This window comes from Phaenicophaeus curvirostris, chromosome 3, assembly GCF_032191515.1.
Source record: "Phaenicophaeus curvirostris isolate KB17595 chromosome 3, BPBGC_Pcur_1.0, whole genome shotgun sequence".
NCBI classification, from domain to species: domain Eukaryota; kingdom Metazoa; phylum Chordata; class Aves; order Cuculiformes; family Cuculidae; genus Phaenicophaeus; species Phaenicophaeus curvirostris.
Genome location: NC_091394.1, coordinates 86,589,588 through 86,702,344, shown reverse-complemented (window position 1 = coordinate 86,702,344; position 112,757 = coordinate 86,589,588). Strand labels below are relative to the sequence as shown.

The 112,757-nt window shown below is 43.8% G+C and overlaps 3 protein-coding genes and 1 long non-coding RNA gene across 7 annotated transcripts; 2 read left to right on the top strand and 2 right to left on the bottom strand.

Annotated features, from left to right (window-relative positions):
* The first annotated feature begins 21,914 nt into the window (after positions 1–21,914).
* FBXO32 (F-box protein 32) lies at positions 21,915–46,430 on the top strand. Its single transcript, XM_069854616.1, has 9 exons — positions 21,915–22,163; positions 25,064–25,176; positions 26,873–26,922; positions 27,582–27,674; positions 34,497–34,590; positions 35,434–35,618; positions 39,112–39,294; positions 40,458–40,601; positions 41,281–46,430. The coding sequence occupies exons 1-9, from the start codon at positions 22,048–22,050 to the stop codon at positions 41,368–41,370; spliced, it is 1,068 nt and encodes a 355-aa protein (XP_069710717.1). The 5' UTR covers positions 21,915–22,047; the 3' UTR covers positions 41,371–46,430.
* LOC138719383 (uncharacterized) lies at positions 32,930–34,742 on the bottom strand. The gene is made up of 3 exons (XR_011337209.1): positions 34,727–34,742; positions 33,699–33,834; positions 32,930–33,172 (listed from the first exon to the last, which is right to left on the bottom strand). It is a non-coding gene; the product is annotated as an uncharacterized lncRNA (long non-coding RNA).
* Positions 35,716–70,854, bottom strand: NTAQ1 (N-terminal glutamine amidase 1). 4 transcript variants are annotated; one of them, XM_069854622.1, is made up of 7 exons: positions 70,748–70,854; positions 70,002–70,101; positions 69,620–69,670; positions 67,710–67,858; positions 67,227–67,351; positions 63,524–63,611; positions 60,000–60,084 (listed from the first exon to the last, which is right to left on the bottom strand). In XM_069854622.1, exons 1-6 carry the CDS (start codon positions 70,819–70,821, stop codon positions 63,556–63,558), a joined length of 555 nt encoding a protein of 184 aa, XP_069710723.1. In that variant the 5' UTR covers positions 70,822–70,854; the 3' UTR covers positions 60,000–60,084; positions 63,524–63,555. The 4 variants fall into 4 exon arrangements, with proteins under 4 accessions (XP_069710721.1, XP_069710718.1, XP_069710723.1 ...); XM_069854620.1 differs by lacking the exons at positions 60,000–60,084; positions 63,524–63,611 and adding an exon at positions 35,716–36,080; XM_069854617.1 differs by lacking the exon at positions 63,524–63,611 and having other exon boundaries at positions 59,775–60,084.
* Positions 70,855–72,429: 1,575 nt separating this feature from the next.
* Positions 72,430–111,442, top strand: ATAD2 (ATPase family AAA domain containing 2). Its single transcript, XM_069854600.1, has 28 exons — positions 72,430–72,636; positions 77,963–78,105; positions 78,546–78,595; positions 79,835–79,988; positions 81,252–81,348; positions 82,319–82,391; positions 84,732–84,896; positions 86,037–86,127; positions 87,051–87,167; positions 88,093–88,210; positions 88,433–88,548; positions 89,609–89,783; positions 92,260–92,348; positions 92,685–92,844; positions 94,432–94,522; positions 94,927–95,241; positions 96,480–96,606; positions 97,060–97,243; positions 98,609–98,794; positions 99,987–100,119; positions 100,258–100,454; positions 101,719–101,878; positions 102,232–102,354; positions 102,451–102,600; positions 103,760–104,140; positions 104,889–105,010; positions 107,237–107,365; positions 109,603–111,442. Exons 1-28 carry the CDS (start codon positions 72,430–72,432, stop codon positions 109,642–109,644), a joined length of 4,095 nt encoding a protein of 1,364 aa, XP_069710701.1. The 3' UTR covers positions 109,645–111,442.
* Positions 111,443–112,757: the final 1,315 nt, after the last annotated feature.

The following is a 112,757-nucleotide window of genomic DNA, read 5'->3' as shown; positions in this document are numbered from 1 at the left end:
ATTTTGTCTGTTCTGTGATAAAAACTGCCTGCAAATGTAGGATTGCAAGGATGTTTGGGCACCCGCCATCACTCTATTAACTTTAAGCTGATCCCAGGAACTGGCAGTACTCGACTAGTCAGTTCCCAAGTAGCACTTGTGAACTGCAGGAATCTTTCAACTTTGTCTTCAAAGCATGACTCCTTAGGTCCCTGTACCCACCACCTGTCATGGTAAGCTCAATTCATCCTGAAATTTTAAAGCTTATATGAGGCATCTCCATCTTCTGGCCTCTGTGTACCTGCCTCGTCACAAAGCGGGACACAGCATGAAGATGCCCAAGCTGGCAACCCGGGAGACTCAACAGCATACATTTCAGCACTTGTCCAACTCAAAATTCCCTAATTTATCCCCTGGAGTTTGATCTTACAGTAGATCGGTCAAATGCTCCAAAGTAGCTTTGGGGTATTGGTTAAGTCTCCTAGAACTAGCATGGGGCTCCTTGATGCCTCACCATATCCCACACCTTCCCAAAAGTGGCTCCATTCAGTGTGCTTCAAGCAAGGCAAGCAAACCAATGAACTGCTTTTGAACATCCTGGCCTTGATCCGTTATGATGAGATCCTCTTTATAACAGCACTGCCTGGAGCAAGTGAAGAGCTTTCTTTGTTTTCCTCAATCTGAATTCAAGCAAACTTCTGCTGACCTCTTCATTCTGGCCATTTGATTTCAATGAGAAATGGACTGCACGGGGACCTTCGACCTCTAGCCTTGTATAATTTCTCTAACATTCTTTTATCTTCACTAAAAAACATTTACTAATATTTTAAGCTAATATTTCTCCTCAGAAGGTCACATACAGTTGAACATGCATCTTGCCTCCAAAGATTTCTCCAGGTCTCTAGTGTTACAGTTTTCTAAACAGGTCAGGTATTTACTTGTTGTTGCTGAAGGGAGCAAGCAGAGCCCTTCTGGCTGACATCTAAAATAATGAAAGGAAAACCATATGTAAACCATACTTTCTGGAAATAAACTGATCCTTCTACATTTACAGGGTCAGGGGAGTACAAGTGACCCCACACTCCCATGTGACTACCCAAGTTTCTACATAGCAGAAGAGAACAGGTCGCACAGATGTAGTTACAGAAGTTGAAATGGGGATGCAGAGGAGATGAGGAAACATTGCCAGATTTAGAGCAACAGGTGGTTTTTCCATGGCACCCGCGAGGGACAAGCAAAGCTGAGTGCTGAGAGCAACCTCTGCCAAGGGGCTTGCATGGCACAGAGTGCAAAAGTGTCTGCATGGATGGGGCACCATGGAAATAAACAGAGGAACTGGCATTTCTCCATTGCATCCGTGAGAGATGAGCGAAGCTGGGTGCTGAGAACCACCTCTGCCAGGACGCTTGCACAGCACAGCGTGGAAAAGCGTCTGCAGGAATGGGGCACCATGGAAATAAACAGAGGAACTGGCACTCATAGCATCAGCCCTTTCCTAGGATTGATCTTGCAAGGAGCTTTGGAGAAACCTGACCCTGTGCTAAGGGCTGTACCTTAGGACTTTGGAAACACGGGGTTTAGGCACCTGCTGTCCCAGACTGCATGTGACTATCAACAAACCATTAGGCCACAATGTGCAGATCCCAGCAAGTGCTTGAATACCTTCAAGGACGTGGGCGTTTGTGTCTCAGTTCTCCTGTTTCCTTTCCATGCTGGGGAAACAGCACTTTCCTACCTTGCAAATTGGAGAAGACAAATGCATTCTGCTGTGCCAAATGCTATTTGAAATGGGGTCCTTATTTTAGGGAATCCACTTGACTCAGAAGAATTAACCCATTCTTGTGCTTCCAGCTCAGCACAGGCACCTCATGTTGCCTTGCAGGTTTCTGCCCAGCAGAGACAGGGTCATGCAGAGATGGTGACAGAAATCCAAGCAGAGCACTGCAGTCCAGATAAGATTATCAAGCCTTGGGCAGTGATGGGACTGAACTTACAGCAGGTCAAATAGAAAACAGGTGGCAGAAGGACTGAGACACAGTGTCTGGGGAAGATCAGAAAGACTTCCCATAGACATTTCGGTCTCACGTGGACATAGATCTCGGTTCTCCACTATCCTACCCCTCATGTGGACACTGGCATATAAACTGCACGTGAAATACCATCCAGCTTTAAGTCATAGTTTACCTCCAATTCATGATCCTGGGCCTGTCCAAGAGAAGGAAGAACTGTATTTTTATGTACTAAGCTCACAGGATCCCACTGCTGCTATGTAGATGAGGCTTTCAGAAGTTAAAGCCAGATGCAGCCAGACCCTTCCTTGTCCCACTGACCTTTTCCTACCAACGACTAACACCAGGCCTGCCTGTACAAGGAGAGAGCAAACAAGTCCAGAGTGGCAGTTCGTTGGCAGGGACTTAGTTTACATCTCAGTGCCACATTTAATAACACTGGATGGCACTTACCAGGATAGATTTTCCATCAAGTGGCATGACAAAGCCTTGATGAAATCAGGCCTTCTGTTTGATGTCAATCACCTACCCTTTGCCAGTTGAAAAGCACTATCCATGCTGGAAAATCGAGACCCAAGGAGCACTTCAGCCTAGAAGCACACAGATAAACCTGTCCTAGCAACATGCTATAGTAAAAAGAGGTCATGGGTGTATGACCTTCAACTTGTTCTTCTACACTTTGTGTTAAACAACAGACTCACCAAACCACTGGATACGCTTCCACATGTCTTCCTATCTGTTTTATGAGCAATCTTTCATGGACACTGGAGCTTGAATATATGCATAGGCACGGGTAGCTACAGAGGTGCAACAAAGTGGAAGTGCATCCACCACTTTATTTTGCTGACATTCTATAGCCTTTACGACAGATTCACCCAAACGGCTGATGACAAACGTGAAAATTTTAGGGTGTGGACAAAGCTAATTCTCAGCTCATGGCCCAAGCCTATCCTTCCTAAATAAGCAAAAATAGACATTGTTCTCACCCTAGATTAGGTTGTGGGTTTCAGTTCTTGTTATTCCCTGGTGTCAACAAGAAGTATGTTCTCTGGCATCTGCATTAGGCCCGTTTGCACCAGTCCCCAACGGCAGCAGAGCAGCAAGTTCTGCTTCTGTGTGGTGACTTTGCCTCCTAATCTTTTGTTTTTGAAATGCAGCTGCAGAGGAGAGGAACATGGCATCATTACTGCTATGAACGTTCTTTTCATCCTCTGTGGTTTCCGGGTTAGAGCTGTGTTGGGCGAGGATTCCTCCCCCAGGGTGGAGGAGTAATGGAAACACAGCCTAAAACAGTATCAGGAGGAAGATGTGAAAATGAGCACAAATGTACAGCATATGAGTCAGTGCCACAAGGAATCTCTATCCCATAAAGTCAAGATCACACCTCCTCTTGGTACAGCAGAGCTGTTCCCACACAAAGAGAAGGTATAATGTAGCATTCAGCAACTTGAAAAGGACTTATGTCCTGACTGAGAGGTTAATAGTGGCAAAATGTTTTCAGGTCAGTAACGCTGCAGCTTCAGAGAATGGTAAGGAAAGCAAGCACGACATGCTGCATTTGTTATCTACTCTAAAATAATATGGACAGGACACCAAGACCAGATCCTTTGTGTGTGCAAATCAAGAAGGCCTCACTAATGCTAAACTGATGCTGAATCGATTAACTCCAGCCGATGAGCTGACCTTTGTCAATAAAACCAGTTCTTGCACCATAAAAGGTCTCTCATGGGGTGTAATGTTTTAAACTTTTCATTAGCAACCTCACCTCAGACTGTTCAGGGGAATGAAGCTGTAGCTTTGGCACAAGGAGTAAGCAATGTGGGCTGAGAAACATCCAAAACAACAGCTCTGCTGTTGAGTGTCTCCAGACTCCCAAGCCCTAAAGAGACAGTCTATGGCAGCACTGCCGGTGGTTGGAGCTCAGACCTGAGCCCGTGGGTTCTCCAAGACAGAAACCAAGTGCATTAGAGTGGAAAGAAAATGTCCCCAAGGGAGGAGCCAGAACCAAATAAAGAAAGATCTTCTTCTCTTAGGTCAGTGTGAATACAGCAAAGCAGAGTCAAGCCCAGAGAGTAGGTCCTGGTTTGAGCACAGGCAGAATTAGGAGATTGGCACTCAAATCAAGGCATCATGAAGCAGACTAGAGAAGCTGCAGTCTGCTCTGAACCAAACGTCCAAGGGACTGGCATGGCTGAGGTCCAGGAACAATATTAAAAGAGTTATTTTTATTGCTGTTTATGTCTTGAGGACCAGACTCTTACCAGAAGCAGAAGTGGGATGTAAGGGGGTAGGATGGAGCTCACCAGCATAGAGTGGGACTGCCAGTGGGACTGCTACGTAGACCTGACCATGGGGCAAGCATCAGCCTGCTTCAGCTCCTCCTAGTGAAGCTTATCAAGCCCTGCCTCTCCCAAGAGGCTAGCTGCAGTCAGGGAGTAGAGCCCAGGCAGAGATTCATGGTCCAATCAGCTAGACATCTGAGCACACATCATGCTTAGCACCAGCCCACCACTTCTCCAGACCGGTCCCACCAATAGCTGAAGAGCAGCAGCATGCCACACGGCCTGTTCATCCATCACGCAGCAGATGGAGCAATGCACAGGCCGTGCAGCTGACGCAGCACTGAGCCTGCCCGCTAGCTACCTTGCAGCCCGGGGAAGCACACCACATTCTTCTGTCATGACTGTTGCTCATCCAGCCGCACCCAGCTGCCTGCCACTTTGACACGAGGTGTTGCAGTGCCATCCTTTCCTCCAGTAACTCTCCTGAGGGAAGCAAAAGGATTCTCACAGAGGTGGTTGATCGCAAATGTCACCTCCCCACCAGAGTGGGCAAATGGCTTTGGAGACAACCATCTCTAAGGAAGTCTAAGATGAGGATGCCCCAAGAGTCCCTGCATTCAAGCATCCTGGGACACATCCTGGTGCCTGGAAGACACCCCAAAGAATCCAGGACATGGGAGGCCCAGAACTTGGCCCAGGAGGGCAGACCGGGCCATACCTGTGCCCTTGGCACCCATTTCCCAACTGGTTCCCCAGAGATGTCCATGCAGATGTGCACCTGCACAGACAGAAGGGACACCTCTGTCACCCTCTGGATCAGTGGGACATGGCAAAAAGGAGGTCCCGAGCCATAGTGGGTACAATTCTCCTGTTTTGGGGGGCAACTGTGGACATAGCATACTATATTATAAAAGCCTCTTTGTAATTTCTTGACGTAGCTGGTCTGTGCTGCGTTCAGTTTATTAAGTGCAATGACTTTTTTCCTAAGTGCTGGAGTGATGAATGCCACTGGCATCTGAGGTTCAGGATGTTCCCAAATAAAAATCGTGTTTCCAAGGACACATGCACATCTTCCCGTCTTCCACGAATTTTCATGGCTGGAATCTGGTGAACTGCTGACAAGACACGAGGAGGAGCAGGACACAGGTCATTCTCCAGTATCCATGCTGGCTTATTTGAAAGCAGACCTGGTTTCAAATATGAAGCACTGAAGAGAAGAAGCTATTTGTCATTCTTGGAAGCATGTTTTCACTATGGCTGCCCCACTCTCATTTACAATAAATTGCCTCATGATGTGCAAGTGATTTATGCTATTCTTCAACTACAAATTATATTTATATCCACCCTGTGGTCTCTTTGTATTGTTAAAGTGTGGTAATGTGACTGTGGGGGTCACATTAGTAAGAATTTGTCCACAATGAAAAATTCATCAGAATAACCGTGTGCATGAAGAAGAGTCTTTCTCATCTTGGAAAAAATATTCTGCCTAGTTTCTTCATGTGAAAAAAAGAAAAATGTATCACAGATTCGATTTGCAGGCATCGTTTCCTTTGACCCAAACACCACAGTCACATGCTGTATCTTGCTCTGAAATGGGATCAGCAACTATGAATCTCTTCTGTAACTAACATTATTTTTGTTCACAGTATTCATCCAAAGATCCCAATTAGAGAGTAGAATGTTCCCATCAGAAGCAATCTAAATCGTGAATGATGATAAATTTGTCCTGTTTGCTTTTTGGGGTTGCTTTTCCAGCATCCAGAGAATCTATCTTTTCCTATTATAAGCTATTTTTCAAGTGTGATTTTACTTACAGTAAAAAATAAGCATTGTGAAATCAACTGTTAAATTTAGATCTTCAGGCTGTTTTCATCAGAACAAAAACATGGGGATTTGTAGCTGTCAGCTTCCCTAAAACTGATTGGTACAAAGACCAAATCCTGAGCTCAATTACCTTAAGGTGGTTTCCAGTGATACCGGAGCCACAGGCATGAAATTGAGGTCCCTTTGGACCTTAGGATGCAGGATCTTTTGAATGTTTCAGGCAATAACCAGATCAGGAGAGGTAATTGGGAAAAAGCCGTTTTAGTGGTTTCTCACTGCTAGCTTCCTGCTGAAATTTTTGAAAGAGGAAAACAACATTTCTGGTTTCTCATTTTTCTTTCTATTTTAGGATATTACTTTGGCTACAGTTGGAGCTTTCTAGCTTTGGGAGCCAAAATCTACCATAAGATGTGCAGGGCATTTTATCTGGGAAGGGGAAGGAGGAAGTTGGCTGGAACATGTAATGGAGGACCAGCAGGATTCTTCTGTGCTTTAAATACAGGTCTCATTGGATCCATGCTGATTGTGTGCTCAGGATAATGTTGTATTCTTTTTTTTTGAGAGTGGGTAGTTCTATACTATCTGCACCACTAAAACACACATCATGATTGCTTGTACTAGGGGCCAAATCCTCCCTTGTATCATCTGATGACTTTTGAGGCCAGATTGCTTAATATGCTAAATTATAGCCAATTAACTTATTATTATGGATAGAGTATTTTCATCCAACATGCTGTTGTTCACAACAAGTCCACAACAGTGTTTTCTGAGAAGAGACATACATTTTGTTCACTGGTAAAAGCGATGTCTTTTATTGCTTCCCAGCAGAAGGAATCAAGCAGTTACTGGATGAGCTCCTGCTTTCATAGCTGCATTTTAGTCTTGGAGTTTGGTCTAAGGACTAAATTTTGGGCTGAAACACTGGTATCTCCCAGCTTGAGTTTTTATTCTCCTGTTAGTCCAGCAAACCAGATCAATGGTCTGACTGACACTGTGTCGGTTTAATTGCACCATCTAAGGCTTTATGTGCAGGCTCATTTTTATGTTGTTTTGAACATCCTTTACATTAGGTTGGTTTGTCCCAGCACTGACCCTGTACATCACCTCTAAGTTGCTATTCCTAGGGGGAAGAAAGCAACAACTTGCTACCACAGTGACTGCTGCTGATAGCCTCTATAGGATAAAGTAAATTAAAACCATGGTTGATCTGAAAATTAAGTTTACATGTGAAGAGGCGCAACTCCAGTGCTGTCTTTTTGTATGCTGTTAAATATTATGGAATCTATACTTAACGTACTTTATGCTGCCAGCTGTATGGGTCATTTCACTGAGAGAGACCAAAAGACTCAGGAAGTACTGAAGTCTGTCCTCCTGGAGAAGGAAAATGATATGTTATGAGAGACGTTGACACTGGTGCACCACAGCAAATCTCCTGTGGCTGAGAAGGACAGCTCAGAGAAAAGGACAGAAAAGCAGCAAAAAGAAAATCCTGCCTCCTGGGGCACACTGAGGTAATATTATCACAGCAGCAAGCTCTTACATTTCTACACCCAGAGCTTTCCTGGAAAGCAGACACTTCATGAAAAATGTCATGACATTGAATTTAATCTTTTCCTGCTGGAAACATTGCAGCCAGACATTTTGCCTGCTGAGAGAGGATGCCCCTTTTCCTTTCTTTTGTAAACGACAGAAATATTTAGGCACATTGAATGGACAGTCAGGATACGACAGGGGTACAGCTAGGGGAAAGAGATGGAGGCACAATTTGGGAGGCAGTGTCCTCTTCTGCCCTTCGTGCTATCCATGTCTGGGGAACAGGGAGATATTTTTGGAATATTATTTTAAATAGCAGGGCGGGACTATCAGGTTTCATTTCATCTGTTGGTTCTGGTCTGTGGTGCCAATCAAGCTATAATTGTAAATTATAAAATGAAGTCCTATGTGGCAAAGAGCAAAGGAAGAGACAAAGCCCTCCTTCACAGCAGGGGCATACCTGTGGTGAGCTGCATTTTCACTGCTAAATTCATGGTACTGCAATTGCTGTCTGCCTCGGACTTATTTATTTGAAGCTTATTAAGTCAGCTTAGTCAGATCAGTGAAGTAATGCTCTGCTCTCTGCATTTCAACCCTTGGCAGGACAGAAAATGGGTTCCTCTTTCTAGAGGGAACTGTGTTTTTTCTGACAGTGTGCAATGATGCACAAATTCATGGCATAGCTGACAGCATCTAGATCCTCAAGTCTTTACTCAAAGCCCCCTCAGAAAGGCCCGTCTGGACCCCATGAACCTCAGTGATGGAGCATCAACAAGGAGCACAACTGACCTCTCACACACTCCACTCTTCTCTGGGAATAACATCCATCTGTTCTTTGCATTTTGTCCCTTCTTTACAGCGTACAAATCTTTCAGCCATTTTGTTTTTACACCAAGTTCTGCTGCTGAAACTGTCGATGATTCTACAGTGTGACTACGAAGAGAAGATGGCCCAGAGATGCACTGAGCATCTCTGTTTATATCCAGATAAGGCTGGGCATTGGGATGGGGAATGTCTTTGAAGATCCACATCAAGATAAGGGAGTTTAGCAGTATCCCCAGTTGACTTTCCTTAAGAAATACATTTGAATACATTTGATCTTGCACAAATCGCAGCACCAGGGAAGGGTGAAAAGGGGATCAACTGTTCTCATGGTATCAGCCATTCTTGTAAGCCCTCAGCTACAGTGAAGATAAGGTGACTTCTGACTGTAATGATACGAACACTTTGGGGCTGATCATGGGTCTGAAGATTTTGAGTTGGATTGACCTTCTCTTTCTTCCTTCAACTTAAACACTCTATTCAAAAGACAGCAGGAAGGCTTGTTCCAAAAACATTGTGAAATTAGTTTTATGGGAAAAGTCATAAATTTACATTCTGGCTCGTAGGGTTGTATATTGTCTACACTACTACAATGATCTAATTTAGCTGGAGGAGGTAGACTCCAACATGATGACAAAGGTTATTTCTGCACAGGCTAAACAATAATAGTTTTGTACAAGGTAAGCAGCAGTGTCTGGGAACGGGAGGAAGAGACTGGGTTCAAGCAACTTAGTATAGGTAGTTGTATGATGTATCTCTGCATTTCATATAGCCTAGAGAGAGAAAAAAACAGCTGTTTAATCACTGTCACCTGTTCAAGGTTTCCTAATTCTCCTACGCTATGCACACTGCCTTAGCCAAGATGTATTTTCCACAGACACATGATGAGACCTCCACTAGGCCCCATGTGTCATTACCCTCCCACACCAGAGCTAGTGTCCTTCCCGTAATGGATATAGATACATAGATATACAGAGCACATCCTCTCCCAGAAAAAAAGCTTTCCAAGCTTTTTCTCCATTAAGTTAACCTCAATTGTATTATCTGGAATTAATTTTGCTGCAGTACTTTTTGGACGTTGAACAGAAGATGAATGCTATAATCTGTTACACAAGTTTCCTGCTCAATGGAATAGCTGATCACTAAACTTGGCTCTGGAAACATTTTCCTTCCTTGTGCTCCAGCTGGTGCACTTACAGTGGTCACTTGAAAAGTCAGCAGACTGCACAGTGCTCAACACCCTCCACTAAATAGCATGGTATCTGCTAGGAACTGTATTTTCTTGACCAGATCTGCCTCCAGACGAGAGGGCTGGAGGAAAAGAACTACTGGTCCGCTGCAGCCATCAGCAAAAAGCCTCATTTTAACTGCCAGAGTTTCAGAGAGTTCCTTAGGGATATGGACTGCAAATTTAAGAACAAAACCTGCTTCACTAGTATCAGTGGGAAAGTTGCCAACAGCAGCTGCAGATACCAAATTAACTGCTCTAGCATCATCAGAGAAGACTATTTTTCACTCTCTGATTCAGCTACTGTGTCCCACCTAGCCTGGGCAAACTCATGGTGAGCTTAAGTTGAAGCAGCTTAAAATTAAATGCAAATTTCGGAGGAGTCACCTTGCAGTTATTTACTGAAATTTAGCAATTTCCTGCCTAAGCCATGGTAACTGTCGGTGAGCACACTTCTGACTCCAGTAAAAGGCAAGGTAATCTGACCTGATTTAATAAGTGGGGAGGCAGATTGCATCACCCCGCAGAGCGCAGAGCACAGAGCCACGGCATTCCTGCAGCTCTCCTCATGTATGAGAACTTGTTAAACCCCAGCAATTGTGCATCTCATCTGCCAAAAAAACAGAAGGAAGGTCCTGTCCTGGACCAGGTGATGCATTTTGGATCAGAGGGAAAAAATATTCTCCTGAACTGGCCTATAATTGTAATGTGGCAGCTCATGTATCTTACTATAAACTAAAGAAGGATGACAGGGAGCTTTTTTAACCTTTAGGACTGATTTGTGGTAGCTGGGTACAGCACCTAGCTGCTTCTGCAGAGCTCAGAGGCTCTTAATGCACACTAGCTCTTGCCAGTAAATAAAATCAAAATTGATGTTCCAGCCATGCAGATGGCCTGCTTGGGCTTCTTCTGAATTATAACCCCACTGAGCTTGCTGATTTATTCAGAGTTCTGCAGATCCATATCCCAATTTCACTGTGGCAGGAATGAATTATTTTTTGTCATCAATGCCAAATACCTGAACTCCTGTCAACATATAAAGGGGCTTTTTTGTGACTTTCAGAGATTGTCACAGCTTGTACTTCAACCTTTAGGAAAGAAACCTGGGATACTCTCCAAAAAATTGCTTCTGCCCATCAACCAAGTATTGAGATGATCAACTCAGCACAAGGCTGTGTAATTGCAGTATTAGCGCCAATTAAGAGACAGAACTTGTCTTTCAGATGGGAAGATCTTCAAAGTAGCAAGTTGCTTTATTTCCTGAAGTTTTAATTATATTTTCAAATTTAAAATCAAGCCATTAGATATATACTTATTAAGACAGATTTAGTATTACCTGGATCTTCCTTCTGTTTTACAACAATACTGCTTCCTGACCTGATGGAAAACACCTTGGAGAGTATCACTCTTGGGCTATCTCTGGACTGCCGTCCCTTTTCCAGCATCTTCTAGGAGCTGGGCTCCCATTGCCTGCAGCAAGACTAAAAGGTCCTAAACACGTAGTAGCCACCCACCATCATTTCAGCACAGTGTGTGCTGAAAATCCTCTCCTTGTAATAACAGTGCTGCTGCTGTGACTCCTTGGCACTTTCTCTGCACTTGCTTCCTGGAAAAATCAGATATGCTCTACTCTTATGCCTGGCCAAGAAAGTCCAGATGCTTTATTGCTTCATTCCTATGCTGAGTTTAGTTTGTTAATGCTTTCATGTGAAAACAGTGTGACACATGGGAACCCGAAGTTGATATCCTATTTATTTCTTCTGTAAAGTCACTTCTTGGTGTGAGAGTTAAAGGTTACAACCAGTGAATGACTATTGACTCCAGGGATTGCTCTTACAAAGCAAACCAACACTGATTTTTATTTCTGTTTATCTGAAGCTTGCAGAACATGACGTACCATGTAAACATCACAAGGCAGCAAGGGGGAAGTTGAAAGCAAGGATTGACCACTGTGATTATGTCTGCACACAGTGCAGGGAAGCACAAAAAAGCAGATTAAAAACTATGGTTGCTAAGCCACGAAGCCTTTGCCTCTAATGGAGCAATACCAAGCTTGAGAGAGATGAAACCAAAGGCCCTAAAATATATCTTCATATTACCTGCTGGAAGGGAAAACTCAGACATGTAGTGGTCTTCAGCAGGAGGGCTGATCAGAAAACATTCTTCTTTCATGCAACTGTTTAAAGAAAAAGAAAAGGGTTATAAAAATGTCTCACTTGTGTGTATTTAGATCAGAGTGCTGGCATTAAGGTTGCCTGCGGGTAGTGACAGGCAAAGCATGGGAAAGGAGACAATCTGGTCTCATGCCTCCTACCTGCTCCTCTAAAAGGTCCTGGCATGAAAGGTGGCCCACTAAGGTCACTGCTGTGGCTGTGTCCTTCTCAGCACTTCCTAGGAGTGAAAGGAAGAACTCATCATTAATTCCAGGATCTGTAAATCCCTGCAGTCCAATATTTCAAAATTATTGGTTGCTTCTCCATAACAACAAGGCTTGGCACACTGGCATCTTTCCCTGGGACTGCCAGTGCCAAGTACTCAAAGACCACAATTTAGTCCTAAAAACAATCTTCTTCAATTGTCTTCTTAACCAAAACATGGGGTATTTTGCTTTTTTTTGAGCCATGGGAGCACTCTCAGAAGATACTCTGCAGTTTTCCTCTACAACCGTCAGGGCTGCAAATGTGCATTCTCAGTTTAATCCAAAAGCTAAGCTTCTCACTCTGAAACTATGCTCCAGAAACTTGGGCTGTTAAAAAGAAAGCCAGCCATCACAAGACTATGATAAAAATCAGAAAGTCAGTGACTAGCCTTCCAGCAAAGCATTCTTTGTGGCCAGCTGAATCTCAGCAATGTGGTTTTAGAGACAGAAATTAGTATCTCCAGCTGCATGACAACAAGCCTTAACTATATTAACTCAAGAAGGCGGCTCTGCTGGTGTCTCTGCTCACCGACACCCACCCTGGCCCAATGCCCAGCCCAACAGAGGGCAGTGGTACCCACACAGTATCCATCAAATGCTCAAGAAACAGCAAATTATGTTGCTAGAGTGGTGCTGCTTATAAGTCGTAGATGAAAGGGATAAAGAATAGATGGCAATGTGCAGAAAATGGCAAAAAGATGGGTAAATACAATACTTCTCTCCTGATGTGAGCTCAAGCATGCAGGCCAAGTGGCCCTATTCAATTAAATATGTATTTGGGAGTGGTCCCAAAGCTGCAGCGCTATTCCTGACCACACTCTGACTGTTCCTGACCATGCTCCGAGCTACACCAGCAAGGAATGCGTGTTTCAGGAATGCAGCTGGACAAGCTGTGTTTAGGAAAAGTTGTGTATCCTACCAACAGCGAGGAGGATCGGAACTCTCTAATAACCATGCTCCTCCCTTTGCAGCCTGCTCCCATGGCTGCGCTGGGTGCTGGCCATCCACAAGACCCAGCTGCCCTGGAGCAGCTTTATATGTCCCATGCCACCACCCAAGGATGCTTGCTGTATCCCTCTGGCGCTGCCAGGGTGGTGTTGAGATAAGCAAAATGCAGAGCAACGCAGGCTGGAGCCTGATGCAGACATGGAAGCGAGCATGCCGAGAAGCTCCTGGAGGCTTTTCATTGAGACCGAGCAGTCAAAGCTGTGGCTTTCATGGAAAGCAGCTGCTGGTGAGGAAAGGGCTTTCTCATGGAAAAATGAGCTATCCTGTAAAACAGCTACAAGAAAATCAGCTAAGGGCAACCTTCAAATGTAGCCAGGAACAATTTCTGGGGCTGCTTCCCCTGCAGTGGTTTCTATAGGAGGACTTAATGGCCAGTGAGAAAAACACATCCTTTCAGAGCCCGTGAGAGCGGGTAGATATGCTGTGTAGTCCAACTGCAAGGAGTTACCTTCAGATTTTCTCCCCTGCTGTGTTGCACAGAGATCTGGAACAGGCAGCATGCCTGAGGGGCACGGCTGTAACCCCCGTGGCACCTCCTGAGACCTTGCCTGGGGCCACCTTTCACCTTCCGAAACTGCCCTGCCTCGGGTACAGCTCTTCACGCAATGGAAACAGCTGCTTTCTACAGGCTGCTGGGGGGACAGAAGGGTGGAAATTTCACACCCTATTCCCTCCATCTGTGTTCCTACCTTCCCTTCCAGGGATATCTGTCCTCTGCAGCAGGCTCTGCCCTTGGACTGCACCATCTTCCCACTTCTGAAGGCTCCAAATCCCTTTAGGAGACAGGAAAACTAAGATGCAAGGAGGCTGAAAAAGGGGATGGGTACCCAGCGTTAACCACCTCCTTGTAACAGATATCCAGAGAATAAAAGCAGTGGGCAAAAAAAGGGAGAAGCCAGCTCACCAGACTGAGTCCCCTGAGACTGTAGGCAACCAGGCAGCAATGCTTGTTGCACATGGGGCCACAAAAGCCACAGCAAACACTTCAGCACCAATAACGAACTTCAGACCCATTATAAGAGCCACAGCTGTGATGTGACACAAGGAGGACAGAAGAGATGAAAGGCATGGCCACTACATGATGTCCCCATGGTAATTACAGGAGTTCACTGATTATTCTAGGAGGTCAGACATCACCTGCACTACAAAGCCAGGCCAAGCCAACTCCACTGCTGACTTGATCTGTACAGGTGCAATACCCCCAGAGCTTAGTGCCTTTTGGTGCGTTTTGATTTCCCCAGCACTGGCAGCGCAGCACACACACTGCCATGGACCCCAGGGAGGCCCTGAAGCTGATCCAGCTTTTGGCTTAGTGCATTGCTGTCCCACAGAGAAACCAGAGTCCTGCAGGACCGTTGGTGCAGCCAGTTCAGGCAAAGCTGGCTGCTTGCCCACCGTAGCTCTGAACTCCTGCTCTTCTTCATTATGGAACTGAATGTCAAGTACTAACAACTCCTGGCTGCAAAATCTTTGGCTTAGCCCAGCAGGCAGGAGGTGGAGACACCCTTTGACATGCAAAATATATATTTTCTATGAAATCAAATCCCTAAGCCTGCTGTCAGCTACATCATGCACAATTACTGTAAGCAAGAAATAGTTCCAGATATATTTCCAATTTCACAAGATGTTGCTTCTCGTTTCAATCAGTTTGCTGACATTAATTTGCCACCAGCCTCTTTCCTCCTTTAGAGCTACCTGTAGGGAAAAAGGATTGGTTGGCCCATTGCACACAACATACACGGGATTTGGCTCACAGACAGCATCCTGCTGTTTGTCTTTTGTGCACAGGGAACTGCCAGTACTATTGCGGCTTTCTCCTCTAATATTATCTGTCCTAACCACATCACTGTGTTTAGGGGTACATTTCTGTGAACCAAGGTAAAGCCAGGGCATTATCTTACTTTTCCTAAATATGGTCTATTATCACACCAAACCTGCTAAGAGCCCATGTAGAGGGTTAAAGTCTTAGATTCAGACTTTCAAAGGTGACAAAAAAAAAAAATTGGCACCCCGATCCTTCCAGGAGCTGCTTCCCTCAGCCTTTCAGCATCCTGAGCTGGGTGGTCTCATACTGCCAGACTCCCAGGTGTGAGTTGTCAGAGGGTGCACCCAGCAACTCCCCAGCCACATCCGGCACTGGAACCTGCTTCCAAAGGTGAGTCACGTCCCAGCACCTCCCCCTGGGCTGCATAACTTGCTGTCAGAGGAGAGGCTGGCTCCTGCACTTCCTTGGATGCCAGCTACCTCCTTGATGAGTACACAAGGTCTATCTAATAGTCACGGGACGGGCAGGCAGGAACTGCCATGACTTCATCACAGCTGTGACCTGATTCACCCTTCATCACATCATTTACTCTGTCTCTCTGTGATGCAAGGGTCATGAGACTTGCCTGCATGCTATGAGGATTAATTCCCACCAGCTAATGCTTTGAAGATGGGAAGGATAGTGTACATCGCTGGGTGCCGCTTTTATTGTTGTCAGGCCCACGTTCTGCCTGCCTGCAACCAGGCTGCGGCAATGCACAGGCAGGAGTCCATGGTGAGGGGCATTTATGTCATCGATGTTTGTGTCACATCTCTCTCCCAGGAGGATCCCAAAGGTATTTTGTTGTTGTGTGCATCAAGGGACCCACGTCCACCAGAAGGCTGCTGGGACCAGGCAGGAGGGTCCTCTCCCATGCCCAGAGCCAAAGAGAGACCTGATCCAGGGTAGAGCTATTGAATTTTCAGAAAGATAAGTCTCCACAGGACACCTGTGAGCATCCATACAGGAGAAACAGGGAATCCCGGGGGGAAACAGCTCGCCTAAAGCATCCTTGTAACACACAGGCCAGCCAAGCTCATTCCTGGTGTTTGGTCTCACATGGTGAGTCGCTGCTTTCAGGGAACAGAGGTGAGGGAAAACAAATCTTGGGCCACACCAGGACTCACCATTCCCAAAGTTAGGTATCCTTCATCGACAGCAAACACTCTGCAGCTGTGTGTGCCACAGCACACCAAGACAGATGCCAATATGACCAGTTGGGGGTGACAGGGGCACAGAGGCTACCACACTTGTCCCCCCAAGGAAATATCTACCAGCTGGATCATTTTTCAGGCAAGAGGGGCACATTTGCTTTTGAGGTTTAAGAGCACAGGCTGCCACAGCTAAACACGGGCTCCTCACCTCTTCCCATCGAACGGTGGAAGCACATTCAGGATGGCCTGAGCCTGTGGCATAGGCAAGATCCTGCAAGATGTGCCAAAGATTCGTTACCCAGAGTTTGCTCTGAAAGAGGGTTCCTGACTTTATCCCCATGAGGGGAACACATCCTTTAATGTGGACACTGGTGATACAATGACCATATTGATAATTTCACTTACCTATGGAAACCCGAGTGAGATTTGACCAACAGCCGAGCTCCCATTGCCTTTTCATAATCCAGTGCTGCCAGGTTTTGTTACACATTGCCCAGTGCAGCATCATTCACCCACAGCCTCAGAGCCCATTTCACTGTTAGCTTTGCCCCACAGTATCTATACATGTTGACTGTGAGTCGACACAGGTCAAAGTCAATACGCTGCTGGAATTAAGTCTTCACCATCTCACCCTGCACCACTGCCCAGGACTGTGCCCACCCCCAGCTGCACCCCATACCCACTCAGCAAATTTGCCCTGTATCCAACTCAACCTAAAAACTGATTTTTCCCTTTGAAAATGTGCTACAACTGATTGCCCCTGGCCCCAGCCTGCTGTGGGCAGTGGCAAAGCCACTCTGCCTGGTTCGTGCATGCCCTGAGACAAAACTCGTTGCTCAATGCAGGGAGCACAGCCTTGCAGGGGCTTGGGGAGGATTTGTGTGTATGAAGTCTAAGAGGAGGCATAAGAAGATGCTGTGATGCCTGTGTAATACGCACACATGTGCACACTGGGCTGGCTGTGGGCGATCAAGTTTCTACAGAGCCAGTCATGCCGGCTTTGACAGGCATGCTGCAGCAGCACGCTGGTGGAGGGAGGGAGGGAGGGAGGGAGGGAAAGAGGGAGACATGCTCCTCTTGCAGCTAAACATGGCGCTTTTAATCCCTCTGCTGCTGATTCCCAGATCCATAAGCAGGGAACCATAATTGGTTATAGATGTACCAGCTTAGGACAAAAACAATGTCTCTACCAGGCTCATTTGTAAAACTCTGCACCTTTCCAGGCCTGTGTATGGGTTAGTCCCTGCGTGCCAATGGCCTGTGGACACCAAAGGCAGGGTCTGAGTGCCTGTGGTACCTGTTAAGTAAAGGCTTAAGTAAACAAAGGAAGCTGCTGCCTTGCAGCATCCCAGTGTTGTCAGCTTGTTGGTGAAGCCCTCAAGAAAGCTGCCCCTCCACAACCTGCCCCAAGCGGACCACTGCCACTGCACCTGGCCAGTGGGAGCCGAGAATCTTGGCCACAAGCAGATCTATTTTGGTCTCCAATGCTCCAGAGCAGCAGCTCCGATTTCTGCCTGTGCCAGTGTTTCTAGAATGTCAGTGTGTGCGGTGGGTCCAGCCCAGCTAATCCTGGCTCTGCATCTGGGTGTCCACACAGCGAGCTTCACTCTTTTTGTTATTTTTTACAACCATAAATCTTTTTTATCGTGGGTTCAGGCTGTCCTACAGTGCTAACGGCAACAGCTCTCTTGCCACTCCATGTTAAAATCTCCCAAGCGTTTAGCACATCCCCTGCTCTGATGAGTCCGTGGTTGTCACTGGGGTCTGAAACAGTGCTTAAAATCAGCAGCTGGCCACTTGCTGCAGACCTCCGGCAGCTCCCTGGCTGCTCACTGGTGGTGCTTGTGAGTTATCACCCCAGGTGATGGCTTTTGAAAGAGACAGGACAAATCAATCCCTATGTCTGCCTTCCCTAGCACTCACTTCTTTTTCCATCCCCTTCTGCAGACCAAAACTGACCTGCACTTCAGAGTTGCCTAGCAATCCTCATTAAAAGGATGAAGATATTTTCAGTGACATGGATCTGCCTGGCTTAACCCACGCTGCAGGGCAGGACGTGTGTGACAGGTGGCCCCAGCCTTTCGAGGACACACGGAGCTCAGTTGCACTGTTAGGAGGTGGCCTCACCCTCAGCAACTCCATTGCTGCACACCTGTTCTCCTCCAGGGTCTCCTGGCACATGGAGGGTGATGTCACCTGCAGTGATGCTGTTGGAAGATGTTTGATTGTCAAAAGCATGGGGCACTTAATCTGCAGAAGAAACACACCAAGGATGATTTTGCAGCTCAAAGCACTCTTTACAGCTTAAACACTATCCCCTGCCACTCAAAAAATAGCTGCTATTGCCTGTAAGAGAAAATGGGACTGTTGTCCTCAAGGAGTGGATCAGACAGGCAGATGGAGGAGACCTCGATGCCAGTGTCTGTGTGTTTGGATTTTAATTTTTGCATGTGCTGAGGCTCAGCATCACTCTCAGGCACTTTCTGCCCCCTGGGGCTGCAGCCACCCTTCAGATGTGGCAGCATTTGGCTGCTGGGTTTTCATTCTTCCTCTTGCCAAGCCCTGGGTAACACTCCAGGGACGAGCCAGCGCAGGAGATGGAGAGACGGTGGCTGGAGCAGTCAGCACTCCCGATGTGGGGCTTCCAGCAGCAGCAGCAGACCCTTACCCTGCAGCTCTCCTCCTCCCCATGCCTTGAGTGCTTGGGTTTATTATGTTTTGGGGAGGGATTGATGGTGAATATGTAACACTGTTGCTTGCAAGTGAGCGTTGCTGAATTCCCACAACAGCAGATAGTGCAGCTGGGGAACAGCTGGCAATGTGACCTGGATTAGGGCAGTTTATCTCCCCCAGCCCCGCAGCCAGCCACACTCACCATGTCTCTTCTTTTCAGCCCTCGGTTCTGAGCACCGGCCTCATAGAATCATAGAATCACCAGGTTGGAAAAGACCTCTCAGACCACTGAGTCCAACCATTCCTATCTGCCACTAAACATGTCCCTGAGCACCTCGTCCACCCATATTTTAAATACCTCCAGGGATGGGGACTCAACCACCTCCCTAGGCAGCCTCTGCCAGTGCCCGATGACCCTTTATGTGAAAAATTTCTTTCTGATATCTAGTCTGAACCTCCCCTGGTGCAGCTTGAGGCCATTCCCCCTTGTTGTGTACCCTGTCACTTGGGAGAAGAGGCCAGCACCCTCCTCTCTACAACCTCCTTTCAGGTAGTTGTAGAGAGCAATAAGGTCACCCCTCAGCCTCCTCTTCTCTAGGCTAAACAACCCCAGCTCCCTCAACCTCTCCTCATAAGACTTGTTCTCCAGCCCCTTCACTAGCTCTGTTGCTCATCCCGACAGCCACACACCCCTTCCCACCAGTCTGGAGCTGCCCCAGCCACCCCCAGCAGCCCCTTCCCAGGAGCGCACGGGAAGCACTGTGGACTGTCCTACACAAGGTGCCCTCAAGTAGCAGTGACTCAGCAACACAAAAATTGAGATACATGCACCATAGCATAGGGTAGATACATCTTAAGCCTAACCCTAATACAAAATGTCTCATATTTACAAAATGAGCTATAGTGCATTCCTGGCTGTGAATACTCCCCCTCAGCCTGGGCCTGAATGCAAAAAAGTGTGGGTTTAATATTCAATGCATAAAATCTTCTTGAACATCTACCAGTGTACGTAGCCAATAAGCTATATTTAAAGATTATATATTTTTTCAGATATAATATTGTTTTCTATATATTTAATAATCTGTCATGTACATTTATTTACAAAATATCTTTAAATAGTATTAGAGGTAAGAACATAATGCATAAAAAAGCACATGCATCTAAAAAACATACAGATATAAACCATGCTACACATACATAGAATCATAGAATAGTTTAGCTTGGAAGGGATCTTAAAGATCATACAGTTCTCACCCCCTTGCCACGAGAAAGGACGCTTTCCACTGCTTAGGTTGCCCAAAGCCCCGTCCAACTTGGCCTTCAACACCTCCAGGGATGGGGCATCCATGACTCCTCTGGGAAACCTGTTCCAGTGCCTCACTACCCTCACAGGAAAACATTTCTTCATAATGACTAATCTAAATTTCCCCTCTTTCAGACTAAAACATTGAAAAGTAAAAGATTATATGGCTATAAAACAGATACATATGAAACATGCATTTAGAAAACATTCTACGTATAACAATCTCTCCATAATGTTCTCTATATAGAGGCATATATAACATAAACATTCTGTATGTTTTCACCATTTTCTAAACTTTTCTTTATGTTTCAATTCTGTGTGCTTCTATAAATAAGATATAATTTTGTGATACATAAATATTTAAACCACATTTATAAACAAAAACAAACATGTGCATGTAAGTATTTATGTTATTTGTATCAACAAATCCAAGATAGGAGTTATCTATGGAATTGAAGCAAGCAACAAACATTAATTTCATATATATTTGTATTCTATATTTAGTGTTTTATATGTAAGACACAAACTTATAAAAGCATTTTTATGTGCAGTGTTGAAATTCAGTGTGTGCATATGCATATATATAAATACACTATTTGGGTGTATACACACAGATGGGCACACTTGGGTCACAACAACCCTGTGCAGTGCTACAAGCTTGGGAAAGCGTGGCTGGAAAGCTGCCTGGCACAGAAGGACCTGAGGGTGTTGGTTGACAGCCGGCTGAACGTGAGCCAGCAGTGGCCCAGGCAGCCAAGAAGGCCAATGGCATCTTGGCTTGTATCAGAAACAGCGTGACCAGCAGGAGAAGGGAAGTGATTGTGCCCCTATACTCGGCACTGGCGAGGCTGCATATTGAACACTGTGTTCAGTTTTGGGCTCCTCACTACAGCAAAGTCATTGAGGTCCTGGAGCACATTCAGAGACCAGCAATGAAGCTGGTGAAGGGGCTGGAGAACAAGGTTGCTGAGGAACCTGGGGTTGTTTAGCCTGGAGATAAGGCTGAGGGGAAACCTTATCACTGCCTAAAACTCTCTGAAAGGAGGTTATAGCGAGGGGGTTGTTGGTCTCTTCTCCCAATGAACAAGTGATAGCACGAGAGGAAATGACCTAAAGTTACACCAGGCAAGGCTCAGATTGGACATTAAGACAAATTTCTTCACTGAAGGGGTTATCAGGCACTGGCAGAGGCTGCCCAGGGAGGTGGTCGAGTCACAGTCCCTGCAGAGATTTAAAAGCTGGGTAGATGAGATGCTCAAGGATATGGTTTAGTAGTCGACAGGTGTGATTTCCAACCAAACAATTCTAGAACTCCAAGTTGTAGAGAGGAGGGTGCAGGACAGGACAAGGAGGAATGGCCTCAAGCTGTGCCAGGGGAGGTTCAGACTGGATATCAGGAAAAAAAATTTCACAGAAAGGGTCATTGGGCACTGGAACAGGCTGCCCAGGGAGGTGGTGGCGTCACCACAGTCACCATCCCTGGAGGTGTTTGAAAGATGGGTAGATGAGGTGCTCAGGGACATAGTTTAGCGGCAGATAGGAATGGTTGGACTCGATGATCCAAGAGGTCTTTTCCAGCCTGGTCATTCTGCGAGTCTGTGAAGCACGGCGGCCACGGGTTTTACTGCTGCCCCCACAGGCAGCCCCTGGCCACGCCCCCTGCAGCGAGGCCACGCCCCCCGCCCAGTGGCCACGCCCCCTCACCCGTGTAACCGCGCCCATCCTGTCCGCCCGGCCGCCCCCGCCTCCCCTGACCACGCCCCCTGCCGAGCGCGGGGGGCGGTGCCGATAAACACCGCCACGTGCGGCGGGCGGGGGCGGGGCCAGGCGCGCGCTTCCGGCAACAGAGCGCCCCGCGCCGCATAAATAGCGCGGAGCGCGCGGCGCCCGCAGACCTGCCGCGGCGGTAGCTGCGCGTCAGTGCCCCGCGTCCCCGCTCCGGCCCTCCCGCCGCCTCTGCTCCTCCTCTTTCTCTTCTTCATCATCTCGTTCCCCCGCGTCCCGCCGCCATGCCGTTCCTGGGGCAGGACTGGCGCTCCCCCGGGCAGAGCTGGGTGAAGACGGCTGACGGCTGGACGCGATTCCTCGACGAGAAAAGCGGCGGCTACGTGGGTGACATCAGCAGGTAACGGGGGGGGCGGTGGTACCGGTGCCCACGGCGTGGGGCCTCCGGTGAGCCCCGGGCGGGTCTGCCTCGGCCCCCGGGCACGGAGGCTGTGGGACGGGGTGGGAAAGCGAGGGAGGGGCGAAAAGGGAATGGCAGAATGGTTCGGGTTGGAAAAGATCATCGAGTGCAGCTCTCGAAACGGTCGCTCCCGCACGGCCCGGGGGAAGCGTCGCTGCCGGAGGGCGAGCTGGAGGTGTCGTCCTTCCTCCTCCTTCCAAAACAGCCCTTCCCCGTCGTCCCTGGCTCTCGGGCTGGAGCAGGAGGATGGGTCCTATAAGCCATAAACCTTCCCCGGACCATGAGTAATGAGCCTTCCGTGCAGCTTGACTCATCAGGCAGCAAAACATCAACAAACCCCCTGAGATGGCGAAGCGCTGCGGGCTGCGTGGATGGGGGCAGGAAGCCGTGGCGGTAGCGGGGGTGTCTGATCCCTGGCCAGATCGTTTCTGTCAAAACCAAACTTTTCTTGCAGAACTGCGCCTTGGTTTCAGCTGCCTGAAGTCACGTTTTGGTTTGCTGCAACCCGGCCAAGGGATGGGGTGGGGGGCCCATGACGAAAGGGTCTTGGAGCAAACCGGGATTCACTGTGAGCCCCTGCTGAGGTGTTACTGTGCAAGGAGGCTTGTGTAGCAGGTCTCTTGCCCTCTTTTATGCAAGCTGTAAATAAAAATCAAGTTTAGAATGCAAAACATTTGATTTGTAAATAGTTATAAAAATGTCTGGCAGGTGGTGGTGTGATTGTGTTGGGAATACTGAGTTTGTCACATGTTTATACATCCCTTTTCCCATCAAAAAGCAAGGAGGGGACACACTGGCCCCAGGCTGAGGTCCTTGCAGTGCCAGATGCTGATGTCCAACTGTTCAACTTATGAAGATGCCTTGGGTAGCGTGTAAACCTGGCAGCACATAAACAAGGGAATAATCTGCCTCCCATACTGGAATTCATCCACTGCTGTTGTTATGAAGGTTTCAGATTACAGAGTCATTCAGTAGGAAGTCAACAGTTAAGGGTGTGCTGTTGGCATGTAAGATTTAAAGCAGATCTGTTCAGGGCTTGGATTTTGTCACTGCATGGGGAATGTTGACCAGGCCCTTTATTGATTTTTATACTGCCCTGATAAAATAATGGGCTTGAACATCTCAAAACAGCTTCTTCCTTATTGCCCTACTCTGTTCTTGGGGCTTAGGTCTCCCCCATCAGAAAGCCACATGGACAAAGGAAACGTTCAGCTGTGCTGTTCTGTTCTTGGGCTTAGGTTCTTCTGAGCCAGTTCCTGAAGGTGTTGCTATTCCCACTCTGCAATGGTAGAACCTGCAGAAATGGTGCCTTCCCCATGGCTGTGGAGCTCTGCAAAGGGGGACTCGGAGGAAGGGGGAGCTGAGACTTGCAGTGTCCTGAAGCTGGGGAAGGCTTCCTTCACCTCTGGGGCAATTGCAGGTGCCAAACGAAGACTCCAATCTGTACACTGCTGGAGGAGGTCCAGGCCCCTCATGGGGCTAAAACTCTGGCTTGGTCACTTGACATCTCTGCATGCTGGTACTGTGGCTATGCTAACAGCAAACCTCCCTCTCCTGACTGTGGGCCTGGGCTGGTGACCCTGCTTATCAGCAGGGGGAAACAAGGAGCCTTGTCCTGCAGGTTTTGGGAGCCTGTGCTGCATAACTGTTGGTGTCAGTCAGTACAGTGCTCAAACTTTCTTTGAGGCTAAACAGTGCACGCATGAGGTCTGCAGAGGAAGCAGCCTGGCTTTGTATGCGCCCTTGTGGCTGTCACAGAGGAAATTTGCTCAGTGCTGCAAGCAGCAGCATGTTCATGTCAGAACTCTAGGGGTGTCCCAGCCCAGTGCTTCCACAGCAGCTGAGAGGGTCAGTGAGGTGTCTGGGGTCCTTCTTAGAATTCAGACCTGGGGACAGCCACCTCCCATCCTTTGAGCTGCTGAAGCAGTGGGAACATCTCTTTTGTTCTCCTGGATGCATTGTCTGTCTTCTCCCTAACACCTGTAAAGCATCCCCAGAGCTGTGGGCAGCATGCTGTCTGCAGGGGGGCCTCTGCCGAGAGCTCCTGGTGAGTACTGCCTTCCACTGCCACCCCCAGGCATCTGCACCATGGCCCTGTGGCTGCCCAAGGGCTTCTCAGTTTCACATAGCTGCTTGGATCTGCCGGTTTGCAGAATGTGGAGATGTTAATGCACAGCCTCTTTATAGGTAGTCTTTCATTGCCCTTGAACAAAATAGGGGGTTATTGCTCCCTTTGCTAATAATATGGTCACAGCAGAGCTCCAGCAAATGCAGAAGATGGGCAGTCTTGGACAAGAGATCCTAGCTGTTAATTTATACAGCCAGTACTATGTGGGGTTTGCAAATCGCCAGCCAAGTCTTAACCTCAGCTGAGCTCTTCCTGTAAACTTGAAAGAAGGTTTTTTAGGGACTTTTGTTAATAAGTATTTTGAGTGAACATAATATGTCCTGGGAGATGTCTAAATATGTCTTTCCATAGAAGTCTGACTGGCTCAGAAGAATCTACTGCCTACAATAGGAGGATATGGTCTTACTTAAAGATCAAGATGGATCAAATGGAGGAAAAGGGTAGTGCCCAGCAGTATACCAGACCAAACTGTGCAATCTGCATCACCTGCTTCTGTCTGTTTTCTTAGCTAGCACAGAAATGAGGCACTAGAGGCTCATTTGAAAATATTGTTACTGGATACAAGAACTGCATGCAGACTTCGCGAGAGTAGCCTGCAAGTAGGCAGCTTTGGAGCTCACAATGCAAACCTGTGTATTTCCTCTCCTTGCAGGGAAGCAGTGTTCATGAGACTGCAGAAATAAACAGAATCCTTGCTTTCTGTTATTCACAGCTTTTGTAAAAAGGATGATCACAACAAGGAGAACCTCTTCAACAGTCTGAACTATGATGTTGCTGCCAAGAAGAGGAAAAAAGACCTGCTGAATAACAAAGCCAAGATTCAATGTAAGATGTCTATTTGGGCTTTTATAAATAAAAAGTTGGTGTAGGATAGTGGAAAATGTTTCATATCTATGGTTTTTGTATGGTACATGAGGAGTCATCCAGACCGACTTGAAGGGCTTTGCGCCCATGTTTGACCTAAGCAGAGAACTTGGATACAGTTTAACATGAAGATTTATGCCCTGTTAGTAATCCCTGCTCTGAGGAATTGTGCTTGTTGTGATCAAATTTGTCATTTGTATTTGTCAGAAGGAGGGTAATTTTTTCCTATGGTACATTCAAATGAACTAGTTCCAGGTTTTTTCCTCCCCCCATAGACTTCCTTCTGCACAACAGGCTAAATTTATTCTTCCTTCCATATGCATGTTGAGTACTAACCTACATCACTGGAGGCTACAAGCCTGAATGTGAGCTTTGATGCTATCTCTGTGTGCGGAGTGCATGAAAAATGAAATAGGACTTCAGTTCGCTCAAAACAATGGAAGGTTTGAAGTCTTTCTGTATGCACAGTGAGCAGCCAGGGTCTCAGATGGCACACTGTGGGAGGACTCCAGGGAGCCTGCAGGGACAGCAAGGTCTGTGTTGCTCTGATTGCTAGATAGGTACTGGAGTTAGATGCAAAGGCTGCAAGTGTAAACATACACAGAGGAAATGAGTTACAATTCCCACACTGCTCCTAACTCATTGTGCATCCCCCAGGATTTCAGAAACTGATGCCAAAAGCAAGCCCCTCTGCGCATTTTGTTCTCTGAACAAACAAATGTTACCATGACAGTTTTTGGCTGGGTTCTGCTGTGACTTGCTATTTAAAAGGGCCTGATGCAGGATCTGCGTGCCTGTAAGTGAGGCTGGGCTTGTCCTTGGGCTTGCAGTACCAGACAAACACATTGCTGCTTCCTTAGGTGGGAGAAGACTCCAAGACTACAGTATTTCTTTTGAGGAAAGGAGTCTAGCAGCATGGAGAGAGGACTTCTCTTACTGTTGAATTGCCAGTGTGTAGTGGAAGAAAGTTAGAAGCCCGTGTTAGAATGGGGTGGGAGCATAACTGTTACAGTAAGGACTGTTCTGCAAACTGAGTTAGCAGTGTGTGGTGGGTACAAAGAAGCTATTTTGGGGAGTGGATGGGACAACTCCCATTTCTGAGGGAAGGGAGGGGCAATCAGAAATAGGAAAATTTTGGTCCCAAAAGGTTTTGCTTTTGTAGCCAGTTATCTGCAAGCACAAGCATGCTCCTCTGATCCTGACCTCACTGCTAAAAGCTCTCTTGTATTCCTTGTGTCTCATGACATTTTTGTTCAACTTCAAATTTGACATTTAATCCCAAGCAGGTAACCAAGGTAATGAATAGTTAATAAAATCAATAACAACAGAATCTGGCTGTCAGGCACACTTACTGTCTGAGACCAGAGAAGAGGAGGTGCTATAGTATATCTGTGGCTGGCACATTAAACATTTAGAGTCTTGAGCTGTGCCACTGAAACAGAAGCCTTATCTAAGGCTCAGGGCCACTGTATCAAATGAAACAGTATGGAAACAAAACAGCTCAGCAAGTTGCTGGTTTTGGTTTCAGGTGTGGTGGTGTGAACACGGAGTAACTTCATTTGTGCTAAAAGGGCAGTAAGTGTTGTGAGCAGAGCAAAGATCCAGCCCTCTGTGAGGTAAAAGATTAAGTGAGCAAAATGTGTCTTTGTCCAAACAGATTTCCACCAGGAGAAGTGGATCTATGTTCACAAGGGGAGCACAAAAGAGGTGAGTGCTACCATAGGTTGTTTCCTCTCCACTGTTTTTTCCAAGTGGTGGAAGATCCTGTGCGGATATAAATCAGCAGAAGCTCTTAAGAGATAAGTGAAAGACCTGGCTTGTGGTTGGAATTTCAGCAATGATTTTAAGCCCCAATCAGGGAGCCTGGGCTTGCTGTACAAGGCCCTGTACATGTGTTTAAAATATGACTTGTTTGCTTCCCTCGGTTAAAAAAAAAAAAGCCATTTGCAGACCAAGCTGTAATACTGTTCTTGGCTGTCGCCCAGTACAACTCTAACATGGAAAATCATTGGAATTCATCACAATGGCTCGCTCATGCTCATGGAGTGAAGCGGCTGTACGAGACCGCTCTGAACTCACACTGTATATTGAATGCTGGGAATGTGTGGCTTATTCTCACCCATAAATTCATGGGTTACGAGCATGGGTCAGTCTTGAGAAACTAGCATATCTGAAGTGGGCCATGCTCACTCTTGACGTCAGTAAGTGTGGCTCTGCAGGAGACAGCCTGCCTCCTCTGTCCGTGAGCTGGTCCCATGGTTTGTACCCACTAGCTTGCTAAATCGAGTTGCCCTGGGTCACGTCTTCCTGGTGCTGTCTGGACTCATGTCTGCCAAAACATGACCCAGTCTGTTTTTTCTTCTCAGCGCCATGGTTACTGCACCTTGGGAGAAGCCTTCAACCGACTTGACTTTTCCAGTGCTATCCTGGACTCCAGGCGATTCAACTATGTTGTGAGGGTGAGTAAAAGGCCAGAGTTTATTTTGCCGTGGTGGTGGTGGAGCCTCTGAACTGAGCGCTAGTTGGGTGATGGGAAGCATGGGCAAAGAAGAGAGATCCAAACATGCAAGTTTGGGTTTCAGCCTTTACTGCATTAAGTAGTCGATGGAAGCTGGGTGGATGAACTGCCAAAACGTCTCCTTTGTTCTGTTAAGTGGAGAGGGAGGGAGGTGGTGGTAATGTAGAAGATGGGCCATCCTTAGCCTAACATTCCTATTGCTTTTCAGTTGTGAAATTCACTTCTGAAACCCAGAAAACTTAGCCTTTAATTCCTGAGTTCTCGGTTTAGCTTCTAAATGTGATTCCTGTAGCCCCAAAAGGAGCATGGGCTCTCTGTAGAGACCATAGAGCAGTGGGGACCTCTTTGCATGGAGACTTGAGCTTTGCAAGGGCCATGGGGGTTTGTCTCCTTTGAAGTTGTATAGGAGTTACTCTGGGGGGCTGAGCATTTTGGGAATGAGAGGATGGGCTATACTTGAAGACACTGATCTTAACTTCTCTGTTAAGGATTGTGGTTGTTCTTAATCCCATGTGACTGGCAGCGGTTTCAATGCATGAAGCATTTGGTTAGTTGTGACTCCATTAGTTGGTAAGGAGTCATCAACCCCAGATTCCCACTGCTGTGGCTTTGCATAACAGGTTGGGGTTTCTCTTTTGGCTCTGGGTGGTCAAGGCGGGTGGTAATGGTTGAGGGAACTGTTGTCCCAAAGGCTGTGTGTTCATGAGTATGTGATCTGCAAACTGATCTCAAATTTCAGAATGCTCATCAAGGTTTGGAATTTAATAAGCTTAAAATCTGTTATTGACTTGAGGCTGTTCATAAACATCTCATCAGCAGTTGATCGCTGGTGAGGCACCAGCTGTTCAGGTTTTAGGTTCTGGAACAAGCAGCTATGGTGTTGCTTTCCCTTTGAGTCAAATGTCATGAAAAGTGTCTAAGGAAGTGATCTGAGCAAGTTCACCTTTGTTTGGTCACGTGTTGTTTAGCTGACAAGGAGCCTGTGAAACCCTCTGTTGTGCTGGGAAGGGTACAGGCACTGAGGGGTGACTACCCACCTGCAGTGCAGGGATGGCACTGGCAATTACTTGTGTGTCCCACTGCAGGGGTGGTGGCAGGGAGTGGGGATTCTGGGGAAGGAAAAGCAGGATACAAGTCCATGGAAACTCAGGCTGTCCTCATTTTGTTGGTCCTGTGACAGCTTGTATTCCTGCTTGTACAGAGAAGGTGATCAGCAGCACTGAGGTACTCGGTGTTTTCTTATATCAGATATACATATGCAGCAGTGTCATCTTCAGGGGGATTATTGTGGAAGAAATAGTTCGTGCCAAGGCTATAACCCTTAAGTCAATTGTAAAGGAGGAAAATAAAATATAACTTGTATTTGGTGCTCCAGAGATTCTTTTGGCAGACTTTCTGTCTTATGATAATGAAGAACTCCAAAGACCTCTGCTAAGCATGTCCTTAGGTTGTGCTGTGCTGTGTGCCGGGCTTCTGCTGTTCAGCCTGATGTGATGGGTGTCTTGCATGGACTGCAGTGATTGAGCAGAAGTCCCATTAAAGTTTTTGAAGAGCGAACTTAAATTTCAGTGAAGTCCATGTAGTCTGGTGGGAAGGCTCAAGCTGACCTTCCTTTTTCATATGAGGACTTCACAGAAACATCCCAAATCTGCTGTGTATCCCAAATAGTGGTGTTCTGTATGGAAGTCAGCATGTGTCCTTGATTCTATAAATTACCTCTTCTGAGCTTTTAAGAGTAGTTTTCCCCCTAGTAGTTTTAAGGATACAGCACAACTGAGAAGGATAAAGCTTCCTAATTGAGACTGACTTGTGGTTTGGCAGATTAAAGAAGATATTAAACCTGGTACCATGGATCAAATATAAAACTGACTTTTTAAAATGAAAGGCTTGTATCGGCCAAGTCTCCGGTCGATAGTAGCTCATAAAGTGCCTTTTGTGCCAGATTTACTCATGAAGAGCTCTGCGTAGATGTGGATCTTGTTTATGGTCCTTTGCAAATCGCAGGCCTCCTAGAGCATACAGATGAACAATCTGTCACATGGAAAATGCCTTCAACATTGGCAGGCAAAACATTTTTCCCTTCCCTCCCTCTGCTTGTTCTCCCTAGTTCCACCCGTTTCTCAGTGTATCTGATTAATGTCATGCTACTTAATTCATCAAACATGCTTTCCAAGGGGGGAAGTTTAGAGCTGAAGGCCTGGGGGAGAGTAAGAGGATATCTGTAGGAGAAGGAGAGGAACAGCTACAGGCTTGAGACTCTGCTGGCTACACCTGAGCTTGCCCTGTAGAGCTACATCAACACTGATAGCAAAATGGGCTTTCAGGCTGCAAGTTGGCTTGCGTGTCTTAAAGCATTCCTTTCTGAATTTCTCTGAAGTGCTACAGTGTTTTCAGTGCTGAATTTGTCATACCAATGAGCCTGCTGCTTAAGATATCCTGGAGTTAGGTTCTCGGAGTTCCTAAGGGTCCACTGATAAAATGGGCACGTCCTTCAAATCAGGTGATGTGAGCTGCAAGAAGCTTGGCAGGTATTTTTGGTGGGCAGATACCATCAGCTGTAGCCAGTGAGTTCATGTAGCTGAAGCGGAAGAAGTTTTCCTTCATCAATCTTGTCTTGACAGTCTGCTGATGGAGTGCTGGAAGTGCGAAGGGTAGGTATTCGTGCCATGACTTGGTCTTTGCTCATCTTTTAAACTGTAGTATCTGTTTGCATATTACAGGACAATGCTTCCTGTTTAGACTTAGTAAGGAAGTGTGATTGACCCAGAGAACCCAAACTGTTCTTGATCTTGAAGCAGTCCTGGTTTCTTTGGTCTTACAGATATAATGAAAAGACTGGGAAACATTCTGTAAGCATAAGTAATATAAGCACAGACAAAAGTGCCTGCAGCCCAGAAACTGTTGATTCCCCTTCGGGAACACTCTGTTCAGATGACAGTGAGGTTTTGCTGGCTGCTTCCTTCAGAAAGATTTGTCATATGACGGTTGTGTAGTAACATCTCAAGGGAAGGTGCTGTTTCTGATCATAATAGCTTAGGTCAAGTTAAGCTGCATGGGCAAAGCTCATCTGGAATAACATGGTCTTGTATTGCACAGTCTGCTGAAGTAGTGTCTGAAATTTTTCTTAAGTTTTCATAGCAGTTAGGTCCAGGAGTCCTGAATTTATGCTGTGCTGAAAGAATATCAGCTCGATGCTCTCTTGTGGAGATCTGTCAGCACCTGTGCTGTAAATCATTATAACTCGCCTTGCTCTTGCTTTCCCTCCTAGCCAAAGGCCGATATGACATTTCAGCCGTGGAAAATGAAAGGCTGTGAGAGCAAGGAGAGGCTAGAGGAGGAATTTTCCTCTAAGCAGTCCATGTGTGAGGAGCCCTATCTACAAACATGAGGAGCTTATGGACCCCCACAGGGTGCAGTCCAGCTTCCCTATAGCAAGTTTAGGGTATTGAAAGGGGGATTTACGCTTCAGTAGTTTTGAGACTTGTGGCTTAATCATTACAAAGCATTTCCCTTTTTGAGGCAAGGTTACACCCTTCTGCTTGATCCAGCCTGCCTGCTCAGGATTGTTTGGCTTGGTGTGCTTTAAGTCCCTAGCTGTGGGTTGTTTGGGGTATGGATTTTTCATACACCCAGTGTTAAACAAAGACAGTGGCAGAAGCACTGCTTGGCTGTAGCAGGTCTAAGCAATGGTTCCCTGCCATATGGCACTATTTTGTTTGCTGTTATTTTTCTTCACTCTAAGAGCAGAGCAGGTCCTCCTCCCATAAGAATTAAGTGGCCCATTGCCTTAAGTGCTAGTGAGATTTGAGCAGGAGCCCTTTCACACTTGTGGGAAGTGAGCAGGTTATTGGCCTGCTGTGGAAAATACTGCCTCCTGCCAGCTTTGTAGAGACTCTGGAGTAGTAGCCCATTGCATCTCTTGCCTTTCCTCTATGGCTCTGGTGGACCTCAGAACAAACAAAATAGATGTGAGCTAGTAGGAAGCATTTTCTGGGCAAGGTACCATTCCTCTTTTTCAGCTTTGGAGGAGCTGAAAGAGTGAATTGAGATCCCAGAAAACATTGGGAATACCCTATTTTATGGAGGTAATACAGACTTCCTAGCTCCAGTTAAAATCAGCTGGAATGCAATTGCTTAGTTTTTGAAAAGCAGGCCTTTTAAAATTGCTTTTAACCTTGCCCTGTGCACTCTCTCTTACCATCTGTCCCTTTCAGCTGAGCGTGGGCTGGACTTAATGCAACTGCATCATAACACATGCTTGCAGCTCTCCAGCCTTTTTACCCTACTCAGCATTAATCTGAATTCATCAGCCTGCTTTTAGTCTGTATTATGCAAGTGGCGACATTGATTTATTTTTTTATAATGCTGTAGACCCCAATTAGGCCATCCATTAACAGAGATCCTACTCTGCTGGGTCTGTGCCAACACTAAAAGACCCTCAATGCACTGGAGCATGTGGAGCACTGATGAACTGTATTGCTTACCTGGGGTTTTGTGTATTGTATGAGCACGGAAGAGTAAAAAACATCTTTTGATATGGGGGGGCTTCAGCCAGCAGTCCCTGGAAGTAGTGTAGTCATAGAAGTATTCACAACATAGTTTTCATATGGAATTTCATCCTGTGTTTATTGCTGCAGGGAAGAGAGGTGACACATGATATCTGAGCTGGTTCACTGAACATAAATTGAATCTTGATAAACACAAACAAGGCAAATTTGAATCTGTTCCTTTAGTTAAATTAATACTGTACCAATTTAGTGTTCTTAAAGGAGCTCAGATTTTTGTCCTTGTTCATCTTAAAGAATAGTCCTGGCATCTAGTTCTTGCAGCATTGCATTACTTGATGCTTATCACTGGGTGCATTTTGGCATTTTCAGTAACAGGCACAACATTGCTAACACCCAGCCTGGAGGAAGCTGTCCCTGTGCCAGCTCCAGAACAGTGCAGTTGGGAGGCAGCAGTTGTTTATGCACAGAAGAGCTGATCTGGGTGTATATGTGGCTAATGTACAGATGGAGTCTGCCAATTTGTCACTATAATCAAAGGTCTGAAGGCTAAATAATTTAGTGTAAGCAAAGTATTACATACTACTTTAGGACACAGATATTTTTTTCATCCTTTTCCAGTATTTCAGGAATTAAGAAAAGACATTTTTGTAAAACTTTCCAAACATCTTGCTAACTACCTTGTTTTTAGGGGTATCCAGTACTTGTGGTCTCAGTTTAGCTGATATAGCAAGAAGTTCCACTGATGCCTGTGCACCAAATACTACCCAGCTCTCCAGAATCTCTTGTTTCCCTCAAATGCACCAAGAAAACAAGCAGCCTACCCTTCACAAGAGTTAGCGCAGGGTTTTTTCCATCTTGTTTTCTTTTGGTCATGCGAGGTGCAAGATATTAATAGAATGTAAATTCAAAGCCATCTGATGATGGTGTTTGCCTGGAAATATAAATGGAAGAAGGGATCGGTCACTCTAGGCAAATTCACTGCTCCGAACTGGCAGTCGCAAGCCAGTGCCTGTGGGAGCAGAGGAAGCGAGTGACTGCAGTAATACATCTCCCTGAGCCCCGTGCTTCATGGGGTGACTTTTTGGATACATTCCTGTCATTCTTGTAGCAGGGCAAACAGTTCAGCTCATGACTTATCAAGTCTTGTCAAAAGCCATCTTAGTTACTTGACACAAGTAGTTGCACCTCCTTTGGGCTCTCTGCTGTGCCAGCAATGGGATACTGTAGCTAGAGATGATAAAGGATTAATAAGCTAGTCATGCGGTAATGTGTCGATTGATTTGTAGCATAAAGGGTTTTTCCTTTCCTTTCTAAATTAAAACAGAAGTCTATGTACATCCAAAACAAATGGACTGACACGTGGACAGTCTGTATTTATATAATGCTGGGGGAAGGGAGGGAGGCTTGGAAGATCACAGGCCACATGTTCTGCAGAGCATGATCCACAGGAAACTTACCCAGCTGTTCTTGTGGTGGTAGAGCTGGGGAGGAGAGGGCAACTGCCCTGTGGGAAATGCTTCCTTTAGCAACTGCAGCCCAAATTCAGTGTTTGGCTTGTATGTGAGTCAGGAGATCAGTGATGGCAAGCAAATCCTAATTGAAAGTAAAAGCAAGGTTTTCATTAGGGGATGTTACCATTAGGGGACAAACGGGACAAGGAGGTTTGGTGTTGCAGCTGTATGAGCTGAACAGAGGAAGAAACCTTGTGGGAACAGGGGTTTGTTGGGGGAGGGGCTGTGGGTTTGTTTTTAATATGGTGCTTAACCTTTCTGTTGTGGTGACAGCACTCTGACAAAACCCATGCAACCCAGGAGTTTGACGTAAATTGTGGAGTCTGATTCTCATTAATGGCCCATCAATAATATCTCTATCCAAAGAGGCATTTGCTCGTGTTCCCTAATAACACTGCCTGTTTATGCCCCGGTGAAGGATGGTGACGTTTACTGTTTGTTGTTCCCTCAGTGTGAATAGAAGCTGTTGCTCTGTGGTTTCTCTGAACCATGAAATCAAGGGGTTTTTCCTCCTGAAGATCATTAGAATGCCTTTTTCCCCCCCATTCCTTTCAATGTGGGTTGAATTATTTGGCCTCTGCTCTCCTCCCCTTTTGTATTATTCGGCTCTGTTGTCCTGTTTTCCTTTTATTTTCAAGCTGCAAACAAGCCTCTGGACTGTTTTGCTGTGTCATGTGACCAGGAGTCAAGATTAGAAAGGTATCTCTGTGCTCTAAGGCTTGCAACTTCTATTTTTATCCACAGCTGTTGGAGTTGATAGCAAAGTCTCAGCTGACGTCACTGAGTGGCATTGCCCAGAAAAACTACATGAACATTTTGGAAAAAGTGGTACAGAAAGGTAAGAAACAAACAGTAAGGGGGAGGCTGATTTAATCTGCTGTACTGTGAGAACCACATCCTCTGCAACAGTCAGGCAATGCATGACAGGTGGAGAGGGGCAGTACTGTTTAATTCTGTAGTGCAATTCCACTTACCCACTTTCCCTTGGTGGAAGGACTGTGCTAGGGGGTGGGAGTGGGAGGAAATGTCTGTATTTTGTTAGGTAACTGGGAGGCGATTCCTCCTTCTCCAACTTTCCTTGCTACCACCCTTTCTGCTTCCTACTGAGTCCTATTTTTGACTGCAGAAGAGAGCTGCTCCTGCTTCCAGCCTGGCATATGTGCAGTCTCTGCTGCCTTGCTGCCAATTCACTGTATCATCAAGTGCTCTGACTGCTCTGGAGGAAGGGCAAGCTCGAGGGCTGTCTTCACCTGCTGGGAGGTTGAATTGTGATTGACATGTGCCACTTCCATTCCTGATGCTTTTGTTCTGGCTGATGCCTGGGAATTGAAAGTGCCTGGTTAGTGTGTGTATACATGAGAAATACCCGAGCTATTTCCCTGCAAGTCACCTGGGGAAGGTGATGAGGAGGTGCACATAGCCTCTTGGATGTATCTGAGGGGAAAGCTGGCCAGTTGCCAGTGGCTGGAAAGGGGAAGTGCTGCAGAAAGGGCAGATACCACATCTGCTTAACCTGCTGTGTCTGGCTGATGTTTAAGTGCTTTCCTGTAAAGAGAAAAGTGCAGGTTGGCTCTCTTGACAGGCCAAGTGAGGTTATAACAGATGAATTGACTGAGAAACAAGTAGGCTCAGAAAAGGATTTGGATGGTTCCCATTTTTAACCTTTTCTCTTCCTCCAAAGTCCTTGAAGATCAGCAGAACATCAGGCTTATACGGGAATTGCTGCAGACCCTCTACACCTCCCTCTGCACATTAGTTCAACGGGTTGGCAAGTCTGTCCTGGTTGGAAACATCAACATGTGGGTGCACAGGATGGAGAGCATTCTCCACTGGCAGCAGCAACTGAACAACATTCAGATCACCAGGGTAAGCACACAACCTGAAAGCTAAAAATAATGGGGCTCCTTTGTGAAACCTTCTTGTGTAGCAGCTCTCATTTGGGTGATGCCTCCCAGTGAAGGCAGGAGTGTGCTTACTGTAACTGATCACAGACTGTGGTTTGACCCCTTGATGGCCATGAAGTGCTATGCAAACAGAGCTGGGCAGGAAACCATCTCCCCCTCTTGAGAGTAGTCAGAGGTTAGGCTTCAGTATGAAAAGTCAGCTCTTTCTAGCTCTTTCTTAAACTGAGAAACTGCCTTCAGAACTTATTCATCAGATAGTTGAGAGGTTTTGATTTGTTTCACTTGTAAATTAAATGCAAACTTCCAGATAGCTGCATAACTTCATGCTTCCTGGCTGAAAATATCAATGATTATTCCAGTAGTCTGGAGCTGCCCATTCCAGCCAGATGAGTCCTGGTTTCACAACATCTGTTTTCAACAGCATCTGTGGGGATAGGAAAGATGTATTAGTTGATAAATTCCTTACCTGGCTTTGCATGGGAATCAAATCTGAACTTGTTCTACTTCACAGAATCACAGAAGGGCCAAGGTTGGAAGGGACCTCTGAAGGGCATATGGTCCAACCCCTCTGCTTAAGCAGGGACACCTACAACCAGTTGTCCAGAACCATGTCTAGACACTTTTTCCACCTCAAATGGATACTTGCTCCACAGAAATGGTACAGCTTTCCCTGAGTGCTGACCTCTTGTAAGACTTTTCTGCAGTGAATTGGACTGTAAAGTTCTCACTTGGCCTAAGGAAATGTGAAAAGCACCTTTTTCTCTGGTGGGTCAACCACAGAGGCATTTGCAAAGGATTATGCAAAGGGCTTGCTTTCAGCATTTCAAATGGCTGTGTTCTCTGGGCACACAGCAGTTTCCAGTCTTTCAGTGAGTGACGCAGGCAGCAGTATACAGGAGAGGATGAACTCTGGGGAGTATGAGGGATTTTGAAGAGCCGCAAAAGCATCAGTGCTTTATTTGATGATGACCTCTGTCCAACCCCTGTTGTCCCCTCCTAGTTCCCAGGTCCTAGGATGGGCTACAGCTCCCTTGGCCCCACAGGGGAAGCACTGGCCTTACTGTAAGAGCGGCTGCTGGGGCACAGCAGGTCTGTGAGCTGGGGAGCTGCCCTGTGTCTGAGCACTGCCAGGGCCATCTCCCCTGTGCAGCTGTTCCCCTGAGAGCACCCCACAGGTCAGGACCTACCTCCTGCTGCTCTACTCAGTAGTTCAGTGCAGGTCTTTCATAAAACCCAGATAAGCATTTCAAAGTACTCTGTGCAGGCAGAAGTGCCTCGAAATATTGCTTGTGAATAGAACTGCCTTTTATGTAGACTTACTTATGTAGGTTTACAGACATTTTTCTAAAATAGATAAGACAGATGTTGAGCTTGCAACAAAAAAAAAATCATGCCACTAAAGATGACTTAAGATCAAGCTAGAATAAAACCATCTGAGTTTAGGCGAAGGAAGAACAAGAGCAGCTCTGCGCAGCCGGTTGCTTAGTGTGCACTGAGTGCTGCTGGTGTTTATGAAGAGGGAAATGTCTTGCAACAGCCAAGATCTAAACCTTAAAAAAAAAGACTTGCAAAATATTCAGTGTGTGCTAGAGCTGCTTTGAAAGAAACTCTGTCCAGAAAGTGACACCATAGTGATGTGCTCTGATATAATATCTGCTTCCAAAAAAAAGCAATGTTTGAAAAGTCCTGGAAAGGGTACTGAGGGAAAGAAGTAGCAGATAAGTCTTTGGCCCTGGCTTAGAAAGCCTGTAAGGATTTGCTTTGAGTCACATTAGTTTTGTCAGAAATAAGACAAGCATAAGACTTGGGTGTTTTTGACTCAAGAGCCTCTGAGCTTAGTGCTGCCTCTTGTGCCCTAGCAAAGCTTTTAGGTAGAGAAAGTGCAGGTGAGTGCAAGAGATGAGCTGGCAAGGGAGATCAGTGGAAGTGATCCAATGCTCCAGTGCATTCTTCCTACCCCAAAATATGATCTCACTTGGCACTGACGGGCAGAGATGCAGAGTCTGGATTTGTGGATGGTACTGAGAAAGCATCTACCTACAACCAAGCAGTGTGCTTGCAGCTTAACTCTGTGTGCAGTGTTAAAGCTGTCACAGGGAGAGATAATCTGTGGAGATGGCAAAGATAGTTCATTGCTGGAGGGGTTGTTTCAGGCCTGTCTTGCTGGTGGTGATGACCAGAAATGATGCCTTGATTGAGAAGCTGTGGTCCTTGCAGGTACCAGGCAGTGGTACATGACCCAGGCAGGCTGGTCACAGGGACACTGATGGGAGCTGTTTGGGTACAGATGTACTTGTTCCCCTGGAGTTTCACATGCAGTGGGATGGCTGGAGATGAGACTATATGATTAAAATCAGCCTCATGCAGTGTCCCCCTGCTGATGGCAGTTCATGTGCTTCTTGTTTGAAACAGTTAATAGCTCTGCCAATTGTGAGACGGGTGCTATAACTCTGTGACTTAAAATAGCAGCATCTCTGTGCAGGGCAAATGATAAACTTGGCACATCTGTCTAACATTGTTTTCTCATTGGGGCCCAATCTTAAAAGCTGCTGTTTGCCTTAATAAGGCTGAGGCTGGTTTTGGAGCAGCCAGAACCTTGTTTGTGGTCCTTGCTGATGCCTTGCTTCCATGTGTGCCTTGGACTTCCTATAAGTCTGGGACCCATTGATCAATTGTGCTCCGTTTGTCCTGGAGCTGTGCTGCCATGTGGACTTGCAAAACAGTCCAAGCTAGACTGTGTAGACCTGGCAAAGGTGGAATGGGGATGAAGATGGCTTTTGGGTCTTTAGGCTAAAGTGGGCTTTGGTGTGGCTGAATAGCCTGGAAAACCATGGCTGCAGCTGGTGGGAAAGGAGCAAATTCTTCAAGTGTTTGCTGAGGAAAAGTTAACCTTGCCAGCAGAGACCTGGGAAGCCATGCAGGGAAAATCCTGCTGTGGGTACTCATCAGCCTCTGCTGTGGTTACAGGATCCTGTGATGACATAAGCTAAAACACATGGCTGAAGAGCATGATATTCCCAGCAGTGTGTAACAGAAGGCTGAACTTGAAGTTATGCCAGTGTCCCTGATAGTGGGGAGATTTGGATGGTTAATAGCAGATACCACAGTGTAGCCCATGTGCTGCTGTAGTGAAAGGTGGTGGTGGTGCTTCTGGGAGGAGAGTCTGAAGAGTATGGATGTGGGATGGACAAGAAGGGGAGGGAGGAGGCTTAGACTGCAACTCTGCTTTCAACTAGTGTAATACAAATGCATGTCTCCATTCTTGAGGATGTCTCAAACTGTTCTGGGGCAGAAGGTCAAATGTCTGTATGTAAAATGTCTGCTAATTCAGAAAAGGGAACTGCTGCTTATTCTCTGCATGAAAAGCAATGCTTAAAAAGCAGTAACTCTCCTGCAAACTAGAATTGCTTTGGGTTTCAGCTTCCTGTGAGTTCAGTTTTGTCTGTCTTTTCCAGCCTCCCTTTAAAGGAACCACTTTCACAGACCTGCCATTGTGTTTACAACTGAACATCATGCAGCGACTGAGTGATGGGAGAGACCTGGTTAGCCTTGGTCAGGTGGCTCCAGACCTGCAAGTGCTCAGCGAAGACCGGCTGCTGTGGAAGAAACTCTGCCAGTACCACTTCACAGACAGACAGGTACAAGGAAGGATGCAAACTGCTATTAGTTGCTTGTTGTTACCTACTTGCAAGTGAACAAACATGGCTAGGACCTTCTTACTTGACTATCCCCTGGATCTAAGGGCTGTGCTGCAAACATAATACAGGCTGGTATGAGAATGGCTGTGAAGGTGATTTATATAGAGGGTTTTGCATGCCACAGCAATGATTCCTGAAATAGGAGCCTGAGGAATTAGTCATATGGTGAACTTCAACCCTAATCCAGGTGGTAACAACTGCAAGTCATGCAGTTGCTCCTTGCCCCCACGTGTATTGGGAAAACGTGCAGGCAGGCTCCAGCAATCACCCCGATGTCCCAGGGACTGACACCATCTGAGAGAATCCATGGATGTGGTCCATGAGCAATAAGTTGTACTCTCTTGCCCTTTAGAGCAAGAAAATCCCCTCTGAGCTGTTTCATGAGTGACAGGACAGGGTGTGGAAATCAGCCCTGCTGCTACCCACATTGTACCTGTGTAAACATCTTTGGCCTTTTGTAGGCTGGAGATCATCTGGGGTCTTATAAACTCAAACAAGCAAACAAAAATCCCCCTCTCTGTTTATGGTGAATGTCTGGGCTGTTTGTACCAGAGCTCTGTACTTTAGGGACCATGTTGCAGACTTCTCTGCTGACTTGCTTTATTTGCTCACTCTGAATCTGAGTTTGGAAGCAATGCTGGAGAAGTTACTTCTACTAACAAGTACATTCAAATCTGCTCTCTGCAACTAATGAGCCCTAAAAGAAAGGCAGGTGTCTCCCAAGCTAATGTGATACTGACTCTTAAGAGTCAATGAAAAAGCAAAATACTTTAACTTCTGAAATTGTTAAATGCAATTATACTTACTGTCCTGCCAGCTAGAAACAGTGGCTAAAGTAGCAGAAAATAGCTCCCAGAATTCAGGCTCTTGTATGTTTATATTTGCAAAATGGAAATAGACTTTGATAATGGTACTGGGTGAGGCTGTTGCCATCAAGAAGCTGGTTATAGTTGGATATTCAGAGCAGGAGTTTTCTTGGCAAGGATGACCCTTTATGCAAGGGAATGGAGAGCAACAGAAGTTGTAAAAACAAAAACTAAAAACAACAGTGCTCAGACAAAACAACCCAACATTATTTGACCTGCTACAATTTTTTCTTTAAGATTCGCAAGCGGCTGATTTTATCTGACAAGGGACAGCTGGATTGGAAAAAAATGTACTTCAAGCTTATAAGGTGTTACCCACGGAAGGAGCAGTATGGTGACACGCTGCAGCTGTGCAGGCACTGCCACATCCTGTCCTGGAAGGTATGGGGTGCTGGTGGGATGAACTCAACTGGGATCATGGGACATGAGGCACTCAGTGCTACTTCTGATTGCAGCTGTTTAGGGTGCTGCAATTCCTTTGCCTGCATTACCGTATTTCTTGTGTATTAATCCTCCCTTAGGTATTAACACCTTTTCTCCTCTGCTTCAAAGATCTTGTCTGCTCTACGTTGAACAAGAGTAGTGGCCATCAAGGCCAGAGGGGAGGGAGATGGGCATACTGTACAGCTGCCTGCAAAAAATCATCACTGCCAGCAGCCCCTCCTACCTGTTATGTGGAGGTCTTGGCAACAGGATTAGCTGGAAGGAGAGAACCAATGACTAAAAAATACCCCAGGACAGTCTGCTGTCCACAGTGGTGATATCCAAGGCGTGTCTCTGGAGTTAAACTCCTGTAGCTCATTGTAGGTTCTGGCCTCTCTTCCCTCAGAAGAATGAATTGGATCTTTGCTGGCTTGATTTCCCATGACTTGCCAGTAGCCCCTAAAATATGAAGCCCAATTCTGAGCTGTCTGCTTTGGCAAGAGTAGAAATATTATTCTGGGCTCTGCTCTATCTATTTGCAATCAAGATGTCTGCCAGAGGGGCAGTGCTAAGTTGGCTGATGTTCTAGCGCCCTTTCCACAGTCTCTCTAAATGGAGTTGTTTTCTCCTTTCCCAGGGTACTGATCACCCTTGCACAGCCAACAACCCAGAGACTTGCTCCACCTCACTTTCACCGCAAGACTTTATCAACTTATTCAGGTTCTGAACCTGGGTCACTGCAGCTTACGTGATTCTTACAGGATGCTTTACACCACTGAGCATGGACACTCCTTTTGTAAATAGTGTAAATATTTGTGTTTGAAGCTCCTGAGTCAAGCAACAAAAGGATCTCGGAGATGAAAGGTGAAATTGCTCACTGATGCGCAGCACTTGAGGAATACAGACTTTCACAGGACTGGTGTATAAATGCAGCATGTTGTACAGAGTCCCTTTTTTATGATCAGAGTACAAGATACAGGGCAAAAAACTTCATTTTTTTGTTTTTAGAAGTTAAAAAGGAATTTGCCCCTCAACCATGAGAACACTTGGTTTGTTTCTAACAAAGCAATACGAGGCTAGGACTGTTGAACTCTCTCTCCATCTGATTTTATTTAGCATACATATTTATAAATATGATGTTTTAAAACTATTTATGAAAAATATCCCTGTGACAAGTTTAATACTTTTGTTTTTTAAAAGGACACATTCTGAAATACTTAGGGTAGAACTCTAGCCTACTTGCAAAAGAGAATCGCACCGTACCACTTTCTACCTCTAATAGATTGAGTACCTTTCAAACAAAAATCCAGTGTACAATGTGAACTTTTGTATTTTGTACAATGATTTCAAGGGAAATGTTTGTGATAGTAAGCATCTTTTCTTGTATTAATGCTTACCTCTTTACATTAGTTTTCTTGTTCTACTCAGTGCTTGAATGCCTAGATGATAGGCACCATATAAATACCTAAGATTTCACTCCATCCTCTTTTAATTTGTTGGTTTTATGAAAGACTAAGCAAAAGGGAAAAGAGAAGCTGCAAGAATGGCGATTATCTAAAAGGGAGGAAGCTCAATTATAGAGGAAACAAAGGACTGGATTTAATCTTGCAATGTAAATTTGTATTGACTCCACTAGGTTAATAGCACTGGTTGAAATCCCAGGTGAGGTTAGTATCTGGTTCTTCAAGCCCACGTTTTCCTGATTTTCCAACATATACATTGCTCTGTATTCCCACTGCTGTCAAGTGAATTCAGTCATTTGGAGCTGGTAAAATATAGGAAAAACTGGGTGAAATTACGTGGTTTCAGTCATTGGAAGAGCAGCAGCATCAGTTTAAGTTCAGACTATTGGATTTTAGGGTGATGGCTGAGACAGCATGAAGAAATAGGTCAGCATTTTCCTAAAAACAGCAGTCACAACTGGTGTGAGCTAGGGATTTCCAACATGACACTTGACATCTTCCATTATTTCTCTGTGCCAAGGGCATGGCAAAGACCCAGCCTAGTCCCTTCTGCTTCCAGTGCTGACCTTATTTGCAGGATCTTCTAACACTAGCCTAGAGCTAAGTTTTCAGTCCTATGGAGGAAGTAGCCAAACTCCTAACTTCACTGTGACCATCATCTCCTTTGTTGCCTACAATACTTCACTGTTCCTTACAGTGGAGCTTGAAGAATCCAGCTTGCGTAACCATTTGAAAACCTGCAGTGGAAAGTGTTTGCTGTTTGCCAGTAGATTTCCTGTATAGCACTTTCTCTGTGCATGATATCGGCAGGATGCCTCAGGAGGGTGAACATTTAATGGCTTGTGTGTGACTATGAACAAAGAATTGTGAGGAAGAGGAGTACTCAGGACAATTCAGGAAGAACTACTTGAGTTAATTATTGTTAAATATTCTGTTCCTTTTTTACATTTTTATAACTGACTTTCAACACTTTTCTGCAGCTGTTTATATTTTTAAAAATTGACAGTATTTGCATTTTTGCAAACTAAATCACTTTGCATGCTCTTGTAAGAGATGCAAAAAGGGAAAAAAAGATGCCTCTAGATGGAGCAATGGGGAAGTGGGGGAGGAAGCCTGGGAAGGAGCAAATTGGGAAAATGCTGACAAGAACTGCCCTTCTCCTGCCTTTCAACAGCAAATGCAACTCTTGCTCTTTCAGAGAGCTCTGAGAGTCCATGCCAGCCTTAGCTGTGACCCAGTGCTTGGCATTCCTCAGACAAGGAGAAACCAAATCTGCGACAGGGAGCTTTATCTTGGTGTTGATGGACCCATCCATCAGTTTGACTGTGGGTGGAAAGCATAAGCCTGCTGGTCATATTCTTGTCAACTGAAAGTGATTTAAAAGCTGTTACCTTGGGCAAACGAACTCAGGCTTGTGGGGGGGTATTTGTGAGAGAGGACAGTTTGTTTTCATTCCCACATTGATGGCAGTGGGGTAGCTGAGGCTGAAATCTGGCTTGGTAAATGAGGACATTGAGGACAGAAATCTGCAAGTGAAGCATTGCTGCTGTATTTGGAGATTCTTGTAGTTACTTTTTCTAGCGGTGAGAGGTCCCACACCCTTCAGTGTCACCTGTTTCCAGCACTGACTTGGGGTTGGTTTGATTTGTAGTTGTGCCTCTGCCACTGGTAGTGAGCCAGCCTGTTGTGATGGGGAGGCAACAGTATTTCTTTATGAGATGCTGGGGGGCTCTGCTTAGTCTGAGTCTGTGCTTAGCAGGTGACACTTACCCACTGCAAGACTGTGACACTGGGTAGATTTTGAGCTCAGGTTTGAATCCAGTCCTGCACAGCAAGACAGAAAATCCCAGTGTTCAGCCACAATTTGGGAATGTCTCGGCTCCCACCATTGCTCCTATCAGCCCTTCAGTGGTCTTAAGTGAAGTGTTTATTCCGTGTCCTCTGCCCAGAGAGTATGGGTCATGCTGACAGCACAGTTAATGCGCAACCGAGGCTGCTGTTTATAAGACTTTAGTGTTTGGGGTTTTTTTATTTCTTAGCGCTGTGTAGATCTTAAAGGGTCAAAGTGCTGAAGACATGTTAATACATACAGACACTGGTGTGTTGCTTGTGCAGGGTCCTCTGATACTGCTGTCAGTATCTAAAGCAGCAGAAAATCAAGCAACTACTGTGCTAGAGAACAAAATGGGCTAAACAAGAAACAGAATAAGCCTTATTCAGTCAGTGCCTCAGTCATTACCCTTCTGCTACAGCAACTGAGACATTGATCTCTTTGGGAGACTCATTGTTACTTGAGTGGCTGGTACAGGGAGGTATTGTGGTGAATTCGGTTTTCTTGTATTAAAAACTAAAAGCTGTTGCATCCAAATACCTTTGCCTTACCACTTATAAACAAAGCAACCAGTATTTTAGCAGTGCAAAGGCACCTGCTTCACCCAGGATGGCAGAGTAATAAAGTTGGCAATGATAACAGGGGCTTCCAGGCAGGATGGTGTAAGGCTGCTCAGTGCAAAAAGGACCTCTTTGTCTTAGGACAATTGTGGCAAAGCTGTTGTGAAGGGAAAACAGGCTTTTAATTGTACTTTGGAAATAGAATGCTCTTTGAAAGTGATATTTCACCTTCCAGTTAGTTGATGTGTGACCATTAGACATGCATCAGTTTTTGTACTAGGAAAGGAAGGGGTTTACCTCTCCACAGGGTTTTCTCCAGCTAGCATATCCAGTAAAATCTCATTATCTTCAGAGGATGTGTTAGCTGGTACAACAGTGTAGAGTGTGGTGCTGTGAAAAGGAAAAGTAGATCCATGCATGGGAGGAGGCTTAGGAAGGGAGAGATCCCAGAGATCTTTCTTTCAGCTTTCCAGAAGAGGCAAGTATTTGGAGTTCATTTTAGTGTGACAGCCACTTCAAGAGGCACAATTTCAGCTGTACATACCTTAAGCCATTTGTACTAACTATGGTATGGTAAAGTTTGATCATAAAATGTGTGCATTTCTTATATTGTTTGGGTTTTTTTTTACTTGTGGGAGTTTCTAGATCCTTTAATTTTGTAAAGTGATTAGGAAAACATGTATTCCTCTGAAGACATTGCTTTGTATGTAAACATTTAATTGCACCCTGCCACTTTCTGTATATGAGAATATCATTTTCTATTATTTTTCTTTGCCCCAGGTTTTGAACTGTTTTGTGTTCCCATTTCTGTTTTACTTTAATTAGTCTTGCAAAGCTATTGCTTTCTAGACTATGTGCAGGTACTAAACCAGCTTTTCATGCCCAGAAAATTCCTTGGCCCTTAATAGCTAAAATTTGATTTAGAGCAGGAACATTTCAGATTCTGTTATGCAGCTAATAAGTCAGATATGCTGTTTCACGCTTATCTCCTGCTCAATACAGCACACCGGACTTGCCCTCTGGGGTGGTTCTTACAAACCCGTTGCACAGCTTCCCTGTAGATCAGCACCTTGCCAAAAAGATGTAGCTTTAAATTAAGATGCCATGCTCTTGGCTGGCCTGTTTGCAAAAACATAGACCCTGTGGAGCTGATGGCTGATCAGGCTGATAAAACTCCCTGTTACAAGGTTTGGGACCCTGGTTTTCTGCTGCTTTTCTCAGCTCACTGTTTATAGTGAGGCTTGTTAAAGGCTCTGAAGGTGTGGCCAGCCCTCCATGCAGCTGTCAGCATGTGGCTGCTGGGCTGTGTGAGTGCCTTTACTGGTACCAGATCTCTCTCCCATGTCTTCCTCCAGTGATTTCATTGGTAGCAAATCAGCTTTGCAGGATCTGGCCCTAGGGAGAACAAATCCATCTTGTCCTTGATGTGTGCTGTCTCCAGTATAGCTTAAACACCAGAGATTCCCCCTTTGTTGACCAAGTATTGCTCTCCTAGGAGAGCAATTCCTATGAGGGTGGAACTTTCATTTCTTTAGCCATTATGTGCTGCACAGAATGCTAACAGGTCTGCTGCCAAGAGAACATTTTAATTTGAAATAGCAAATATGCTCATCTTTAGGAACTAATCTATGATAATTATAAATACCTACTTATATATGAAGAGAACATGTGTTCTGTTTTGTTTTTCCTTAAAGATGTAACTAGAGATGACATGAAGTGAAAAGTATCCCTTGTATATTAAGATTTCTGTTTAATATTAATTATGTATTAATATTATTGTGTGGTTAAAATCCTTCCATTATAAATTTGCACAGTTTTTTCTTTGCCCTTTGCATGTTCAACTGATTTTTACAGCTGTTCTGTGCAAACAGTAATGTATTTTTGTAAAAACTTTTTTGACACTGAATTGCAATAAATGTTCAAACAATGCGAACCACGGAGTTGGTTGTTTCCTTGCTTCCAAGTTGGTGACCTTATCAGCCTTGAGCTTCTGGTGAGTGTAAGCAAAGACGCTTCTGCAGGAACATAGAGAGCTTGAGTTGTTGTGGCACTAGAAGTATATCCCTAAAAGAGCTGTTTTATCATTGTGCCTCAAAGGAGAATGAGGTGAATGGAGCCCTCACTTCTATTTTGTGTTTTATATATATATATATAAATTATGTATATATTTATATATAAAATAGCAAAAACAGTGCTCGTGTGGAGCTCATGAATCTGTACTCTCTCCCAAAGCATAGAGTGACTGTTGCCCCAAAAGCGCTCATCAGTGCTCGTATAGCTCTGATAGCTTTTGACTTCAAGATGTGGCTCACAAAAATGTTATCAGTGACTTTGATTTTTATCTTTATTTTTTAGTTAAGATTGCATCTTGTTAGTCAGGATTGCACCAGTTTGACCCAGGCTCCTGCTCAGAGGGAATGTGAGTAGGAGCCCACTCAAGGGACTCAGTAAATAGGGGGAAAATAGTTGAAAAGGGAAATGGAATGTCTCATGCTGGAACAGGAGAGGTTATGGTAAAACACAGTGACTTGCCTCATGAAAGCCGTGCCAGCTATGAAAATAAGCACAAAATGGAGGTACTTTTTTGTTTGCACTTTTATGCAAGGTATGTTTAAGTTGGTTTACAAGTCTTCATAGTTGTGCTGTGTCTCAGGAGCATAGTTACATGGTGGTACCCCTGGATGCAAGGCTTTGGAAATAAAGGACACCAGAGCCTTTTCAACAAGGGTATAAAAAAGCACTTATGAAGAAATATTTTGTATTCAAACTTGCTTTGAAAGTACTCAATTTTACTTATTTTAATAGACTAAATTGTTTAAGGGGAATAATTAATCTTTTTAGGAATATGTTGAGTGGGTTTGTGAGGTCTGTCTGTGATCCCTCCCATTTTCATATTATTGCTGCTGACACCTCTATGCTCTGGGGGTGGACAGTGAGGCAGCCTGAAGCATGGATGAGATCCTGCCCTGATCAATAAGTCACCCTATAGAATTTCTTGAAATGCCCTCACTGTCTGTATTGGAGCCTGAAAAAAAGGCAAGTTTGGGCAAAAAGTATTTGGAAAGCTATTTACACAACAAATGTTAAGGCTATGACTTGGCTTTGCCCCAAATTTCCCTAATCCTCAATTCTGCTTCTCTGCTTTTCTAAGGGGTGTGGGATGAACCCCAGTCAATCATGTAGGGGGGTGTTTTGTTTTTGATGAAACCTAAGCTGCTCCTGTCATCAAAATTGCAGAAACTGGAGAAAGCTGTTTTCTAAAGGGCTCTATAAATAACTCACATGGGTTCATAGGCCATCCCAAAGCTGGAAAGACACCAGTTCACCCCTTGCCATTCTTGATGCATAGTATACTGTGCTTTTTAGTAGAAAACAAACTAATATCTTTTTAATGTGTTTTCCTTGGATTGTTTTGGTCTGGGTCAGAACAGGGCTTGTAGGCAGGAGACAGCACCCACAGGCTTTGTGATCGAGGTGGCAGGTCTGGATGCGGCGCTGCTGCTGCTTTCATGCCACTGGGTTGAAAATGGGTGGTGGGACAGGAAAGACGCCCACTCCCAGCTTCAGAGGATAAATAAACAACCATCCCTGCAGGGTTTGAGTTTATAGATGGAGAAATGCTGTCAGGGCAGGAAATGCGAGTTCCTCCTCGTCCCACCAGACCATGAATTTTTTACTTATTTTAACAGGGCTTTTGAGCATTGAGTTAAAAATATATACCTGTGAGATAAGCTTATTCATGAAGTGCATTAAAAAAATCGTGCCTCTATGGGTAATCTTTTATGGGAATGGTGTGTGTGACAAACTGCTACCACTGGCCTTGAAGCCTCCTTGCACCCTGCCTGCACTGAGTGCTGGGCAGGGCTTGGCTGCATTTTTTTCTCCTTGCCTTTTCTCCACAGCCAAAACTTGCAATTTTGTGAGGGGTTGAGCTCAACTTATGGGCCAGAAATCATCTCCTCTGCCTCTCCCATTATGGTGCAGCAGCCCGTTCTAGAGGAAGTGTCAGAGAAGGCTACACATCCAAGGGATGATTGCTAGGCTTAACCTACAGCCATGATCCAGCTTGAGCTGATGAAGAGTCTCTTGGGGTCTGATCATGACTGAACAAGTGTTTAAGCACTTTGGCAGGACTTGACCCTTGCTTTCCCAACATGAGGTTGGGGTTTGAGGCACCTTCCTCAGCTGGGCCTGAGGAACGTTTTGTCTGTGGGTCTCCCACCAGAAACTAACTGACAGTGGTTTTCCACATGGATTATCTCTTAAATTACTTTCTCCTGGTCTTTTTATAGCTCTCCCACTGGAGTGGAATTTATTCTTTCTTTTTTGGATATAGCTGGAGGTGTAAATCCAAACAAATATAACTCCTGAAAGGGGACCAACCTGTCCGTACCACGGCTCAGCAGTGCCTGTATTGCTGCTGGTGTATATAAAACACCATGTTCCTTTTTAAGCCTCTGAAACTGAAGTAATTTTATTTGTTTTTTTCTTCCTTACAATCAATTAAATAGCTCTCCTTTAAAAAAGCTGGTTCCTGGCAGTAGGTAGAAACCTACAATCTTACGCTTACCACACACTTTTATATTTAAAATCTCTATTTTTAACCCAATGGTGAGATTCAGGGTTAATGCTCGTTAGATCTGTGTCTAGACAGTTGTGAAAAACAGGAAATGAATTACATTATAGTACAAAAGGAGAGTTTAACCTTTTCTCTCCTCACTAACACATGTGACTGAGGAAAATATGTTACAGCAGAGTATTTTGGAAAGTTTAAAGAAGCAGAAAAATGACAAGAAAAAGAAAAGCTGGGCTTCCACAAGGCCTCGTGGGAATTATTTCACAGAAAATAATGAGCCAGGCTCTGCCCTCAGCTACACCCAGGCAGTAATTTGTTTCCTCTGCTCCCTGCAGAAAAGTTGTATTTTATTATTCCTTGCTTAGGCTGAACATTCAGAAATAAAAACCAGCCAGTTAACAGGTTTCACACACATGCACACGCACGTGCAGTGGCTGCGAGAAAGAAGCCACAGTGTGCCAGTCATCCTCCAGCACATGGAGCCAGGCAAATCAGGTTTGTAACCCCCTCACTCGCAACACAACCTTCCACCCCTGCTCCTCAGGCTGCCTAAAACCTCGAAGTCTTTATTTAATATTTACAAAGTTATTTATTTGAATTAGAGACTGCAAAAATGCCAAATTCCTTTGCTTGGCCCTCCAGGAAAGTCAGCGCTGGAAGGCTGGTGGACCCCAGGCAGCAGCACAGCAATACCACTCCGTCCATCCACATACAGGGTAAGACTTGAGTTTTAAAAGACTGTTGGAGCCAACCTAGGGCGTGAATTAAACCCAGATTAGTGTGGACAGGTGGTCTGCTTGGTAAGAGCTGGAAAGCAGAGGCCTGGGTGCTCTTTACCCACTTACCGTCCTCATCTCCTGCAAAATGGCAGCTGTTTGGATGCAAAACCCACCACAATCAAAAGCAGTACTGCCAGCATCCTCAGTGCTGCTTCCAACCTGTTTCCTCAGACCCCTAATGTGTCCCTAATGGTGTACGTTCAAGCCTTTCCCAACCCCCCCCACCCCAGTTTCAGTTTGATCCAGCAGCCAGGAGCTCCAACAGAGCCACAAGGAGAACGTCCTGCCCTGTTGCAAAACCACCGTCCTCCCACCGTCTACCTCTGCCCACGCCTGCTTCTTCCCAGGGGTGCTGCAGGCCCTCAGGATGGATCCTGCTCACAACCGCAGCTCTCGCCCAGCTGGGCACTATCGCAAGGACCCAGTTTATCTCGTGCACAACTTGCCTCCCTCCTCTGCAGCTCTGTGCCTGAGCCAAATGTTTACACTTGCCACACATGCTGTCAGCTGGCCAAAAACATTAATATCCCTGTGGCAGAGCAGCAGAGCCTTCCCAAGGATCCTTCGTGCCACTCAGCCTGGGCTCTGCCACTCCTGCCCTGCCCTCCCGATACCCGCTGGCTTCAGTGGCTGCTGGGAGTGTGGAGGAAAGTGATTAGGTCCTCCTCTGGACTGTTTATTTACTTTATTTTATCATGATTGCTTTTCATTTTGAAGGCGCATGAGTATGAAGCATACAAATCTCTGGAATAACACTGGAGCTAATTTTATGGCATCTTTAGCACCATCCAAAAAGAAAGAAAAAAAAACAACCAACTCCCCTGCGCTGGAGCAATCTAAATAAAGCTTTTTAAGCAATACAATATTTGCCTGTATAGCTGTCAATGTTTCCACTGCTAGTTTGTCTTCCTAAAGGAACCAAGCTTTGACACAGCTTATATCAGGGGGAAAAAACAACAAGCAACATCTTTAAAAGTTTCCAAGGGGGTAGGGGTGACAATTGGAGTTAAATCACTAAGAGTGCAATAAAACGTTGGCCTAAGTGCCTCAGAAAGGAAAGGCCCTCAACTTACTCAGATTTACTTGCCTGGGCTCATGGGAAGGAGGGAGGGAGTGGAGCAGGAGCCCTCACAGCTCTTATGCCCAGGCAGGTATCAGCAGCCAAGGTCTGGGTTCTCCTCAGGAAGAGCCAGCTGCTAGCGTAACTACGAGGATGTAATTTAACACTAATGCTCAGGTGAGCTTAGCAAGCATGGAAGCCAATATCCACTGCAAAAGATGCTGCCATGAAAGAAGTTATCTCTGATGCACACAGAGAGAGGCACACAGACATGTGTGCGCGATGTACAGCAGACACTTACTGAACGCTGTCACACTGTCTTTCAGAAGCCTGGGTCTGTAGTGGAAAGAAAGAAGGTCAATAATTTTCTCATCAGAAAGCAGCTTTGCTTGCAGGAGAGGCTTTAGGATACGGCTCATCCTCCAGTGGGGAAGGAAAGTTTCTGCACTAATCACAAACCTCTTTTTTTTTTTTTCCAGTAATATATTCTGTCTGATGTCAGTACAGCCTGCTTGACAACCTTAATAGAGATGGAAATGGCATTTGATTTAGGGAGAAGGTGGAAATTTGAATAGAAAAGGATAAAGATATTCCAAGGATCCTCATTTTTGTCCCTCTCCATAAGCACGTGTTACCCCTGAAGCCTCTTGGCACTGGAAACTGAAGGAAGAACCCCAAGGCTCCTCTTCATGGCCAGGGTAGGTTGCTGTTGTATCCTCTCAGGTATCTCAGGAAGCCACTTTTACCTCCAGCCCATCCTCAGGTTACCAGATAAACTGCATTAGCTGGGATCTTGGATCCCACTTAATATTTAATCACGCTTTGTCCTTGTTTTCTTAAGTTGGCAGTTAAACTCTACCTAGCCTGCATGCCACAGTACAGTGGTGTTCTATTACAGAAAGCTCAAAACAAAGCTTCGATTTGCTAATCCAGCTGTGTTAGCGGCAGTACCCGATGGAGCTCCATAAATCATTCCCTAAATGGCATCACACAGCACAAGAAGTAGTTACGTTATTTGGGAGCAGGCTCTACTGCATTATACAGGCAGAGGACCTTATGGTGGGATCCAATGATGCCATCTCAGTTGAGACTAAGTGACGATGAAGATCGTAACGTCTCTTTTGGACTCCACATATGCTTTTATCATCTTCCGACCTGGTTATTCTATGATTCTATGTAGGGTCTCAGATGTACTCGGTGCTGGACAAGCTCCACATCTAGGGTTTTGCTGTGGACTCCACTTGCTAAGCCAGGGCATTCACTTACTGCATGACACAAACCCCCATTTCTGAGGGATTTCTGTAAACCCAGCATCCCAATTGGGGTGGTAATGTTCTACCACCTCCTGCATTGCCCCTGCATAGTGCCAGCAACAAGGACAACATGGCCCTTGATGAGGGTGGGAGACCTGTGCCCAGGCAGCCAGGGCTGGGCTGAGCCATTCCACTGGAGTTTCTGCAGCAGTTCAAAGCACCGAGGCCGCAGAGAGCATTGGCAGAAAGGTTTCACAGAGTCTCTGTGGTCGCCGGGGAGGGCGACTGCTTCGCCCCTAGTCAGGCAGCCTTTGGCAGCAGCTCAGAGGAGTCTGGACCTTTGCCTGCGTGCACAGATCCTACCTCCTTGCAAGGTGTGAGCTTGGAGAGGCTGGTGAGGTGGGGCTGCTGGGACCCACGTGTAGCTCTTCTCTGCTGGGAACCAAGGCCTCCCAGATACCAAAAATACCCAGCCGGGGTTTTTTTCACTACAATTATTGAATAAGTTAAATGAGAACGAGGATAAAGGAAATGCTTCCCAGTAAATTATCTCTAATAAATTCAGCAGATAGGGCACTGCAAACCCCCTCCAAGTCCCTTCCTTCCCCAGCTGACTGCTGGGAACAAAGTGAGGGGGGTGCCATGCCAGTACTCGCCTCAGTAAGGAGGGAGACTGGACCCTGCAGCCATTCCCAGCAGTGGGTTTTTTGCATCTCAGGGCAGAGCTGCTCAGGCTCCGTTTGCTTTGTAGCAACTCCATGGAACCATGCATTTGAAAACAACTTCTGGCCAGACACATACCTTAGCATATTAAAATGTATTTTTAGCAGCTTGGGCAGAGAGAATCAAACTCTGCTTTCAGCTATACTAAGGCAACGCTGTGGACTTTGCTGGCAGTGCTGCACATTCATACCGAGGTAGCAGTTGGTAGAAGCTACTTGACTAAATAGTTGCATTTATTTCACGTAAGACAAAAAAACAAGCTCAGACAAACACCAGTGGGATTCCTGACTTTCAATGGGATGTATTTTCTTGCTAGGAGCGCGACTCTGCCTGACAAAAGTTTGAATTGCTGAAGAAACACAAAGGGAAAAAATACTCTGTCGCCTCCTCGATTTATGATGACTTTGTTTTTTCAGTGGTATAAATATAACTGTGACCATTTCATAGAGCAAAGTGCTCTGTGATGAGTACAGTATAAATAGCCAAGGTGATTACATGGGCTATAAACAAGGACTGGAAACGCTTGCTTCACCCCAGCAGTCAGAAACAGTGGAAATGGAGGGAGCTTTACAGCTAAACGGTTAAAAGCCGCAGCAGAACGCTTTCTCGGGATGGCTCCAAGGATGGAGCTGGTGCGTTGCCATTTCAGCAGCCAAGCTGAGACAGTGGGAAGCACGCCGCCACAATTGCATACTAAAAAGAAGGGAAGGCTGAGATAACTACCATCTTCTTACTGCGTAGGCCGTTTAAAAAAAAAACCCCATATAATGATTCCTGCCTTATTGCAGTGTTTGGGTTCCAGATATAACCTTGCAGGGGAAGGCCAGTATGACACGGACTCAGGCCAAATGAGCATTTCCTGCTTTTAAGTAATAGAATGTCAGGAACCCAGCTCATCGGAAACACCCTGCTCATCGCCCTCTGCACACTCAAAATGAGCTTCAGGTGAATAATGCCACTTCACTCGGACTTTGTCAGTGACACTTCACAGCTCAGGTCCTTTGAATGCTTATTTTTATCACTATAAAACAAAGCTTGGGATGCCTCATGCCTAGGAAGTGGCTTAGCTACCTCAGAAACTCAGGGACTTGCCAAAGGCCTTAGATAACTGAGTAAGATTTGTTTTAGCTGCCCTCAATATCCAAGGTATTTCCTACTCTAAGCATAAGGAAACACTGAGGATACTTAAAGAACCATATTTGTTTATCTTAGGTTAAACTGGAGAGATTTTCCAGAACCACTATTGCAGTTGTGCTTAATTTGTTGAAAGGCTGCATTTGTATGGAGTGCTTCGCTTCTGACTCCATGATCACAAACAAAAACCTTTCTCAAGAGCTGAGCTCCACAGGGAAGGGTGCATGGAGCTACTGAACAACCCTGAGCAGAGGTCTCTGGACACTCACTCTCTGGGTATGCTTCATTAACCTTGGCCTCAACTGGGCCAATTCCTGCATAAGGAGGAAGCCACAAGGGATGAGAAAATCACCAGCATGCCCTGCCTCAAATGTCAGAGTGAGTAATTACCTGAAGAGAGACAAATGTCCAGACAGGTTTCACCTCAAGAGAAGATGAGATTCTCCAAGCCTGTGAATCCAAAGTGTTGTAGGAGGGCAACCCCACCAAACCTGGAGCCATCCGCTCAGCCGGGTGATGTGTGAAGCAATGCTCTGCAGGTCCTGCTCTCCAGCAGCGTGACTTGTGCCAGTCACAGGGAACAGCCACCAACTGGGCCATGGGCAGTGGCTCAGCAATGGTTCCACATGGCACCCTGTGGAAAGTAACTGTGGCTACTGTAGGGACACAGTGGGACTTCCACACCTCCTGCCTATTCCCTGCTAAAGCTTTCTCAGGTCGTCCAGTCTACAGCCCACACGTGCCAGACAGGTGGGGGAGGAAACTAAACCATCATAAAATGAAAAAATCTGGACCAAAATGATTCTAAGAAAAGCAAAACATCCTCCAGAGATGGCCATTTACAGCAGGTGTTTGGAGAGCAACAGTGCTTCAGTGCACATACAAGCCTCTGACTGGACTATGAGGGTTGAGAGGAAGCCATGCAGGTCAAAATGTCCTGACCTGGGCTCTCATGCTAGAATCTGATTCATACAAATGCACCCCAGTGCCTCCCTGCCTCCCTAACAGCACAGATCACATTTCAACATCCTAGGTGCCTAAATTTAGCCCCTGAAATCCATATATCAATAGCAAAACAATTAGCCTGATAACTCTAAGGTGTCACACACCTACTTTGGCAGGGACTGCAAACACTGAACAGATTCCCAGAAACTGGTAGGTGGTTTGGTGATGCTGGTGTACAGCACTTGATGGGCAGGAAGGAGTTGCACTGCCATGAGAGACCCAGGCAGCCAAGAGCAACAGGTAACCCATTAGCCACAGCCTTGCAAGATATGGATCACCTCTGCACTGCTGTCAGGATCATTATTGTAGAGCTGTAACAGCTACTGGCAGAGCCAAGCATTTCAGGAGAGTGCCTCTGGCTAAGCATCCCAACCCGCATGTCCACCGAATGCTGACTGCTCTCTCTGCTGGCCAACTGAGAAACGGTATCAAGAGAGCCCTGGTTGTTTATGTTTGCAGAAATGCACTGATCAAGCAAAGGCATGCCAGAAATATGGCCATATTTTTCCCAAAGTCCCAAGGAGGTGTATAGAAGAGGTTAACTATTTAGTAAACTATATATTATTAACTAAAAAGCAGCAGAAAAGAGAAAAAGGCAGTGGAGACATGGGTGTGCTATCGCGTGCTGCAGCTTACTGCCTGATGGAGGCAAGAGGAACTACCCATGAGACGTGATATCTTGCCAGTATGAGTTTAAGGCAATAAGGGTCTTGCTCTAACATGTCTAGAAGTAGAGGTGATGGAAAAATTCTGTTCCAGAATACAGAAGCTGGGAGACTGTGGATTTACGAGTAACTGACCTGAGGGGCAGAGGGGTTCTCTTCATTTTATTCAAGGCCTCCTTGCTTTGTTCAAGGGTGACCTAGTCCAAAAAGCCACCACACAATGGCTCTCAGCACATCAATGCTGTAATAATAAGTGGATCACAGAAAGGCTTCACTGTTGGAAGAGACAAGATGAAGAAGTCTGAAAGCGAATGGAAAGCTAAGCTGCACTAAGAAATCATCTTACTCAAAGTGCAAATAAATAGCACATCTTTGTGCTGGACACATCAGGACATCAGATTAAGTCTCAAGGCCTATCAAAATGGAGTATAGGTGAGCACAGAATAGCTGAGAATAGGAGCATGGAGAATAGGTGAGCACATGTTGATCCTGCTGTGCCAGTGCACCCAAGCAAATCTGGCCTGAACTAATGTCAAAGTATGAACTAATGTTTCGTACTATTTCATATCTCCTAGTAGCATCAGCCCAGCTCCACTGCATTGCAGAGTCAGGCTCTCCCTAAAGTGTCACTTCGTGCTGGGTGGCTGTCCCAACCAGCGTGAAGCTGTACCTGAGGACCACTGAGCTGTGCTCTGCCATGTGGTGTACCCCATGGTAAAAAGTCACTTGAATTTAAGGTGTTTAAATACACCGGTGATCACAGAGCTGATACTTCGTGATATCTGGCAGTGAAGCTGCCTCCTCACCGTCAGCTGTACAGCAGCAGTTCTTTGCTTGTACTTCTGACAGGCTCTGCTTCTGCAGGCACTCGGCAAAGTGGCTCTCAGCAAGCTTTGCTTTTCTGCCTGCAGCTTGCTGCTCAGTGATTAAACCACACTGGTAGGGCCACCTCACACGTCAGGCTGAGGTGACACCAGAAAAGTTAAACACGACAAGCTCCTCAGAACAGTAAGAACAAGGGTTAATCAAAGAGAGAAAGGAGCAAAGATGGGAGGAAATTCACTTAGTCCTCTGATAGGACTAATTAGCATTAGAAAAAGGGCTGGTGTCTGCTAATTATGGTGAAGCAAGTAGTACCTCTTGGTGTTTGAGGCCCTAAATAAGTACTTGGCCTATTCCTGAATTCTGGCTTTCTGATAGCACACCTTGTGCAATCGTCATGAAATGCCACCGTGCTTGAAGGGCTACACAGACAGCACCACAACAGCAATGCCCTCGGCACTGAATTAAATCCCTCTCTGGCTTTTCCCGACAAAACTGGAACAACCACATCTCACAACAGCTAAAAAAAGATTATTAATCATAGAACAGCTATCATCACACACACCTAGCTGGCTACATGTAAAATTAAGCATCTGCTCAGAATTATTAGAGAGAAAAAGGACTGCCTCTTCACACTTGGTTTTTAAACATGTATATTCTGAATAATGGTTATAACTGTTCACCTTTTTAACAGCCTCCATTCTGAAATAAGCTTAAACCAGGCAAATTCTTGCACCTGTGTCCTGTATCACTAAAGGGAGTGTGTCATGGATTTCAGGCACTGGAAACCAGCTGAGGACTGCACTCTAGTATTTAAATCAAATGATATACTCAAGACAGATGAGAATCTAATGTTCTGCAACAACTTCAGAGGGTCTGTTGAGCAATGCACAGGAGCTCTGTGTATATGAGATTCAGTCACTTACTTTAATGATACAAAGTGCTTAACATAACTTAACATTCATCTAAAATGTGGATCTTTAAATCCTCAGTTTGCTGTTGTCTAACCTGGGCAGTGCATGCAATGCCCTGGGCACTAGTTTATCACCTATCTAAAGCAAAGCAGCAAAACTTCTGCTATGTACACATTCACAACCAGACTTGACATCACTCAAAAATATTAAGTAGTAATGTCTTCACTCACTCAAAGCACACCTGACATTTCAGTCTCTCAGAGAATGCACCTAGAGAAGGAAGAACTGTCATTTTATCCAAACACCAATAAATCAGACCTTTTACACAGGTGCGTATGGCTAAAACCAGAGCTGACCCCTGGCGGGAGGGCTCTGAGCACCAGTTTTTCAGGAATCCCAAGCTCCATCACCTAACTTTCTTTTGGTGAAGCTGGTTCAGAGACAGAAACTACAGATCAACCCCCCCACTCTGCAGATGAGTTCCCCAACAACTGGATCGACAGGCCATGCTGGCACCCCAGGAATGCTGTGATAGCAGCCTATCTGCATAGCCAACCAGCTGTGCTGCATCTGAATGTATATGTTTCTGCATTCAGTCTTTATGACACAGAAAACAGATGTCTGGATGAAGTGAATCAATCTTACATTCATTCAATGGTCTGTCTCTGCTGTGAACAGGCTGAGTAAATTCTCTGGAATCAATAGGAGAAACAATAATAGAATATATACATAACTACACCTACATAACAGTGATACAAGAAGTATCTCTGACGTTTTCATATTTTTCTGTACTTACAAATAAAATGACCCGTTAATACTTAAAACCGTTACTGTGATCTTCCTCACCAAGACTGAAGTCCACCACATATGCTTATTGTAGTCTCAATCCCAGTAAATTTCCAGGGCTTGATCGGATAAAGCCTTGAGCAGCCTGGTCTGACCTGATTTGAACAGGAGATTGGACTAGAAACCGCCTGACCCTTCTAACCTGAATTACTCTGCTAGTCTGTGGTTCTTGCTAGTATGTAAAGCAGAACAGGTCGAAACCTAGAGAATTAAATACCCCATCTCAGCCCATTTCTGTTATTTCATGTTTAGGGCACTCTTCTAAGACATGGGAGACCTTGCTCAAACCCCCAATCAACGTGACGGCTTTTCTGGGTTCCTCTGCAAGGATGCAGCTAAATGTTACCTCTAAGGAAATCAGTAGCAGACATTGTATGGAGAAGGCTTTCTCATTCCCTTCCCCCCAACCATATGTCTCTGCTGATTTCCTTATACCAGCAAGAACAGCTGTCTGACCTCCTGGCAAGCCAGTTCTAGGAGATATAAGGCAGGGGAAAAAAACCCAACCTCTTTTCTTCTTTCTCTTAGTTTAGCTTCCTACCCTGGATTACCATTGGGTCAGACAAATGCCAAAAGCAAGCACTCAGAGGCAGGTGAGAACGTGCAGCCAGCGTAAGAAGCAAAAGCGACTGCATCTTCCAGCAACCATCAGCATCAGAACAATTTAAATGACGTGGCAGGCATTTAATGCACCCCTTGTACAGTACAGAAACGTAGATACTTACCTGGTTTTTTTTCAGCTTGGGAGCTGAAAAGTGTTCTACTAAATCTGTGTTCCCGTTGTGGGTCTGACCTTTAAACTTCTGCTAAATGAGGCCTAATGGATAAAGTTAGTGACTAAACTGAGATGCACCATCTGTTTACATAAGTGACAAATCATAACAAAGAAACTATACTGTATCTCACTTCTAACTTGTCCTGACATGTAGCAATTTGAAACAAACGGTTCAGTATTTTCACAGAATCACAGAATGGTTTGGGTTGGAAGGGACCTTAAAGATCATCCAGCTCCAACCCCCATCAGACTAGGCTGCTTAAAGCCCTGTCCAGCCTGGGCTGGAACACTTCCAGGGATGGGGCATCCACAACTTCCCTGGGCAACCTGTGCCAGAGCCTCACCACCCTCAGCAGGAAGAATTTCTTCCTAATGTCTAATTAAAATCTTCCCTCTGCCAATTTAAAGCCATTCCAATTCCTCCCATCACTACACGCCTTTGTGAAAAATCTCTCCCCAGCTTTCTTGGAGGCCCCCTTCAGGTACTGGAAGGCCATTATAAGGTCTCCCCCCAGCCTTCTCTTCAGCTTCCAACTCTCGCAGCCTGTCCTCACGGCAGAGGTGCTCCAACCCTCTGATCATCTTCATGACCTTCCTCTGGACTCATTTTTCCAAAAGCTTTTCTCACAGCATGCAAACATTCTTTTCAATTTGGGTGCAGTAGATGAAAAAGTAATGTCTATGGTGGAATATCTGCTTTTGATTTGACATTAAGAACCAATTCATTCTTACATACTCAAAATAAAGGCTTTTATTCAGTTCAAGATAGTTCAGATTGCATATTCTGTTTTCCCAAATACTTATTCCATGTACAGAAATGTAAACCATAAATACAATGTAAGAGCAGCAAAACAAAAACACACCGACTGAGAACAGAAGCAGGGAGAAATTCTTGTTCAGTTCACCGTCCTTCCAAGGAATAGCTGTTACCAGTCTGTCTGCCAAATCGATGCACAAAGTCTGAAAGGGGGAACACTGAGCCCCATCCCACTTCGGGATTCATACTGATGAAGTCATCCAAGTTCATTTTGGAGTCTAAAAAAAAAGACCATAAAAGGAAAACATTTAAGTTCCTGATGCAGCTTCTATAGCACAGGTATGCATCAAGAAAATGCCTAACAAACCCTCTTTGATAGTTCACAACAGTGAAGAGTTCACAGAGCACACTGCCAAGATTCTGCAAACTGTATGGTGCTACGACAACATGTATTTCCCATCTCTGAAAGGTTGCTTTTGCTGATCTCACTCTCTGGCCATGGCAGTAATCACATTACCAGATCTGTAAGCATCCTTAGTCATTAGAAACCAGTACGCACAGCAAAGAGTAAGATTTTTCTCTGCAACAGCAGTCTAGAAGGGTTGAACAGTGCCAGAGAACTGGACTGCAAGTAACAACCTATACAGTGAACTGCAATACAAGCAGGTGCTTGTACTCTTCTTGCATTCACACAGATTTGATCATTCAAAGGCAGGAGAGATATTATTCCCCTATTAAGTTCTGAACCAAACTCAACTGAGTCAGCTCTTGCACTGACTACAGAGGAACTGGATCAGAACAACAGACAAAACTGGAAGTTCCTTACCATCTCTCAGAAGCAATTAGGCCCTTGGACAACCCACAGTTTGTTACTCTCCAGGCTACAGTATTTGCTAGTCTCCAGCCCTGAACTTTACCCTTGCTGTACACTGGCCCACAGCAAGGCTGAAATATGCAGCCTGGAGGAAACATCACAAGTAACCCAGCCCATAGCCTAGAGGGAAGCTCAGGCAAAGAAGGCCACAAACCTAGGCTGGAGGCAAACACTTTTTTTTTTATTATTATTTTTAACCCTGAACTACTGAACAAAGTCAGAGGGGGGAACAGGTTTACTGTCACAGCTTCAAGACAAAAGTAAGCATGACTGCACTTTGCCTGGAGTTTCATCTGCTCTGACTGCTGCAGGAGAGGCAGAAACCATTCTCTCCCATTCGTGGATCCCAGAGAGCTCAATGCAAAGCACTGGTGTGCAGTGTTGGGTTTAGGTGCCTTACAGCCTTGTTCCGGAGCTGGCCTGGCAGAATCTTTTCTGACTCAGAAAATGCTGATCAGAGGTTTCTGATTCCTCAGCCCGTTCAACTCTGAGTACAAACATCCGTGATTTGGTTGTTGCTTTATGTTCTCACTGAAGATCTGCGCAAATAATCTTTTTAAAGTCCCTTTAAAAGAGAACTGTAAGAGAGTAAGTTCAAAGAACAGACTGGGAGAGCCATTGAATTTACTGTTATAGCTTTCCTACTATATTTAAGTATTTATTTTAACACAGATGATTCGTCTGTGCATTTAAGGACTAAGAACCAAACAGAAGTAGGCTATAATGAATGGATTAAAAAAAATCATAGGATGGAATTCACTTCAGCTGCAAAAACCTTATGTACTTAGGCTTACTGTTAGGGATAGAGTAAGTGAAGAAGAGAAGACAATATTTGGGAATCCCAGACTCAAGAGCCCCAGCCACAATCCAGGTCCTAAAGCTCTCTGCACCGTACCTACACCACAGCAGTGCTTTGTGATTTGCCCAACCCCAGCTCTCACCACTTCCAAGGTCTGTGTTTAACTCTCTTCTTGGTGACCTGTTTCGGCTCTGCACATGGAAAATCCTCACGTTCAGCCAAGCATCTTCCTACTGCTGAAGAGACTCTGGCAGACCAGGGCTAATTTCTACCTGACTATAGGGATTTAAAATAGCACCAGCCCAGTAATTTGACGTTGTAGCTCAAAAACAAGCAGCAACAGATAACAGTTGTTGCTTGCCAGTAGACTTGTAAGGCTGTTTTCCAATTCCCAACTTGTCTTTTCTTCTCAGATGTTCTTGCTTTAAAATTAATGTGATCCTTCAAAGCATTCAAGATTTGAAGGATAAATAATTACCTGCTTTGTGTGCACAGGGCATAGTAGAAAAATAATTTCATAAAACTGTTCTGTAAACAGTAAAGAAGCCTAAGGGGGATTGTTCCACTAGAGTTACAAACACAGCTTGTTAGCAACTCAGAGGCTGCTGTCACATTGTTTGTAGGAAGTGAAATATTCTCTTAAATTCAGAAGGATTGTGGCAAAGCATAACACAGTCCATCAGAGAAGTTTAATAAAAGGAAATATTGTTTTAATAAAGCAAACAAGAATGGAAGTGAAGAGCGGCCAGTCTAAGAATCGGTCAGTAGATGGCACTGAAGCAGTACGAGAGCTATCCATGGGAAAAAATCATCTCCTGTTTTATTCAGTTCAGGAGACAATCTCTCTATGCCACAGTCCTTACTGATGGGCCATATCTGAATGCCATGCATGTGATGTTGGGCACTACAGCTTCCAGAAACAGGTTGGCAAAAATGCATGAGAACACCAAAGTCCTCTTCTCAAAGCAGAAGAAGAATCACAAACAGCAGAACGAAAGAGTAGCCTGGATGCTGCAGTTGACAAACCAAGAGGATTTCTCCACAAAAGCAAGGAAGAGCATGCTTTAAGTAACATTTAGAAAAGGTCAAGAGCAGCAGATTTATTATTTTTTTTAAGATATTAACATTACACTTGCAGTTCTCCTCAGGTGCTGCGGCTGTTACACAAACTTGCATTCCTGCACACTCAGAGCCAATGCTTTCTGTTTGACCAAACTCACTTTGCTCCATACACACACTGCCAATGAGACCCAGCTGGTGCATTGCAGGATTCTTGTACAATTTTATTTTTTTAAATCAAGTCTGACACTTATTTTCCCAAGCAGGGATCAAATAAAAGGCCATATGCTATTAGACAGCACTGTTAGCCACAACACTTGTGGCTTCTGCCAACAATAGTTAGACAGCAATGTTTTGCCCACACCTCAAGGCTTGCACACCTTGGACTAACTCTGCATAATGGCAGCTGATGAAGGGAATTGAGCAAGTCTGAAACAAAGCCTCTAACACCAGTTCTGCTGCTGCCTAACCTTGGGGGCACCTAAATACTTCAGAAGTTGGGCTCTTCACAGACTTGTGTGGGTGTCTACAGTTCTCTTCTGCTCCTCCTCCCTTACCTGAACAGGGAGAGGAATGGTTCACAGGCAGAGTTGATAAGCCTGTTACTGCACACAGCTGGAGGATGCTGTCCCCTCCCCACAGCCAGAACACAACTGACTGTGCAAACCATCCTGGTCCATCACCCTAAATTAACTTTCACAGAAAGTGGTGTAATTTCAATAAGCCATTGACTGAATTTAAATGCTTCTTCTATCCTTTGTTGTAGTTTTATTGCCTCTATCTTGACTTCGTTCTTGACTCCCACAAAAGCTCATGAAGTAAGGACCTAACTGGACAGACCAGTTTTATTCTCAGATGACAGGAGCAGAAGATTCCCTTGAAGCACATATAAGCTAGTTACATCCATTTCAGAGCTTTCCTTCTGGCTTTCACTAGGATCCTACTACCATCTCAGACAGGAGATACAGAAAGAAACTGCAGGCACCTGTCTGGCCTTTGTCTAGCAGCTTGCCTGTTTCATAGATGTCTCATATTCAGTGCCTCCAAAATGTTCCAGCTGTCCCACTCATGCTCTTAAAAACAAAAAAAAAAACCAAGTTAAAGTCCATAATTTATGACTACTAGGGATTTTAATGATAATAAAAAGAACAAAAAGCCTTTACAAATCAATCCTTCCAGTGTGTTACTGAACACCTTGGGAGAACTGAAATTCAAACTAATGATTTTCAGCGTTAGAGCTGATGCTTAACAGTTGTACATAAGCTGTAAGACCATCTGTTCTGAGTAATTTTGAAATGCACTGTGCAAGCTGTATTTCACACAGGCTTGCAGTAAGGAGGGCTGATCTCATCAGGACTCAAACTAAACATAATCAGGCCTTATTAATTTGTAGAAAGAAGACTTAAAAGAAAACCCCCAGGCTGGGCTCGCCAGCCCTAGAATGTTGAATCTGTGCACCAAACCGTACCTACTTAATTTTTATTATTTTAACAAAATACCAGACTTGCTTCTGTTTCCTTCCACCTGGCAAACAGGTGGGAACAGGGGAATCTGCTGCAATCCAGGCATGCTCATTCCCGCAGAGCTCCTTAGAAGACAGGGCTGGGTGAGAAAGCCCTGTGCACCCAGTTAGGTTAGCCAGCTTCTCCTGGCACACAGCCGCAGAGCAGAACAGAGACCAGTGCAAAACTACTATGAAATACAGAGCCTACCTCTGAGAAATGGCTAGAGCAGAGCCAGCTGCAAAAGGCTAATGCTTAGCACATGAGTTCTGATGAGATATTGAGGAGTCTACGGGTTTTTTTGTTTAGTTGGTTGGTTTGGGGTTGTTTTATTTTTTAAAAAATATTATGCTAAGGTTCTTTTTAAAAGAAAACACAACACTTAGTTCCAGCTTCAATTTTTTTTAAGCATGGACTGGAATTTATGATTCAAGATAAGATTATTTGGGAAGGTTTATTTTGCAACCCCATGAGCAGAACATATACAGTTTAAGAATTATTCCTTTTGAGTCAGGAGTAGGGAAAAATTGCTTACTTGGTTACTGAGATAAATTCCTTGATTCAATTCTAAAAGGAATTTCACAGTCACCAAACATCCTGGTATATGTCATAAAATAGTATCACTAGTTCAGGTATCCTGTCCTAGCTCCGCATTAGGTAATTACATTATCCTATTGATGGCTCTATTTAGCTTACATCAGACTTAAGATACTATGCAATTTCTTTTTCCAAAAGTGCTATATTATTGTCTTTTTAAGTTTACTAAAAGCTTTAAAAGCCAGTGGGAAAAGAACAGCGTACATAAATGTAACTACTTTGCTTTAACATATACCAAACTGCATCAACACAACAGTATTGGAGTGCTGGTTATCGTTAAATACCAAGAGTTCAAGGGCACAATTCTTTTTAGCAGTACAATGTTCATATAGTGAAAAAAAAGACTGATACACTTCTATTGTATCTTTTTCAGTCTTCAAACATCTGTTTAACATCAAAGAAGATATATTGCATACAAGATTTTCATATTACTTCTGTTTACTTTTGTAATTATCTCAAAAGCTTAGGATTTTGGCTACTTTTTTTGGAAAGCAAAATAATAATAACAATGCTCTAACAATATGTCTCAAAAATAAATTGATACTAAAACAATGTGATCTATTCTGTCAGCCATTGAATTCCAGTCACCTCCAACATGAAATATGCAAGCAATTTAATCTTACATAAACAGAAATTAACATGGAAAGCACAGAACTATCTAAGTGAAAGACAGGGAGAAAACAGTTATCTGCAATGGTATTAATGTTCATGTCCACGCCAAATTGCCCAGGCTCTGCTATGATAACAAAAGGTCTGCCACCCAGTCTTCCATCAAGTTTTAAACAAGGCACTTACGCCCAGTGAAACAGTGCTGAAACATTATTTTACCAACGGAAGAGAATTACCAGTTCCACTTGTTGACAACAATGTTTTCTAAACCTTTAAGTTGGCCTGCAGGACAAGTTCTCACCTACAGAACCACACCACTGAAGCACAGGGCTTGGATTCAGCTAAAACTTAAAGCACCTGCATGTTTCACAACAGCTAAACCCAGATTCCTCGCTGACTTACAGCACTGTGCACATCGAAGCACACCAAGGTACAGAGTAAAGAAATAAAACACAAGAGGAATGAAGAGCTATGTATCATTCACTAACTGCCATCATCACAGAGAAGATCATGGCTGAGACCATGTGGCTATTCCTCATCAGGTAAAGGCTAGCCAGCAAGACAGATAAAGGGAGAGTCACAGAGTTTGCAGCTATGAAGTCATTCATTAGCACTGGAAATACATGCGCACAGCTGTTAAGTCACTGCAACCAATTATCCACAAGTAATGTTTTCTACTCTCTTGATTCAAGTAGAATTTTTTGCCCTTCCTGGTCTGTCCTGATATATATTCCTCACACTTCCATGAGGAACGATCACAACAATGATGTTTCCACATGCAAAATGTCCTCAGTGCCCGGGAGGCTCCAGTCAACAGTGCCCTGTGAATTGCATTTCAGGTATTCTCCACTCCCTAAACTACCCTTGTATAAACTTTACTGGAGATAAGGACCAAGATATGGAATTTAAGTTGCCCCATAACCTCAATTGTCTTGAAAACACCTAAAGCTTCGCAATGAAGACTATGCTTGGGCTCCCGCACACATTCCTCATTCATTTCTGCTTTAGCGTGAAACACCAAGCTTCCTTAGAAGCCAAAGCAAAGATTGAGAATTAACTTCCCAGCAACTCAAATCCACAAAAAAACTTGGACCTAAACACAAAGCACGATTCTTCAACCCTGCCTTCTCTAACCTAAATACATCACACTACTGCATTACTGAAAAAGCAACAAAACCAAACATGCAAAGCAATAACATGAAAACTCTCCCAAAGCAAAACTTCCCCATGCTTTTCTCCATCTGGGAAGAAAATGATAGAATAAACAAACACATGGTGAATGTCAGCCAGCTTGCCAAACACATGATCAGAATAAGCTGAAAAGCTGCATGATAAGAACACTTTAAGCAGCTCTATAAAGAAGAAGAGATGGCAACTCTCTACTTCCCTCTCTGCTTGGCCCACAGGCCATTATCTAGACCATTGCTTAAGAGAGTCCTAAGGCTTAGGGAATAATCTGCTGATGTGCAGCTTGCCTTAAAGTGTCCTCAGGTCTATTCATTCGGTAGAGAAAATTCAAACGTTTCATGCAGGCAAATCTAACACATTGAGTGGAGCTCAAAAGCTTCCTCCTGCCAAAATAACCTGCTCTGGCAGGATGGGACCTGCCAGCTAAATTGTTGTATAATCAGCGTGTTAAAAATTCACTTTGTGACCCCTAAGCAAGTTATTTGGCCTCTTCGCTTCAGTTGCCTGCTGTAACGCGAGAACAGTGTTACTTACCTCTCATTCTCTGTTCAGTTTATGAAGATCAGTAATTAATGTTTCATAATGGGAAATGCCAGGAGGCGTGCTAGACTCATCATGTTCAGAAAAGGAAGTGCCAAATGCTTTGTAGCCCTATTTTTTTTCCCCATATGAAATAATAAGCTAGCCAGATGTGCTTCCAGACATGTATTATGGAAGCATACTTATTTCTTGCGTGCATCTTGGACTATGTCATCTGACACCAAGCAGGAAAAAGGAGCCCTGGCAACTTACCTGCAGTTTCAATGCACGGATATGAAGGAGGAGGCTTCTGCCATTTCCCGTTTGCATCTTTCATATGAGATCTGTCTGAAGCAAATGTCTTCAAGTACAAATCTGCTCGAATCATTCTGATTTTCCTAAGCAATAAAGGAACATTTTATCAAAAGATGCATGTATACAACATTGCACTAGTCACTCAGAACAAGAGCCCTTTCCTCCTATCAAGCAGCATCAACGTCATTAAACAGATAAGTCAGCAATATTGTACCAAGCACTTAACTAGCTAACAAGAAACTACAACAGATAAGAGAAGGGCTTTTGATGACTAAGGTAAAGTGCTTTAGGAAAATAAAACAGTGCATTTATTTTACTGGAGTACAGCAAAAAAAACCCCAAACCTCTGTCACTCATCCACTCTGTCACGCATCCACAAAAAGAACTTCAACTCTGATTTCATGAAATAACACCCACGATCTTTATATTTTGTGTTATCACCTGTGAAATTCCGGACGGAGGCTGTCATCCAACCTAAAGGCCTCCATACTGTACAACTCAAAAGGACACGGGAATGGCAACACTGTGTCAAGATCATATATGAAGTTCTGCTCCCCGCTGGAAACATGAAGTAGAATAACATGGTAGTCCTGGGAAGAGGGCAATTGCCATGAGTTAAACATCAACAAACAGAGGAGAAACTGGCAAAGGGAATGAAGAGAAAAAAAAAATGCTTCCTAAAAGCAGAAGCTGCAGATCCTTACTTAAAATCCTGCTTTCTGCCCTTGAAGTATTAAGGCTGTAACATTTCCAGCACAAAGAGAGAGAATTCCTACTGCCTGTCTTGCCCATCGTGCCTTTCAAGAAACCTTGGTATTCTCCCCATTTGTTTCCAGTCTCCTTAGACTGAAGCCTGGACAGCTAAACTGAAGTGTACGCTACTCCTAAGAAAAGAACAAATCTCTTCATGTCTCGCACCAAAACACAGAAGTTGAGTGGCATAAGCATTTTTGCCTTAGACCCAGTCCCACATACTATGATAGCTTGACACTTGGGTTCCGAGGTGCAGTTTTATTCCTTAACTTCTAAGAAACGGGTGCGGTGGGGGGTTGGAGAAACTAGAATTATTTATGTTAGGTGTCAGGTATGTATACTGCTGTTTTCCAAAATTAAATTGAAGGTAGCTGTTAACAGCCTACTAAATCTTGCATTACATCCGCTCACAAACAGCATTTGAAGCACTGTCTCTTGGCACTTTCAGTATTAAAAAATCCTAACCACAACAGGATTAGAATGGAAAAGATCTTGGGCAAGCTATTTTGCCAGAACAATATACACATACAACTGCGTGCAACAATATTCAAAAGAACCTGTATAAGAAAAACGGAACAAACTTTACATATCCTATGATCCACGGAAATGTCAAAGCTAAAACATGTTTTGATCCATCAACTTCTATGAGAAATTCAGTCTGCGGTGGCCTTTCCCAACACTCCTATTCCTTCTTAGATCATCTTCTTAACACTTGGATCTCTTTGTAAACTAAATCTTTTTTGTACTATAAATGCACCGATATTTGGGGAGAGAATGAACAAGTCAGAAATCACAGAACTTGAGAAGTTTACAGATTATTTTGCAAAACTTCAGAAACAGAAACTGCCACAAGAAACAACAGGTTTTTCCATGCCAGGTAACTGAAAGAACTCCATAACAATACATGTTTCAAAGCAATTCTGTAGTGGCTATTACTGAATTACCTTCATTGATCAAACAACACTCCAAAGCCACCACTTATGGGTCAGTTTAATTGCTGACACCAGAAAACATAGAATGCCTCCATTTTACTGTCCTCTGTCAGGCCTACAGGAATATTTTCACACACCTACTTCTTACAAGTACTGACATCTACTTAAAATTCTATAAAGCTGGAAGCCTCAACAATATCCTGATAATAATTTTCACAGATCTGGTTTGCACTCTTATCAGTATTAAGGTTTGTCACCTGCAGGCTTTACTGGCTGCCTGCCTGTTAGCTTACTACAAATGGTAAAAAGGAGCACCAGACTTAGGCTCCTTATAAATCTGTTGTAAAAGAACAATAACTATTACTGCAAAACTATGGAAGGGTTGAACTTGGAAAGGACTGCCAGAGGCCAACTGACCCAAGCCCCTGCTCAAACAGGGACACCAGGTCAGGGGCATATCCAGAAAGTTCCTGTATATTTTCAAGAATGGAGACTCTACAACCTCTCTCGGTAACCTGCTCCAGTACACCATCACCCCCAAAGTAAAAAACTCTTTCTTTCTGTTGAGATGGAATAGTTTGTTACAGATGGCTGACAATGCCCATATCCGATCCTGCAGATATCAGCCACAGAAGTACACGCTCAAGCAAGAACAGAATGTCTTACCCAGACAACAGGCTCATCCCCACGTCCCGATTTCTGTTTCCAGAGAGGAATCTGAAAGTTGTAAGTGAAGAAATCAGAAGTGAATAAAGCCTTTTGGATTAATCCAGATAATTTCAGGCTAATTGCTTAGTTCTTTGCCGACCCGTCCACTTCATCAGCTTATATATGCGCTGAAGTCAGAAAATGTTCTCTAGTTTCTAACTTTGAGGAGCATGAAATTGGAGGTACTATTCTGGACCACACAATACAATCATTCTCCTAAATCAACAGATTACAGGGAACTGGTCTGAACGCCCAGGACCACATCTCACCTATGCTGGGCAGCGGCCTGAAGGCTTTTATCTCTCCATAGCTGCATTTAGATCATGTCTCATTGACTCACCATCCTCCTATCGTTGGATATGAAGACAGCATAAAATTCTTCTAAAGGGTATTGATCCTGACTCCTGATGTAGTCACAAAGTTTCCAAACATTTTCTTCACTGTAAAACACGATAATTGATTCTTTTTTCATTCTCCCTAAATTCATCTCCCATGAGCAGAAGCCAGCTAAGAGGCAATGCCTGCTGGAAAGCCACCTGAAATGTCGTCCATCCGCGGCCAGAGGTTCTCCAGCTCACACACCCAGCTGAGATAAAGCTTCCCAGACACAGCCTGGCAGGACCCGGGGGAGGGGGGTGTGGGTGGGGATGGTGTGTTGGTTATAGGGGACTGGGCGGGGAGCAGGAGGGCTGATGGCGTTGGGGTTTGAGGGGGTGGGGGATGATGCCGTTGCGGGGGGGGGGGGGGGGGGGGCGGAGGCGGTTAATGCCGTTGGGGGGATCGGTTGATACCGTTGGGGATGGGGGGGGCGGTTGATGCCGTTGGGGGGGGTGTTGCTGGCATGGGGTTAGTATGGGGGGGCTGGGTGTCGGTATGGGAGGGTTGGTTTGGGCCGGGGCCGGCGGGGTGTGGTGCTGGAGTGGGTGGGTGACGCTGAGCCGGGGGAGGGGCCCGGGTCTGTGCTGCAGGGAGAGCGCTAGGGGGGCGGGGGGCGGGCGGGGGCGCTCCTGCCTATCGGTTCCTTCCCCGGGGAGGGCCGTGCTCCCGCCCCACGGCTCCCTCCCGCCCCCCCCACCCAGCCCTTACCAGTAGCAGCTGGTGTAGGCGCAGGCCGGGCGGGACGGCACCGCCGCCTCATAAGCGGCCTCGGGCCTCGCCATGGCCGGCCGGGGCGGCGCTGAGGGCGGGGCAGGAGGCGGGGCCGCCCCGCCAACCCCGCGCCGGCAGAACCGCCGGCTACAACTTTTCCGCGCGAAAGCGCTTGAAAGCCGCAGTGCGCGCCTGTGTGTCCCTCCGCCGCCCCACGGCCGGGACTCGCTGCCAGGGGATACAAAAAGTAGTTCCTGTTCCAAAACCTGAACTATTGCCGTTAAGGTTAAAGCAGACTGAAGTTCATCCAAGTAACTGTATCTTTTTGACCTCTAGACAGAATGTCTCTCTGATAGCACAGGTCTTATAGCATTTCTTCCAAATACTCTTTTTCCAAACACTGTTACTTGCTCTGTTCAGTAGGATGGTCGCTGAACAGATCTTTTTCTAAGATCACCTCTGCTTGCGTCTTTCCCTGCCTCAAACGCAAGGTCAGACAGAGCTGGAGCCAGCTCCAAATTAGCAAGAGTTTTGACTGTTGCAAAGTCATAATAAAATTAAAAGTAGGCCTTGGAAATCAATAGAAGATGCATAAAATTTCTGGGGAAAATCATACATCTGCATGTAAGTGGGAAATACATTCTGTCCCCAGCTCTTGCCTGGTTCCACACGATTGATGGAGACCCCTCCCTCACGCTGCCCGGCCCTCATAAAGGATGCTCACTTTCGAGATCTCTAACACGAGTCTTAGAGAGTTCATTTCCCAGGATCTTTGGTATCTTTGTGTTTTGTGATCTGTGCTCAAGAGGTGTGTCTTTCTCTATGCTCACCTGCTTGCAACCTTTCCCTGTCTCAAATGGAAGGTCAGACAGAGCTGAAGCCAGCTCCGAATTAGCGAGACTGTTGTGAAGTTCATACTGAAATTAGTCCTTGGAAACCAACAGAAGATGTCTAAGACTTCTGGGAAGAATTATATCTATGCCTGCAAGTGGGAAACTCCATCCCCGGCTCTTGTCTGGTTCCACACGACTGATGCAGATCGCTCCCTCGTGTTGCCGGGCCCTGGTAAAGGATGGTCGCTTTCTAAAGCTCCAAAATGAGTCCTGCAGAGTTTATTTGCCAGCATTTCCAGTATCCCTGTATTTTGTGTTCAGTGCCATCTGTGCTGAACAGGTGTGTCTTTTCCTACGGTCACCTGTTTGCAGCCTTCACCTGTCTCAAACGCAAGGTCAGACAGAGCTGGAGTCAGCTCCGAATGAGCAACAGATCATAGACTCATAGAATCACCAGGCTGGAAAAGACCCACCGGATCATCGAGTCCAAACATTCCTATCAACCACTAAACCCTGTCCCTCAGTGCCTCGTCCACCCGTCCCTTAAACACCTTCAGGGAGGGGGACTCCAGCCCCTCCCTGGGCAGCCTCTTCTAGGGCCCGATGACCCTTCCTGGGAATTGTTTTTTTCCTGACATCTAGTCCGAAGCTTCCCTGGGGCAGCTTGAGGCCATTCCCTCTGCCCTGTCCCCTGGGAGAAGAGGCCAGCTCCCTCCCCTCCGCAACCTCCTCTCAGGTAGTTGCAGAGAGCAAGGAGCTCTCCCCTCAGCCTCCTCTTCTGTCCCCGAGGGGCGGGGCCTCGGTCTGGCGGATACCGCGGAGGGATCGCGACGCGTTCGCCTCGCCATGGTTGTGCTGCGAAGCGCTGCGCGTCCTCCCGCTGCCGGTGGCGGCCCCCGCCGCCCCCGCTTCGAGCTCATGGACTCCAGCTCCGAGTTCATCTCCTTAGAGCCCCCCGCGTTCGGCCGCGGCGGTGGCCGCCGCATCTGGACCCGATCCGAGGCCGCCGCCAGGGCCGCCGAAGGCCGCAGGACGCGGAGAGCCGGCGAGGCGGTGAGTTAACGGCTGGGGGAGGAGGGGAAAGCGCCGGCGCTGCCGGGGGAGAAGCGGGGAGAGCCGAGCCCCGCGCGGTACGAGCGCCGAGGAGAGAAAAGCGGAGAGAAAAATGAGTGTTTGATGTACTCGCGTGAAGCCGGGGGGCTGCGCTGCCGCCCCAGCCTCGCCCCGCGTTTTGGGGTCCCCCCCCGGTGACAGCTCCCCGCATCGCCGCTCGCTTTGGTAACTTCTTAGGTGCCAACTGTCACCCGAGAGCGATCTCGGAGGGCGCTTTGGCGGTGGTGACGCTCGCAGAGAGCGCTCGCTCTTTCGAGTCCAAAACCGCATCGGAAACCGGTGCTCGAGGTAACGTTCCTGACCTGCTTCGCGCTCTGATTTTGCAAGCCGTCATGTATTTAGGAATAAAGCCTCTGACTTAAAAAGTTGTCCTTGTTGGCAGGTCGGGGTAGCTGAATGTGGAGCTGTAGGAACAGTCCAGGTGCCCCGGTCCTTCTTCCCTTTCTGCTCAGGATGAGAATCCGTCAGTGGGAAATAGGCAGAGCCCCAGGGAGCTGTGTGTCTGTGTTAGAGTGCGCATCCCTCTAGGATTTGGTCTCGGGCACCCGGTCTGTCTGTAGCTGCTCCTGGGGGCTGGCAGCCCAGCAGTGCACAGCCCCATTCTAGTTGCTGGTGTTTAGACCCCATGTGTGTGCTCATGCCCAAAACATATACGTGTGTATTGTGTCTATCGTAGAATCAAAGAATGGTTTGGTTTGGACGGGACTTCAAAGATCACCCAGTTCCAACCTCTCCTGCCATGGGCAAGGACACCTTCCGCTGCCTGATCCAACCTGGCCTCGAACACCTCCAGGGATGGAGCATCCATGTCTTCTCTGGGCAACCTGTGCCAGTGCTTCACCATTCAGAGAAAAAAATTTCTTCCTTATATCTAATCTAAATTTCCCTTCTTTCAGCTTAAAACCGTTACCGTTCGTCCTGTCCTTGCACTTCCTGATAAAAGGGCCCTCCCCAGCTTTTCTATAGGCCCCTTTTAAGTACAGGAGCTTTCTCTTCTCTAGGCTGAGCCACCCCTACTCTCAGCCTGGCCCCATAGGGGAGGTGCTCCAGCCTTCTTATAGTCGTTGTGGCTTCTCTGGACTGACTCTAGCAGATCCTTGTCCTTCCTGTGCTGAGCACTCCAGAACTGAACGCAGTGCACCAAGTGAACTGTCAGGAGAGCAGTTATCCCTGTGTAACTATCCATAGGCACTGACATTAGTTGAAAGGCTTTCTGTTATGATTTGTTTCTTAAACCTTTGAGGGGAAAGGTGTTAAAGGTGACTCTGACAGATCACACTATATGTCTTCAGATCCTTCTGTGCTGGATCTAAGAAGCAGAAAATGTCTTCAGGGGTTTCATCTCAGATGCTCAAATGTAAAAGTTGGCTATGAGAGGCATCTTGTGAGGCCTCGCTCCACCAGCTTCAGAGGGTTGCGGGAAGGGAGGTGCTCTTTAAAGCAGCAGACGAAGGAAAGGTGATGGAAATCCTCCTCATGCAAAAGATCTGTCTTACCATGAGAAGCTGATGAGCGAACAGTGGGGATGACTTGTTCAAGGCTGGTTGAAGTGAAGACTTCAGCAGCAAGTGGCTGCAGTTCTCATTGCCTGACTCTGCAAGAGCTTTGCACATGGATCATTGCCTTTCTGTATCAACCTTCTTACCATACCAGCTATTAGAATCAATACTTGTCAGTTCTTCATTTTATTGTCACTGTAGTCTCAGCTTTAAAGGCCTTACCGGTTCAGAAGTCTACTTTTCTTCTGTAGCCTTCTTTGCTCGGGATTAGTGGATCCTAGGGGGTTCTTGAATCTTGATCATGGTGAAGGTGGTCAATAATACTTGATATGGTCCATTCCAGTTCTCCTCGAGCGGTCACCTATACAATTCTTAATGTAAATCCAATCTCTAGAGGTAAATGGGTGGATGGGATGATCCAACCCCTTGGCCCTGGTCTCCAACATAGCTTTATTAATTTTCTTGAGTTGTTTTCCTAAAGAAAGAACATATTGTTGCAAGTAAGAATTCCCTAGCTGATTTAAATATTCTCCTTTATACCTCATCTGATATGGTCTTCTGTATAAAATTTCAAAAGGACTCAGATTCTCTTTGGTCCTTGGCTTTGCATGCAGCCTAAGTAAGGCTATGGGTGGAACCTGATACAAATATAAATTTTCTTCTTGACATATGGTAGCTATTTGCTGTTTTATTAACTGATTGATTTTCTCTACTTGCCCGCCTGCCTGGTGTTTGTATGAAGTGTGCAGTTGCTAATCAATCCTTGATGTTTTACTAACTTGTTGTACTACTTGTGCACAAAAATGAGTGTCTTTATCTCATGAAATAATCGTGGGTACTCTGAATCAGGGTGATATTTGTCACACAGAATCACTAGGTTGGAAAAGACCTCCAGGATCATCGAGCCCAGCCATTTCTGTCAACCACTAAACCATATCCCTGAGCACCTTATCCACACATCTTTTAAATACCTCCAGGGATGGTGACTCCACCACCTCCCCGGGCAGCCTGTTCCAGTACTTCCCCTGCCTTATTTGTCCTGCAAGAAAAGGCCTCTGGCCGTCCAGAAAAGGTATCTGTGAATACTAACAAGTATCTATACCCCAGTTTTCTTGGGAGTTCAGAAAATCGGGCATACTCTCCGGGCACATTTCCTTTCCTATTTATTCCTAATTTTATCTCATTTCCTGTAGTGGGATTATTCTTTAAACATATTTTATGTTGTTGATTCACTTGCTAGACCGTGGTAGATAAATTCCTTCCTATTCATTTCTGACTTAAGAATTGATATAAGGAGTCTGGTCCCTAGTGGGTTTTATTATGTTCCCTTTTGACGAGTTCCCAGACCAGGCTGGCAGGTACAATAGTTCTGCTGTCTTTTAATTGTGCCCACCCCTGAGAAGGGACCTGTCCTCCAAGTTCTTGTCTTAGTTCCCGATCAGACTTGGAGTATTTAATACCTTCCTGATTTTCCAAATTTTCTCTCTGTTATCTGGGATTAGAGCTAAAATTTGTTCTTCTTGCATTCCTTCTGCTGCCTGTCTAGCCCTATAATCAGCCAATCTATTGCCTATTTCCTGGTGGTGTTACCTCTTATGTTCCTTCGAAGTATGATAGTGACTTTAAGTTGGTGATTATACTTCCTCCAATAGGTGTAGTGTTTCTTCAGCATGTTTAATCTGTTCTCTTTGTGCCATCAATAATCCTTGTTCTTCCCAGATCACTCTGTGAGCATGAACATCTCCGAAGCCTTATTTAGAATCTGTCCATATATTTATCTTTTTCCCTTTCGCCAGTTCTAAGTCTCTGGTCAAGGCAATAATTTCAGCTTTTTGAGCAGAAGTCCCTGCAGGGAACGATTGGGATTCAGTTACCTTGTTCCTAGTAGTTACTGTATATCCAGCCTTACGTGTACTTTGTGGGACAGAACTAGTTCCATCTGTAAACAGGGAGGATTGGTTTTTAAAAGTTCATATAATGTCATCACCCCGTAATTGTAAACAACACCAACCTGTCATTCCTAGAGAGGTCCTGGTTTCTTTTACCGTTTCTGGGAGTGGAGTCTGACAGGTGGCTTCTTTTCATTTGGTTCTAAGCTCTCATTGTCCCCTAGACAGTCCATATCCCAGATTTGTCACTCATTCTTGCACCATTTGGGCTTTCTGTTGAGATATCTATTTAGTCCAAGAAAATTCAACAAACTTGCAGTCCACTGAATGCACTCAGGTCTTGTTTCAGTTGCTATTAACAAATCATCCACATGCTGTAGAAGGATTCCATCTCTAGAGTGGGGAATCCCATGCTTCACTTGTGCTAATTGATTGCCAAAAATTGTTGGGCTAATTTTAAAACCTTGGGGTAGCACTGTCCAAGTAAGTTGGGTTTTCCTACCAGAGGTAGGACTCTTCCCTTCAGATGCAAATATCTTTTGACTTTCTTTGCCTAATGGTAGACAGGAAAATGCATCTTTTAAATCTAGCACTGTAAACTATATCTGGTTATATTTAATTTAGTAATGAGTAGGGATTAGTCACTACAGGACGCAAATATTTGATATTCTTATTTATGTCTCTCAGGTCTTTTACTACTCAGTAAGTTCCATCTAGCTTTTTACTGGTAGTATGGGGGTATTATATTCAGATTCACATTCCACTAATAGTCCATGTTGTGAAAAATTATTAATTGGTCTTTCTATTCGTTTACAATCTTTTAATCTCAAAGGGTATTGTATCTGGCATACTGGGTTAGAGTATGGTTCCATTATTATTTCATTGTGCACGTTCAGCACAAATGCTGTGGCTGAATTAGCAATGGGATCAAAGATAGAACTTAGAAGTACCACCAGGACTGGAGTTTCTCTTTGAATTTCATTGTATTATCTTAGATCAGATGATGTTCATGGGATGACAGTATATCTGTATAAATATAAAATTGCACCAGTATTTGCTAAAATCCTATTCACTGTTGTCTGTGCCAGAGCCCAGCAGTTGCTGATCTGATAAGGGGCACTGGAATGCAGAGTGCTATGAAATCAATTTGCTGTGAAAGGGGGAAAAAAAAAGTTTCTTGTAAGATCACGTGTCTATTTTAAAATAACTTTTTCAAAAACATTCAGGTATTTTCTTCAGGCTGGGGTCAACAAACAATCCACCCCTTCACACACATGCAAATTTTACATATCAGAGGCATGTGCCTTTGTTGCTTAAACCTTTTACACACATCCAATGACCACAGCTACTTAAACCTTTCCTCTCTTTCCCTGTCTTCACATACATTTTAAATCTTTCTTCTCTCCTTTTCCGTCACTGATCACACTTCCTATTAAATCACATTAAGTTTTGTCTCTGCCAGTTCTGCAGGTGTTCAACATTTCTTACACTATTGATACACATAATGTACAGAAACACATACAAAACCTGTGCGTATTGTTCCCCAACTATACACGCGCAACAACAAAACTGCCTGCAGAAATAATCATACAACAAATTTTGGATAAATTGGTAGCTGGCACTCTGCTAAAATTTTAAGGGTCATTTTTTTTGAAGGATATTAAGGTCAAGTTGTCCACAAGAAAAGCGTGGTGGAGGGGAACTTTAGCTTTGAGAGTTGGTTTATGTTTTTTCTTAGTGCGGAAGTGGTTCAAGACTTAACTGCCATTGGTTGCACCACTATCAAGTGAGGAGAGTTACAGAATAAATTTGCCTACCTGAGGGAGAATTTCCTTCTTAGCTCACCATACATCATTCAGATAAATGTCTTTTCCCTAGGGATTTTCCTCTGACAAAACTGAATGCTTCAATGGACAGTCTTCAGGATCAACGACAAAAAACATGCCTACCTGTTCAGACTCTAGCTTTGAGAAAAGCATGGAAATACTAAGCGAAAATGTCAGTCAAAGACACATTACAAGGTATTGTATTTCTAGATGTCCAGTCTCTGTTCAGTTCATAGAATTGAAAGCAAAAGTGAAAGCCTGCGTGATAAGTCATGTCATGACAAATCTGCAGCTGAAAATCCACAGGGGAATATGCTTATTTTAGTGTCAGTGCCAGTGTCTTAGAAGGAGAAACGCTCTTCTCAGTAAAGCACTTTGGTTACTGGGGTCTTATTTGCACTATAGAGACTCCAGGGTTAGCAGGTCAGGAACTTTGTCCTTATAGAACTGCCTGCATATGGTACTCGGCAGACTTGGGATCTGAATCCTCCCTGTGGTCTGCAGGCTTTTCTTTGCATGATATGGAGTACTGGGAATATGAACTTTGTCAGGTTAGTGAGTTTTGGTGGGGAGTTCCACGCAGTAATTCGAACGCAATAATTCCTTTTGCCCTTCTGTATTCTTTCTTAATGTAGGCAGTTGGCAAAGCCGAAATCGGACCAGAAGAAAGAAGAGTATAAAGAAGGTAAGTGGATTAACTCCTTAGAATTCCTTTTTTGCCTTGTTTCTGAGAAGGATTGTATTTAGTCCCTTGGTCTACTTCATTTGTCCCCCAAATCTTCTGAACTCATGAACCAAAGTCAGCCAAAGTTGTAAGAACAGATATCTCAAAGCTAGTGAATTTTCTATGAGTTTTATGAGAAGAGGTAGGTGCAAATAGGAGGATACGCTCTTAATTCCTTTCAGGATTGGGAAGTATGTGATGTGAATTCCAGCCTGCTCTTTGGCGCTAGAGAATCAGTTCCTTATTTTGGTTTTCATTGTGACATGGATTTTCTGGACTCTGCAGGACAGAAATGATCTGAATCTCGTTCTTGCAAATAGGAGGGAATATTGCAGTATTATATGTGAGTTAAAAAGTACTTCAGTAATTCCCTGACATGGGGGAGATGTCACTGAAGCTTTTACCTTGGAACCAAATTGCTGTGCTGAGTACACCAGCAAGCTTGGTACCATGAGGGTGCTTGCTGGCAGCTGGGGAAATCCGTTATTTCTAGGCAGTCCCGCCAGCCATGGGCTGAATGTGGGAAGGGTCCCAAAATGCATTTTGTGTGTAGCCATTCAAGTTGTGTGCTGCTTTCTCACTGCCCTCTCTTAACTGTTTTAATGATAGTGCAAGTAATGAACCCGTGACAGACTCCTGTGTGGTAAAGGCTGGGCAGATCTTTTTTTAAAGCAAGCAAGCGTTTTGAGTTCTTTGGTATTTGGGTGTTTATCTGAGATGTTTCTTAACTTCTAGAGATTTTTTTGTGTCATGATGCAGAAAATGAAAGTGATGCGTGTTTAAAAAAACATACCAAAACCATACATCTTGAGGAAAGACTTCCCACAGAAACAATTTAAAATTATTCAATATAATTTTACATGAATGGAATAAAAACACCTTAGGGATTGATTGTTTTCACTTTTCCGTGAAGAAGTAACTGGAATAAACTTACCTCCTGCGTGGAACAAAAGTTGTGTGTTTTTTTTCATCTGATTTACTTACAGTCTGTTAAGAAGTTGTTGTACAAATTGTGGTTTTAGGTAGGCAATTTAAACAGCAGTTGGATGTTGTGGTCATGATAGTAACTTCTAATTCAGTATTTAAAGTAAAAAAGAAATCAAACCACTGCAGCTTTGTTTACGTTTTATGAAAGCAATGGCAAAATAATGAGAATGATACTTTCTGTCTCCAAATGTTTTCTATGTTAATGTATTTTAGTCACCAGAACACTGAAGGCCAGAGCTGATGCAAAAGCTGCGGAACAAGTCCATGAAGAAAATGAGGATTTGGAGGTCCATCAAAGATGCACACTTCGAGACCGTCGTTATACCACTACAAATCAATCTGTTTTGTTTGACAAACTTATAACAAAGTAAGTGGCTTGGTTGTTTGTTTTTTTTCATCATCTCCCAATGCTGCTAAAATGAGCCTTTTTAGTGAGCCTTTGTGCTGTGGCACAATATTGACTAGGGACTTTCTCCTCCTTTTGACAATAGAAAAAGGAATTGTTATTCCTGGCAGCAAGAGCTAAATATATCCAGTGGTTAGACTTAGACTTCCCTGTGTCCCCCTACATATATGGAACAGAATCGCAGAATGGTTGGAGTAGGAAGGGACTTATGGAGGTCGTGCAGTCCAGGTGCCCTGTTAAAGTAGATTCGCCTACAGCAGACTGCACAGGAGTGAGTCCTGGAAAGTTTCAAATATCTCAGAGGAAACGACTACACAACTTCCCTGGGGAGCCTGTTCCAGCGCTCAGTTACCCTCACAGTAAAGTTTTTCCTCATGTTTAAGTGGAACTTCCTGTGCTCCAGTTTGTGCCTGTTACCCCTTGTACTGTCACTGGGCACCACTGAAAAGAGCCTGGCCCCATCGTCCCTTAGCTATTTGTAAGCATTGAAAGTTCCCCTCTAAGCCTTCTCCAGAACAGACTCAATTTCTTAGTGCTTTCATAACTTTTCTATGCTTACAAATCCTTTTGTAATGCTCAGTTAAGTACTGAGGGAAGTTGGGTACACCTGAAGTGTTTCTGCCTGTCTGTCCGTGGCTTAATTTTCTTTGTGAAGCCCGGATTTACATTGTTTTCTGAAAGGTTTGCAAAATATAACAGCAGTGGGGCATTCTTTCCGGTATGGAAAACAATTTCCAGTATGGGTTATTTTTTCTAGTCATGGAAAACCAACATGAAACTTAAATTGCAGTTAAGAGAAGAATAAGCAACTTGTTGTACGAGGAAGGCCGTGAACTAGAAGTGACTTAATGTTGTCGTGCAGAGCAACATAAGCACTATGAACACATGCCACAATTTTTCTGTTTACCTTACTATGATCTTCAGATTTCTTTTTTCCTGACTAAAACAGATTTTTTTTTTGTTTACTATGTTCAGCGAGAAGGGAAAATAAATGTGACAGCAGTGTATGTTTGTAAATCGTCAAATGCTTGTTCTGAAATCTCTCTATAGAAAAGTAAACATTTGGCCTAATTTTAAGTGGTGTTTAACACCTTGGCTAAGTGTCAATGACTCTTGCTTTATGCATATTATATTAAAACATCATACTGATTACGTAGAGTGTTTTAAATGGGTGGGGTTTATACTTGCCTGTCTTTGCTCTTACATGACAACTTTTTATCTTAGTACTGCAGAAGCAGTCTTGCAAAAAATGGATGACATGGAGAAGAGGCGTAGACGGCGACTGATGGTAGACCTTGGGGTGTTCCACAATGCAAAAGAAGTAGATACTAATTTATTTTCCTATTTTTGTTTAAGTAGTGTATTTCCCATAGGGAAATTATTTAGCTGCAATTTTAATTTAGCTGAAATAACTTCTAAAGAAGTGTAGTCTAAACTAACATTTGGTTTTGCTCTCTAATTATAATCTAGCATCTTACTGATTTAGTTGTGCTACAGATACGCTGTAATGGTAGAGGAAGCATCTTCTTCAGGAGAGATGAAATAACAGTGCTATGCTTATCTTGTACTACTTCCTGAATTGCCTTATGATTTTTGGATGGACACTGTTTACAAACAGCAGTTTCAGGGTTTGGCTTATCACTACAGATCTTACTGAAAACTGAATCAATTGATGTCTACTTTAGCTGTGTATGTTCTTGTGTCGGCCTTTCCCATGAGCTTAAGTAGTCCTCAATCCCTAGAGGAACTTATGTTGAAATTATAAACGTGTTTCCTCTATCTTAGTTTTGTTCTATTAAGTTGAGTTATTCTACTGTCCTTTCTAATGAAAGGCACTTAATTTTTCAGACATCTTTATACCCTGCTTTCATAGGTTTTTGTTTAAATATTACTTATTTTACTTTTTGGTTGATGAGACCAGAGTTGTCCATAGTACTTTGTGTATCACCTCTCAGATGCTTGTGTGATTTATTTATTTATTATCTGAGATGGATTGCTTTTTCCTGGGTTCTGCCACATTCTTGGATTTCAGCCTGTTGTTAATTTATATGCTCGGTTGTATACGTGGATAAGTATTTAACTGTCACATGTAATAAACCCTATGTTAGAGCCAAAATTCTCATCACTAATCTTAGGTGCTAGAACAATGTTCCTGTTATTTCCCACTGTACTTCAATTTAATCTTTGGTGTACGTGGGGTACTTTGATAATGTTACTATCCAGGCACTAAATATGCCTGTGTCAGGTTTTCTGCACCTTTGTGATTGAGCTTTCTTGTTTCTTTTTATTAGGAAAACCTTGATCTGTACTCCCTGGGAAAGAAAGAAATCCAGAGAACTGACGAAGAAATAGCTGATGATGAAGGTGGCCTTGTCGATTAGTTCTGCTCTAAGGTTTCTTTACTATGCTGTAGCCAAAAGCCTTGGCTTAAACAACTGAGACAAGCTGAGCTATTGGGTATTTTTCACTTGTTAAAAAAAATCTGTATTGCTGTGCTGTGCTGGTGCTTTTCCAAAATGCCTACAAGAGAAAAGGCAGCAGATGGCTGTGGACAGAAAGGGGGATCTTGCTGCAGCAGGAGCATGACAGTTTTCATGATCTCAAGCAAGACAGTGAGAGTTTTCAGGCAGTCAGATAGGCTGCCAGATGTGTCTGGAAAGCTCCTGAGCGTGAAGATCAGCAAAGGCGAAGAGAGTGTTGTTTGTTTTTGTGTTTAGCAGGTAGTCTGTGGAAGCTGCTGTCTGGATCTGTAATTGGGACCTGTCATCCCAGTACTCAGTGGGAAATAGCGTGAGGAATAAGGTTAAATCATAAAAGGCCCTATTAACCTTATGTTTGAAGTGACGGGGGGGAAAATTTAAGGTTTTGAGGAGAACGGTAATAGTGATTAAGGTAGTCAGTCCAACGATCCTTGTAGGAATTTTCTCGGGGGGGAAAGAATGGGGTGAGACTGTACTGAGGGACAGAAAAAGACATGGAGGTAGTTGAGCCAATTGGCATTAGAGTTTGTGATAGAGCTCATTAGCAGCACACCCACAGTGGAGCTCAGAGAGACAGTGGCAGGAGGGGGAGCCCAATAATACCCCAACAGGCTTCTCCCACACTCATTGCAGGGCCATCAGCCCATTCAAGTCCTATCTGTACCGGCCCAGAGGAGGACAGGTATGCACAGTGACAGGCAGGAACACAAATCAGGCTTGACCACTGGCATTGGAGACCTACAGAAAGGTTCAAGTTAGCTGTGCAGGTGTTAATGGGTACTGAGGTGGTCCTGTTTCTAACCATGAAGAGGCCAGTGAACAGCCTGTGCCTTGTTGTTAGGTCTGTTATTAGCTCAGAACTAGGCTGTGGCTACCAGGTGATCAGAACTCCTCCTAGAGCAGTGAGTGAACACCTGGAAGCCACAGGAAGAGTCCAGCGACAGGCTGACCTAAAGAAACCAAGGTTAGGCAAGGCTTTAACCAAAAGAAACCACTGTGGCAAGGGCATTTGTCTGTAAGGGAGAAGGGCAGCTGACTCCTCATTTGGGACCATCAACTTAAGGCTTTAAGAGAAGCAGCTTCATTACAAGGCGTGGGCAGTGTAGAGGGAGGAACTAAATGGGATAGTTCAAGTATGTGGATCTCGGGGTGCTGGGCAAGAGAGGAATTCAAAAGGGTATGTTGGATGGAAAATAAGAGATCCTTTATTATTAAAGTGAAAAGTTAGGAAAAAACTGAAATACACTTTTACAATGAAAAGCATGCCAGGAACGAGTGGGGGAAAGTGTGTCAGCGTCAGTGTGAAGAAGATTAGTGCGAAAAGGGAAAGGGGTGACTAGAGAGGCAGAAAAGCAGAGACATTCATGCCTTTTGTGACCAGAGTGTTGGAGTACCAAGGGCTGGGGATGGTAGTGATGCCAAAGTAATTTTTCCCTTTTGCATGTGCTGTCTGTGTCTGGTGTAACTTACCTTGCATTCAGAAAGCAGTGCAACTTCTTTGTGGGGGCAGAGAAGAAAGGGTAGTGCTTTCCAAGGGATAACATTTACTTAATTTTAGTGAGCAGACAGGTGAACAGAGCATGTAAATTCCTCACCTGGTGTCCAGCTATTATTGTGAGAGGGTTTTATTAAGAACCTGCTGGATAATTGTACTCTGGTTTTTGCATTCTTACCGTCTTTAATGGAAAAACTTCAAGTTACTTTACAGAACCTAGTGGCCTGAACTGTGTACATTTGACATTCTTTTCTGATTGGGGAAGTTGAGACCTATGTCTTGCCCATAATTGGTCGTGTGATCTGTGACAGAGTTAGGATTTAGAGCTGGATTCCCATGCTCGGTGTTACCACTATAGAGGATTAAAAACATTTCCTTGAAATACTTACTCAAAATAACAAGGAAGTAATTTATGGAACAGTTGTTTTCCTAGGAGCTGCATCTTAGCTAAGCAAAGTGACAGAATTGTTGTTCCTAAGACTGATGAGAAGTTACGAAGCAATTTCAGCAAAGACAGAACAATATCTATATGTATGCTCCTCTGTGTTTTGGAATTTCTGGAATGTGTCTGGCATGAATTACTTCTAAGTTTTGTGCAGGTTTCGGATCTATTGTGGCATTAACGTGAAGGTCATAGTAAAACCCGTAGGCATCTCTGTAGTGCGTCTTGAATTTAATATAATTTGTTACAGTACTTAAACAGTTTAATGTTGTGTCCATGTACATTAGTTTCATCAGAAGAAAGTGAAGAGAAAGGTGATGATGATGGTGAAGATGGTGAAGGCGCTCGAAAATGTTATGACTTTCGGCAGAGGAAAACTGTTGAAGGCACTCGAACACGTTATGACTTTCGACAGAGGAAAGCTGTTGAACGCTATCAAGCTCCCTTACAAAGTAGGTTACATGCACACTTTCTCTAGAGAGCTAATTTCTTGGGTATAAGTGAGATCGTGTTTTTTCTTGCATGAAAATATATACATGCTCAATTTCTATTTCAATTTCTGACCCACTGTCCCGATCCAATATCGGGGACGGTTCTTAAAACTCCAAGTTCCAGGGGAACGCGAAGAAGAGAGAGAAGGGCGAGAAGAAAATGTTTCACCATATTGACGTAGCAACAGCTCTAAGGAGTACATGGTGACAGCTTCTAGGCTGTGTCGAATTGTGTGGTGGGAGAAACTGCTCTCTATGTGGTTCAACTGCTCTCTGTCTGGTTCCGAGAAACTTCTCTCTGCCTGGTTCTTTGGAGATCCCTTTTACCCTGTGAGACCCCCATTTGCAAGTGTCTGTTTTCCGTCTTGGAGAAGTAGGGCATGGGGGAAGCAGCCACCGCATCATCCTCCTGGCACCCCCATGGAGTCGGCTCTGGGCCCTTTATCAGCAAAGTGGAGGAAGTGAGAATGGGGGGAGCAGCCACCACTGCATCCTCTGCCCCCCCATGAAGTCAGGTCTGGACCCTCGATTAGATAAGCAGCCCTTCTGTTCACCCCACAGAAAACCTGGTGCCACAGGACAGTGAGTCCCCAGATAAAATGTTTAAGGCAAACACACACGTAATCCAGCTCTACAGTCCGCTGGTAAAATGTTTAAGGCAAACACACACATAATCTGGCTCCACACCCACATTCTGCAAGTAAATTCTATTAAATGCATGTGTCCTGTGCACGTTACATGTATTTGCCGCACTGAATGTCTTACTGCCATACTTAGGTTTCTTTGGCATCCTTATTGTGGATTTTGAGTAAAAAAAATACCTATGGTTCCTTGAAAGAATAATAATTAAACAGGCTTGATTATCTTCCACTTGCAGTTCTCAGTTCTCCTTAAAAAGCAGGTGTGTGTTTTCACTTCTGCTGTGCGCTGATATAATTAAAAATAAAAGAAAAAAGAAATCCACCTCCCAAATAACTGAAACTTCCCCGGAAGTTAGAGGTTAAAGATGGGTAAAACACATGACTTTTTCTGCCTCTTTCCCTATCCTGCTTCTCTTAAACTTTTTTTGTGACGTTACTCTAAATTCTTTGCTCTCAACAGAACCAAGACAATGCTGGTCTTCACCTGTCAGGCAGAGAGATTCATTTAGAAGTGCTCAGGCACAAGGCTCTTGCTGCAAAAGAACTAAAAGGTTGGTGTATGGTTAGCGATAGTTCATATTTGTGGTCAGTCACATTATGGAATGATGCTTTCGAAGCTTTTTGATTGGTGATAATTACAGATTCATAGTATCGTTATTGCTGTGGTAACAAATATTGCTGTGGAAACAAATATTGGAGGGAGACTCTGCTTTTTATTAGCCATTATGGTTTTTTTAAAATGCAATATTTGTGGTCGCTGATAAGGTGATTATGGAGATTGTGGCTAAGATTGTAACTGAAATTCCTTTTTTCTGGAATTGAAGCCGAAATTTCCCTATGAAAATCTTAGACTATTTAATCTTGAAGGATAGTAATTATTTTCTTAAAACTGAAGTTAATGTAGTTAGAGGGAGAGCCTATATGGAAGTTTCAGTGGAATTTTTCTTTTTTAACTCACTAGTGATCCTGGTTTCTCTTTGGAATCAGTTAATCTTTCTGTATGAAACTGTCCTTAAACAAGACAAATGCTAAATGAAATTATAAATTATAAATTCCAATGGTAATGACAAAGGAGGGTTGGAGTCTGTAGCAGTTAGAGCATGGAAACTGGTCTCTCTTGCTAGATAGGAGCCCTTTGTTTAGCACCCTTGAAAGCAGACAGTTAGGAAAGGGAAGGTTTTTGAAGCCAAAGTTTTTAAAAAGTTTAAGAGGTTTCTATTTCACCAAGTGGATACATAATGCTAAGTGAAACTCCATTTGCAAGTGTGAGAGAGATCAGACAAAAAGAGTAGTTAATTAAGGAAATTTCTTTGCAAAATAGTAAAGTACCTACCTATGAAAAATTAAATTTTACTGTCACAAGGAAAATCACATAATGTACTTCAGAACTGGATTCATAAGGAGTACAGTGATCTCTAAATTCTGAGACAGAATTCACTTTAATTTTTCTAATTGTTTCTTTAAATATTTGCAGACGGAGACATGCAGCCCACAACAGTGATTCCACATCCTCTTCCTCGTCATCCTCATCTGATGATGAAGAGCATTTTGAGAGGCGTAGGAAGCGCAGCTGTAACAGAGATTTAAGAAGGTTAGTGAAATTGGAGAATAAAGGAGGGAGAAATATACCTGGGAGGAGTCTGCATAGGCCTGACTCTGCAGTGTTCTTCTCTTCATCTTGTACATTGTCTAAATTGTAGCAATATTTAATCATATCTATGGCTACTGGAGACTGTAATTGGGCTCTCTCCAAAACTGGATTTTTAGAATTTTTTTGTTAATAAGCAATTTGATTTCTAGGTGGGAATAGGGGGAGGAACACTGTTATGTAATATTTTTATGTAAAATTCTACTGCTTCTGTGCTTTACAGTAGTTTATTCAGGAAGAAAACCACCATAACAGAAAACGTTATAAATAGAGGAGATGACAGAGGTTTTGTTACTTAACAAATGCTTTAGAAAAAATGTTTTAATAACAATTTAAGAGAAAAAGTTTCAGCCCAATGTCTTGCAGTCATGTGTGTCTTCTGGCACATGTATCCCAAAGTCCGTGGGATGGACCAGCTGTGATGGGCAGCCTTTCTAATGTTAATCCACACTGAAATAAGTATCCCCTTGGCCTGCAGCGTTTTGAGAGTAGAAGCAAAAAGTCTTTGAAAGATGTCAGTGTGTTTTGGGGTGTTATTCCATCACAGAAATCAAGGTCAGGTCACAGTTTCCACATATGGAATAACTTGTTCAAAGTTTGCCTTCATATATATGTGCTGTGTTGACTGGCATGAATATTCTTAAGTGCTGAGAGCTGTTGAAGTCATTAACTGAAGTTTAATGTCTGGAGTGACCATTTCCTTTTCTTTGCTTGTGGACTTTGAATGTAAACCAATTTGAACGTATATTTAACTTTTTTGGAAGTCGATGCTCATTGATAAGCTCTTCTGCATGCACTTGCCATCATAAAAGCAAAAATCTTGTAGCTGCATTGTAAGTTAGAAAGCACCTTTCTCTTTCTGCTCAAGTCAAGTCAGGTGTCTTCCACTAAACTTTCGGAAGGATGATTTAAAGGGAATTCACAAGGATGGAATGAAAATTGGAGCAAGTCTGGCTGATGTTGATGCAATGCAAATAGATTGTTCGGTAAGTATTTATAGTTCGTTGTGTCAGTAAGATGTTTCCAGTATTTGTGAAAGCTTTCGATAACGCGCTCGTAGCACGCAGCTACCTTGGTTTACAGTTTTCTCAAGCAATTTGAAAATTGCTCAGAGTATTGCCTTTGTGCTGAGGTACCATTTCTCATGTACCTTATCAGGTGTGTGGCTTTCTGTAATATATAACATGTTCTGTTGAATTTATGTTTAGGTGAGATTTGATGGTGTGGGTGGTCTTTCTGACCACATTTCAGCTTTAAAAGAGATGGTCGTTTTTCCACTGCTTTACCCTGAAGTCTTTGAGAGATTCAAAATTCAACCTCCAAGGTAACAGACATTGCTTTAAACTATAAATTGAAATTCACCTCTTTTCAGGAGAATGTTCGACTGAGGTATCGATATGTTACCGTTTTCAACAGTATGGACTGTTTCTTTTAGAGGTAGTAAAAAGTAATTTCTTAAAAATGGGTAGAATCCAGAATATATCTTTTTGCAAATGCTTACGTATCAATTTTCCAACTGATAGGACTTGCAGCTGGAACCTTGCAGTGTGTGTTGTGCATGGCCTAAAATAAGAATTCGTCTGCTTCTTACACAACCAAATTAGTTCTGCATTATGAAATGAAATTATTAGAGATTTAAGTATTAGATTAATATATTCTTGGTCAGCAAAACTCAGTCATGGTATATTGAAATGTGACTTGAAATTCTTTGCTTTCAGTAACTTTAAAAGTGTTACAAGTAGAGAAAATCTTTCCATGTTCTGCTGCTTTATTCATTGAAATTCTAAACATTAGTGTATTGGCTTTTCTCCTCGATGGCTGTATTTATCTGGAAATGCAGGATATTCTGCCAGCTTTAGACTTCCTTCTCGTCTCCGCCATGGATGATCTGGGAGCCAGATCCAGTAACATAAAGCTTTTTAAGGGGGAGTAAGCACTTTACTAGCAAATCTTGCCTTTAGTGAAAGCAACGATGAATATGCAGCGTATCACTGAAGAATGAACTGGTGATTGATAAGTCAGGCCAGGCTCCCATTCTGCGCTGAAGTTTGTTCTTCCTGGGCTCCACTGTGCCGTAACCACCCCTGTTGGTTTGTCAGTGGTTTTGGAAATGTCCTTCTGAGACACTATGTTCTTTTCTCAGTCAAGGTTTTGTACTTCTGCGTTATCCTCTTTATTCATTTCATTTCCTGCCTTGCTAAATTTTGTAGGAACATAAAACTTCCATCTTTTTTGGCTTTTCTCACACTTTAGCTCTTACTGCTGTCTTATACATGAAGTGTTTTGGTTAGGAGAGAGGAGTTGTGGCCTTAGATATGGGGGCTGTGACAGGTACGTTTCCGTGACAGTTTTTTCCTATGTGCATTTTTCTGTTTCTTTTGCAGAGGCTGCCTGTTCTATGGCCCACCAGGCACTGGAAAGACACTCGTTGCTCGGGCACTTGCTAATGAATGTAGCCAAGGTGATAGGAGAATAGCCTTTTTTATGAGGAAAGGTGCTGACTGCCTGAGTAAATGGGTGGGGGAATCTGAACGACAGCTTCGTCTATTATTTGATCAGGTAAGGTTGAAATGTGCCGTGTGTTCTGACCGAGTTGTAACTGTAATTTTCTATGGTTGGTATTTTTAAGAAGAACTTTCCATGTTCTGTCGGTTCCTTCCACTGAAATGGGACTGTCAGTGTTTTCTTTTTTGGTGTGTTTTTTAGGAGCTTGAAATCTTCAGATGTATTGGCAAAGATAAATAAAACAATCGAGAAAACCCTCACAAAGCAAAGCCTGCCCCCACAACCAAACCAAACCAAACAAACCCAAAACATAGCCACAGAAGAGGTTTCAAGAGGCAAAAGATGGCGACTGGTGAGGGGGCTGGAGAACAGGCCTTACGAGGAGCGGCTGAGAGAGCTTGGGTTGTTTAGCCTGGAGAAGAGGAGGCTGAGGGGAGACCTCATTGCTCTCTACAACTACCTGAAAAGAGGTTGTAGAGAGGAGGGTGCTGGCCTCTTCTCCCAAGTGACAGGCGACAGGACAAGAGGGAATGGCCTCAAGCTCTGCCAGGGGAGGTTTAGGCTGGACATTAGGAAAAAGTTTTTCACAGAAAGGGTCATTGGGCACTGGAACAGGCTGCCCAGGGAGGTGGTTGATTCACCTTCCCTGGAGGTGTTTAAGGCACGGGTGGACGAGGTGCTGAGGGATATGGTTTAGTGTTTGATAGGAATGGTTGGACTCGATGATCCGGTGGGTCTCTTCCAACCTGGTTATTCTATGATTCTATGATTCTATGACTTTTGATCAGAGGCACACGGATGCAGGCTGAAAGCATGGCCATAGAATCATAGAACAGTCAGGGTTGGAAGGGACCTTAAAGATCATCTACTTCCAACCCCCCTGCCATGGGCAGGGACATCTCACTAGATCAGGTTACCAAAGGCCCCATGCAACTTGGTCTGAAACCCCTCCAGGGATGGGGCATCCACAACTTCCCTTGGCAACCTGTTACAGTGTCTCACCACTCTCATGGTGAAGAAATTCTTCCTTCTGTCTAGTCTAAATCTGCCCCTCTCCAGCTTATATCCGTTCCCCCTTGTCCTATCCCCATAGGCTTTTGTGAATAGTCCCTCTCCAGCTTTCTAGTAGGCTCCGTTCAGGTACTGGAAGGTCACTATAAGATCTCCTCGGAGCCTTCTCTTCTCCAGCCTGAACAAGCCCAACTCTCTCAGCCTGTCCTCATAGGGAAGGTGCTCCAGCCCTCAAATCATCCTTGTAGCCCTCCTCTGGACCTGTTCCAACAGCTCCATGTCCTTCTTACATTGAGGATTCTAGAACTGGACACAGGACTCACAAGAGAGGAATAGAGGGGCAGAATCACCTCCCTCAGCCTGCTGGCCGCCGTGCTTCTTTTGATGCAGCCCGGGATACGGGTGGCCCTCTGGGCTGCGAGCGCACACTGCCAGCTCATGTCGAGCTTCTCAGCGACCAGCACCCCCAGTTCCATCTCTCCAGGGTAACTCTCAATCATGTCACCCCTCACCGTGTACTGAAAATGGGGATTGCCCCGATGCAGTGTAGGACCTTGCACTTGGCCTTGTTGAACCTCATGGCGTTCTCCCAGGCCCACTTCTCCAGCCTCTCCAGGTCCTTGTGGATGACATCCCGTCCTTCCAGAGTGGCAACTACACCACTCAGCTTGGTGTCATCTGCAAACTTGCTCAGGGTGGACTCAATCTCGCTGTCAATATCATCAATACCAATCCCAGTACAGACCTCTGAGAGATGCCACTAGTCATGGATCTCCACCTGGACTTTGTGCCATTGACCGCTACTCTCTGAATACAACCATGCAACCAGTTTGTTACCCACCGTACTGTCCACCCATCTAATCCATATCTTTCCAATTTAGAGAGGAGGATGTTGTGGGGGACCGTGTCAAAGGCTTTACGGAAGTCTAGATAGATCACATCCGTTGGTTTACCCGTGTCCACTGCTGCAGTCACCCCATCACAGAGAGCCCCAAAGTTGGTCATACAGGATTTGCCCCTGGTGAAGCTGTGCTGGCTGCCATTGATCACCTCCCTGTCCTCCGTGTGCGTTAGCACAGCTTCTAGGAGGGTCTGTTCCATGAAAATACCTGCCCGCCTTTGCCCTGTGTGAGGATCGAACTCGCAACCTTCAGATTATGAGTGATGCACTAGCTCCTGAGCTAACGAGGCGGCTAATGGTCATTTAAATTCATAACAGAAGCTTGCTTCCAGAATCTGTAATTGAATTAAGTCGCGGCTCTGATCTCGGCAGCTGCCACATAGCTGTAAAAACTACTGGTATGATTTGTTTCCTGTCACCCCGTCTCAGTAGATTAACAGAGGCTGCTGTCTTCTGTTATTCGTGCCACTTACTCCATGAGCTCGATTAGGAGAGCTCCCCAATGCTCATCTGAAAAATCTCATTCCACTGACTTTCCAACCATAATGTTTTTCATGCCTTTTCTCTTTAAAATCATGTTGGTTTACTTATGTCAGTATTCTTGTGTTTTCCTTCTAGGCCTACCAGATGCGACCTTCAATTATTTTCTTTGACGAGATAGATGGTCTTGCTCCTGTGCGGTCCAGCAAACAAGACCAGGTTCATAGGTAGGGCATTTTTTACATCTATATAGAAGCTGTTTGACCATCGTGGAAAGACCACAACCTATTTAACTGTATGTGACACATTAATTTTTGCTGAAAATTAGTTATTCAATGCTACTAAATTTCAGATTGTTTTTAAACAATAATCGACAACAGTTCAGTGTTTGTTATCAGCACAAGGTCTGTGTTACCATATCTGGTTTCTATGTCTTAAAATGAGTCTTTCACTAAACAGCATCTCATCAATAAAAGCTTGTCCTTGACTGGTTGTTGGAGGAGGCTATGTCGAATGTAACAAAATTTACTAAAGCAGTAAATGAAAATTTGATTTTTCGTTAGCTCTGTTGTATCAACGCTTCTGGCACTTATGGATGGCTTAGACAACAGAGGAGAGATTGTAGTAATCGGAGCCACCAACAGACTGGATTCTATAGATCCTGCTTTACGAAGGCCCGGACGGTTTGATCGAGAATTCCTCTTCAGCTTGCCAAATAAAGAGGTCAGAACCTAAAGTCAACCTTAATGCTAATATGCCAAGGTCCCTCTTTATAACAAGAGCACATAGCAGCGCAGTATCACGGAGCAGTTAAAGTTGAAATCCATATTGTACAAGTTGGACAGAAGAGGGATATCTGGAAAGACTCTGTTGTGCTGTGGAGGGCTGGTGTGGTACTGAGTATGTATGATTAAGAAAATTTCCACAAGTACTTGGTTCTAGAAGTAGTTTTGGTTTCACTGTGACCAGCCAAGAAAATGGGCTGCTGCTAGTCCCGTGTTTAAGTGAAAACAAATGACTCAATTTGCTATAAATTACATTATCTGATCTTCAAAATGAAAGAAATGAAGAAATGGTGTGTGCACAAAAATTCTTTTTTGCTGACAAAAGTTTTTATCAAGGCTGATGCTGGAGCAAATTAAAATTTTTCATCCCCAAAGCAGTTCATGTTTGCTTACCTATTCAATCCACTTAGGCACTTTCACTCTGAGGTGCTCTTGCTTTCAGTTCTTGGTTTATGAATGGATGGTGGACGTACGTGTGTTGGATTGTTCCCAGTCTGGGTATCCTGGAAGATACCTATGAATATTTTAGGACTGGGACCTGACATTCTGACTGGTACTTATTAACGGGGGTTTGGAGAAAGATGTGAATTACACTGCACAAGTGCAGAGATTGGGAAGATCCTCATTCAATGGCAATAGCTAAGCTATGAAAAACTACGTATATATTGCTATAGACCCAACAAACAAAATAATACTATGGGGGAGGGTGGTGTGCAAAACTGGAAAAAAACCAACCTAGTTTTGTGGTTTTTCCTCTATCGTAATATTTCTTGTATTTACACTTTTTCGGAAAGGATCAAATGCTTATTGGAATAAAGGCTATAGTAAAAGTGCACTTAACAGTGTATTTAACACAAACATTTGTCTCCAGTTTTTATCTGCTTTCAAGAAGAGGTGCCATGAAACAGGTAATAACATGATTCTACAAGTCTGCCATAGCTTATCTGTGTACCAAGGCAAACGTAAATGAAAGTCTTGCTAGGACCAGAGAGGGAGATTGGCAATGTTTGACATTTTCTGGACCAGTGACATTAGTTTGATCCGTAATTTTTGTTGTTCTTTGTAGTAATTGTAGTGATTTGAAAAGGTACTGCTAGGACTGTTTCCCTTGAATGAACTGGCAGAAAAGCGAATTTGATGAACTAGGAGACTGTCACTATGAAATTTTGGTACATTTGCAAGAATATTTTCGAAGCAAAGCCTCCACTTACAGATGAGGTTTTTTACTACATTTTTTTCCCTCAGGATCATTGGGTCTCTTACTTGTGGAAGTTTACTTTTTATGAAAACTATACATGCCTTTTATTTCACTGCAGGCCCCCGGAAAGAGTTTATTGTAACAAATACAGACTTATCTGCTTGAAAAAACAGACAGCTTTTTAACTGAACTTTAAAATACTTAGAAGTTTAGTAGAAAAGTATTTGCAATAATGTGAAAGGTTTGGGGGTTTGGTGTGGTTTTGGTCTTCAAGTGGTTTTTAAGAGAATACTTAGGACATACTAAAATGCAACTGTTTTGTTTCAGGCTAGAAAAGAGATTTTCAAGATTCACACACGAGACTGGACCCCTAAGCCATTGGACGCGTTTCTTGAAGAGCTAGCTGAAAAATGCGTGGGTAAGTTTGAAAAAAAAGTGAGTTAACTGCACGTGACTGAGTGCTGAGAAATGTGAGCTTGTGCCAGGCAGTACCCAAGCTGTCGTGCTTTCAGCTGAGCAAAGCAGTAAGGCAGCTGGCACCTCTTGGAGGCAAAGTTAGCTGCTTCTTTTCTTTTTGTCTCTCGTAACATTGAGTGGGCTTGGGACATCTTCTCTGGGAGCAAAGTTTTGATTAGGAGGCTGGCTCGTTAAGCGCAGGGTATCGGACTGCAAGGCACATAACAAAACTTGTTTGCCGTGCAGTAACTGTCTTAATTTTTGGCTGTGTCCGAAGTCTTTCAGTGTTGCATTTTGGAAACCTTGGCCTTGACTTCTGTGTGGCCTGAAACTGATGTAACATTTGATCCTTGTTTTATTTATTAGGATACTGTGGTGCTGATATTAAATCTTTATGTGCTGAAGCTGCCCTCTGTGCTTTGCGCCGCCGCTATCCTCAGATATACAACAGTAGCGAGAAACTGCAGTTAGATGTCACTTCTATTAAAATAACAGCAAAGGATTTTGTTACGGCTATGCAGAAGACTGTTCCAGCTTCACAGAGGGCTGTGACTTCACCAGGTCAAGCTCTATCAGCTATTTCAAAAGCACTGCTTGACAAGAGCCTTGGAAGAATTTTGCAAGTCTTACAAAAGTTATTTCCCCACGCAGAGCTTGCTCTAAAGAAGAACCAACAGCAAGGTACAACAATAACATCCACTTCTTTAGAATTGTGCCAAAGTAAAAACTTGTGATTTGTGCAATCAGCATACAGAAACCTCTCAGCTGTAATGGCAGTAGAATTTTATAATGTGCATGGTTCTAGATGGGAGCTGTGAATGACTTGCAATATGTAGCAGAGAAATACGCGCGGTCTACTAGAGCACCCTATATCTGACAGCAGATAACATGGTATTTATCATTTGTTGAGTGGATCTAAGGTTTATGTTTGAAGCACCTCTTTCAAAATAAATGTTTAAATGGGGGGGAAAGGGGCTTTTTACACGACTGCTTCTCATTCCTGTCTGAAGAATGTCAGGATCACAATACAAGCGTAAAAGGTTTAAGATAAATACTGTTTTAGCTATCATGATTTTTAGGCATAGGTTCTTAATTTAGATGTTTGTGCATCACGCTGTACACTTGCCTGTGAGATCAGAATGTTTCACTACTGAATACTTTGTGAGTTGGCTCGCGTAGCATAAGTGAGCTCACGCTCCTGACTGCATTGGCCTTGATCACGTTTAGCCTGCCAGTTGGTGAGAGCAACTAGATGAATAAACTCATTCCCTTCCTGATTAATGGAGATCTGTGAATAGTTGCTTCTTGTGCTATTCCCTGGAGAATATACTACCAATATTGCTCCCAGTAGAGGTGGTAGATCATCTGCCTTAGTCAAACAGAGGCAGAAACAACCCACCAACAAAGTAAAAGCGGAGAGGCTTGGAGACTGGTAATTACCTCCCCTCTCTGTTTTCCACCTTCCATTATCTCCTTCTTTGATGATCTTTGAGGAGCCTTCTTTAGAAGATGTGTTGATTCAGGTACTCTAGACAAGTTGAAGTCTGCGGTCATCACATTCATTTAATTCCCTCATTTCCAGTGAGGGAACCTCCTGTAGAATGAAGTGGCCTTATTGGGTTTTTTAGGTGTCTATGAACTACGAAAGTTGTTCCGAATCATCTTTATTCTAAGGAAAAAAGGCTCCCAAATTTTCCCCAACAGAGAGGTACCTAATGCAAATCATGGGGCTTAGGGCAGCTTTGTAGAGACTTCTCCTTAGAATTGTGGCAGAATGAACTTTTCAGAAACTAGCATTCAGCATGTTCCCTCAAATGAAGAAATACAAGAGAAGCAGTTTCCAGCACTGATTTAGAAGCCGTATTAATGCAAGAGTGAGATACAGATTATTCAGAAAAGTTAAACCTCTTATCTTTCAGACAGTTTAAATCATATTTTAAGAAATCATACAGTTGACAGTGATGAGGAATCACCATCAATCTTTGAGGATAAGGCGGCGCATAAAACGCCTGGTAGAAGAAAGGAACAATTCCTCAATTTTAGCAGGTAAACGTTTGTCCCCTTTCTCAGGGGAGGTACAGTACAAGTTTGTAAGAAAACTGGGTAATTGGTTTGATAGTCTTTGGGGTAATGGTTTTAAGATGAAAGATTTAGATTAGATATTAGGAAGAAATTTTTTACTGTGAGGGTGGTGAGGCACTGGAAGAGGTTACCCAGAGAAGTCATAGATGCCCCATCCCTGGAGATTTTCAAGAGGGCGTTGGATGAGGCTTTGAACAGCCTGGTCTAGTGGGTGGTGTTCCTGCCCATGGCAGGGGAGTTGGAACTGGATGATCTTTAATGTCCCTTCCAACCCAAACCATTTTGTGATTCTTGATCACAGACCAGCTTATCATTTGCTGGAGTATACGGAGTATTTACACATACAAAAGAAGCGTGTAGGAAAAATTCTTTAACATCTATGTGCCTTTTCATCTTTAAACCTGTGTTCTGTTCTAGAAATGCTTATTATCAACCAATGTCGTGTAGGCCCCGACTCTTGCTTGTGGGAGAGCCAGGGTATGGGCAAGCTTCTCATTTGGCACCGGCGGTAATACATGCCCTGGAAAAGTTTCCAGTTTATCCACTAGACTTATCCATTTTGTTTGGTAGCGCCACATCAGCAGAAGAAACATGTGCGCAGGTATTTTTTTTTTTTCTCTTTAATTTCATGGGATTCATGAACTGTATGTAAGGTAAGCAAAACTCGTTGTTAATGGAGTTGATTTGAATGTGCTGTTATGTTTACTTCTGTTGGAAAATTCACTGTTCTTCTGGATCGAATGATACTGCGTAAGGATGTTGTACATGTCCATATGTTCCATTCCAAATTAAACAGTGAGGATGTTGTTAGGAGCTCAGGAAGCTGAGAGGTGCTGCTAAGGAACTTCTCTTTATGGCAAGAAACCTTGCCCATCTCAGTGGGATCCAGGAAGTTGTTTTCATTGCCTTTGAAGACTGTGCTCCCAGTAGATGTCTCTGCATCAGCCTGACTGCATGTCATGCACTGTTTGTAGCCACCTTTTTTATTATATTTGTAAAGCAATCACGGTTTTGGGTCAAATAAATGTTTTTTTTAATATAGATACACAGTTTCTACTGCTGCATTATATGCCCTAAAAGTATTAAAATTCACGGAACAATTATATTTGTACGCTGGTGTGTTTTTCCTAAGTAGGAAAATTCAATAGAAGCAGTTTTCATTTTTGCTTTTAGGCAGGAAATCCATATCTTTGTTTGGCATCACTGTATTAAAATATTTTAACCTTTAGTAGCAGCATTTGAGAGCTGTGCAAGTAAAGACAGACACGTTACGTGACTGGATATTCATTTGTCACAATACCTTTTTTGTCAGGTGATGGCTGTGTCTGCAGTCATAACTACCCTGTCTAGTTGCTGCCCAGGTATACCATGTGCGCTTCTCATCTTGTGATGGGAACTCCCTTAATATTGATAGACTTAATGGACTGTTGCCACTTCCCTCGTGCAGTAAACACCTGTCTGCTTCCGTGATTGAGACACCATCTGCAGGCATGACTTGTAAGCAGGCTTCTTTTACATCACCAGCCCTCATCTTTTCACACAGCTCTTTGTTCAGATTGTGCTCCAGACTGGCTGGGATACGTGCCTGCTCAGAACCGAGAACAGTGTAGACACGGTCACTCAGCAATTTACCCAGACTAACACATCCTGCTGATAGGTTAGTCTTGCTTTTTCAGGCACACTACCACACTAGCTGAGTTGAGAGGCTCCTTAGAAGTTGTCTTACGCCTAAGTAGTTCTGATGTCAAGTAGAGGTTCAGGCCTGCTTCTGTCCATGTAGCAATGTCTGTATTTGAGTCCAAGTGCAAATTTTACCTTACGGTTAAGGAGTTGTTCTTTTGTCGGTGTGTTTTGATGTTTTGGCTTCATGTACTCCTATTTTGTAAGATAATTTCACTGAAATGTAGTTTTTTCTTAGCCTGTTCTACGTGGTTGAGGTTTCTTATCCAAGCTTTCATTTTACCAGTTGATGCGAGAAGCTCAGAGAACAGCACCAAGTATAATTTATATCCCACATATCCATTTGTGGTGGGAGGCTGTTGAACCTACTGTGAAAGCTACTTTTACGATATCCCTACATAACATTCCTGCATTTGCTCCAGTTTTGCTGCTTGCGACATCTGATGTGTGTCACGCAGATCTCCCAGAAGAGGTATTTCTGTTGATACTTTTCTTACTCTTTTATTCAGTTTCTTGTTAATTTATAAATCCTTTAAGTGCTGGAGTACTGTACGCTTTTAAGGAAATCCATACTGTTATTCCTCAGGCACCCTAACCAGGTCTCTTAAAATCTATTTAGACAAAACAGTGCTGAAAGCATTATTTAAAACTTTTTTTTCTTCCTTCTCACACACTGATGCTTATTAGACATTTGCCAGAATGTACTTCAGGCAAGAATTCCACTGATTTCAAGATGGTTGGGTATGCTCCTAGTCAAGAGTATACGGTGCTTGAAATGTAAATGGAAAAAAGCTATTTTTACTGAAAATGTTGTTACTGAACAGTGAAAGGTGTTTTCCCTGACAAAGTACAGTGGTCACACAGTTAATGATGCAATATAATTTCAAATTTAAGTTCTTAAATAAGAATTTTGATTTCTTTCTTTATATAGATGAAAGCTTTACAGATTAGAAAGCTCTAAGTTCCAACTTCTCCTTAAGTAACTTGGAAATAAATCTTTTATTGTATTCCTTAACAAAATTCAGTAAGAGCACATGCTTAGCTGTCTAGACATCTGAGAGTGTGCATTAAAGGAAGTTCTTCAAAATGCGAATATGCTACTTTTATTGTTTTATTTCGATTACTGGGGGGAGGCCTTACCTAGATATGTTTATCATCAAATGCTCTGAAAAGGTTTAACTTACCTAGATAAGTTTTTATACTGTTGGCAAATTCCTTCTAAAATAAGTATTGAAATTCCTTCCATGCCTTTTGGTAGTAGAGATTGAAAAATGGAGTAAAACTTGGAAGTATACAAATTTAGACACCTCGTTTAAGTTAATTAAAAAAACCCCAAAACAACCCAAAAAGCCCTGCCTGTTCCTTCTGTAGCTGCCATAAAGATTCAAACTGACACACAGCAAGACAGGTAAATACAAATTAAGAAGTCTTGGGAGGGGTGGATATCACCAGTGTGTGGTCCCTTCATTGAGCTTTAACTTTAGAGGTGTTCCTTAGAGAAGATATTTTCATTTGTCATGCTAACTTGTGAAAAATAAAGCCTTTTAAGACCAAGAAGATAACTTTTCATAGTTTTCTATCCACATGACTTTTCAGTTTAATTTCAGTTTAATAAGGATTGGTGTGGTCTTATCTCTGAATTATCTTTTTGTCTCATGCTTTAGGTAAGAGAGTTGTTTCTTAATGATTATGAAGTTTTCAAAATCCAGTTACCTAGTGAGGAAGAACGAAGAATGTTTTTTGAGGACTTGATTTTAAATCAAGCTGCTAAACCTCCTGCACTAAAAACCAACACAGGTGAGGATATTCTTATATATAAAACTCTGCTAACTGGCAGTTCGTAGTGTTTGCTTTAGTGGTAATTTTCTATCAATAATTGCTCATGTACTTGTATTTGAGTCCTGTAAATTGACTAAAAGTTCTGATCAACTCCAGCTTGGCAGACATTGGAAGTACTGCCTGTAGCACCGCCACCTAAGCCTCGACAGCTGACGGAGGAAGAAATAAGAAAGCTGGAAGAGCAGGAGGAGGATGCCTTGCGTGAACTTAGGATTTTCTTAAGGGATGTGACTCATAGACTTTTCATTGACAGACGTTTCAAAGCATTTACAAAGCCTGTTGACCCAGAGGAGGTAATTTAGTGTAGATCTATAATACCACTTTAGCCGCATATATTCATAATTCTCTGCATTTGTACTTCTTTGAACAATACTGTGTTTGTGTGCTCTTTAAAGGGAGGTTTATGCTTGTTTTTATGCAAGAAATAGGAACTGGATTTTGCTTTTAGTTTTCCTTTTAAGCTTGAAGCACTCAAATATCTGTGATTTGGGTATTCACTGAAAGCCCCCGGCTTGTTCTGAAACCTCTTCAGAACTTTAGACTATTTCGGTTGGAACAGACGTACAACAATCCAGTCCAACTGCCAGTCAGACCAAATGCCAACACAGTTTGGTCATGAAAAGGCTTTGCTATGTAGGTATGTTGCAGCACCAAAAAGCAGAAAGGTCTCTTTCCTTAAAACTATAAACAGTATCTATAGGAATGCTTTAGTAAAGCCTAAAGCTTTTTTATTGACTGTCAAAAGTTTCTGTGAAAACAGCAGTAGAAGCAGCAGTTTTTAAAATCAATTTTAAGATTCTATTCTCAATTTCCTCTGGGGCCTCTCACTATGAGATCAACCATAAGGGCTGCCTGGTTCCTTCTTCCTCCCATGTGCTTCTTAAGCCTCATGTGTCTTTTTCTCACTTAATTCATTGAATAAGTATAAGTTAGGGGCATATATTTCAAAGTCAGCTTTACTTTTAATATAGCTTTGCATCACAGCAAAGTCCTGTTCCCTTAAGCGTCCACTGACTTGTATTTCCCCTTCTAGCTTCTGAGATGTGAATAATTTAAACATACATAGATTTGCTTATTTAAACTAGCTGTTAGGCTCCTTTTGTGGTCCAAGTAAAGAAATCGATACCTCTGGGTCCAGTTATCTCATCTGAAAGTAGAGGCTTTGGGCAGATAGTCCCAGGGTGCAATTTCTGCCACCTTTTTCTTGCTGTCAACAACAAAGGGAATCTCAGGTGACTTAGCCGAGAAAGGTTTCTTTGCTGTGATTTTCTGAAGCAAAGTGAATTTAACCCCACTGCGGGAGTCTTGTTCCCTTCTCTGCCCCACACACAGTTCTGACCTCCCTGCTTCTTTTTTTCCCCTCTTCTGGACTGTCTCTTCAAAGCCAGTTGAAATAGTCCTTCTCTCTTCAAGAACCAAACTGGTTAATTTCCTCATCTTTGAATGTGTCAGAAATATTTGGGGATTTTAAGAAGTTCTTTGGTTGACTTTATTAAAATAATTAATTGTGGTAGATACTGTGTTAAAATCTCTAAGCACATATATTTTCATTTGTAGGTACCTGATTACGATGCAGTTATTAAACAGCCCATGGACCTTTCAGCAGTTCTGTCTAAGATTGACTTGCACCAGTACCTAACTGCCGGAGATTTTTTAAAAGACATTGATCTAATCTGCAGCAATGCTTTAGAGTACAACCCAGATAGAGATCCTGGAGGTGAGGATTTGGTTTTATTCCTAATTTGGAAAAACTTAAAATGCATAAATTGATAAATGTCATCTGTGCACAGCAGACTTGGGACTAGATCATTTTAAACATCCACAGAGGGCAGCTCTTGTCAGGTGATGAATGTTTTAGCATTAAGCTACTTGGGTGTGCAATTCTGATGGAAGAGTTCATCAGCAACTAGTGCTTTTACTTTAATAATTAACTTTTATGTTGTTATGCTGAAAATATTCACCGAGATAACCTCTCAGAACCTACTTATGGAAAAAGTAAACTCTAAGTTAGCAAAATAAAGGATTCCATTGGCTGGCAGAAAATACTCAGTTCTGACAATAAAATTTCAGATCGTCTTATTAGGCACAGAGCTTGTACTTTGAGAGATACTGCATATGCCATAGTGAGGGAAGAAATGGATGAAGAGTTTGAACAACACTGTGAAGAAATTCAAGAATCACGTAGGAAAAGAGGTATGGGTTTTGCCACCAAGGATTTTAAGACTTGTCTCTGTACTTGTAACCAATAATGCAAGACGCAATTCTTTGCACTCTGATCTTTATTGCAAGGTTGTAGCTCTTCCAAGTATGCTCCATCTTACTACCATGTAATGCCGAAGCAGAACTCTGTTCCTGGGTGTAAGAAAACAGACCTGAAGTGTGATGAAAAAACAAAGATGCCAGCAGTGCCTGTAGACTGCAGCACACCCTGCACTAACAGTAAGTTACGTTTCATTCAGAATTTCTTGGAGAAGGTGCCAAAGTCACCGATATCTTCTCTGCTCTTGTGACGTGACAGGTTTCTGTGATGTCTGGTTGTTCTTGCCAGAGGCATTTCATTTTTTTCATTTGCTTCAAAATGTGGGATAAATCCAGAGATCATTCTTTTAAATATAGTTAAGATTTTGAAGTAAATTCGTTTACCAATGTAAGACACTGGCCTTGATGACCCAACTGACTTTTAATGGCTCCTAAATTGCTATCTCTTGCTACCTCGAAAATGTTATACATTTCTGAATACTCAACTAGTTTTTAGTTATATGAGGCAGGGTTTTTCCCTTCCCTGTCTCTATGCCACCTCTTAATGTGATTTACAATTGAAGGGGAAAGCGGGGGGGAAGCAGAGGAGCAATAGTAGATATGTACAGGAAAGATCATTATTTCCTCACTTTTCCTGTGAAAATGACATGAACAAGAAAGCAACTTGGGTCTCTTTTGGATAAAATGCATGACATTGTGTGGAGTTTCCTGGTCTCATTGGCATGACTGGGAATTTTGCCATTGACTTTACCCATGTGCTTAGTGTAGTACTCTGTGAATACAGAGAACGGGGGCGGTTTCCGGAAATCAAAAATGCACAGTTTGCTTTAAACAACGTTAACTGAATCAGAAAGCATGTGAGGCTTTAGTCTTTACAGGCTATTTTTTCTCCAGCAAATATTCCCGTAAAGTTGTCTCTAGTTCTGCCCAACCTGTGTTTAGCTTTTAAAGTTTACAGCTTTATAAGTTTTGAAGAAGGGCTTGTCTCCAAAGGCTTTTCTGTTCATCTGTATTAGTTCATGTAATAAGCAACTTCACCTAATAACTTTGCTTTGCAGTAGTACTTGCTCTCTAAAGTAAGAATTCTGTGTTCATAAAATCTTGAAGCTGATGGGTTTGTGAATGAAATTCTGTAGCTAGCTTTTTAAAATCTAATAGCAAATTGACCTCATTAACTTGCATCTAATTTCTCTAGACGTATGTATGGTGACAGGCAATGGTACCTGAGCTCATTTGATTTTTTTTTTCTTGTAACTCCAGTAAGATAAGGATGCTGGATTTTGAAGCAAGAACTGTTTTTGTAATGTTTTGGATAACTTTTTCCGGTACCTCTTTGTAGATAGATTAAAAAGAAAACGCAGGAAGAACAAATGGTCCTCAAGAATCTCAGCAAAGAGGAGGAATTGTCAGTTCAATAAAGAGAATAAAGTTCCAGAAGACCAAAGTGAAGTAGGGAGTGATGAAGAGTTTCCAGAAAAACATGTTTCTAACACAGATGGCACTGAAGTTGAGTCTGCACGGGACTCTTCTATAGAAGAAAAAGAACACGTACTTCAAGAACAATGGAGAAATGGAAATGAAAATAAATCTGGGACAGAAGTGGCTAAATCCGCTTCTCAAAAGAAAAGCGTTGTTCTTCCTGAACATTCAGACCTAAGGAAGGGGAGTGAAATGCTGGATTGCCAACCAATAGGAAGTTCTGAAGAAGGAGATTTAAGTGGTAAGTGAAAGGTCAGATGGGTCATTCAGTTCGTTTTTCTTCCAGCGGAGGATTACACTGATTATTAGGTTTTAGCCTTCTTTGATTTCATTCTGTTATATCTCTATCGCATCAGCGCAGTATTTCTTGCATAATGCCGCTGCCTGTGTAGTTATGCTAACCAAACTCATGTTTTTCTGCAGCTGCTGTTTTTTTATTCTGAAGTTTGTTTTTCAAACGGTAACTAATAGAAAAACAATCATTGGATTTCTTTTATTGCATGAGTATCTTCCCACTAATGAGCAGTGTAAGTTAAAAAGCTGTACTTCAAGCAGTGTGGATCTAGGGTCATACGTGTAATAAAGACTTAGGTTTGCACTGTAAGATGTGTTTCCTAACCTAAATTACTTTGGAGTTTTACCATGCAGTGCTGGAATGGCAACATGACTACATCTGTTTTCCTGTTTCTACCCTATCTTTTTCTCTAGTGGTTTTATTTGTGTCCAAGTTCCTCATTTTTATGGAGCCGTGACTCTTGCCAGAAAGAAAATAAGAGTCAAGCATTTCTCAGGGTAAAAATGGTTTCAGGTCGGTGTCTGTCATTGCAGAGAGAGACTATATTCCGGGTACAGGATGCTGCAGTAATGCTGTATTCCAAATAAACAGAAATCCTTGCAGAGAGAGACTATGTTCCGGGTACAGGACACTGCACTAATGCTGTATTCCAAATAAACAGAAATCCTGACCTAAGAAATCTGTGTCATTACAGATTCGTGGGTCTGCATGACTCATGCGAGACATTCTCGGGCTGAAGAGCAACGGATGATAGGTGTCAAGAAAGCAAGGGAAGTTCTCACACAGCCCGTGATTGTGGATTACTGTCAGCTTGAAGTAAGTCTAGTATTAACAAAACTGAAATAAAAGAAAGACATTTTCTTTCTACATGTACATTGTAAATTGTCAGCTGTTGACCAATGCCAATTAAGACAATTTATGGGAAGGACATTGAGCTTGTGAAATAATTCAGCCTGTAAAGAACTGACTGTTGTGTTTCCACATCTGGTGTAGGCCGCTGTTCTTGCTATTGGTGATTTAAATTCTAGGAGACTGTTTTCTCTTCATAATTTTTAATTTAAAGGGGCTTGTTGAATTTTAAAATACCCCACTGACAACCTGATAGTACCATTTCTTTCTAGCAGTGATGACTTTAAACCTGAAGTTAGCAGGTTGACATAAAGCTTATAGTGGATAAAATACTAATACCTACTTTTCTGAAATTCTTTCATAATTCAATGTTAGAATTTTGTGTTCATACAGTTATGGCTTTATAAGGGTTTTCCAGTCCCTCATAGGTGAAAAGTTGCTGTCCTTGGCTACCGTTGGGGAAAGGGCTAAAATTAGGCCTATCTGCAGGGGGTAAAAGGAATTCCTTTGCACAAATTGGAGAGCATAGCACAAGGAACTGATCTTCAGGGGATACTGCAGTGAGGAAAATGGGGAAAATTCCTAGGTTGGAATCCTGGAAGTTGGCCAGTGCAGAGGAAAGGGCTGCTGTTCAGCTGCTGTGATGAAAAAGGGAGTATCACGTGGATGTTTCCTCTGTGAGGGGAGAATGTGACCAGATCAGAAGCCTCTTCGCTGAAAGGGCTTGTCAACACAATTTCTGCCACGTTTTTAAGCTGTGACGTAATTTGTAGAGGTGAAGCTACATTTTTAAAGCTGGCTTCTTAAGGAAGCAGGTTTCAGGGAGTTTTGTTGTTCATGTCTGCTTGTGTATGTTGAGAAGCCACAAGGGTTTTTCATAGAGTCAGGGCGCTAGCAGCACGTGCTCCAAAGTTATCTTCCATTAGAGAAATGGTAGGGTAGAGGCCTTATATACATTTCAGGTGACACATGTTTCAGCTGTGAGGAGAGCTACAGTCATGAAATGCATCTTGTTTTATTAACATGGGTGCCATTGGAGCTTGCTGCTCACACCAGAGAGCCTCTTTGAAGCTCACCAGCAGTGAATAAGCTGGGTGAACCTCCAAAATGTAGCTGTTTGGTTTTGTTTGGGATTTCTTGGTTCATTTATTTGCTTGGTAATAGGCCTAGAACTTTTTTGAACATAAGAAGAACATGCAGTCATCTGTGTGACAGCAGTCAGAAGTGGTCACACAGGATGTTGACCATGCATTTCTGTCACATCCTGGTTTTTTTATGCTTGCAGCAGCTGGAAGGATGCTGCGTCGGTTTTGTGCATCTTATCCATATGTTGTATAGAATGAAGTTGAGGAGAATACACAAAATTTTGTGCTAGCTGGTCTGAGGGAGGCAGAGTTTGATGATGGGCAGTGGGGACGCAGCAATATTTTCACTTGGTGTGACTGCTCTCTTAAGCTCCATCTTCGCAGCTTCACACAACACACAGCAGTGGAACAAGGTGCTGCCGCTAGCTGGTGACTCTTGCTTTCCCAGACATTATCACACTCACATCTTTGGTAACAGAAACGACAGCTTAGGTAACAGAAATTACTTTGCTTCATGATCTACTTCAGGCACTTGAGCAGTGTGTTCTGAGAGCAGAGTTGTAGGCATGGTACATTTGCAGCTCGTGGGTAAAGGTGAGCCCCTAAGGATGCTTCTGTCTCCAGCTGGCACATCTGTGTCTAGAAGACATGTAGCCTGGCTTCCAAAGATCCGTTTTAGGGTCAACAGTTTCTCTAATAAACAGTTTAGAGAAACAGTTTAGAGAAACAACAGTTTCTCTAATAAAAGGCAACAGTGGCTTTGCTGCAGCAGCAAAGTGACAAAGTGGATTGTCTCATTACCTGCTCTTCTGGAAGCAGTTGATTCAGAATCATGATCACTGATGTGATAGATTGATTCATAATAACATCTTGCCTGGAATTTAAGCCTGCTTTTTCTCTCAAATATGAAAGATTAACTCATTTTCTCCAGTTAAATCTTGTGAGATATTTAATTTGTTCTCAGAAGTGTAACTCAGATTTTATTTAGCGGCATAAGAAAGTAGGATGTTGTTTGTGTTGTATTGTTACTGTTTAGCTTGTGAAAAAACAAAGAGCCTATTCAAAGGATATTGTGCTATTCTAAACATGTTTCCATTTCTTTCTTCAGCAACTGTTATGTTTTGTCGTTGCGATAAGTGAGACCTTCAATATATTTCACTTGGAAAAACTATATGCTGTTCTCAGTCAGTGCATTTACCAACATCGGGAAGATTATGACAAAACCAGACTAGTGAAGGTAATTTTCTTTTTTTGTCTTACAGCATTTTCTATCACTGTTCTGAATGTGGGCGTGATGCATATGTATCTGTGCGCTCTGGACATAACGCTTATTTACTCTTTACTGCTTAGTTGCCTGTGTTCCAAGACTTTTTCGGTCTGGAAGACATTTATCCATATTGCAAAACCGTTATTGTATTTGGCATAGTTGTCGGCAGTTTCAGCGGGAAAAGGCTTGAACTTGAATACAGTGGGTCCACCCACAGCCCTCTCAAAGCAGTTAATCTCAGTCTGTCAACAGTCCTTTTCCAGAACCTTTGTAGGGGTGGGGGGCTATAAAGGAGGGTGCTTTTCTCAGTCTGTTACTTCCTCTTTCTCCCCTTACAGGCAGTCAGATGTGGTCAATCCTTCTTATAGTAGTCGCTCCACTCTTAAAAAGAATTTAAGTATGAAACATAAAGAGTGTGAGACTTCTCTACTAACATCATAATCTCTGTTTAACTAGCACAGCTCAAGCATCTTCAATTTGACATATGGGGAGATCTCAGCTTATGACAGTTTAATGTTAATGAGTCAAATTCTCTGATCTCTTCCTCTCTGAAAGGATTTCTGAGTTGTCAGAACACAGCAGAAATCTTCCAGAGGCACCCTTGTTCCCAGTCAGGCATTCCCGGTGTTGAGTTGATTTAGATATGTTGCATATTCAGTCTTCAGATTCAAGATCCTTGAATCCATTTGTCTTTGAGATGCTTGTGCCTGAGAATAGATAGAATTCTTTATGCCTCTCAGTCTGCTTTAAGACAGAGGGAGCCTTTTCTCTGCGGCTTTAGTCATCTCAATCTCTTCCACATCTGATAAAGTGTTAGAACGGATGCTCCATTCTGTTTGAGCAGCAGTGAGGATTACTTGGATTCAGGGAGGCCATTCGTGAAAAAATGCACCCTTCTCTCATCAAGTAGAATGATGTGTTTTAGCATGGAAAGGGCTTCACTGCATAGGGCTTTAACCTAGCAGAACTTCTCGTAGTCTGTAGCACTGCATAGGGCCTATGCAGTGCTACAGACTAGGAAAAGTTGTGCTGGAAAGCTGCCTGGAGAAGAAAGACCTGGGGGTGTTGGTTGACAGTGACTGAACATGAGCCAGTAGTGGCCCAGGTGGCCAAGAAGGCCAAAGGCATCTTAGCTTCTATCAGAAATGGTGTGACCAGCAAGTCCAGGGAGGTTATTCTCTCTCTGTACTCGGCACTGGTGAGACCACTTCTTGAATACTGCGTTCAGTTCTGGGGCCCTCACCACAAGAAGGATGTTGAGGCTCTGGAGCGAGTCCAGAGAAGAGCAACAAAGCTGGTGAGGGGGCTGGAGAACAGGCCTTATGAGGAACAGCTGAGAGAGCTGGGGTTGTTTAGCCTGGAGAAGAGGAGGCTGAGGGGTGACCTCATTGCTCTCTACAACTGCCTAAAAGGAGGTTGTGGAGAGGAGGGTGCTGGCCTCTTCTCCCAAGTGACAGGGGACAGGACAAGAGGGAATGGCCTCAAGCTCTGCCAGGGGAGGTTTAGGCAGAACATTAGGAAAAAAATTTTCATAGAAAGGGTCATTGGGCACTGGAACAGGCTGCCCAGGGAGGTGGTTGAGTCACCTTCCCTGGAAATGTTTAAGGGATGGGTGGACGAGGTGCTGAGGGACATGGTTTAATGTTTGATAGGAATGGTTGGACTCGATGATCTGGTGGGTCTTTTCCAACCTGGTGATTCTATGATTAATTTGTGTTATATCAGGGTTTGTGAGCTTTTATGCCTTAACTTTTAAAGCTTAAATTAAGAGGGACTTTCTTTGTTTCTTCTACCTTTACCTTTAAACATAAAAGTATCTCCTATTTGGAGTGACTGCAAATTGGTCAGTAGCAGGCTCTACTCAAAGACAAGATAGACTTTAACAAGTAATTATTCAAGGTGCCTGAAATAACATTTCCAGCTTTACTTATGGCTTTTCAGGAACTGTCTCCTCTTTCTACTTGTTGACACCCTGTTGATACAGACGCATCATCTCTTGATACAGATCCCTACCGTTTCTCTGCCCACTCTCTATTTTGGATGCATAAGGATGTCTTTGAAGCTAGTGGGTGTAGCAGGACATAGTGATGGTGGTAGCTAAATATGACTAACAATTGAATGGATGTCTTTATTCTTTTTATGGAGAAATAAAAGGGTTCTTAAGCTTTTATTTGTGCTGACTGCCAGTTTGTCTTTTTTCTTCCTAGGAAATGAAGAAAGAAATCACAATCTTCAGCTATGCTCAGTGATGCTTCTGCTCTGTAATGTTCTCTTTTCATTGCATGTTGTTGTTTGTGCAGAATTCAATACAGATTATTTCTACATATAGATTTATATATATAAGAGAAATAGATCTTAAAATTTATTAAGAAAGATCAAATAAAGTCCTTCTATTGTTTTTACTTTATATTTTTATCCTGCATATATTTTTTTTTTATATGACATACTGCTGCAATTGGCTTTGGAACACTGCAGATCTGTACATCTCCCAGCTAATTTCAATACCTCTCTTTATAACAAAAGGATTGAAAACTTGATGATAAACTTTTATCATTGTTTTTCTGAAGCAGTCCGCGTTGCAATATAGTGCATTGCATATTACGTGAAGGTTTTAGACCAGCTCTCAGTTTGATTCATGAAATGTAAATGCTTTACAAATCTCTTAGAATCATAGACTAATCATAGAATCATAGAATAACCAGGTTGGAAGAGACCCACCGGATCATCGAGTCCAACCATTCCTATCAAACACTAAACCATGTCCCTCAGCACCTCGTCCACCCGTGCCTTAAACACCTCCAGGGAAGGTGACTCAACCAGCTCCCTGGGCAGCCTGTTCCAGTGCCCGATGACCCTTTCTGTGAAAAATTTTTTCCTATTGTCCAGCCTAAAATGCAGTTCAGAGGTATTTTTTTTTTTTTAATTAACTGATAGCACCTCAAGTGGCTTTCACAGAATTAACAAGCTAAAGAAAATATGTGGGAGAAAAAGGACTTTTGCTGTGGCATATTTCTGTCAAAAAAAACCTAACATGAAATAAAGCAAGATTTACTACTGTAACTTTCTAAGGTAAAGTTTAGTCTTGCTTGTAATAATGACAATCATGTTGATATTGGAGAATTGCATTTTTATATAAATCATTAGTCACTGATCAGGTGGCTTGTAGTTGAATTAAATTGTAAATAGCTTTCTATTTACCTGGAGAGAATTCTGCTTATTACATAAAAATGAACATAGTGTTGGAGATAAATATATTTAAGTAAAAGCAGAGCAATACCCTGTTTTGAAGATGTCTGCCTCTTCAAAGCCCCAGCAAAAATGTCACTCAGTTAATTTGGCAGTTATTTTTTGAAAGATATTAGTAACACAAAGACTAAGTTTATGAGCAGAAAAACTTTTATCAGTTGCAATGAAATATGTGGCACGATACACTGCCGCTCTGTCATCTCACCTCACATACAGGTGATTCTGAACACCTGTGTAGTCCCTCTGTGCCTGTTTGGTTTCTTACCTATGTTTTAGGTTTCTTTTTTGTTTCTTCACAGTTTGTCCAAACATTTGTGTATTACTGGGGTTTTTTCTTCTATCTGTGCTGTTTGGGTGGGTATAAATAAAGAATAAATCACCTGGGTGGGGTGCCTGTTCTATTTTATTCACAGGACATTTTTGATTGTGAACGTTACACTTAAACAGTTGGAGTCTTAAGACTTTAAAGTAAGAACTTACCCCACACTTGGTGTATTCATTCTACAGCAAAGGCAAGCACAGGTGCAAGAAAAATCACATTGAAAATTTACATTTTAATATAATGTATTACACTGGAAATGTAATAAAAGAATTTTTGCTTAACTTGATCTCCCCTTTGGCTGCTGTCATCCATTTCTGTGGGACTGTGGGAGCGGTTTGCTGACTGCATTCCCCGAGATGACTGAAAAATGAAATAAGAGTGTCACCATGGAAGAGGAACCAGAAACATTCCCAGGATCAAAACTTTTACTCCTCAGAGCTTTGATCAGATTTTCTGTCACTAGTGTTGACTGAATACTGTACCTGTACGTTTTTATTAAACAATTATAATTGTTTAAATTATAATCTTCCTTGACCAGCTGTTAGCAGCTAACGGTTAACAGTCCCCACGGGCCCCAGCTTTATTTTTTTTGAGGCAAACCGTCCTAGTTCAGTGTCTGAACCAAAATTTCAAGCAGCAATGAAGAGGTTGCCCCAAGAAGTGGTAAATGCCCCATGCCTGGAAACATTCAAGGGTCAGGTTGGATGGGGCTCTGAGCAACCTGATAAAAAGGATATCAAACTACTGGAGTGTGTCCACAGGAGGCCACAAAGTTGGTGAAGGTTTTCAAGGGGAAGCTCTCTGAGGAGCAGCTGAGGTCACTTGGTCTCTTTGGTGTCGAGAGGAGAGGACTGAGTGGAGGCATCATTGCAGTCTCCAGCTTCCTCACAACGGGAGGAGGAGAGCAGGTCTCTGATGACCAGTGACAGATAGGTCCCAAGGGAAAGGTAGGAAGATGAGCTAGGGGAGGTTTAGGTTGGATATTAGGAAGAGTTTCTTCACCCAAAGGGTGGTGGAGCACAAGAACAGGCTCCCCAAGGAAGCAGTCATGGCCCCAAGCCTGACAATATTCAAGAAGCATTTGGACGGCACCTGCAGACACAGGGTGTGAATGCTGGGGTTGTCCTATGCAGGGACAGGAATTGGACTTGATTCTTGTGAGTCCCTTCCACCTCAGGACATTCTATGATCTGGTTGGAGGCATCCTTGCTTACTGCAAGGGGATTGGACTAGAGGAATAGATAATTGATGATTCTATAACTTGGAGAAAGAGGACTGCTTTTCTCCTCTATACCCAGATATTTTAGTTACTCTTTAGTTTTAACACTGACCACCTACTTCTCAAAAATGTTGCATCTCTACATACTCTTTAGAATCATGGAATGGTTTGGGTTGGAGGAGACCTTAAAGATCATCCACTTCTCACCACTATAAAGTCTCCCCAGAGCCTTCTTTTCTCCAGGCTGAATAGCCCCAACTCTCTCAGCCTGTCCTCATGGCAGAGGGGCCCCAGCCCTCCGATCATCTTTGTGGCCTCTTCTGGCTGTTCCAACACTTCCATGTCCTTCTTAGGCTGGGGATTCCAGAACTGCACACAGTACCGATGTATCATTGGAGACTGCTAGAGCTGCATATTGAAGTTCTGCCTTTTGTAGATTTCTTGGTGCTGAAGAATTGCTATCAAATAATGGATTTTGTACTACTGTTGGGATTCCTTTTGTTGCTAATGTACCAAAACGACTCCTTCTAATGTCTTTTGCTTCACCGAGCAGCCTGTAGCATTTGGCCTCAAGT

Bases quoted from the DNA above. Each gene is read 5' to 3' on its own strand.
- FBXO32 (XM_069854616.1), top strand. From the start codon at position 22,048: ATGCCGTTCCTGGGGCAGGACTGGCGCTCCCCCGGGCAGAGCTGGGTG. The intron at 22,164-25,063 runs GTAACGGGGGGG...TGTTATTCACAG, and splicing joins TACGTGGGTGACATCAGCAG to CTTTTGTAAAAAGGATGATC. The intron at 27,675-34,496 runs GTGAGTAAAAGG...TTTTATCCACAG, and splicing joins GATTCAACTATGTTGTGAGG to CTGTTGGAGTTGATAGCAAA.
- NTAQ1 (XM_069854617.1), bottom strand. From the start codon at position 70,821: ATGGCGAGGCCCGAGGCCGCTTATGAGGCGGCGGTGCCGTCCCGCCCG. The intron at 70,102-70,747 runs GTAAGGGCTGGG...CGTGTTTTACAG, and splicing joins GCCTACACCAGCTGCTACTG to TGAAGAAAATGTTTGGAAAC. The intron at 69,671-70,001 runs GTGAGTCAATGA...TACAACTTTCAG, and splicing joins TATCCAACGATAGGAGGATG to ATTCCTCTCTGGAAACAGAA.
- ATAD2 (XM_069854600.1), top strand. From the start codon at position 72,430: ATGGTTGTGCTGCGAAGCGCTGCGCGTCCTCCCGCTGCCGGTGGCGGC. The intron at 86,128-87,050 runs GTTGGTGTATGG...AAATATTTGCAG, and splicing joins TGCTGCAAAAGAACTAAAAG to ACGGAGACATGCAGCCCACA. The intron at 88,549-89,608 runs GTAACAGACATT...TTTCTTTTGCAG, and splicing joins TTCAAAATTCAACCTCCAAG to AGGCTGCCTGTTCTATGGCC.